At 43.5% G+C, this 121,896-nt stretch overlaps 1 protein-coding gene and 1 long non-coding RNA gene across 9 annotated transcripts; one reads left to right on the plus strand and one right to left on the minus strand.

Annotated features, from left to right (window-relative positions):
* Window positions 1–44,417: 44,417 nt before the first annotated feature.
* SLC16A9 (solute carrier family 16 member 9) lies at window positions 44,418–104,480 on the minus strand. Of its 5 annotated transcripts, XR_013485147.1 has the most exons (9): window positions 104,135–104,480; window positions 94,736–94,932; window positions 83,957–84,189; window positions 76,550–76,693; window positions 69,622–69,717; window positions 64,066–64,980; window positions 48,674–48,766; window positions 48,181–48,273; window positions 44,418–46,146 (listed from the first exon to the last, which is right to left on the minus strand). XR_013485147.1 is itself a non-coding variant. In XM_020998180.2 (8 exons), exons 3-7 carry the CDS (start codon window positions 84,153–84,155, stop codon window positions 48,702–48,704), a joined length of 1,419 nt encoding a protein of 472 aa, XP_020853839.1. In that variant the 5' UTR covers window positions 84,156–84,189; window positions 94,736–94,932; window positions 104,135–104,480; the 3' UTR covers window positions 44,418–46,143; window positions 48,674–48,701. The 5 variants fall into 5 exon arrangements, 4 of the variants coding, with proteins under 4 accessions (XP_020853839.1, XP_020853838.1, XP_020853836.1 ...); XM_020998180.2 differs by lacking the exon at window positions 48,181–48,273 and having other exon boundaries at window positions 44,418–46,143; XM_020998179.2 differs by lacking the exon at window positions 48,181–48,273.
* A 254-nt stretch (window positions 104,481–104,734) lies between these two features.
* LOC110216444 (uncharacterized) lies at window positions 104,735–115,141 on the plus strand. Of its 4 annotated transcripts, none has more exons than XR_013485149.1 (4): window positions 104,735–106,079; window positions 108,595–108,660; window positions 113,245–113,392; window positions 113,617–115,141. It is a non-coding gene; the product is annotated as an uncharacterized LOC110216444 (long non-coding RNA). The 4 variants fall into 4 exon arrangements; XR_013485150.1 differs by lacking the exon at window positions 108,595–108,660 and adding an exon at window positions 112,994–113,122 and having other exon boundaries at window positions 113,245–113,401; XR_002326771.2 differs by lacking the exon at window positions 108,595–108,660 and adding an exon at window positions 112,994–113,122.
* Window positions 115,142–121,896: the final 6,755 nt, after the last annotated feature.

The following is a 121,896-nucleotide window of genomic DNA, read 5'->3' on the forward strand; positions in this document are numbered from 1 at the left end:
CTGAGAGAAGTAGCCACAAACCCATCAAACGTTCATTCCCATGGCCCTAAATTTTCCTTTGAGAGAGAGAACTAGCGAGAGCAAAAAGGTCACTATGTTTCTGTCAGCGCCTCTAAAGATGTGAGCTCTTATCTCATTCTTCAGAGGTCTGTCATATGAAGCCCAACAATTGCCTTATAATTCTGTTTCTTACACTTCTAAATTAGGAAGAAGAAGCCTTGAGTTCTGGTCTCAGCTGGGTAGCGAGCATCCCTGGAACAACCAGGAATAAGTAGGAAGGCATAATGGGAGTAAAGAATAGAAAGGCAGAGATCATAGTACTCTAATAATTTCTGGAAAAAGTAAATAAATAGATAGATCATAGGGAAGACAGAGACTGTTTAGTCATCACATAGATTTAGAACTAAAATGATCTTTCCAGACTCTAGAGCCAGAAGGTACTTCAGAAGCCATGGAGTCCAATGCCACAATCTTACAGGGACAGAAGTCAAGGGATGAGGAGAAGTCACTTGGTTAAGGTTACACAAATGGCAGGAGCTGGTTTGAACTCACATCCTCCAGCTTCCAGGCCAGGGTTTTCTTCCACCACACCACACTGCCTTGGGATTCTTGTTTAGGTCCAGACTAATGAAGTCTCTTCTCTCTCTAAGATTCTCTGGTTCTATAAATATGCAATCTTCCCAGTATTTACTATGGTTATTTAAGATTTAATTTACTATTAAAGGGGGGAAATCCATCTGGACACAGAATTTTTGTGCCAAACCAACATTTTTATGCTCTTTACCCATGTCTCTCAGGATAAGGTTAAAGTATAGAAGGCATTATTTAAATGTAAGGTTTTTTATTAGTTAGCTGACTAATATCTATTGAATGCCTACTGTGTACCAGGCACTGTGTTAAGCTCTGGAGCTGTAAGGAATAGTAAAAGATGATCTCTGCCCTCAAGGAGTTCACAGTCTATTGGGCAACAACATGCAAACAACTATACACAAACTAGACATAGATAGGACAAATTAGAGATAATCAACAGAAGGAAGGCACTGAAATTAAGGAGGACCAAGAGACTTCTTGAAGTTGGTGGTATTTTAATTGAGATTTGAAGGAAGCTATGAGACAGAGATGAGAAGACATAGGGAATTATAGACATGGAGAACAGCCATTACAAAGGCTTAGAGGCCAGAGATGGAGTGTTTTGTGAGGAGGACAGCAAGTTAGCCACTGTCACTGGCTTGCTGGGTATACAAATAAGAGTAAAAGGTAGGGATGTATGTTCTCTTCATAGCTAAAAATTTATAGATCAACATAGGCAACTTAGATTGTAGAGTCTGTACTTGGATTGAGATCTATAACTAGCATGTGATGAATGAGACGTTGTCTCAAGGTGTCAAAATCTTGGAGGGCTTCCTACTTTTCCTGAGGCACTCAGCACTTCCTTGACATGTATCTCCTGGTCCTCTGATGGCCCACTTGTGCTGTAGCCACTACCCTGAGAATCCCATTATCCAAGTGCCCCAAACCATTATTCCTTCTCCTGGTCAAAGATTTACCCTCCACTCCAACCTCCAAAGGTCCAAGCTGTCCCACTAGTATGCAATACCCTCTCTGCTACCATGGCCCATAGTTCCTGAGTTGTCTCAGACAGCTGATAGTCCTGCCTGGCTTGCTTTGTCTCGTGGAGTTTTACATCGTAGGTCAACGGAAATATCAAGGCTAGTGAAGAATGATAATTGCATGGAAGTAGATATTAATCCAAGGTCAGACTGTATCTCAGCTGTCAGAACACACAGAAAGAAAACATTTCCTTCAGCAGGAGGGGATGAGTTATGCTAATGGAATACCTTTGGGGTGGAGGGGTGGAGGGGTGGAGAGACTGAAAACCTCTAGTCATCAGAGGAAGACTAGAAAAACAGCTACTCCTGGGAGGAAAAATGCAGAGTTGGAGAAGGTCAAAGCTGCAAAGGACCTTAGAGGTCACTTAGCCCAACTCCCTCATTTTATAGATTAGGGAAATGAGAGAATGAAGCCATTTATACAAGATCCAAATGGCTGTATAAACCAAATAGACCTCCTAAGCCCCTCTCTCCCTCTGTCTAATATCTCCAATTCTTACCCTATCTCTCCCTTTGACAGTGAATCTCCCTTTACCATGACTCCTTCTCTCTCCTACCTCCATTCCACTGCTTCTATTTATCCTCCTATTTCTGTCTTTCCTGTTCCCAAGAGTCTATCAATCAATCAATTAATTAGTACCTACTATGTGCTAGGCACAAAGACAAAAACAAAAAAAAAAGTGCCCTCAGTGAACTTATATTAGACAGAATCCCCTAGAAAAGGTCAGCTGATTGGAGAAAATGTCAGGATCAATACAGTCTAGGTACCATGGTGGAGTAAAGAGAATCACAGATTTGGGACCAGATGATCTGGATTGAAATCCTGACTCTGCCAACTTCTATGGTCTTGGGCAAGTCAATTACTATCTCTGATCCTCACCTAGATGGACCAGATGACCTCTAAAGTCCCTTCCAGCTCTAAGGCTTCCAAGCAGCTGTCTTGGACGGTGGGCTTAGTCACATGGAATGGTCGAGGACCTAACTACTATGATTAGGGCACAACATCAATGAGACCACCAGCAAGGATGACTTGACACTGAGATTCCAAGCTCCAGGTACAGTAGTTCTTATATCTTCTCTGCCCCAAAGCCAGATTCTCCCTAAGAAGTCCTAGTGCAAGGTACCCAGTATGATGAGCAAATTTTTCAAAGGTCTATGGAAGAATGTGGACAAGAATCACACAGAATGCAAAGGAAAGGATGGGGTGTGATCTGCACCAATGAAATGAATGATCACATTCACGAAATTATAACTGTATGGCAGTATCACAGAACCAAATTTTCAGAGTTGGGAGGGGTCTTGAAGGCTTTCTGGTCTGACTCAAAACCTCCCAGGAATTCCTGACAAAAGGCCATGCAGTCTCTGTTTGACGATATCAAATGAGAAGGAACTAACCATCATTCCATTTTAGGAATGCCCTGATTCTTGGGAAGTGTTTGCTTATATTCAGCCTAAACCTGTATTTCCAATAGCTTCTTCCCATTGTTCCTGAGGTGTTCTGTCCTCTGGGCTCAAGAAGAGTAAGAAGTGTGACTCTTCTTCCACAAGACAGTCCTTCTGATGGCTGATAATATCCAAAGTCTACTTTTTTCCAGTCTGAACACCCCAGTTCCAAGCTGAAGTATTTACTGGAAGTTGCTTCACTGACTCACTGCCCAACTGCTAATCATACTGGACTATAGAATTTTAAAGTTGGATTTTAAATACAATCTAGTCTATTCCTCTAATTTTACAGAGAAGGAAACTAAGGCCTAGAAAAGGAAAGATCTTGCTCAAGATCATACAGAGAGCAAGTGGAAGCTTGGCTTTGAACCCAGGTTTTCTGACTCCATTGTTCATTATTCTAGAAGAATAATTGCCATTCCTTGTTTCAAGATATTCCATACTTCCAATGATACCATAAAGTTCTCAAAAATATTTTAAGGTCAAGCTAGTTTTAATTCCTCTCACTGAAGCACATAAAATCTACTTGAAAGTTTTGTGCAATTTGAAAACTTTAATCTTGTAGGTCACAGATGTGACAGAAATTTATGAAGGGCATTTCCATGGCAAATGGAATTTTCATCTCACAGCAGATATGGAAGCCAATTCTGTCTGCTGTGGGAGGAGAATTTTCCTTTTTATCTGTAGCAACCATGTCTTCTTGGTCACTGGATTTAAAATGAAAAAAAAAATCATGTGTTGCTGGGTAACGTTATTGTGTTCAGTGGTAATAATGTAGCCTCTTGATACCATTTACAGATTACTTCTGTCCTCACACTTTATTAACCAAATTCCAGAAAAATCATTTTAGGAGGAGAGATACAGAACCTTCCAAGACATTGGAAATGGCTGCTGGTCTAGAATGTGAAATCTTTGTTACTGGACTATGACTTCCCCAAGAGTGAAAGCTGTGCGTAAGAACAACAATAATTAATAACGTTAATAACTCACATTTCTTCAGCATTTTAAAGTTTTCAAAGTGCTTTGAAAACATTGTCTTAGGAAAATGATAAATGTTGGATCGGATGCGGGAAAACAGAGACACTAATGCACTCTTGCTGGAGTTGTGAAATGATCCAACCATTCCAGAGAGCAACTTGGAACTATGCCCAAAGGGCTATAAAATCGTGCATACCCTTTGATCCGGCAATAGCACTGCTGGGTCTGTATCCCAAAGAGATAAAAAGATGAATTGGTAAAGGTGAAGAAGCTATTTGTACAAAAGTATTTTTAACACTGTACACAGTAATAGCAATATTGTACAATGAAGAACTGGGAATGACTTAGCTGTTCTCAGCAATACAATGATCCAAGACAATCCCAAAGGACTCATGATGGATAAAAAAAATAGTTACCCATCTTCAGAGAAAGAACTGATACAGTCTGAATATCCTTTTTTCTTTCTTCCTTCTTTCCTTCCTTCCTTCCTTCCTTCCTTCCTTCCTTCCTTCCTTCCTTCCTTCCTTCCTTTCTTTCTTTCTTTCTTTCTTTCTTTCTTTCTTTCTTTCTTTCTTTCTTTCTTTCTTTCTTTCTTTCTCTTCCTTCCTTTCTTCCTTTTTCTTTCTTTCTAAGTCTTCTTGCACAAAATGACTAATATGAAATGTTTTACGTGATTGCACATATATAAACTATATCAGCTTGCTTACTGTCTCAGAGAGGGGGGTGGAGAGGGAGGGAAGGATTGAATTTGGAACTCAAAACTTTAAAAAATGAATCTTAATTGTTTTTATATGTAACTGAGTAAAAAATAAAAAATTTTAAAAAGAAAACATTGTCTCCTCTCACATTTAATTCTCAAAATTATACTCATCATATAGATGAGGAAACAGAAGCTCATAAAGGTTAAATGACTTTCCTAGGGTCATGCAGCTAGTAAGTATTAGAAGCAGGATTCAAACCTAGGTCCTCTTGATTCCAAGCCCAGCACACTCCTCATGATCTGTCATATTGCATCTCTAATTTTCATAATGAAAGTGCCTATCATTGTTCCCCAAACATGGCAGATGCTCAATAAATGTTTTAGGCATGACTAACTAAAGAAAATATTCAAATGCATCTGTGATATCATCAGCTTGAGAGCCCTTCCAAGGAGGCAGATCATCACTTAACCATGTCTGCCCACCGTGTGCAGCTTTCATCTTCCCAAAACCCCCCATAAGGTCTCCACCTAATGTTTGAGGGGTCTTTTTCATTTTCTCCCAATGTCATGAGGGTGCCAGGGTTCTCTCCCTGTCATACCATTCTTTGATGACACTCTTTACTCCAATTCTTTCTCAGAGTTACTATGATGCTGCCTATTCATACCCATCACGCACCTTTCTTCTGGATGCTCATCTTTAGCTCTGCAAAGGTAGTATTGTTCCAGAGCTCACTGTCATACAGTGACAAAGTAAATTGTTTTCAGAGGCTGGGCTTTTGCTGTTATGGAAAACTTAGAATAAATGTAAAAATACTTGGCAGTTTAAAAAGAAAGCAATCAGAATTTATAATACTTATGAAGAAAGGATAGAACAGAGAAAAAATGAGGTAAATAATTAGTGTTTAACCCTTGGGCTGTTGGCCCACAGCTATAATCACTACTCCCTGGGCAAGGCTGAGACTGGTAGATGGCTTAAGTTCAAGAGTTCTGAGCTGCCATGAAGCTAAAGCTAGTCAGAATTCTGCACTACATCTGGCACCAACATGGTGAACCCCCTGGGAACCTGGGACCACCACATTACATAAAGAAGGGCAAACTGGCTCAGTTCTGAAATAGAGTGGGTAGTCGGCAGTTGGGTGGACTCAGGGGTGGCTGCTGCACTTCCAACCTGGGAGAAATAGGGACACCTGGTCTCAAAATAATAATAATTCTGAATTATTTAAGCAGCTATTGAAAATCAAAGATGGGAAATGGAAGGCCAAAATTATGTTCGTTTTAACTATAATAATTTCATACAGAAGTTATAACAACGTGAATTAATTGCTACAACAAGGAGACCAAAAGAAGCTAGGAAGTGCAAACATCTGACTTAATTTGCTAAATGGAGAGAGATAGATGCCAAAAAGCAACTCTAGCTTGGAATATACACATCTTTAAAATCTTATGAAGAAAAATGATGAATGATCATGAGTAGCACAGGGTGTTCCAAAAGTCTGAGTACAATTCAAAGCCAATTGGACGAGTAAAGCTTCAAACTGCAATAAGACACCCTGCATTTTCCCATAAAGCAGAAAACATCAGGGCAGGGTTTAAGCCATCTAAAGAGATTTTGGAAAGATAGCCAACTAAGTCAAGTCATCCTAAGGGCATTCAAGGGTGAAATCAGAAAAAGGATTACAAACAGAAGAAAAGATCTGAAGAAATTATTACATCAAACTTTTATCACATTATCAAGAACAGTGGCACCATTCTGTTTGGTCCTTAACATTCCAGTCCCTGAAGCACCAATACAAAAGAAATGTCGCTAAAGAAAAAGAGAAAGTAAAGTATTTCTATTGGATCAAACATATAAATCCATGCTGGAGGCAATATAATTGTAAGGGTGCTGAGGCACCAGTTTACAAGCATCTAAAGGAGAGGAAGATACCATAAGGGTGTGGGTATGGGTGTGTGTGTGTGTGTGTGTGTGTGTGTGTGTGTGTGTGTGTGTGTGTGTTGGAGGAGGGCAGGAATCTCAGTAATTATTAATACACCCCCACAAAGAAAATGTGACCCAAAAGTATGTATGCCAATCCAATTCACATCTGATGTAGAGTCCTCTCTAAAATATTCTCAACAAGCCATCATCCAACTTTTGCTTGACACTCTCCAGTGAGGGGCAAGCCCGTTACTTGCTGAAACAGCCCATTTCACTCCAAGAGAGCTTTCATTATTTGGAAATTACTCCTGCTATCCAACCCAAATTTGCCTCATGACAACTTCAACTTACTTCATCTGGTCCCGCCCTCTGGACGAAATCAGAACAAGTCTAATGCATCTTCCATGAGATGCTTGTCCAAGTTGAAGAAGGCTGTCATGTTTCCTTTTTCTTCCATTTCTTTAAGCCAAACATTTCTAGTCCTTGAATTCATCCTCATATGTCATGCACTGAAAAGCCTTCTCCATTCTCATTCTTCAGCTTCATGTTCATGCCAGCATCAAGATCTGTGCACCAGAGAACTTCAGATTCTTTAAGCTTCTAGGGAATAGAATGACTCAGCATTCTCTTTCATCTCCTCAGGATTTAATAACTTAATGGTTGGGTGGAGATCCTGATGGCAGATAACCTGACTCTGAACAATCCATATGCTAATTAAGCATTATTCTCACCTATTCATTAAAGTATCTTGAGCCTTATCTTATAGGCAATGCTGTTTGCCTTGTTAAAGTAATCCTGTGTACTTTGAAAGTAATAAAAATGTGCATCTCCCTAGAAAATTCCATATTTCAGAATTGTGGGACTTTGACCAAAGGATCTGTGCTTCTTGGGCCTCTATAAAGATTAAGGTGCTGTTTAAATTAAAATTAAAATCTTAGGACTCCCAGGAGCCAAGATGGTAGAGTAAGCAGTAAATCACCTCCAAACAACCATAAAATAGTGCCCCAGAACAAATCCTGGAATAGCAGAACCAGCAAAAAGATGGAGTATAACAACCTCTGAGACCAAGAAACTTGGAAGATTGGCAGGAAAGGTCTGTCTTACTCAGATAAAAGGGGAATACAATCCAGGACAGGAAACATCCCAGCAAGCCAGGTAAACAACAACACCAGGACCCCCCATGAGCCTCAGCATAGCCAGAGAAATGGGCAGACTACAGCCCTGAGAATTGTCAGGTGCTTCAGCATAGGCCCAGGCAAACAGGCAGCCTCCAGTGACCAGACTTCCACAAGCTTCAGTGTATGCCTGGGAAATGTAGAAATACTCCACCAGCCTCAGCACATGCCAGAAACCAGCACCAGGACCCTGGCTCAGCACCAAGTAACCTGCCAGACCCCTATGGCCCCCAATAGCTCCAGCCACCTCCACCTCACCCCCACAACACAGCACCAGAATGAGGGCCCCCCCCCCGGCCCTTAGGACAACATCAGTGCAGCAGAGTACCTATATCCTGCAAAAAACCGTGAAAGCTGGACTAATCTCAGCAGAGTTCCTTCGGCTTTGAAGTCAGCCGGGGTTAAAACCATTATTCCTCAAGATCCTCCTGCCTTCTTTTCTACTCCTCCCTCCCAATGTTGTACCGAGAAATCAGCGAGCAAGACCCAGACGTAATTTAAAATGTGGATTTATTAGTGCGCAGCTGCAAGGGGTATGCACATCCAAATCAAGCAGCCCCGATCAGGGGTCGAGCTAGGGTTTATATGGAAAAGAGCATGGGAAAGAAATGCCAGGAACACTGATGAGGCAATCCAAAGGTGCAGGTATCTTTGGGGCTATGGATGGGAAAGTACAGGGAGTATACTGGATAGGGAGGGGGATGGATCTTTGGAGTCTGGCAGGAGGAAGAGTCCTTGGGCTGGCCAAGGACACCCCTCTCCCTCTCTCTTGATGAAAGAATGCTCTGCAACAAGGGAAAGCTTTCTCATAACACAAGAATTTACTAAGGAATTGGGAGGCTTCCAGAGAGATGATCTGAGGGCTGGGGCCTGAGCAGCCCAGCTCTGTGTAGCTGTACCAGGGAGAGAGATAAGGGTCATGCTGAGGCCCATGCATGAATAACTGCTAGGCACAGTGTCCTTGGGCTGGGGGTGGTTGTCAGAGACAGTGTTTCTGAGACTAGGGAGAAATTGGGGTACAAGTACAAGCACAAGCACCCGAGCACCCATTATTATGGGTCAGAGATCACACAAACAGACCAGGTGTCCTGGTCTCTGGTATAAACATAATTATCTAAAGCAATTAGATTGCAAGCTTTCTTATCCATTTGCATTGGAGGTACAGGCTGTGCTGAGCTATGCAAGAGTACATTTCACTATTGTTTAGATTTAGGAGGAAAGAGGTCTGGGGCAAGATTAAACACCAACTTTTGCTTTCCATGGCTTAAAGGGCCCTACTACCTAAATGGCAAAATAATGCTCTGCATTACACCAAGAACTACTTCACCTTTCCACTTGATATCAACTGAACATAAACGTGTTTAAGGGGTGGGTAGAAAGACCCTCCTTTGGCACTGGCGGCCTCGACCAGTGGAGTACATTTTTGGATTGAATTACACAGCCTGGGATGAGCAGCTGATCTGGAGAGCAATCTTCCCTGGAGGGGGAAGCAAGCACAACAAGCCGCCCACTACTCAGAGGTAGTGGAGGTGTGAACTTCGAGGGTCAACCTGACGCTTCAATCAAAAGCTACTCAAGGAAAGCTACTTACAAGAGTACACACCTTTAGGGATTCCAGTATAAAAGGGAGACAGAAGCAAGGGAAGAGCAGACCAGAGTCTGGAGCATGGAAGAGAAGGCAGCACACCTCTAAGGAGTGAGGGGAGTCCTGACCCATGGCACTAAATGGAGATCCAGAAGGGAGCAGTTGGCCTTAAGGGCATCTCGGAGTAGCACTCTCAGCCTGAGGAAACAAAAGCAAGAGCGTCAGGCAGAATCAAGCAGAGCCTGAACGGCTGCAGTCCAGCCTCTCCAGGAGAAGTGGACCGAGAGAACATCCAGCACAGCAAGCTAACGGGCAACCCTGGTGGCTGCCTTCAAGGACTCAAGCCCTGATTGCCCATCCACGGGCCTGGATTCTAGTCCTACAAAGCTTCTGGGGTGAGCAGCAGCCCTTGGAGAGCAAGCCTGCAGGACCAGGAGCAGGGAAGCCAAGGCACAAATCAAGAACCCACTCACTCTTCCATCCTGAAAAAGAGCTCTCAGCCCCTGGATAGAAGTGTCACCAATACAATGACTGACGCCTGGCAACAGAGACTGGAGGAAATAGAGAAACAGGACATGTACCTGTGGGAGAGAAAGAAGTATCGCTTCCACATCACGCCTGACGGGAACTGCCTTTACCGAGCTATCAGCAAGGCAATCTATGGGCACCAGAACCACTACCACGAGCTGCGAAAGAACAGCGTCAACTACATATCTGGGAACCTTGACCTCTTCAGAATTCTCATTGAGGGCGATGTGGAGGAGTTTCTCTTCAAAGCAGCACAGAACGGCACTTGGGGTGGCTACCCAGAGATGCTGGCCCTGGGGCGCATCCTCGATGTCAAGATTCACTTAACTCTAGGAGGCAGTTTGGGGAATCCCACTGTATCCACATCCATTCACTTTTTGGGTCCAGAGGGCTCCCACAGGAAAAGTATTTGGCTAAGCTGGCTTAGTTTTGGGCATTATGACACTGTACTAGATTACTCTCCTCCTAAATCAGAAGACGATAATTATTGCAATATGAAACTAAAAGAAAAAAAGAAGGTGGCAACATACCAGACACTTTGCCCAGGAAGGAGCTGGTTCGGAGAACCCTAAAAAGAGATGCCATGGAGGCCATGAACTCCTGACTGTGCACACACTCACACACACGCATACCACACACCACACACAGCTTGGAGTAGAAACACCTCAAATTTTGGGACAGCTAAGTGGCACAGTGGATAGAGCACTGGCCCTGGATTCAGGAGGACCTGAGTTCAGATCTGGCCTCAGACACATAACACTTACTAGCTGTGTGACTCTTGGCAAGTCACTTAACCCCATTGCCTAGCCAAAAAAAAAAAAAAAGAAAAGAAAAGAAAGCAACTACTCAACTTCAACAAGGAAACTAATGGGGGAGGCAGATAGGAAGAGTGGATGGTCTTATGAACTATATGAACACAATTACAAAATACTTTTCACACAAATAAAGTCAGATCTAAATAATTGGGAAAACATCAGGCACTCATGGGTAGGCCAAGCTAACATAATAAAAATGAGAATTCTACCTAAGCTAATTTACTTATTCAGTGCCATACCAATCAAACTACCAAAACTTATTTTATAAAGCTAGGAAAAATAATAACAAGATTCATTTGGAATAACAAAAGGTCCAGAATATCAAGGGAACTAATGAAAAGAAATGCGGGGTAAGGTGGCCTAGCCATATCAGATCTTAAATTGTATTATAAAGCAGCAATCATCATAACTACTTGGTTGCTAAGAAATAGAGTGGCGCAATAACAGCCACAGTGTTCAATGACTAATATTGATAGACTTAAACTCTTCTCAGCAATACAAGGATCTAAGACATCTCCAAAGGCCTCATGATGGAAAAGGCCATCCACAAAGAAGAAAGAACTATGGAGTTTGAATGCAGATTGGAGCATACTATGTGCTATTTTTTTTTCTGGTGTGTTTTGTTTCCTCTTTCTGGTGGTTCCTCCTCTTGGTTCTAATTCTTACTTACTTACAACATCACTAATGTGAAAATATGTTTAATAGGAAGGTATACGTATAAGCTATATCGGATTGTGCACCTTCTAGGGGAAGGTGGTAGGGAGGGATAGGGAGAAACATTTTAAACTCAAAAGCATATGGAAGTGATTGTTGATGAATCAAAATAAATTAATTTTTAAAACTTTAAAAAAAATTTTTAAAATAGAGTGGTGGATCAGTGGAACAGGTTAGGTATGCAAGACACAGTGGTCAATGACTGTAGTAATCTACTATTTGATAAACTCCAAGACCCTAGCTTCTAGGATGAGAACTCACTATCTCACACCATATGCCAAAAGAAAGTCAAAATGGGTTCATGATTTAGATATAAAGGCTGATACTATAAGCAAACTGGGAGAGCAAGGAATAGTTTACCTATCAGATCTTTGGAGAACAGAAGAATTCATGACCAAACAGGAGATAGAAAACATTATGAAATGCAAAATGGATAATGTTGATTATATTAAATTGAAAAGTTTTTGTGCAAACAAAGCCAATGCGACCAAAATCAGAAGGAAAGTAGAAAATTGGGAAAGAATTTTTACAACCAGTGTCTCTGACAAGGCTTCATTTCTAAAATACATAGAGAATTAAGTCAAATTTATAAGAATACAAGTCATTCCCCAGTTGATAAATGGTCAAAGGATATGAGTAAGTGGTTTTCAGATGAAGAAATTAAAGCCATCTGTAGTTATATGAAAAAATGCTCTAAATGACTATTGATTAGAGAAATGCAAATCAAAACAACTCTGAGGTACCACATCACACCTATCAGACTGGCCAACATGACAAAACAGGAAAATGATAAATGTTGGAGATGTGGGAAAATTGGAACACTAATACATTGTTGGGGGAGTTGTGAAATGATCCAACCATTTTGGAGAGCAATTTGGAACTATGCCCAAAGGGCTATAAAAATGTGTATACCCTTTGACCCAGCAATAGCACTTCTAGGGCTGTATCCCAAAGAGATCATACAAATGGGAAAAGGACCCATATGTACAAAAATGTTTATGGGAAGAGCGGATGGTTATGAGGGAAAGAAATATACAGGAGGGAAGAGTTGGGAGCAAAACAAACTGAATATTAAATTTATTAAATCCTTTTATATAAAACCAGTATGAAATGAAAGCTCATTCTTTCATATAGAATCTTACTTTTATGTCCTGCTATTTATATGCAAATGCCATTTTTTGTTTACTGTTTCTATTCAGAATTTTTAAAATTAATTTAATTTTTAAAAATAAAAAAAAATCTTAATTTCCTTCCAATTCTAAACCCTATGCCCTAGGAGGTCATAGTTTTACTGTTAGGTAGAAGCTGAGCCATTACCACCACCATTCAGGGAAGCTCAGACAAAATCTCACCAAGGTCTCTATTTTGACCAGTGAAAGTCCCTGGACGGTCAAGAATGTGAGAAAGCCATTCGCTCATTCTCAGTGGCCTCCGTGACAGGATGCTTCTCAAGCACAGAGGCTTTCCAATGAAATGTGGCCGTGAGCCACCTCCAAGACCTGTTCCATTGGAAGTCTTGGCTCCTTCCTGTGGAGTAATGCATCTGTGCCCCTCATCGACCATTTGTGGCTTTGCCTTTGACTGGAGCCCATTAGCCGTCTCTGTCCCCATTGCAGCCCGTGGCTCTCTCACTTTCCATTAGGGCTTGAATTACCACTTCGCCTAGTTTGGTACTTCGTCTCGTTTAGAAAGACAGTAGCTCCCTTTGACTGAAAGTAAAAAAGCTCACCGGTTGACTTCCTCCAGGCACCTGAGCTCCCAAGTTGTGGGGGGGAAGGGAGTAGACTGAAAATCTACGATAGCTCACACCACCAGCTGACTGCTTTAGATCCAGGTGTATCAAAAACCATTAACTAGAGAGGGACAAAACCAGTTTATTCATTCATTCACTCAGAAGCATTTACTGATATCCACCAAAAAGTAACCAAGAAACATCAAACAAGTGAAATTTGCCATTGGTAGAGATCACTGGGCTGAGAGTCAGAAAACCTGTGTTCTAATCCTGACTCTAATATGTATTAAATCTGTGACCTTGGATAAGCCACTCTTTACACCTTAGTTTCCTCATCTCTAAAATAGGGAGAATATCTTCTTTTGTTCTATAATCTCATCAGTGTGGCTCCTGCCTCCAACAGTGCAGATGCCAACACATTAATTCCTTCTCACCTTTTGAGACTCTTGTCCTTGGGGGGCCTTCCTCCAAAAGGACCATTAACATTTTAGTAATATGAGTATGTACTCTATCTCCCCTACTTGGTTCTGGGTGTATGGTGTGTCCAAGGAAGGCTAGCATCTCACCATGAGTGAGTTAGGGGGATGTCTACCCCAAGCATGTGAAGACCTCCTCCCCACAGAATGGGCGGTTGAGAACAATTTGTTTCAACAGCCATGAAGGTGGCTGAAGCAGGTGTTGTGAGTGCTTAGGGTTTGGCCAGACACTGAAGATTCCAAGGTCATCCACTGCATCCCAGGCCATCACCAATAGTCTTGACATTTGTCCTGCCACTGGACTTCAGTGACGGTAGAAGGAAGAGTGAGGCTAATGATTTTGTGCAACACTGTCTCCTTATTCGTAATTCATCCAAAAGTCAAGACATCACTCCATGATGTCATTGGTCCTCCTTGAAAATAAAGGACAAAATAAAAACTACTTGATTTTGATCTTGATTAGAGGAAAAAGACCAGAGCTTATACTCCTCAGAGAATCTTAATAAATATGGGGGGAAGGGGGGAAATGGATGAATATGATATGTAACTAAAGAGGTTCAGTTACAGTGAAAACTTAAAATTGAATACCAGGTCATGAAGCAGCTAACAGCTAAGACCTGGAGGGCTTTGAAGTCATTCTGCTTCTATTATCTGTGTGTCCTTAAGCAAGGAATGGGCCTCTTTTCATCACCTGTAAAATGAGGGAGAGAGTTTAGATGGGGTCTAAGGTCCCTTTCAGTTCTAGATTCCTGCTGCTGCTTTAAGAGGATAGGACAAGGAAGGGGCTAAGTTCTAGGCACTGTTCTTTAGGAAGAGCATTGCTAAGTGTGCAGCAGGGCCTCACAGAGCCTCAGTTTGAGTGCCCTGGTCATGACGATTGAACAGGATCATCTGACTGCTGGGAGGGGGTGGTTTCTCTGCAAGTGGACTGCTTCCAACTGAGAACTTCAGTTCAAAAAAGTGGTTAGAACTCTCTGTAAGATGACATTTCCTAATCCATATAATGACTTCTAGGAACATGCCCAGATGCCCTGAAATTCTCAGGAGGGTTCAGCCATTTTCCAGAAAATTGTCCTATCGCTCCACTGGGTTAAATTAATATGCCCATCAATCTCAAATTAAAAAGGCTATCTTGTCCAACCTGTGCATTAAACAGAAGAGGAAACAGAGGCCCAGAGAGATCAGGTGACAGTTGTTAACAAGGTCAATCCCACAAAGAATAGCGTTGTTCCAACGAACCCAACTGGGTAATGTCTGTACAACCTAGGAATCTTGTTCCTTACTTATTCATTAAAAGAAAAAAAAAGCAAACCCAATCCATATGAGCTTTTGGTGCTACCACAGGCTTTGGAGAGCCCAGACCTGCCACTCATCTCGATGCCAGCCCCTCTCGCTCTCAATGACTGGTCAGCACTTCTTTTTTTTCCTGAAAAGCCCATGTGTCAGGGTGCGTCATCAGTAAGACATCAACTCTCGTAGAAGAAAACCTGAATGCCTCATTTTACACAGATTCCTTGTGCTGCAGAAGTCTGCGTTGTGTACTCAGTCACTAACTGTGTATTGACAAGAATCCTAGAATGACAGTGTATGCCCCGTTGTGCTACACTGCCTCTCAGCTCAAGTCAGCTATGAAGCTGTGTTGGAATCTTCCCCTTCCTCCGGTGAGCAGACCTTTCTTTTGCCTAACCCCCCCCCATGGACCCCCATCTACCTCCACCCCCCTCTACCTCCAGTGCTTAGGAGTCAAACTGGCCAGGCAGGGGAAACAACATTCCACAGTCCCCATCAGTGAAAACATTCCCAGCCACCCAAGTAGAGGAAAGCTGAGAAGGCATTGGAATGAAGGCGTTAAGGAGCAATAAAACGAGCCCAAATCACATCTGAGACAGTTGCAGGCAAATCAGCTCACGACGTGAGCAGCAGGGGTGACAGATGTCGCAGGCAAACCGCCCTTCCGTCCTCCAAGTCATGGGCCGGCTGCCGCTGGAGAGGCCCAAATTAGCTTTGTGGCAAAGAAAGCGCGTTCCACAGAACGGGCCGCTGCTGTGGGATACGGAGCGCAACACTGACACCCAGTGGAAGAATGCAGGCGTTCCACACCAATGTTAGTCAACAAATATTTATTTAGTGCCTGCTATGTGCCAGCCGCTATGCTAAGGGCTGGGAGACACGAGAAAGGTAAGACACAGCCCCAGCTCTCAAGGAGCTCCCGGTCTAATGGGAGAGACAACACGCCAACCCCTAGGTGCAAATTATATGCAGGATAAAATGGAAGTAACCAGTAGAGAGACAGCACTGGAATGATGGCGGGTTGGGAAACACTTCTTGGGAAAGATTTTAGCTGGGAGCTGAAGGAAGCCAGGAAGCAGCCCTGCGCTCTCTCAGGCACTGACTGGGCGTTGACAAGCATCCCGGAATGGCGGCACGTTCCCCGCTGGGCCACTCTGGCTCTAAGGCAACACGCAGCCCTGGAGCTGAAAGTGGAAGGAGGCCAGTGGAAACCTCTCTGGACTAGACCCAGTGGAGGAGAAAACGCTCCGCTGAAGAGTTCTCGAAACCTGAGTCAGAAGGCTTCTCAGAAACAAAGCCTCTTTTCTCCCTGCCTGACCCAGGTGCCGTTTCCTCCACCTTCCCTCACTGGCCAAGATGGAATCCATCTGTCCTTTCTGAATTTGCAAGAGGCAGCTGTATACAGCCGCTAGGTGGCACAGTGGACAGAGCACTGCTCCTGGGATCCAGAAGACCTGAGTTCAAATCCAGCCTCAGACATTTCCTAATTGAGTGACCTGAGCAAATCACTAAAGCCTCTCTGTCTCAGTTTCCTCAACTGTGAAATGGGTGTAATAGGAGCCCCTTGCTCTCAGGGTTGTTGTGAGGATCAAATGAGATATTTGTGAAGTATTTAGCACAGTGCCTGACACATAGTATACACTATTTAAATGCTTACTAGTATTGTTATCCTAGGTCACTTGATCTAGAATTTTCTACTTCCACCATCACGGTCTACGTTGCCTTGTATTTATGTGTGTCTGTGATGCAGCCTCCTCTCCTCCCTTATGTTAGATCATGTTTCTGGAGGACGAGGATGGGGTCATCTTCCATCACTGAGCCTTGCCCCTACTGAGTGTTAAATAAAACATCGTGGAATGAATGAATATTAAAAGATACTTGAAAGTAAGAGAATTATTTATTTATAATAAATGACAATTCATTAGTCCCTGTAGAGCAGCTCTCAATATTTTTATACCTTTCATTTCCAGGTCTCATTTTCCAGGAGAGACAGTATAGGCCGGTGGTCTGGGGGCCGTTGCCACACTAGCTTCTAAACCATCTGTTCACTTCTCAGTGTTCTCTGAGACTCCAAGTATCAGAGAGGGTGCCACCTCTGTATCGGTGGGGAAAGATTCCTCTCCAGTCCCTATCACATTTTCCATAATAAGAAGCAATGGTGGTCCAATGGATAGGGCATGCAACTTGCCACCAGAAGGCCCTGGGTTCAAATTCCACTTTTGAGATTTACTAAATGTTGCAAGCCAAGAGAGCTAACCTCTCTGAGCCTCATTTTCCCTCATCCACAAAATAAAGGTTATAATACTTCTCATTCAAGGCTGTTGTGAGCTCACATGATGCTAAGTATGAATTGATCATTTTTTGACCTTGAAAGTCACAAATCCCTAAAGTAGTAAAGTAAGTGTATTAAAAACCAAAGACATCAGCCTTCACTGGAGTCACCTTTACCTAGACTCCTTGGAACAGTGAATCCTGCTCTTGATCCCAACTATCATATGTAGTTCTATTTAATAAGGACACAGAGGGTGTGAAGAGGGGGAATACAGCAAGGGAGATATCACTATGTGAACAAATAATAGTAAGTACTTAACAAATTCTTGTTGACTGACTAACCTTTTATTTTTTGTTTTGTTTTGTCTTTTGGGTAAGGCAATCGGGGTTAAGTGACTTGCCCAGGGTCATACAGCTGGTAAGTGTCATGTGTCTGAGGCTGGATTTGAACTCAGGTCCTCCTGACTCCAAGCCCAGAGCTTATCCACCTAGCTGCCCCCCTGACCAACTAACTTTGAAGGGACCTCAGAGTTCATCTGGTCCAATCGCCCTGTGAAATCAAACAAGATAATATTTGTAAGGCACTTAGCACAGTGCCTGGCACATACTAGGTGCTTAATAAGCACCTGTTCACTTCCACTTTCCCCTCCTTTCATTTTACAAATAAGGGAACTAAAGCTCAGAGATGTCAGACAGTAATTGGGAAGCCAGGATTTGAACCCAGGCTCCTGGACTCCCAAATGAGAACTCCCTACCTTGTACCATGCTGTGGCATCTATGCTTTCATCAAAGTTCCTGATAATTACAAACCACACTGGGACATCTCCCTAGATACCTACCCATCCGGTGGAAAGCCATGCATCAAACACCAGCCTTTGGGCTGGGTCATTCAACACAACCATTTCAAAAGCACCTAATTATACTACTCTGTAAGCCATAGGTCTTTATCTTGGCTACAAGGATGGCATGAAAGACTTTGCTCTGTGTTTTGCTGCACTCTATATATATCACGCATTCCCTTCACCTGCCAAGCAAGTAATCTGGTCAAAAAAAAAAAAAGATTTGCTTCTTTTAATTCATTGCTATTATTTTGTTTTTAGTATTTTAAAACTGTTCAAACCAGATTAAAATGCTTCCAACTTGGCTTAAATTACTACTGAACTATTTAATCTCTTTGAAAATAATTATTATTCCTTTTACATGGTTGAGCTCCTCTTTTTGCAGTCAGAGAGAGCATAATACAGGTTCACGGTTAAGGCTAATATGGCAAATGATCTCTGATTTCCTTTTGACCTTCCCTGCTTTGTGCAGTCCACTCCTTTATAGCAAATCCTGGATCAGAATGCAACAAAAATCAGCTTATCTCTATGCAGTGGTGCGGGTGAATGTCAAAGTGGAGAGTATTGGACATGGAGTATGGAAGGCTTGAGTTCAAATTCTGCCCCAGACACTTACTATCTGTGTGACCCTGGATAAGTCACTTACCTTATGTCTGCCTCAGGTTCTCGTCTGTAAAATGGGCATAATAACAGCACTTACCCTCTAGGGTTGTTGTAAGGATCAAATGAGATAACATGTGTAAAGTGCTTTGTAAACCTTAAAAGTGTTACGTACATGCTAGCTCTTCTTCTTCCTCCTCCTCCTCCTCCTTCTGCTGCTCTTCCTCTTTTTCTCCCTCCCCTTCCCCTTCTCCCTCCCATTCCCCTTCCCCTCCTCCCCCTCCTCGTCTTCCTCCCCCTCCTCCTCTTTCTGATGATGATGATGATGAGACAAACTCCTATCCTAACTCTCATTTGATCTGACCATGCCCAATAATGATTGTCCTTAGATCTCTCTTCTTTTTCACGGCTCAGCCCCTTGAGAAAGGTTTCTACCATTGGTATTTCTACATTCTTTCCTCTAACTCTCCTCTAAACTTTCTGTAATCTGGTTTCCAAACTCATAATTCAATTGCAGCTTCCCTCTCCAAAGTTACCAGTGGTCTCTTAATCACCAAATTCAATGCCTTTTTCCCAATCCTCATCCTTCTTGACGTTTTTGCAGTCTGACACTGCACCCTTCTCTTTTTCTAGACACTGTCTCTTCTTTAGGGTTTTATGGCAGTTTTCTCCTGGCTTTCCTCCTACCTGTCTGACTGCTCCTCCTCATTCTCCTTTGCCAGATTCTCAAGTCAAGAAACATCTATTGAACACCTACTCTGTGCCAGGCATTATGCTAAGTGCTGAGGATATCTTTAAAATTAAAAAAAAAATCCCTGTTCTTGAGGTGATAGTGGTCTGAGGGTTGTCATCCATGTCATGCCCACTGACTATGAGCGTCTTGAGGGAAGTTGGCAAAGATAACCAAACATGGCAACAGTCAATGTTGGAGTTATGGAAAGACAGACACACTAATACGCCATTGGGAGAGCTATTCACTGGTAGAGCGCCATGCTTGATATATAGTGAGTACTTAACAAATGCTTGTGGTCTCTCTGACCGACGTTGAGAATCTGAGGTGCCTGTAGGACATTCAGAAGGAGATACCCAATGGAAATGCAGGATTGGGTCACAGGAGGAGGAAGAGACTGGAAATAATTGAGTTAGGAGTCACTTCCCACAAGGAAGTGATCATGAGGCCCTTGGAATGAATGAGATTGCAAAAAAAGAGGGTGCCCATAGAGAGGAGACCTGAGCTCTGAGGGATGCCCATAGTTCAGGGCTCACAGGAACAGGAAAAACCAGTGAAACAGGGAGCAGGTAGAGGGGCGACAGGAGAACTAGGGTGTAAACAGTGCTGCGGAAGCCAGGGGAAGCAGGAGAACCCAGAAGAAAGGGGCGATCAGCAACGCGGTTGTTGTGGCAAGTCCTGAAATGTCTAAGACTATGAGGGCTGAGAAGAGGCCTCTGGTGTGAGACAGCAGTGTCATCAGTGACCTCGGAGTGCCCTTCAAGTGTCTGAAGCCAGACTACAAGAACTTAGGAAGTTAGAGGGGGTGGAGGAGGACTGGAAATGGACAGCAAATGTAGTCAACTTTTTCTAGAAAGTTAGCAGAGCAGGGAAGATACTAGCTAGAGAGAGTAACCAGGTCAGGGGAAACCTTTTGACTGATTTATTTTAAGATTACATTGAATACCCTTTGTTTTTACATCACCTACATTTCCGATATATTCCTCCCCTACCCAGGGAGCCACCCTTTAAAACAAGGAATTTTAAAAGAAAATAAAATATGGTTCAACAAAACTAAGCAATCTATTAAGTCCAAAATTATCAGTAGTGTTCCCTCCTCCTAAATCCCCCAATGCACCACCCCTGAGAAGACGAGAGCTGGTCCACTCATGTCTTTTCTTTGGGGACAAGTTTAGTGATTCTAATCTCACAGCACTTGGCTTCTATTGTGGTGTTGTTCTTTCTATTGTTGTAGTTATTTTTATCTCTATTTTTCCTGGTTCTATTTGCTTTACTTTGTATCAATTTATTTAAATTTTCCCATTATGAAGTCTTCCCATTATTTCCATTCATTTCAATTTTCCCATTATAAAGTCTTCCTATTATTTCCAATGTGAAGGACAGATTCTCTGAACGCTTCATATATCATATTCTCGTACCACAACTTCTTTGGCCATTCCCCATGGGCCTCTTTGTCTTCAGTTCTTTGCTACTGAAAAAAAGTGCAATAAATATATTGGTGTATACAGTTTTTCTTTTTATCATTTATCTCCTCAGGGTAAGTGCCCAGCTCTGGGATTTCTGGATCAAAGAGTATGGACATTTAGTAACTTTTAAAAGACAATTCCAAATACATTCCAGAATGATTGAATCAGTTAACAGCTCCACCAACAATGAATTAGTGTACCTGTCTTTCCACAATTCCTCCAATGCTGACAAATTCCCATCTTTAGCCCTTGGCACCAATTTCCTGGGTAAAACATCAGAGTTGTTTTGATTTGCATTTCTCTTATTGGTTATTTGGAACAAACCCTGATGCTGTCATTAACAGTTTGCAATTCTTCTTTTAAAAACAATTTGTTTCTATCCTTTGAGTACTTATTTACTAGGGAATGGGTTTTGGTTTCATATGCTTCTATCTGTCAGTTGTCTTGTCATATATTAGATATCAGAACCTTACTGCAGATATTTGATGTGAATTGTGCCCCAGTCAACCAAAAGGAACGCTCGTTAAAGAAAGGGAGGAACTAAGTATGTTTGCAGGTAGACAAGAAGGAATGAGTAGAGAGGGAGAGACTGAAGGTGAAAGAATAGGAATGATCAACAGTCAAGCTGCCATGTTTGACCAGAAAAAAAGAGGTAGAAGAGCCATCTACAAAGAACAAGAGATAACAGATATACAACCCCAATATTCTACTTGTATCCACAGAATATGGAAAGATGCTTCTCACATATTGGGAGGGTTTCTAAAAGGATCACATGATCATAGATACAAGGTTTGATAGGCCCTCAAAGGACAGTCAATCCAACCCCCTCACTCAGTCAAAAAGTATATATTAAGCACCTACTATGTGCCAAGATATGTGCTAAGTACTGAAGAGCAGTACTGTCTTCCATGAGTTCACATTCTAATGGTGGAGGCAACATGCAAAAAAAGTATGAACATATAAGATACAAAGTAGAGGAAAGGTTGTCTCAGAGGAAAGGCTCTTGAAGTTAAGGATGGCTCCCTATGTAGGGGAGGGATATATTGGAAATGCAAGTGGTATAAAAACAAAGAATATTCAATATAATCTTAAAGCATGAGCTGAAGAAGGGCAGTGAAACCAGGAGACAGGAGTGAGGAGGGAGAGAGTGCTCCAGCAGTGTGGGACAGCCAGTGCAGAGGCGGAGATGGGAGGCGAGTCCTGTGTGTGAGAACAGCAAGAAGGGCCAGTACAGTTACTTTGTAGAGTGAATGGAGGGACATCCAGTAAGAGGATTGATGAGAAAGATGGGAAGGGCTTTACGCAACAACAAAGGTGTTTCTATTTGACCCTGGAGGGAAGAAGGAGCCACTGGAGTTCGCTGAGTAGGGAACTGGGCTTTAGGAAGACCATCCTGGCAACTGAGTGGAAGATGCTCTGGAGTGGGGAAAGGCAGGAGTCAGGGGAACCAACTGGTAAGCTATTTCAATAGTCTGGGTGTGGAGTGATAAGAGCCAGGCCTTCAGGGTGGTGGCTCACTTTACAGATGAGGAAACTGAGGCCAAAGAAAGCTAAGTGACTCATCCAAAGTCATGCAGGTAGTAAATGTCAGATTCAGGAGGATTCAAACCTAGGACAGGAGGAGGAGTTAGACATGATAGAGAGGCATCACTAGACTGTGATCCAGGGGCTGGGGTGGAAAGGAGTGGAGGGAGCAGGAGAACATAGATCTTGCATCTGGCCGGGTGATTGTCCTCTGTTCTTGAACAGAACCAAAATGACATCATTATGTTAGAGTCAAGTTATAGGGCGTCTGATCGTGGATGGTCCTGCATCTATCAAGGACGCACGCTGCCTTTACTTCGCACCTGATCATAGCCTAATTCAGATGCTCCGCTTTATCTTGGCCATAGAATTTTCCTTTTCTTCCCTTTCCCCTTTGTAGTTCTTATGTGCTCTTCTGAGATTCAGAAAGCAGGCTTTATTTTTCAAAGCCATCTCTGGAATACCAAGATCCTCTCAATGGAGGCTCTTTGTTTACCTGTTAAAATTATTCAAGAGTTCTTCCAGCTCCCCCATAAAAGGACTGGAAAATGGAACAATTTTTTTAAATCAAACCCAATCAAGGTTCGCTTTCTTTTTTTCTCGGTTTGATTAGCATTTGAAAGGCTGCTGCCAGTGAAGGTAGATTAGCTCTGGAAACAAAGCAGGGATGATGGCAGAATCAGCATCCCAGAATGCAGGCTTAAAAGGGGCCTCAGAGGCATCTGGCCCAACCCAGACCACACCCAGAATCCTCTTGTAATAAGCCTGACAAGTTGTTACCCAACCTCTGCTTGATGACTGTCTATGAAGGGTGCTGACTGACAAAGTGGAATGAGCATGATTTTGGAGCCAAAGGATTGGGGTTCAAATCCTAACCCATGCCATTTAGGGGAAGTTATTTCATCTCATGGGACCTCAGGTTCCTAATTTGTGAAGAGGAGGCTTGGACTACCTGGTCTTTTTAAACTCTAAACCCATCATCACCTTCCAAGACAACTCAGTCCATTTTGGGGTTATTTTAATGGTTAAAAAGTTGTCCCTTAGAAGCAAAACAAAGTCCATCGAGGCAGCTAGGTGATGCAGTGGATAAAATGCTGGGTCAGGAAGACCTGAGCGCAAATCCAGCCTTACACAGTTATTAGCTTCATGATCCCAGGCAAGTCAACTTCTATATGCCTCAGTTTCCCCGGTACTAAAATGTGTATAATAATAGCACAAACTTCCCAGAATTATAAAGCTCAAAAGAGATAATATTTGTTCTTATACAGTACCTGGCACATAATAGGTACTTAATGAATGTTTATTTCATTTCTTCCTAAGGCTTCTCTTTTCCAAATGCAACATCCCAGGTTGGTTTTTTTTTTTTACCAGTCCCTGTTTAGCAGGATCTCCAGTCCTTGCACCCTTCTAGTTGCCAGCTTCCAGCCTTCACCAGGGTGTCTCTATCCTTCCTAAAATGTTGAGGTCAGAACCAAACATATGAATCAATTGTTATCTGAGGAAAATAGGCCAGTCACTTCTCTGGACAAGTGCTTCTCTCTTAAGGGAATCTGAAGTAGCATTAGCTCTGGGAGATGTCATGCCGCTCTGTTGACTAGTATTGAGTATGCCATCAGGAGAAACCTCTTATCTTTGTTACAATGAACACAGCCCTCAATATGAGAAAAAAACAACCTAGATTCTGTTTGCCAAGTTCTATAGGGTGGTACTCCTTTGGAACTGGGAGCACAAGTTCCCATGGAAACGATGCTGCCAATGGTGGATAGAATGTTTGGCCACCTGCAGCATTGAGCTACCTTGGGAGCCAAGAAGATTTGGGTCTGGGTCTCACTTCTGATACATTTTGGCTGTGACTCTGGGCAAATGCTCAACCTTTCAGTGCCCCCAAGCTACTTTCCAAGAGTGCGTGTTGCAGAGAATATGCTGACCTGTGCTGGTAGAGGGGATCTCCTCACCTACGAGTTCCCTCTACCAATGAAATCACAGGTCAGGGCAAAGAGGAAAAAATGCATAGTGTACCTGATGTATATGCATTGCACTAATAAAATCTAGCCACTGGGCTATAAGAGAAAGAGCACTGAAATCAAAGGACCTGGGTTTTAACCCCAGGTCTTCCGCTTCATACTTGTGCGACCTTGGATAAATCGCTTCAGTTCTCTGAGAATTAGTTGCCATCATGAAATTATTCTAAGATGCCTTTGAACTCTAAATCCTATGAAGCTATGATCATATAACAATGTTTCTGTAGGGAAAAAATATAAACAAACAAAAATCCCATGCCTTCAGAGTATGGAACTCTGCTGTCCATAAACACTTGCCTCAAATTCTGGTGCTGGAAACAGGGTCACTCCTTCTCTCTATATTCTTGTATACCTTGCAATGGGAAGAGGAATATCTTTGCTTCAAGCCACCAAAGGTGACTTTGACCTGGGTCAGGTTCTGACCTGGACCAGGATCTGCTATTGTATGGAGCAGCCATGATGAGAGCTTCAGAGAATTGAGGGGTGAGACCAATGGGACAAGGAGAAGAGATGAGGACCTCAGGGCAAGAACTGAGAGGGAAGTGCTCAATTCAATCCAGTAGACATGTTTTAAGCACCAGCTATGAGTCAAGTACCATGCTGGAGGCTGTTTGGACTGTGGTTTCACTGATGTATGTAGGGAGAAGCCACCAACACACACCCACTCCACTTTCCCCTGCAGCTTTGCAATTTTTAGCCTTAGAGAAGAGCTTGGGGCATGAAAAGGTTAAGTGACTTGCCCAGTGGTTTCAACAGGTTTGAATCCAGGACCCCCAACTTCGAGGCCAGCTCCCTCTCTGATTAGCCATAATGATGCACATACCAAAACCCAACAATATTTGCCTTCAAAGACAATCCAGGTCACCAGAAAGACGCACCACGAGCAAGGTTAGGCAAGCACAAAATAGAAACAAAGTAAGCGCAAGTCATTTGAGAGGAAGAGAGCATGAACAGCTAGGCTGGATGAGGAAAGGCATTCTGGAGGAGGGGACCCCTCAACTGTGCTTGTACTCACTGCTTGGAAGGGAGTTTTCTGAGGAGAAGAAAAATAAACAGATCCTTAAAACACACAACTGTTCATCCCAAAATGAGTGTGACTCCTCAAAGACACTTATGGTCTAAAATAAATAAATAGGTGAATAGATGGATGGGTGAATAAATAAAGAACAGTAATTTAAAGTGTTTTGGGGGGGTAAGTAAGAGGTGTGTGTGTGTGCGTGTGTGTGTTTGGAGATTGTGTTTCACTGCACAAAATGCCTGCAAACAAAACATGATCCCTAGCCATGGTCCTTTGGGACAATCCACCCCGTCAGTCACTAATGGTGCTAAATACTTTCTGAGCCACTGGCAGTTTCTGGACAAGTTTCAGTTTAATCTTTTAAAGCATCAGGATGAAAAGGCCGCTTGGGGACACACAGAGCCAATTTCTGGGCTTCAGCCTTGTCTCCATGTAGGAATCAGCCCCTGACTGTCAGGAAAGAGCTTTTGCCAAGAGTCCACTGGGAGCTGAGCACTGGTCGGGGCTGCAGAAGTGAAAGGAGGAAGAAGCCAGCCACTCTTCTCAAGCAGCTGAACAATGATCAGGGATAAGGAATTGGGATGGGACTTGTGATTTTTTTGGTATCGGGAACTCCCAGGTGAGGAAACTCATTCCACCAATGCAGACCAGCCCTTCCTCTGCTCTTTCTGGTCTTAGAGAGTTTCCTAGAGCAAATCTTTAAATGTAAAACGTGGGGCTTGAATATAGTTTTGTTTGGTTTTTACCTTATAGGACAGCCCTCTCAACTCATCGTAATTTACATCATTTGGCTGACTCAACATTGAGCTTGCAGACCATTGGATTTTTTTTTCTGGATCAAACAACACTTAATTATGGCTCACCCACTTGGTGCTTGGGAAGCTGAGGTTTCATAATCAAGCTGAATACTTTACTTTCACCCCTCTTGAATTTCATCTTGCCAGGCAGATTCTGCCCAGTGCTGGAGCTGGTCAGAATGCTTTTGAGTCCTAGCTGCCATCCACCATGTTAGCTGGCCCCCCCCAGCTCTGTGTCACTGGCAGGTCTGATAAGCCCATCACTTATGCTTTTATCCAAATCATTAATAAAAACATTCAGCAGCATAGGGCCAAGCACAGGTCCCCGGGGTCTCACACAGACAACCTCTTGCCACACTGACACTGACCCATTAGTAAACACTCTGAGTCCCATCATCCAGCCAATGCTGAATCCATCTGGATCATTTAGCCCAACCCCCTCATTTTCTAGATGAGGAAACCAGGACTCAGAAAAGGAAATGATTTATCTAAAGTCATTCAGCATAAGTAGTAAAGTCAAGATTTAAAACAAAATTGTCTGAGCCTAAATCCAGTGATCTTTCCACTACCCACCATAAATACCATCTCTTCTTCCCCCTTTTTGGTCTGGACCTGTGATAGCATCAGTCAAGAAAACTCTCATAAACAGCACTATGAGACAGGTGATACAATGATTGTTGTGTCCATTTTACAGATAAGGACACAGTAGCTCTGAGAGGTTAAGCCACTTATCCAAGTCACACAGCTTGAGTTTCATTCAATGCCTCTCAACGTGGACTGACCAGAGAGGCAGCAACTCCATCACATATGAAACACCAAGACTGAATCTTTTTGTTTGTTTTTGTTCAGTCTTTTCAGTGATGCCTGGCTCTTCATGGTCTCATTTGGGGTTTTCTTGGCAAAGATACTGGAATGGTTTGCCATCTCTTTATCCAGCTCAGTTTTTACAGATGAGGAAACTGAGGCAAACAGGGTTAAATGACTTGCCCAGGGTCACACAGCTAGTAAGTGTCTGAGGCCACATTTGAACTCAGGAAGATGAATCTTCCTGAATCCAGACTCTACACTCTGTGCACTATGGCGCCACCTAGCTAACCCCAAGCCAAGGTAACAACATTTGATCCTACAGGTATATGACAAAAATGAATTTAATCCAATTCAATGAGACAAGCAACTATTAAGTGCTTACTAGGTGTAGGGTGCTGGACCAGATCATGATTTAATGCAGGAACACATACATTAGAGTGGTCCTGTGGGAAATTAGAAGGTGAGGGAGCTCTAGAAATAAGAAACTTGTCAACAGGCAGCTTAAGAACTTGGCTCTGGGATCTGCTGAGTAAATGAACGAGTGAGTACAGGTCCTACACAATGCTTCCCACACCATCCAGCTACCGGATGTCTGCCACCTACCTCACCATCCACATACTCACTCTTGCCCCTTGCAAACGAATTGACATGGAAACAGTCATCAGGACCACTATTGCTGTTGGACAGGAGAGTACCACCAAGGGCTCTCTGGCTTCACTCTCAAACTCTGTGTCCAGGCTCCCTCTAGTCCCCTATTAGAATGTAAGCCCCTCCCCTTAGGGCAAGAACTCTCCCTTTTGTATCTGAACCTTGGCAGTGGAGGCACCTCCAGACACTTAATTGGTGCTTTCTCATTCGTTCATTCAGGTATGCGTATTGATTTCAGAGCCACATTTCAATGACACTAGACAGACAAAAACGCAGAATAATTGACCAAATCAAATGTTATCATATAGACAAAGACTAAGCATGGATAGTGCCCCCCTCCATGGTACACTCCCCCCTGTTCACACTTGCAGGTTGGGTCCCCATGTGGATGATTACTCCCAACACCAAAGGTAACCTGGGAGTCTATACCCCTAAAACTGCAGCTTGTGAACCACCCTGCCCCGCATCTCAGTGTCTTTACTTTGAACAGTCAGCCAGAGGACACAAGGAGCTTGATGCAAAGACATTTCTTGAGATAGCATCCTAAGAACAGAGGCTATCAAACATGACTTAGAAGAACCTGGAACGTATTCTCCAACAAATTCACATAGGATCAGTGGAAATAGTGAGTCCAGCTCTAGAGTACTCTAGAAAAGAGGCATCTATCTAGTGAACACACGGAGCCAAGGTAGCTCACTCTTCTTATGCTGAAGGGCCCCAGTGGCCATTCCCTCCTCCTGGCGTCCACAGGCCATTCTCCTCGGGTGCTGTGTATCTACTAGACATATCACTCTGCTGGACTCCTTGCGACTGCTCCTTGAACACTGGCTAGTGGGGAAGGGGGGAAAGGCATGATTCCCTCTCCAAAGCTGGAACCTTTCTCCATAACCAGCCCTTTTCTCAACCGTCAGAGCTCACTTAGTAGAGCTGTCTCTCTGGTCAATTGACTACCTGGAGAGTGGGTTTTGTTTCTTAAAAAACCACCCTCAGGGTTGTGGATGAACCATTAGCATGCTGTTGATGTAATTTCCTCACAGCTCATAAAGACTGAACACAATGTAAATACTTGTTTATACTTCCTTTAAGACCAGAACTCTTTGTCTCTAACATAATCCCTTAGTTCTATAATTTCATCAACTGGGCATGGAGCTATGCTAGAAAAAAGAAATAGTCACAACAGTGAGAGGGTAGAGAGGCTATCCTTGCATCAGAGGTAAGGAAAACAAGCTGTCTCATCTCAATACAGTGAAATATACCCAAAGGACTAAAGCTATCTTGGAAGTGACCAAAGAAATCTACAAGTAATGGTTCACAGACCCTGTGATCCCGTGCTTGGGACATACCCTAAGGACCTGTGTATGTGTATACATGTATGCTTAGGGGATGTTTCTAAGTATAGATATACACACACATATACATGTGCATATATACATGCACACATATGTATACACACAAGAGCAGCTAGGTGGCACAGTGGATAAAACTCCAAGCCTGAAGTCAGGAAGACCCAAGTTTAAATCCAGCCTCAGACATTTACTAGCTGTGTGACTCTGGGTAAGTCACTTCACTCTGCTTGCCTCAGTTTCTTCTTTAAAAAGAGCTGGAGAAGAAAATGGCAAACATTCCAGTATCTTTGCTAAGAAAACCCCAAATGGTGTCATAAAGAGTCAGACACATTTGAAGGGAGTGAGTAACAAAAATCCATATACAATACATATATTAAATCTGGGTCCAAATCCCACATATTGTGCTTACTACCTGGGTAGCCATGTTTTCTCAGTTTCCTCATCTGTAAAACAAAGGGTTTGGACTCAACAGCCTCTGAGAGCCCTTCCAGATTTTATGATGTTACCATTGTGAAAACTCTTCCAATGATACAGGTCAAAAGCCATCCAGGCTCTTTCATCCTATGAGACTATTGGCCATGTGTCCTCCCTCAGGCTCCAGCCACCCGGAAATACTGGGGACTTTCCTCTAATTCTCTTGCTATTATGTGGATGCCATTGGGACATCCCAGCCACCCACCAGTTCTGGCTCACTCTTGCCACCTGACTGGCCTGCCTCCCTTTCTGATCACACGTATCTCTAACATCTACATAGCTTTGTCTGTGTAGTTCTTGGTTGGTTATGTGCAGCACCCTTCCTATATCCCCCATATGTCTTTTGATTGCTCTTCAGGTAACCTTCAACTTTCAATCCTTAGAGTTTTAAAGAGTTTCCATGGCTTACAGACACATTTGGCTAATAATAAGGGATCATCTTTTCAAATTTTTTTATTTAGTATTTTATTTTTCCTCAGTTACATGTAAAAACAATTTTTAATATTCATTTAAAATTTTGAATTCCAAATTCTCTCCCTTCCTCCCTCCCCACCACCTCCCCATTGAGAAGGCAAGAAATTTGATATAGGTTATACACGTATAGCCATGCAAAACATTTCCATAATAGTCATATTGTAAAAGAAAACATAGACCAAAAAAAACTTCAAGAAGAATAAAGTAAAAAAGTATGCTTCAATCTGTATTCAGACACCATCAGTGCTTTCCCTGGAGATAGATAACATTTTTCATCATAAGTCTTTCAGAGTTGTCTTGGATCATTGGACTGCTAAGAATGGCTAAGTCACTCATAGCAGAATATCTTACAATAATGCAGTTACTTTGTACACAGTACATTTCACTTTGCATCAGCTCATGTAAGTCTTCCCAGGTTTTTCTGAGAGCATCCTGCTCATCACTTCTTATAGCACCATAGTATTCCATCATAATTACAAAACGGGGCATCTTTAGTAGTTGAGTCTTGGGGTCATGGATTTAAACTCCTAGCTTGGCCAATGGATTAATAATTTGGTTGGCTGATGGATTAATTTGAAAATAATTACCTTCATATACCACAAGACGGAAAAATAAGAGAGGGCCTCAGGCCATTTGGTCCAACTCATATCTGAACAAGAACCCTCTCTATGTCATGTTGGACAAGTAGTCATTCCTTGCTTACAGATATCTAGGGAGAGGGACCCCCCTCCCTCTGGGAGCCCCATTCTACTTTGGGATAGCTCCACAATGGAGTGTTAGCACCCCTCAAGCCCATGTTTCCTTCTTTACCTCTTCCATACACTGCTCCTGCTTCATAGGATCACAGATTTGGAGCTGAAAGGGATGTGAAACCCTTCCTCTCATCTCATGAAGGAGGAAACTAAGGCACAAATACCCTTTCCCAAATCACACGGCTAGAACCTCAGGTGGGATTTGAATCTATCTTCCTGACTCCAAGGCTATGGATCCACTGTGCCCAACTGCCTCTGAAGTCAGGCAGAACAAGTCAAATCTTTCTTCCATGTGACCATCCTTCACATATATTGTAATCCTTTCCAGTGATACGTGGCTTTATATAGGCTTTGCAAGACCAATTTCACCATGACCAAGCATACACAAAAGTGTATTTTGCTGTAGCTGTTTCTAGTGCCCTCTGCTGAGATGCTGTGACTAACTCCAATAAATCCAGTGCTGTAAACAAGTTTTTCACAGTAAAGCATCCATTCAGATCATAATAAATGAAAACAAAATGTGAAATAAAAAAGTCCTCTAACTACTTTATAAGCATCAGTAATTCAGGGTGGGGTAGAGAACCAAGTTAAAGAGATTGACATTAGACATTTCATTCATTCCTGAAAAACGTTCACAGATGGCAATGATTTTGAAGTGTGCTGGTGACAGGGATGAGCAGAGATAGCTTGGGAGAGTGGAGAGAGCATTAAGTGACATATTCCGAAGGAATCTCAAAAGCTTGATCAAACCCAAAGGAGGCCCTTATCCTTGCCCAGGCCAACCCACCAGTCCTGTGCTCTTGATCCAAACCCTTCCTGTCCTACCTTGGAGGATGTCCCTCAATTGTTCCTTCTCTTTCTCTCATCTTCAGTTTCTCTTTAATGATTGACTCCTTTCTACCACTTATAAACTTACCTACATATGCCCCATTCTTAAAAAAAAAACCTTTCGACTTGATTCTTACATCCTCTCAAGCACGTGCTATATCTCTTCCTTTTTTAGTTAAACTCATAGAAAGGGTTTTCTATTCATTCTACTTCTGCTTCCTTATGCCTTCTTCACTTCCCAATCCCCCTTAACCTGGCTTACCACCCACCACTTCTCTGAAATCCTACCATGGAATCACTCTCCAAAGTCACCAACAATTTCTTCACAGCTAACTCCAAAGGCCTTTTTTCTCACTCCTCATTTTTACTTGGCCTTTTTGTAGCTTTGACACCATTGACCATCCCATTCACCAAGCCATTCCCTCCTCTCTTGGCTTCCATGTCACTTTTAAGTTGCTTCTTCTCCCTTTCTGACTTTTTCTTCGCATTCTCTTTTGATGGATCATCATTTGTCTCTAATCTACTGAGTTTGATACCCATAGAAGCTCTATCCTGGGTCCTCTCTTTCCCTCTCCTTTTCTTTTCTGTCCTTTTCTCTCATCATTCTTGATTTGTGATATCATCAACTCTCATAGATTCAATTAATCAATTCATTTCTAGGCAAATGGTTTACAAATGTGGTCTTAATCTCTCTTCTGAACTCCAGTCACACATAATCAGTTTCTTGGTGGACATCTCCATCTGATTGTCTAATAAATATCTCAGACTCAATGTGACTAACTTATATTTTACCCCAAATCTATATCTTGTCCAGAATTCCCAATTCCAGTTAAAGGCACAACAGTCCTTCTAGTAATCCAGGGTCACAACCTTGGAAACATCCTCGGTTCTTCCCTCTCCCTCATCCACCCATGTTTAATCAGTGGCCAAGTCTTATAGATTTTACCTCCAGAATATCTGTCCCATCCATCCTTTCTGTCCACCCACACATGACCTTGTTCAGAGCCTCCTTACCAACTGTCTTGATAATTACAATGGCCTCCTACTTGTGCTCCCTTCTTCCATTCTCTCCTCTGTCTTACCCATCCTCCCCACAACTGCCATAGTACTAACACAAACCTGACCATTTCAATTCCCTATTGAAGCATCTTCAGTGCCTCCTACTTACTTCTCCGGTCTCATTTCATACTGTTATATTTCCTGTTTCCTCTGGTCTATCAACAGCCCACTGGTTATTCCCCATACATCGTAGTTCATTTCCCAACCCTGTGCCTTGGCACAGATGGGACCCCATTTCTTGATTATGTTCCCTCCTTTGCTTTACTTCTTAGAATGCCTAACTTCCTTCAAATCACAGCTCAGGGATCACCCCCATATTCTCCTTGTACAAGGCTTTTCCTGATCTCCTCACCCCTAGATGTTAATGTCTTCTCCCTTGAAATTATTTTATACATCTGTAAATAATTATGCAAATATACTTTGAATTGACTTATCTCTATTCATGTCATATTGCCCAATGGAATGTGAGCTTCTTGAGGGCAGAGACTAATTTTTGTCTTTATCTCCCCGCAGCACACTGACTTACACACGGGAGGTGCCTGACAAACGCCAGTTGAATTGATCGATTGTCTGTGGTCTTTAAGTCTTCAACTTGGTCGTTAAGGATAAATATTCAGTACTCTGGGCTATTATAATTGATTGAATTCTGTAGTGGGAAAATCCTGGAAGCCAGCTCCAGGTATATAGATTTAAATAAGACCTCACCAAATAAAGTCTCAGTAACAAGATCAACAGGGAAGACCCAAATGTCAGACAACAAGACTTTTGTTCCCACTCATCTGGCAGGGGACCTGGGATTGTATGTGCCATGTAGTTGTGGGTGTTCAGATACTTGGAGTGTGGCAGATGAATTCCCCTGTGCCTTTGGCTGACACAGGAGAAGGACTGTCAACCACGTCTCAGGGGAGAGTTGGCCCATACTGTGTGACTCGTGCTAAAAGCATGGGAAAATTATAACCTTTCAGTTCCACATTAGTCTTCATTTCCCAATTTATACACAGCACTTTGAGACTTTAGGACATATTAGAGCAGTTGTATAAAAGTCATATTTCATTATATCGCCAAGATTCGTGATGGATGTCATTTACCATTCCCCTAGAGAAAACACTGTAGAAGGAGGGCTATCATTCAATGTTTCAATTAAGGGAGCCTTGATGTGGCATCTATACCATATTGATTACAGGTGGTAAGGTATACATTATATGTAGGTAGAGAGATAATTGAAGAAATTATCACCTCTCTTCAGATTACATCTACCACCTTTTATATGTAGATATATAGATATATTTCTTTAAGACTTCAAGGATCTGAGACTCATAGATGTGGGTGTGAGTGTGGGTAATTCATCCACTGATGCATATCACAATCCCTTTATAATTTAGTAGACAGAATCTGCAAGTGGCTGTAGCCAAAAAAATTCATCATCCCCAGGGCCAATATAGTGATAGGTCTAGGCTGGTCCTTAGGTCAGTAACCCTGATTCAAAGCTTCTAGGGCTTGATAAGATCTGCCTGCCATAGACTTTAAGAACCCAGGGTTACCTGCAGGCCAGGAGAAGGTCTCAGAGGAAGATGGCAGTGGAGAAAAGATGGAGGAGGGATGGGGAGAGAAATGGGGGGGTTAGAGAGAGAGAGAGAGAGAGAGAGAGAGAGAGAGAGAAGACTGGGTAGAGACTGAGGACACCGTTATTCTTGTAGTCACCAAGGTTCACCACCTGGGAATCGTTCTTGAGTCCCCCCTCTCCCTCAGACCTTACTAGTCTGCCTCTTCATTAGCTTGCCTTGATTGCCTCTCCTCTTCCTGGCATTTAAAACTCTTCATAATCCTTCCCCAGTCTACCACTGTAGACTTATTTCAGATTATTCCCCCTCACATGCCCCTGTGCTCCCCCACCCCTCAAAAATGACCTTATCATTTTTCTTATTTAAAAAATTGAATCTATTTCATTTAACAAGTATTTATTTCTTCTCCCTCCAACCCCTTCCCATTGAAAAAAAAAAGAAAAAAGAAAAACAAGACCTTTGTTAGATGCATGGCCAAGCATAACAAATTCCCATGTTGATTATGTCCAAAACTGTGTGTCTCACTCTGCACCCTGAGCCCATTCCTCTCTGTCAGGGGGTGGACAGAATGCATTATCATCCATCCTCAGGAATCATGGTTTGTCACAGCAGTGATCAGCGTTCTGAAGGCTTTCAGAATCTTCTTCTGTTTAAGATATCTTCCTGGTTCTGCTCATTTCATTTTGCATCACTTCATATAAATGTTCTTCTCAAAGTTTCTCTGAAACCAACTCTTTCGTCATTGCTTATGGCATAACAGTCCTATCATATGCACGCGCCGTAATTTGTTCTGCTATTCCTCAGTTGACAGGCAGCTTTTTAGTTTTCCAGTTCTTTGCCACTATAAAAAGACTTGTTATAAATATTTTTGTACATATGGGTCTTTTTCCCCTGATTTCTTTGATCTTCTTGGGGCATAGATCTAGTAGTGTCAAAGGGTGTGTATAATATAGTGACCTTCTTGGCATCCACCTCCCATCTCTATACTCTTTCCCCATGCCTGGAAAGCACTCCCTTCTCATAGATACCATATTGTATAGCTATTAGAAGATTGAGCCTAGGAGTGAGAAAACCTGGGTTCAGTTTCTCCTCCACACCCTTACTAGCTATGTGACCCTGACTGGCTCACCCAAACTCTCTCAGTCTCAACCAGACTTGGCAACGGAACGAATGTGAAAAGTGGATGGGGTGAGAAAGGGAAGATTAAAGGGCAACTAGGAAGTTTTTGACCCAAGTTACTGGAATGATAGTAGAGCCTTTGGTTGCAATAGGGAAGTGTGGAAGAGGCTCAAGTTTAGAGGAAAAAATAAAGGGGTCCATTTTGGACATGCTGAGGTTGATATCCACCTGAATGAAAGACAGCTGATGCTGTTGATATTGTATTGGCTTTTTTAGACTGCATTTATGATTCAGAATGTAAGTTTCTGGGGCAGCTAGGTTGCGCAGTGGATAGAGCACCAGCCCTGAAGTCAGGAGGACCTGAGTTCAAATCTGGCCTCAGACCTAACACTTGACATTTATTAGCTGTGTGAGCCTGGGCAAGTCACTTAATCTCAATTGCCTAAAAATTAAAAAAAAATTTTAAAGATTAGAATATAAGCTTCTTGAGGGCAGGGAAGACTGTCTTTTGCTTCTTTTTGTAGCCCCAGAACTTAGCACAGTGCCTGGCACATAGCAAATGTTTAATAAATGTTTAGTGATTAATTGATTGATTGATTGATTTCATTGGTGTAAGGAACTGCCCTTGAAAGAGCTCTTTCCATCAATGCCTAGTGGCCCCTGCTCTGTGGCTTATAATCAAATAGAACGGCCTGGGGCACTGCACAAGGTCACACACAGCCAGTATGTATCAGAGGCAGGACTCAATTCAGGTCTTTGTTCTTGAGACAGGAGGTTGTAGTGGATAGAGTTCTGGCCTTGGAGTCAGAAAGCCTCAAATTCATCTTCCCCAGGCACTTATTAGTGGTGGGACCTGGGCAAGTGGCTGTCAGCCTCAGTTGTTGCCTTATCTATAAAATGGAGGTAATACCAGCATCTACCTCCCAGCATTGTTATGAGGTTCAAATGGGATGTTAAAGCACTTTGTAACCCTTTGTAACCTATATAAATGGTAGGTAACTTTATCATTATTCTCTTTCTGACTCATAAGCCAGTTTTCCATTCACCAAACCACCATCTACACAGATGAATCTGAGCATCATCTGTGTAGAAATGATCATTTATTCCATGAAAAATGATGACATCTCATAAAGGGGGTATAAGAAAGGCTTCACACGTATACATCTGACTATTTTTCAAATCTATATAGATGCTCTATTTGTGAATAACCAACCTCATGTCAATGAAATATGAGATTACAGATCTATCGAAATGTTGATCTTTCATCTGATTTCGGTCTATGTCCTTATAGCCTATTGAGATTTTTAGATAGTTTTGTATACTGATTCTATCACCCAATGCATCTCTCTCCCAACTTTGTCATATCGTTGTCGAATTCATTTAAATTTTTTTGCTAATTCAGTACAAATTCATTTAAAATATTACCCAATTCATAGCAGTTTTTGTCCCATACTTATTCAATCAATGGAAATTTAAAATACTCCTAATATCAGTTAGGGGAGGTCATGGAATTTTTCACGCAATGAAAAAAGAATCCTCATACAGCAAAAGGTTGGAAGTCATTAGTGCAAACCCATGAATCTGACAGAGATCACTGCAGGGGACTAATGGGGTCCTCCTTCCCAAACACCATCTGTAGTCTTAAACTCTCAGGCATCTATTTGTTTGCAATGACTTCAAAGAGCTCCCAAGAAGGGACTGCATGGGTCTGTTTATTAGGAGCCCAGAGTGCATTTCTGGCCTCAGTTGGGGCTCACCAAAACATAGCCAAATGTATTAGACCAGGGGCATGGCCAGATATTCTCAGGGAGCAGGCTTTTTCCCATTCCCCACCCCTCCTAAACTCAAGCCAACTGCCATGATCATTCCAAGGAGCTGGGAAATGAAAAAAGGACCAGATGTTTACATTCCCTTAACCATAGACCTTATCCAGGCAGGCTTTTCATGGTTGCTGCTAAAGCCATGGGACTCCAGCGTGCTGAGTAACTTTCCCAAGTTCATCTGTCTGTGCTCTAGGACTCAGAGTTGGAAGAAGGCTGTTAGGTCATTTATTCAACAACTCCTCCATCTCACTATCTTCATAGGATCATAGAGCTAGAATCAGAAGGGAGCTTAGAAGCCATTAAGTCCATCCTTTTCATTTTATTCTTTATTTTTTTGAGGCAGTCAGGTTTAAGTGACTTGCCCAGGGTCACACAGCTAGTAGGTGGCTGAGGACAGATTTGAATTCAGGTCTTCTTGACTCCAGGGCCAGTGCTCTATTCCTTGTGCTACTTAGCTGCCCTCATCCCTTTCATTTTACAGAGGATGAAACTAAGGCATGGAGTGGGTCACATAACTAGTGAGTTAGGATTTGAACTCAGATCCATCCCTGATTCTTTGCCCATTGCTGTAGCTGCTGTACCACCCAGTTCTACACAGGTATCAGTGCTAAGCTCTCTTTCCTGAGTTCTTCCCAGATTGCTTGCCTTCCCTGTCTGAGTCTCCTTTATAGGATTATCACCTATCCTCTGCACCTTGTGTATAGGGTCAGAGGCTCTGGGGCCTCCATTCTTCTCTCTCTAAGAGTCTTCAGCCTTCCTCATCTGTAGGCTCACAACAACTTCCTAGTTGGTCTACTAGCTGCCAGCCTTCATGCTGCTGTTAACTGAGATGCTTAAGGGATGTCTGACCTTGCTTAAGCCTCTTTAGTAGACTTCCTCTTGCCTCTAGCATAAAACATGGAGTCTGTTTAGTCTTTCACTATGCTGGGCAGTCAGGTGGTGCCATAGTATCTAGAACTAGAACGCAGAACCTGGAGTCAGGAAAATCATCTTCCTGAATTCAAATCTGGCTTCAGACACTTACTAGCTGTGCAACCCTGGGCAAATCACTTAACCCTGTTTGCCTCAGTTTCCTTATCTGTAAAATGAGCTGGAGAATGGCAAACCACTCCAGTATCTTTGTCAAGAAAACTCTAAATGGGGTCATGAAGAGTTGTACATGGCTGAAACAAAAAATATTCCAAGCATTATGCTAAGTGTTAGGAATACAAATACCAGCAAAAATAAAGGCAGTCCCTGTCCTCCATAAGCTTACATCCTAGTGGGTAAAGACAACACACAAGGGGAGTTTTTCATATCTTGTCCACAAATCTATAGTTTCTGTATTCCACCTATAACCCAGTTTTGAATGTAGCTCAACATCTCTGCTGGTCGGGCAGCTCCTCATAGATTACTGACATTAGCTCCCCTGTTACCTTTAATTTTTTTTTCAGTATCCTGAGATATAATTTATCTGGGCCCACAGTCATTTGTGTCTTTGTTGGCCTTCAATTCTCTCTTACCTATGTTTGTTCTATACTGTCTGATCCTTAAGGGGTCCTTACATTGACAGTTGTCTCAGCTTGACACAACACTCAAAATATTCTCATTTTAAAAAATAATTATCATCTCAGGATGAGCCCTCTAAATGCTGCAGATGAATGTATAGGACCCATCAGGGGTCAAAGTCACATGGCTCCATTTTCCCTCTCATCTAGGTAGAGTGAACACACACACACACACACACACACACACCAGATTGTTGCAAACGACACACTTAAAATCAATTTCCTCACACATGGCATTCCATTTCTTGGCTCAGAGCATTTTCTCTGGCTGCTCCCAATGCCTGGAATGCAGCTCTTCCTCATCTCTACCTCCTGGCTTCCCTGGTTTCCTTCAGGTGTCAGTTAAAATCCCTTCTGCAAAAAAAAAAAAAAGCTTTTCCTAGTCCTCCTTAATTCTAGTGCCTTCCTCTGAGATTTCTCCCAGTTTATTATGAATATCTCTTGTTTTTACATTTGTTTCATGTTGTCTCCCCATTGGATTGTGAGCTCCTCAAGAATATGGATTGGGGTTTTTTTGTTTTGCTTTGTTTTTGCCTTTCTTTGTATCCCCAGCACAGTACCTGGCACAGGAAGGAAGGAAGGAAGGAAGGAAGGAAGGAAGGAAGGAAGGAAGGAAGGAAGGAAGGAAGGGAGGGAGGAAAGAAGGGAGGGAGGAGAAGGAAGGAAGGAGAAGGAAGGAAGAAGGAAGGAAGGAAGGAAGGAAGGAAGGAAGGAAGGAAGGAAGGAAGGAAGGAAGGAAGGAAGGAAGAAAATCAATGAAATGTGAAGGAAGGTGACCTAGCCATGCTAGATCACAAACTGTATTATAAAGTGATAATCATCAAAACAATATGGCACTTGCTAAGAAATAAAGTGGAGGATCCATGGAATAGATTAAGTAAACAATACACTGTAGCAAATGGCCATAGTAATCTAGTATTTGATAAACCCAAAGATCCAGACTTTGGGGACAAAAAACTCACTATTTGACAAAAACTGCTGAGAAGGAGCAGCCAGGTGGCGCAGTGGATAGAGCACCGGCCCTGGAGTCAGGAGGACCTGAGTTCAAACCTGGCCTCAGACGCATAACACTCACTAGCTGTGTTTAATCCATATTTTTGACCCATAGATTCCTATACCCCAAAGAGGTCACTGACAAAAAGATAGGCCCCAAATATGCCAACATATTTATAGCAGCATTTTTTTGTGGTAGCAAAGAAGTGGAAATAAAGTAGATCAAGTGAGGAATGGCAAAAACAAACATAAATGGATAGAATAGAATATGATAGTGCCGTAAGAAATGACAAATGTGATGAAAACAGAGAAGAATAGGAAGACTTACCTGAACTGATGCAAAGTAAAGTCAGCTGAGCCAGGAAACCAATATACTTCATGACCGTAACAATGCAAATGGAAAGAAAAACAATAGCAGAACAATCAAAACTGAAGCCAGGAAACTCTAAAGCCTAAGTTTGGCCCACAAGAAGCATTGTAAGATGCTTTCCCCGCTTCCTTTGCAGAGGCAAGAGGGTCCATCAAGGCAGGGGGCGTGCCTCTCACAAAAGGAGAAAATCTTGTGGCCAAACGAGTCCAGGACTTTGATGTAACTAATCTGGTAATCTACTTCCTCTCCGATTTCACTTGTTGCATCCCCTAGAAAGGTCTTGATCCCATTAATAATCACTCCCAGTATAGGTCACAGTAAAAATTAACTTTGGAAAACTTTAGAAGTCCTTCCTTCATCTGCCAAATTTTGCACTACACAAATCATTGGAGTGGGTTGGGGAGAAGTGGAGAGGATGAATAAGCCAAGTAATGAGCACTGGGGGAGTTGGCCTCCCCATATTCTCACTTATTGTTAAGGCCTGACATTTTTTACTGGTTCAGAACTCCTGGGAAAGCCCTCACATTAGATAGCACTCTTCTAGGAAAAGAAATGTAGCTTCCTACAAAAACGAGGCTAAGATATATTATTCACTGACATGTATGTGATTATTTGTCCTTGCACCAAAAAAGAAGGCACAAGATGGTTGGGATGGCCCCATGTTGGATTCAGGAATTTGTAGAGTCTAGTGTTTGAGTGAGGGATGGGTAACAGCTGAGTGGAAATTGGTCCCTTCTTCCCATCCCTATAAACCTCCATCCTAATTTAATTTGACGACTATTTATCAGGACCCCACAATGGACATGGCCTTTGCTAGGTGGTAAGGATAGAAAGAAAAAAAACAAAACCATCCCTGCCTCAAGAGTAAAGTATGTTTTTGTGCCAAATATATGCCCATATACACATCACTTTAAACATCTACATTTTGCTCTGTTTGTATGCGTGTGACCAGAAGTTCATGGTGTAGAGGAAAGAGAACCAGTCCTAGAACTGGAAAGATTGGGGTTCAAATTTTGTCTCTAATACATACTATTATGTGACCCTGGACAAGTTATTTCATATTTTAGTGCCTCAAACTGCCCACAAAGACTCTAAATTGCAAAGAGTATCCTCATCAAGGGACATCTACAACAAGGAAACTATAAGCCAAGCACAAAGAATGCGTAAATATGTGAGTATATTGTATACATACAGGAAAGCCTGGCTTACCCAGAATGCTCTAGGAAATTCAGTCTTCTGGTTAACCAGAAAACTTTCTTTTCAACTTCTATTGAAAAATCTTCCTGAAATGTGTTACTCACTTTCCTCTGGTACTTACTTCCAGAGGTAAATATAGGGCAGTGAACTTCTCAGGTCTCTCTTTGGTGGTTGAGGGTCCTGTCATGCCTTCAGGAGAATATCCTGAGCTCCAGAGAATTAGAGAATTTCAGAGGTGGAAGGAACCTAGAGATCCAGCCACTACATCTCTCCTGACCTCCAGTCCTATCTCTCCTATTACTGTTTGGACATTGAAACTGAATGTCCTGTAAGCATCTCAAACCTAACATGTCTAAAACAGAACTCATTGTCTTCTTCCCTCTCCCCAAACTTTCTTTCCAACTTCCCAATTACTTCTGAGGCCCCTACAATCCTCTCACAACTTTAGTGTCACTCCCACTGGGTCCACAAATATAAAGTGGTGCCAAGTGTTGTGGTTTCTACCTTCACAACATTTCTTGTTCATGTCCTCTTTTCTCCACTTAAATGGTTGCCACCCTGGCTCAGACTATTGGACTATTGCAATAATTTTCTAATTAGTCTTTCTCTCTATGTATGTAAATACATACATACATACACACACACACACACACACTGGCTCAGACTATTGGACTATTGCAATAATTTTCTAATTAGTCTTTCTCTCTATGTATGTAAATACATACATACATACATACACACACACACACATATATATTCCAATCATATATAGACACCCTGCCCCCTCTCTCTTTCTCTCCTATATTTCTTTGAATATCTTGGCATAGATAGATAGATAGACAGATATGAAAGTATATTTGTATATTTATATATGTATATACATAGATTTTATATATCATATACATACACTAAAATATTCATAGCAAACTTTTTTTTTTTACTATAGCAAAAACCAGTAAATGATGTAGTGGCCCATTGATTGGGAAATACAACAAATTGTGGTCTATGGGTGTAATTTAATATTATTAAGCCAGAAAAACAAACAAACAATGAATATGAGGGATCCAGAGAAACTTGGGAAGACTTTCAGGAACTAATGGAGAGTGAATTAGGAAGAACCAGAAGGATGCTATACACAGAGGGCCTGGCTCTGCTGCTTACTCCTTGTAGAATCATGGGCAAGTCAATGAGTTTACATTTCAGCTTGAGTTTCTTCACATGCAAAATAAGGGGATTTCCAATTCTAAATCTATCCACCTCTCATGTAAATGGATAACACACTAAAAGGGAACCAAATTCTGGTTAATTGTAATCAACAAAGGAGGAGACTGGCCAATGAGACCAGTCCTTATGAGCCTACACATAGCACTTGGCTGCTGCAAAGGTCACATAACTTCGGAACGTGTGCAGACATTCCATATCTGGTTCCAGCCTGCTAGCCACGTGAACGGGAACCTTATTGCTGGGCTGCATAGCTGCCGCTGGAGGGCGTTCAGAACCCAGAACCTCTCCCTACTTGGTGAGAGGTCTTCCTGCCTGGGGATGTTCTGGTGAGAGAAGAGAGATAATGCTGAAAGTGGAGAGGACTCAGGTCCTCCCTATCAGAGGCCAACAAATGACCCATAAATACAAACCTGGGTTATTTGCCTGACATTTGTTCTTTAGTTTTGGGGTGAAGGAGATTGGAGGCTATAACCTTATGAATTTCAGAAGGTCAGAAGAGTGAGCCATTGGGAGGTCTGAGAGTGGAGTCAGAGCCAATGTTTGCAGCATGTTGTTTTAGTGTTGAGGCCCAGAGGAGTGAGGAGATTCCTCAGGGACCCAGCCTAGCAGTAGCTGATACAAGGCTTTAGCCAGCATCCTCATTTAGACTTTGCCTTAGTGGGATCAATGCTACATAAAAACTGTGCTCTCTCCTCACAGACAAAGTATGGGCAGAGTGTGTGGGGTGGCAGGAGGACTAGCATCTCTGGTGTGAGGGCTTGCAGGACTGCTCATCCACTTTTGGTGTCTGTCTGGCACTCAACTCTCACTTGTGGCTCTAAGAAGCTGTGGCAAGAACAATGGCCACACCCTGGCAAAACTGTCTCAGTAGATGGGCTAAACCAGGTTGAGGGTAACCAACAGACCACAAACTCATCAGTGAGTCAGGGGCATGTCTACTCTAAGGCTGTGAAGACTTCCCCCAGCGGAACGGGAGGATGAGAACAATTTGTTCCAATGGCCATGAAGGCAGTTGAAGGCAGTTGTCTTGGCTTTTGTCCTGTCACTAGACTTCGATGACTTTGGAAGAGAGAGCAAGGCTGGTGACTTTGTGCAGCTCTGCCTCACTTAAGTCCAATTCATGCATGAATCAAGACATCACCCCCTGATGTCACTGGTCCTCTTGGAAAATGATGGACAAACAACAACATGGAGAGAGTATGGCCCTAAGGTGTTGGAAGAAATCTTTGAACTTTTGCTCTCCCTATGTCTTTTAAGCAAATATCCCTTTGTAACAGCTAATTCAGGTTAATTGGTCAAATGGAACTGGAACACTGGTCAATGACAGTAAGAGGAACACACTTGAAATGGGGGCTCAGACTGATGGCATCAGAGAAGAGACCTCCCCAACCTCTCAGGCACACTCCTAGAACCTGAAGGGGAAATAGGTGTATTCTGTTGTACTTACCTCCTGAAGGAACACAAACTCTGCAAAATCTACCCACTCTCAAAGTGGAGTAAAGCCCTATCTGCCCCACCCGGGGTATATCACCACCCTTTTCTTACCTGGATGATTCCTCATGAGCTTTGTAGGAAGCAGTGGGCATACCCTTCTGTATCAAAGCTTGAGATGGGAGGGAGTAGGATGTCTTTAGGAAATATGGAAAGAAGTAGGATCAATGGTAAATGGGACCCTCGGGCTGTTCTAACACCCCCCCAACACACACACACACACACACACACACACACACACACACACACACACAATGATTGTACCAAGCAGGGATTGAAAACTGTGACATGTGGAGAGTATTTCAGATTTTGATACTTTCCCTCAACTCATCTCTGTTAAGAGAAGCTGAGATTTGAGAAATCATTAACCTGAAATGAAAACTACATAATCCACGTGGCCTTGCTGATTGCAATTATCATTACTGGGAACATTTTCTTAAACTTTGCTCTTGTTAGAATAAATAATTAAACTCTAAGATGTGGATCTTTTATTTAAAAAAAGGTAGTTGGGATCTTTGGACTTCCCTTGAGAAGTTTTGGACACCTACTAAATTTTTTTACTTCCAGGCTTTTATTGCACAGGCTAAAGAAGAGTGATGTCATCTGGCTAAACTACAGAGCCCCATCCCCTTTTCCAAACATGTTTCTCATGCAAACAATAATAGGGCTATCTCCTATGATTATTGATACTACTTATGAGCTCTTCATCATGCCCAAACATCCTTCTTCATTATTCCTTTGTCAGTCTTCACAATTCCCCTCTGGTGAAGGTCATAAGCCAGGTCTATGTGAATCTGTCAGCTCCTGCCCCATGTAATCCATCTACTACTTAGAGTCTTAGAGGGTTGCTGAATTAAGTTATTCACTCACTGTAACTTATTTCATCATTGTTAGAGGTAGAAACCCCAAATGTGTCATGAAGAGTTGGACATGACTTAAATGACTGACCTTCTTGGTTTAAAAGCCAATGGACCTCTAATCTAGCTGTAGGTATGAAAATAAGATCTGGGTTATGCCCCAGATACTGGATCTCCCTGGGAAGCAGAAAGGATCAAAGTCCCCCTCCCCTCACACTAAACCCCCAGAATTGCAAGGATGGCTAGAAGAAATCTTACTGTAGAAGTAAAATCTCTGGGAGTTGCTGAATTTCTGTATTCTCCCACCCGTCAGTATCTATATTTAAGTAGGGGATAACCCAGACTCAATTCCCTGACCTGTGAAATGAAAGGATTTGGAGTAGATCAGGGCTTCTCATCTACCAGGACCCCAGCAAATGTTTAATCTGCCTGAAAAATGGAGCTGCAAAATAGTGACCAGAGGAGAACATTAGCTCAGCCCCTACAGTAAATGGCAAAGAAGCCAGGACCGTCATTAGGCCAAGCCGTCTGAGGATATCTGGACATAACTGAATGTAAGTAACAGCAGGAGCAGCTGCATTCACATTTTTGGCACTGCTGTCTGGTTGTCAGAATTTGATTGGCTAAATGGCCTGATTCCATAGCAAGCAATTCGGGAAGCAGGAGGAAGTTCAGGATCAAATCTGATTTTCACTTAGGCTGGAGAAGATTGGAGAAGCCAGAGGACCCTTCAGACTCATTAATTATATGCAGGGGCATATGGGGTGTTCAGGGAGCACCAGCACTTCCGGTGTGAGGGCTGCCGAGCCCTTTGCAGGGCTGCTCATCCGCCTCTGGCGTCCACCTGCCACCAGCTCTCCCCTGGGGCTCCAAGAAGACGTAACATGCACAGTGGCCACACGCCAGCAAAACTGTCTCCGCAGACCGGCTAAACCAGGCTGATGGCAGCCCACAGGCCTCAAATCCCTTGGTGAGTTAGGGGGATGTCTGCCCCAAGCACGTGAAGCCGTCCCCCAGCAGAATGGGCAGATGAGAACGATTTGTTCAATGAAGGGGGCCAAAGCAGGTGCTGCGGAGTGCTTAGAGCTTGTCAGGCATCAAAGATACCAAGGTCATCCACCGCATCCTGGGCCGTAGACGGTCCCTTGACCGTTGTCTTGCCACTGGTCTTTGATGAAATGAGAGCAAAACGGATGGGTGTAATTTCTGAACTTCTACATTTGGCCACCAGGTGGTGCTGCAGCCCTGGAAATGCTTCTTCAGCCGCATAGAGCCACTGCCCCCTGGTGTTGGACAGTTCCCTTGATTGAAAAGTGACAAAGAAAACTCAGCTTCCTCAGTGCTGCTGAAAAAAAAAATTAAAAGCATAAAAAGTCAAAGCTGCTCATCTATGTGGCCTCTACACACAACCAATTCTTCTCTTGCTTCTGTTGAAAAGGGGAAAAAAAAAGATTTTCTCCCCTACTCCTCAGTCCAGATGCAGGCATTACAGGTGCAGAGAGCTACACAGTCTATCCTACGAGTGTATCCATCGATTGGTAAACATTTACTAATCACGACGCACAGTGGCAAGCACTGTGTGGGGGGCTGGGGATAAAAAAAAACCAAAGTCACAGGAATAAATGAAGCCTGAAAATCCAGACAGCCCAATAATAACCCCCTGCAATTCCAAGCAATACGTGAGATAATTAACAATTAAATTCGCGGTTGGAGAAGTACAACGTAGTTTTTAGACTCAGTAATTGCTTGAGTGATTTCTATTTAGAGGAAGCTTGAGCCACAAAAATACTACAGTCTCTGACACTACCTGTATGACCTTAAGTCACATTCTCTTCTGGCCTCAGTTTCTTCATACGAAAAATAAGAGGGGGGCACTATATGCCCTCTGAAGCGTCTTACAGTCCTAGACCTATCATCTTGGCCCAAGGAACATATTTCATCACAGTTAATGGAAAGTGGATGGTCATGTAGCCTACATGAGTTCAGGGGATCCTGAGAAAGGCGACATGCCCCTTTTAGGGTCCTAGGGGTACCTATGAGGAGCTGAAGGGCAGTTCACTGATGCCTTTGGCTTGAGCCCACACCAGTACACTTCTCAATCCAATATTATGAGTTAAGAATTGATTTAGTCAGTCAGTCTTAAGTAGCTTTTAGAAAGGGGTATTGACTAAGGTGATACGGTTGTACAATTGGTACAAAGCACTGTTCTAGAGTCTGCAACACACCCTACCATGAATTCATAGAGAATCCAGGAGAAAGGGGCCATCCAGTCCAACCCTCCCATTTTACAAATGAGGAAACTGATGCCCCCAAAAGTTCAGTAAGTATCTACAGGCACATTTGAAACCGAGTCTTCCTGACTCCAACTCTAGAATTCTAATGGCTGGATTTGGGGTCAGAGAACCTGTATCCAAATCCTAGCTCTGTCCTTTGCAGCCAATAGCTACGATCAATCTGTCCCTGGCTCTCAATGTGAATACTGCTGTCAAATGATCCGGCTTGTATTCAGGTCCCTGATGAGAAGATTGGAAGTATATCATTGAGATTTCTTTCAACCCTGGGTCTTCATTCACAGGGCTCGATTTAATTCAATAAGCATTTACTATGTACCCCTCGTACAAAGCATTGTGCTAAGTGCTAGGGTTAGGAAGACAAAACTAAGATCATCTCTGCCCTCAAGCAGCTTGAATTCTACGGGGTGGGGAGGGAAGGATACATTTTGATACAACAAATAGTTTTGTAGGATGAGCTTGCCCTGTTTGATCCTTAGTTCCCTACAAAATATGGGCAATAAGGGAGCACAGCCAGGTGGCCTTCAAAGATCCCACTAACTCCAGGAGTCCCTATCTCCTCCATTCAGTGAACGTCAAAACCAGTCCTGATCCAACCAATTCCATTCTGCCATCCCCTCTTGCAACAACTCACAGGACTGTTTCCAATCATTTCAATCTTCCCATGACTCCCTCCAGCAATGTATTGCTCTGATATCTAATCATGGCCCCTGGATTCTTGAAAACAAAGCCAGTAGAGCCCGAGTGACTAGTCCTTTCAGAATCACAGAATCTTGGAGTTAGAAGGGACTTAATTGATTCTTGAGCCCAAGCTGTATGTGAACAACCATCCCTCTACAAAATTGAAGACCTCCAGTGATGGGGAAGTGGCCACCTCTGGAGAAGACCATTATGTTTTTAAACTCTTATTGTAGGGAAACAGTTCTTTATATGGAGCGCAAATAGGCCTCTTTTCCATTCTCCATCATTGCAAAAACCAACAAAAACTCAGCAAAGATTGCAGTTCAGGACATTACACTTTATTTTTGGACACTGATTGATGTCCTTTTTCACTCCAACTGCCTGAGTGTGTTCCAGACTACACTTACCTTCTCTGAAGACTGCGTTTGAATCCCAGCTTCCTTGTGTACCTGACAAAGAGCCCAATGGCACCATGCTTGACAGCATTGCCTGCACTGGGGCTGTAACAGAAAATTGCAGCACTCTCATGGCTACATGGGAAAGATCACTACCTGGAAGTGTTCCTGAGGCCTGGGAGATGAGAAGGGGGAGGGCAGGTGAAATAGGAAGATGTATGGGTTACGTAGAACAAAACTGTATAACCCAAAGCATGAAGAATCTTTTTTGTACTTTTCCACCTCCAGAACTGGGAGGGTCTAACAAATGACAAAGTAGTCGAGACACGTCATGTGGGCATGAACTTGGCTCTGAGACCAGCCCAACACAGTTGAAGGGCTTTGAGGGGATAAGGACCAGACCTGTGATGTCACTGATATAGGGAACTCCCAGATGAGGAAATTCTGTCCTTCAATGAAGATCAGAAACTTTTCTGAAGCTTATAGTCTTAGAAGAGTCACTTACCTGCAGGATGGATCACAGCAAGCATGCATCATGGGCAAGACTTGAATCCAGGGCTTCCCAATTCCAAAGCCAGCTCCATCCATTCCACCATGCCTACAGTGATTTGAGGGAAGAAGAGAAAGAGTTGATCTCAATTTTAGTATCATTTCATAACAAAGCTGGGGATGGGAAACCTAAGCCTTAGTTTTTGGTGGTGGGATAGAAAGGACCCTGGATTGGAATCCAGAGGACCTGAGTTCAAACAGCAGCTCTGCCACTGGCTCCCTGTTCGACTTTAGTCAGCTCCCTTCTCTGGGGGTCAGGATGCTCCTCTGCAAAAGGAGAGGGTCAGACTAGACAAGCTCTGAGATCCCTTCCAGTTCCAGAGCTATGATTTGATGGTGTCTAAGGTCTTTTTCATCTCCAGATCTATTGTCTCTGCTGGAACATAGGCAGTGAAGCCAACAGACCTAAGTCAGAGGATCATAGACTGAACTCTCTGGAAGGGATGTTAGAGACCATCAAATCCAACCCTCCCTGAGATCATACACTGTTGTGGCTGAGGCCGCTGTGTCTCAGAACTGCTCAATTGCATTCAGGAATGGAGTTGGTAGAGAGAAACAGAGTTATCTTACCTGTCCCCACCCTCCACTAACAGTCCAGAAAACATCTCTCCACTGACAAGTCCCAAAGGCTGGCAATAAGTCCTCATTTGAGAAGGTAGCCCTCACATGCATCAACCCTGGGCTCACTTGGATTACTGGGCTTAGCACATGACACATTGGATGATAAGTGCCCTTGGTTTGGCTTGAGCCCCTATCCTAGCTCACCTCAAACCTTCCAAGGTCATTTAAACTCAGATTGGACCAGGATGGGAGACCAGACAAGGAACAGGTGTTGAAAAATTAGAACATTCAACTGGGACTAAAACAATTAACAAAGGCATAGAAAACACCTTCAGCACACGCTGCAAGTCATGGAAGAAACTTTCTCCTCTGATATGTGAAGGGCTGGTGTCTGTTCTGTGGCTGAAACAAAGTAGAGAAGCTTTCCTTGTGTCATATGTGCTCAGAATTGAGTCCCTCCCTACAGCAGCTCTCTCTCTCTCTCTCTCTCTCTCTCTCTCTCTCTCTCTCTCTCTCTCTCTCTCTCTCTCTCTCTCTCTCTCTCCTCTATGTCTCTGTCTCTCTTTCTGTCTCTCTCCTTCACTTGGCCTGACCTTGCCAGAGGTGCAACACATTCTCCAGCTGCTAGTCTTCTTTTTGCACCAGTCACTACTAAGACCACCATGTAGATTTCTCTTTCTTTTCCAAAGTCTCTGCCTTCCCCTGACACAATTATCCCATGCTTTAGGCATAGAGTCCGACAGGAACTGAAGTCCTTATAATTTAAGTCAATACCATCCTTGAGGACCAGAGTCTCAAAAAACGTAGTCCCTTCCTTCAAATGTGTCCCTGTTACACAAATGTTTTACTAAAGAAAAAGAAAGCCAAAGGACACACTACAATCTGCAAAAATTAATGTAAGACAACCCACAGTTTCAAAAAGCCCACAATATTTCTCAGCATCACTTACAGTCCCAACAAGGTAGGTAGTGAGTTCCATGGCAGTGGATGATTTTTAAAAATGTATTATTTATAGCTTTTGGGGATTTATTTCATATTGCCATCACTTCCCAGTATCGCACCAAGAACTTCCCTTTCAACAAAAAAGTCAAGTTAAGCAAAATAGACACCCTGAGTATAGCAAAAGCATCTTCTCCAATCTGCATTTTTACCCCAGCCCTTTTCCACAGAGAGACAGAGAGAGAGAGACAGACAGAGACAGAGAGAGAGAAATATATATATAGAGAGAGAGGGAGATAGAGTTTTTATTTTTGCTCAACGGGAGTCAAGGTTGCTCATTACATGTGACATGGTCCAAGGTTTGTTTTCCTTTATGTTATAGCTCAAATTACTGTCTGTTGCTCCCTTGGTTCTGCATATTTGCTTCAGTATTAGTTCATATAAATGCTCCCAAGTGACTCTGAATTCTTCATATCTATTGTTTCTTTTGGCATGAGAACGTTCCATCACCTTCATGTGCCACAGCCAACATAGCCATCTCCCAGTCAACGGAACGCCCACTTTTCTTCAGAATGTTTGCTAAAACAAGAGGTGTGTCTGCAGCCATTTTCCTTTTGTTTTTAACTTGCTTGGGATAAATGCTTAGCAATGACTAAACTGTTCATACCCTTCACTCTGGCAATACCACTGCTAGACATTTGCTCCAAGGAGGTCAAAGAGCAAAGAAAGGGTTTTCCATGTACCAAAAACATCCCAGTAGCCCTTTAGAACATAGCTTGAAACCCAGTAATGCTAAGACCACTCATTTTCTGCTTTTCTCATTCTTTCTCCATTGGAGATGTTGTAGCAAACACTGGATGACCACCTGTTGGGGAGAGGACAGAGATTCCCATCAAGTATGGCTTATACCAGGCAACTTCTGGGATTCCTTCCAACTCTGAAATTCTGTAAGTTGAATCTTCTTGCTATGGTCTCCTTAATGAATTATTCTCACAAGCCCTCTGGCTCTGACTGCTGGATTGGCATAGAATCACTGAACCTAGAGCCGAAAAGGATGAGAGAGACAATTTAGCCCAGCCTCATCCTTAGATAGATGAGGAAATGGCTGCCCAGAGAGGTTGTAGTAAGTGACTTACCCAAGGTCACATAAGTAAGATGTATCAGAGCTGGGATTCAAACCCACGTTTCTTGACACTAAGTCCAATGTTCTTTCTGCTACATAATTCTGCTTCTCCTCCATGTCCTCTAACAAATGCCAGGCTGGTATTTACAATTCAATTCTGTATAACATCAGATTCATGAGTCAAATCAGAAATTTCCTCAATGTTTTTACTGGCCTCTGTAAATACATAGTTTACTCAGACAACTTACAGTGGAATTACATTCTGTCTTGACCAGGACTCTTTTCAAATTCCCCATACCCCACCTCTACATCCCACCAGGTGGGAAGCGTGTCTCCTTCCCACTATTGACCAGATGAGGGAGGGAGAGGCAAGAACTCTGACTTTAACTCAGGGTGACTTCTGCCTTAACCCAGCCTGTCTGTCCTCCCAAACCTGTTTAGAAGAAGGTGAGGTGTCCCTGTCCAAGGGACCATCCCTCAGGCCTCTACAGGGACATCAGATGACCTCAACTAGTCACAGCTGGTTCATTCCCATGAGGCAGTAGGAACTCAAGTAAGGCTCAAGTGAACCGGGAAGGGCACTTAGTGGAGAGGTCAAAGGGGATCTGGGTTCTTATCCAGATCAGCTGCTGACTGCTGACGTGACCCTAGACAAGTCACTGCCCTCCTCTAGACTTCTGAAGAAGTAGGAGGGTTGTATTTGATGACATCAATGGCTCCTGCAAGCCCTAACATGCTCTTATTAATAATAATGATAGTTACCATTTATATATAGCATTTTAAGGTTTGCAAAATGCCTTGCAAATATTCTCTTATTACACCCTCATAATAACCTTGTGAGGCAAGTACTATTACCCCCATTTTACAGATGAGGAAACAGAGGCACGCAGAAGTGAAATTACTTCCTCAGGGTCACACAGGTAGTAAATATCTGAGACAGGATTTGAACTCAGTTCTTCTTGGCCCCACATCCAGCACTCTATCCGCTGAGCCGCCCGCACCTTGACTCAGTGAGCAGCAAACTTTCTCCTCTCGGATTTTTGGGGCCCCTTGGCCTGGCTTCTCAGGGTCCTGCATCAGAAGTGAATGAAGCCATTTTCCTCTTCGGTCTTTCTCCACAACATCGTCCTCAATGGTCAGCTCTCACTGGATAGACCTTGTCAGCATGTAGGGACTAAACCATCAAAACAATTCACCAGCATAGATCAGAGCTCCAAGCAGAACAGAGCTTCCCCATCAGGGAAGTCAGACCTCACTGGGCTCCAGGAACCTGGCCCCATATGGTAACTGGGATCTAGTTTCCACTGGGAGCAAGTGAAGTGTCCTTGGAGACTGCGTCCCCGTTTTCTCATCATGGATGTAGACAAACAGAGAGGGGAGAGAAGGGAAGAGTCTCTTCCATCAGGACAGGCTGGCATCTCTGAGGGATACATTCCTAAGGGGCTTTGGTGGAGAGAGAAAACAGCAACAGCTGATTCAAGGTACTCAGTGGCTAAAAGGGAGGGGCTCTGGCTGAGTTGGAAAGGTGGGCTGCTGGAGAAACTGAGATTGATATTGATAACAACAATACGTCCACATCAACTATGAGGTTTGCAAAGAGCATATATAATGTAACGTACATTATATTAGATGCATGTTATGCATGTATTATTGCACTTGATACTTACAACAACCCTGTGAGCTAGGCACTAGTATTATCACCATTTTGTGCAGGTGGGGAAACTGAGGCTCAGAGAGGCTGAGCCTGAGAAGGGCCTGTGCATGTTCTTGGCTTAGCAGACGAGTAAGTTGGCTTAGACCCCTTTGCGTCTACCAAGTCCATGACGGGGCATGTCGACCAGTAATGACTCTTGTTACAGTTATCTCACATGTTAGGATTTTGTCCACGTGGGAACTCCCTACACTGATGGTATCATCATAGGATTATAGAGTTAGAGCTGGAAAGGACCTTGGAGGTTATCTAGCCTAGCTCCCTCACTTGACAATTGGGGAAACTGAGGCTCAGAGGAGTGGAATGACTTGCTCAGGGTTATTCCACCGGATATTATCACAGATGGGATTGGAACATTCCAGGTCCAGCACTCTATCTACCACATCACACAATACCATTCAATATCTATCACAGAACAACTGCGTAATTCAGAATAATTAGGCTCCTGAACTGTACAACTTGCTACATATAAGGACACAGCCTTTGACTTACAGCAGCCCCCACGAAATCCAATAAAATTCAGCTACCCTTTATTATGCACCTGTAACAAAGATGAAAACAACCCAGGTCCTGTCCTCCAGAAGCTAACAGCCTACCAGGAAGTAGAAAGGAGGGGCGAGTAGAGAGGCACACAGACAAGTGAGAGTGATACAGAGGCAAAGGAGAGGTTGAAATTCTCTGGGAAATTTTGATGAGGGTGAAACCAAGAGGCACTGTGGTACAGTAGGAACAGTTCTGAGCTTGGAGGATTTGAACTTGCTAGACCTGAATTAGAATATCAACTCTGCCATTTACAACCTGTGTGACCCAGGGGAAGTCACTGCCTTTCTTGGCCCTTAGTTTCCTCATCTGTTAAAGGAAGAACAGGACTAGGTGACTTCTGAATTCACTTCCAGCTCTTGATCTATGCTCTGCCCTTTGTCGTTTTGGGGCTGCAGGGACGGACTGAAAACCCATGTAGTTTCAAATCCCAGGGAGTGAGGATGCCTAAATCCCTAGGGCTGGCGTCCTCTCTGTTCATCTAGGTAGCTATGGAAAAAAAAGGGGGACAGCTAAGTGGCGCAGCAGATAGAGCACCAGCCCCAGAGTCAAGAGGACCTGAGTTCAAATCCAGCCTCAGACACAAAACACTTTCTAGCTGTGTGACGCTGGGCAAGTCACTTAACCCTATTGCCTAGCCTAAAACAAAACAAAACATCTAGGTAGCTATGACTAAAAAAGTCCCAACTTCACCCTCACCACCAAGTTTCTGGACACCTTCTGAATGAACCAGAAGTAAGCCACAAGGAAATGACTTGCTTCCCTAGAAGCTGGGACACTCAGAATCAGATTCCTAGCATCTCATGACCCAGATCTTGGGCTCAGAGAAGGCAGCAGAAAAAGGGGCCTTGGCAAAGGGCTTTTCAATGACTGTACTAATTTGAGAAAAATGTGCTGAGGTGCTAATCTCCAAGGATTTAAAACTCTGTAAAGAAACTCTCTCAGGAGGCAGCTGCATAAGCTATCTTAGTTAGGGACAATCAGAGTCCCAGTTTGCTTTCCCCAAAATGATTCGTGTTGATTCAAATATTTACTGAGCTCATGGACACATGTGGAAACACACGCATGTACACTAGTGCCTTCCCCTTTCAGAGTATTGCCCATCTGCTCTGTATATATCTTGTCATTGGGATATTGTCTCCCTCAGTAGAATGGGAGCCCCTGAGGATAGGCAATAGTTTTGTCTTTTTTTTTGTATCCCCAGAATATATCACAAAGCCTGACACATAGTGTGTGTGTGTAGAGTAAATTTTAATAAATTCTTCTCTTGACTTCATATACAGATTATATATATATATATATGTGTGTGTGTGTGTGTGTGTGTGTGTATATATATATATATATATATATATATATATATATATATATATATATATATACGCACATATATACATATGTGCCTTGTACAAATATCCAGTAATCTGATTCCTGAAAAAAAATAATCACATCCCTGTATCACCTTGCATACATTGTGATCTGTGATCTTTTCACAGGTTATGGCTGGAGAGGCTTTGAAATCAGCCATTGGAAAGGCTTATGGATTTCGAGTCAAAGGACCCCAGTTAGAATCCCATCCCTGCCATTTTTCACCTGTGTGACCTTGTACCGAGAGCTCTGCACCTCCATTTCCTTCCTTGGAAAATAAGAAGCAAGAGGCAAGGCTAGGTGATGTTTACTGTCCCTTCAGGTTCCAATGATGATCCTGAGGATTCCAGGAAATCCCAGCTAAAGAGGCAAAAGACTCCTGGCCGATGTATTGACAATAAATGTATGAAAAGATCGGTAGTTTAAAAGGGGAAGGGCGAAGGCAGCGGCCATTTAACAAGCACCTAGTATTTGTCAGGCTCTGTGCTAAGCACTTTACACATACGATCTCATTTCATCCTCACAGCTCTGGCAGGTAGGTGCTATTATTATCCTCGGTGTTTTATGGTTGAGGAAATGGAGGCAAACAGGGGTTAAGTGACTTGCTCAATGTCACACAGCTAGTAAGTATCTGAAGCCATATCTGAACTCAGGTCTTGAGGTGCAGTGTTCTACCGACCGCCACATCTAGGAGAAATAGTAGTTACTATGGTTGTCTGAGAGGAAGCGCAAGTGTCCTCATCTCTAAAATGAAATGGCTAGATAGTTTTTAGTCCCCTTTGAAATCCTTTAATGTAATGCATTGGCCTTGGAGTCAGAAAGACTGAGGCCTTCCTTAGAGCTCACTAGCCATGTGACCCTGGGAAGTCACTAGATGCCTTTGGGCCTTAGGTTCCTCAATTAGAAAACCAGGATCATAATGGCTGTAACACCGACCTCCTGGGACGGTTAAAAGAAATAATGAGCATATGATATTGTACAAACTGCAAAGCTCTCCAAGTGGCCGCCATTTTATGATCTAAGGCCAAAGACTCCTCCAGCTTACCTCTCCCAGCTCTTCTGTGCTCAGAAAGTTCTCAGCATTAGAACAAAACCAAAAGAAGCACAGTTTTAGGCACCATATTGAAATTTCCCCCAGAAACACAATTTTTCTTTTCCTTTTTAGAAGGGCCCTGGAAGTTGTGGGGAACCTACTTGGAACTGTACAGATGGGGCAAGTTGGGACTGAATATGTCTCTAAGAAATCGAGCAACACAAAACCTAACCTCCTAAGGGAGAAGAGCAGCCAGGGCTTGGGAGTTATCTTTTGTTTTAGAAGCTAGTAGGATAAGGACATACTAGATTACCTTAGAACCCTGACCGTGCCATGTAAATGGATGAATAGATGGATAGATGGATGGATAGAGGGATGGACGGATGGATGGAGGGAGGGAGGGAGGGATGGATGGAGGGATGGATGGATGGAGGGATGGAGGGATGAATGGATGGATGGATGGATGGATGGAGGGATGGATGGAGGGATGGATGGAGGGATGAGAAAGCAGTCACTAAGGATTTATAATGTATTGAGCACAGTACTAAGCACTGGGGATACCAGGACAAAAACAAAGGTGGTTCTGTTGCTCAATGCTCTTACATTCTATTAGAAAAAACAATGCATGCAGGGAAGTGGAGCTCATTGCCAGCATTTATAGACACCTTTAAGTTTTGCAAATTGCTTTTTCATGTGGTATTTTGGTTCTGAAAGTTAAAGACATGGAAGGAGGAGACACAGAGGAGTAAGTCAGTCTACTCCTTCCAGGAATAGTGGTAGGATGGAATTTGTCATGCTTCATAATGATTCCAGAACTGGGTGGGAGGGAGAAGGTTGGGAAGGGGAGGGGATGTGGGCTCTGGTATGGGCAGTCAGGCAGTTGGAGGAAATGGCTGGAAGGGAGGCCAGAAGTGAAGCATGACTGGGACTTTCTTGAAATGGTGTCCCAGGAAAGAAGTTCCAATCAAGTGAGCAGGGCAGTAGGGTAGATGTTCCTCTAGGGTATGATTTCTGGCATGGTGTGGAGGCAGTTGGAAAGAGGACAGAAGAGGAAGTGCCTAGAGAGAAGACCAGTCCACTTTTGGACAGCTCTAAATGCTTCTATTTACTTCTTTTTGAGATAATCTATTGGTATAATGATGTAATAAAACTATACAAATTATTCCCTTCAGTAAGATAAAACAGACTCAGGAAAAAAAAAATCTTCACCCACCCCATGTATCTCGAAGGAATTCTGTACAGGTGACAGGTTAATGCCTTGCCAAGCCACTGGCCTAAATAAAATACACAAATTGATAAGCAAATTGGCTTTCCCAAGGGGCTGCTGCCTAATCAGAGTTTCAGCTCTGAAGGGGGAAATGACCTCAGTGCCTACCTAGTCTATCAATCTCCTCTCTAACACACTCCATAAGGGGTCATCCAGCCTTCACTTGTGCAGGCCTCCAAGGAGGGAGACTCACCACCTCTCAAGGTCACCTGCTCCACTCTCGTGTTTATGAAGTGGGGCCATTTTTACCTCCACAGCACCACCTGCATCCGTCCCTTTCTCTCTCCTGTTATAGCCTTCCCATTTCAGACTCTCATCCCCTCTTACTTCATCTATTACAAAAGCCTCCTACTTTATCTCCCAGCTTCTGATCCCCCTCCTTTTCACTCCATTTTCCACACAGTTGACAAATAGACGTCCTTCACAAATGAGTGTAACTAGTCATTCCTCTGCTCAGAGGCCCTCAGTGCCCTCTTGCCCCTAGGATAACCTGAAAAATCCTCAGTCTGGCTTTCAAGGCCCTACACAATCTGGCTCCCATCTGTCACTCTAGCCTTCTTTTGTATTGATTGGCTTTGTGCTTTTTACATCCCAGCCAAAGTAGAAATGTTATCTCCTACTTCCATGGACTACATTCTACAGAATACACTTAACTTCCTTCAAGACTCATTGTTGGTAGCCTCTGGTAGGTTTGCCATGTTGTAGAGGTTCTATCCCTCCTCAATTTTCCTTGTCCTAGACTTATTTGTGGACATGCTTTGTTCCTTTGGTAGAATGTAAGCTCCTGAAGGCAGGGACCTTTTCCTTTCTGTACGGGGAAATGCTTTTTTGTACTGAATGGAATTGAATTGCAAAATACCATGTAAGTGATATACTGAGCTGAGAGGGAGAGAGGGAGGGAGGAAGGAAGGAAGAAACAAGCATTTCTTAAGTACCTCCTACGTGTCTGACACTATGATAAGCACTTTAAAATATTATTTCATTTGATCCTCATAAATTTTGGAGGTACATGCTATTATTATCCCCATTTTATAGTTGAGGAAACTAAGGCAGGCTAAGGTTCATGACTTGCCCAGGATCACACAGCAAATACGTGTCTGAGGCAGAATTTTAACTTGAGTCTTCCTGGCTCCAGGCCTAGCACTGTATCTGCTGGACCAGTGGACAGTGGAGATGGGATTTACAATTTCATATTTTGACCCCTCTGGTTTATATGCTAATAACAATGGGATAATGAAAGGGACCACTCAGGAAAAGCCACCTAAATTGAAATAATAGATGTTTTATTGTCGCTTAAAATGCATTTCCTAGACAGTGGGAAAAACAAGAACAGAGCAAAATTAACAGACACACATGGCAAAAAGACACCCTGACAATCAATCCCCTCATGTCAAATATGTCCATATCATATGAGATAAACAAGCTTGTCACTGATGTTCATTATAGAAATGAGCATCTTGAACATCTTGAAAAAAACCCGATGCTTTAAACACAAAACCCACTGGTGAGTTTTTGTTTCTTTCCTAATATCTGTCCTTACCAGCCGACACCTCATGGCAACCATGGAGCAAGGCACAGAAATTCCCGGACACCACGGGAGGGGAATCCAAACATTCTATGCAGAGCCATCACTGCCCTGTAGGGTGACCTCCCGCAAGTGCCTGGATCTACCCATCTCTCAGTTTCCCCATCTACAAGAGCATCGGCTACTTTTTCCTTGGGACATTGTGAGGCAATTCATGATTGTAAAGTGCTTTAGATGCCTCAGAAGGAAGACAACAGAGAAATACAAAATAAAATTTCATATCGTATACTTCCAAAAAAAATTAGGAGAGAATTTTGGCACTAGGGAAAGGGTAATCCCTGTTTGAGAAGCCATCTGTGGCCCTTTGAAACTTCCTCAAGGCTTTTTTCTCTTTTTTGAACGTCAAGAGAATTACTCTTTCCCCATGAGAAGTACCTTAGAGCAATGTGGACTTGTTAAATGTCTCTTTCTTTCTAAGATGGGGTTCCTAGGCCTAGCTTGGCCAAAGCACCAATTTCTCATTTCCCCCTCCCCACCTAATCAATGCCCTCACCCCAACACCCATGGCTCCCTTCAAATCTGAAGAAAAACATTGTAAACAGTTATCATGGAAGAATGACACATCTATAGCAGCAATTGCTTCATCTGGCAGATGTGCAAATGTGCAACTGGGCTCTATTCAAACTTAACGGAAGTCTCCCATTTGCACTAATGGAATGATCGAAATCATGGTTTCCAATCTGGAAACAAAGACATAGAAATGCCCCTCTCCCGCCTGGCTCCTTCCTTGGTGGAACATCTTGTGACTGGGTGCCACTTCGTGAGAATGGGTTACATTTTGTTTAGCAATCAGTGGAGACCAGGTCCCAGGGACAGCAGCATGATGGGAGCTCACCTGCCCCCTGCAAACTCCTTGAGACCAGGGAATTGTGCTCTGTGTGTGTGTGTGTGTGTGTGTGTGTGTGTGTGTGTGTGTGTTCAGTGGGACACTGAATGAACTCAAGATGCTTAAGAAACAAACGAACAAAAAGACGATATCACGGTATCCCCACAGGGACTGTCATCTGGCTCAGCTGCCATTTTGAATGCCCCTTTCCAGAAAAATGTTCATTCCCTGGTGAATTTGGGTTGCTTCTCTTGATCAGTTTTTAAAACAAAATGTCAAGTGGTTAATCAACTAGCATCACCAAGAGAAGAGGGGATCCAGAAGACCCCAGTGGCATCTGTGCGCATCTCATTAGACTGGCTGCTTCACAGTTTGAAATGCAGAAGACTTCCCTTCTGGGTATCTCATTATGGGGCTGGCAAAGTGGGTGGGGAAATGGCACTCCTTGATGCAGAGAGGCATCTCCTCATGCCATCTAAGTTTGCTACTATTTCAAGACCTTGACGGTGACAGTATAGCAAAAGAGACCCCACTTAATGAGCAGCAAGAAAATACAGCCAAATGAGGCTAGGGGAGAGGGATGGTGATGGCTGCTAAGAGCCAGCCACCAGGGAATTGGTCTGATAGAAAAAGGGTCTTGACTGCTTGAGCCACTTGCAAAATCTCTTGAGGACTTTGCTAGAGAGAGCACAAAATGACAATAAGAGGCATCCCCGTGTTCCCCTACGCTTGAGACGCAGCTTGGTACACATAAGGCTTTGGGGCTGGCTTGGTGCTGTCTTTGTGACACATGTTCCCCCAAGGTATGGCAGCAAGCAGCAGAATCAACCCGCCGAGCAGAACACAAAATCCACTAAAGTAGAACGCGATGTCGTAGCTCTGTGTCCAGTCGTAAAACCAACCTGCCAAAAGAACCATGGATGGATGGATCATTTTCCCTCAGATTCCCCAAAGCGAATCCGTTCTGTGCCCCTGTCAGCACCCTCTCCCATTGGAAATGATTCTGTATATGCTTTGTAGATGGTGTGCTGGTTAAAGAGCCGAGTGAGTGGCCGGGCAAGACCTGAGGTCAAATCCCACCTCAGACTTTCATTAGCTGCGTGACGCTGGACAAGACATCTAATCTCTCTCAAGCAACTCCCCAGGGTTTATTTACTCAGTCATAGACTAGTCATGAGCTGAACTGATTGAGAAGGCCCCCCACACCTAGAGTGTTCTACACAAGTGAAATCATAGCTCTTCCACCCAAGTATAATGTACTTACCTGTCTATGGATTATATTCCTCATAGTAGACAAAAGTTCCTTTGACTCACAGATGGCAAAGAGGATAGAGCACCAGCCTGGGGTCAGGAAGACCTGAGATCAAATTCGACCTCAGACACTTACTAGCTGAGTGACCCTGAGCAAGTCATTTAACCTCTGTTTGCCTTAGTTTCCTCATCTGTAAAATGTGAATAACACTAGCACCTACCTCCCGGCGTGGTTGTAAGGATTCAATATGGTAATATTTGTAAAGCACTTAACATAGTGCCTGGCACATAGTAGGTGCTATATAAAGGGTGGTTATTATTCTTTTTTCTCCTTGTGACCCCAACTCAATAGGGATTTTCCAGTGAGGAAATTCCCTCAGCCAAAATAGATCAGCATTTGATCAGCAACTTAGATCTGAGTGAGTTGCCCAGAGCACTGAGGGTAAGTAGCTCTCTCTCCGAGTCACACAACCAGTAGATCTCAGAGTGAAGTCTTCCAGATTCTAAGACACAGGCTTCCTCCACTAAACCATGGTGCTTCCCACTGCAGGTATTATTGTTGACACTTTACAGATGGGGAAACTGAGGCTGGGAGCTATGAAGTTTAATGACTTGTCTGCTGGCCTTATAGTTACTGTGCCAAGCTGTCATATGGTTAAGTACTCAAGAAATGCTTGTTAAAATGAATTGAGAGGCAGTAAGGATTTGAAATCAAATACAGACTGGGTATTCAACTAGGTGAATTTGGGAGTGCGGGATCATATAGGAAAAAGAGCAGTGACTTTGGAGTTAGAAGACCTTGATTATCGGCTACTCACTAACCTAGAAGTAACATGGTAGAATGGAATGGGTGCTTCCCTGGGACTCAGGAGGACCTAGGCATAAATCACACACCACTGATAGTAACTACAGGGCTCTGGACAAGTCACTGGGACCTCAGTTTGCTAATCTGTAAAATGAGAATAACGATGATAATGGTGGTGGCGATGACGGTGATGATGGTGATGGCACCAACCACGTAGGGTTGTTGTGAAGGGCAAATGAGATAACGGATGTAAAGCTAGCTTGTTGCTCTACATTTCGTGTCAGCCCGATAAAGATTATCTTCTGCTTCCTACATGAAATCCTTCCTGATCCCTCAAGCCCCCACAGTTCTTGTCCTCCCTCCCCAAACAATGTTGCACTTATTTTTGATTGATTCTAAGTGATATACACATGTTGCTTAACCTGATGGAATGGAAGCCCATTGAGGGCAGGGAAAGTTCCATTTTGTCCTTGTGCCCCCAGTGCACAGCAGGATGCCTGGTGCACAGTAGACAGTTAATAAATACTTGGCAATTGACTATTGATTAGCTACCATTATTAACTGTGGGACCTTGGTCAAGTGGCTTAAATTCTTGGCCTCAGTTTCCTCATCAGTAAAATGAGGTGGTTGGACCAGATTATCTCTAAGGTTCTTTGCAATTCTAAATTCTAGCATTAATTAATCAGTCATTTAACAAGCATTTATTAAGAGATGACTGTGGGCAGGCACTGTGCTAGATGCTAGGCATACAAAAACAATGAATGAAATAATCCCCTCTCTCAAAGCACTTACATTTGACTGGAGGAGACAGCATGTACGTGTGTGTGTGTGTGTGTGTGTGTGTGTGTGTGTGTGTGCGTGTATAAGAATATACAGAATAAATACAAAATAGATTAAATACCATATTGTTAGGAAGGCAGGGTGGGTTTGGGGTAGAAGGTACTGCTTGAGCTATGTCCTGAAGGAAGAGAGGAATTCTATGAGGTAGGGAGGAGGAGGCAGAACATTCCAGGGATGAGAGACATCCAATGCAAACTGATTTTCTTGAGTACGGATTTGAGCTGTTACTCCCCTGCTCAATAAACTCCAGTGGCTCCCTGTTGCCTCTAAGATCAAGCACCCATCGCTCTTTTTAGTTGAAAGACCTTTACAACCTAGCTCTATCTTTCCAGCCTCATTATATATTACTCCCTCTATGGCTGTCTACACTCCATCCAAACTGCCCTTCTCTCTACTGAGTGTCCTAGACACAACACTGCAACACCTCTCCTCTGGGCCTGTGGAAGCAGATTTTATAACCCTCTTGAAGAGATAGGTTTTCTCTCAAGTGCTAAGGAAGGAGGTAATGGCACATCGGCTCCATCGATGACTTCTTTACCCAATAGCAATGTAGAACCTTAGGTACGATGGATGTTGTGTCTTCTTAATTCTGTATTCTAAACTAGTAGGAAGGTGTCCAGGTGGAAAGATATAGAGCCAGGGTACTTGGGTTCAAATACCAGTTTTGACACCATCTGGCCCTTAGCAAACCATTCAACCTCTCAGAGCCTCAACCTACTCATTCATAAAAATGAGAATAATGGTGTTTTTACTACTGGCACCATTGGGTGGTTTGAGGAAGGTGGCATGTACATCTGAAAGCTAAACTGTCATTGCCAAGCTTTGTGCCTGGGGTAGCACAAATTCCACCTGAAGCAAGTGGCACAAAATGAGCCTCAGATCAACTCCTAGAGTTAAGATGCATACACAGAGCTAAAAGGTAAGATGTAGAAAGGGAAGCCAGGTTAAGAGAGAGCTCCCCTGGGGTGTCATGGTTCAGAGACTATGATGGTCATCTAACAGTAACTCTTTGAGTTTCATTTCTGCTGAAGGATTGCAGATGTTCGCAACTTGCTCAAAATTTGCTGCCCTAGGAAAAAGTTCTTATCATCCCACCCTAGTTACAACTCTGTTTAAAATACTCAATAAATGTGACCTATCACTTCCATTTCAACTTGATCTAGTGCATACAAATGTATACAATTATTTTCAAAATGAGCCAGATTCCTTCAGTAGGATGGAAGTTCCCTGAAGGTAAGGATTATCTCTTTTTCTGTGTTTGTATCTTCAGTGCCTGGCACAGTACCACTCTGCCTCCAATCACTTTCATATATACTAGTATATGTACATGTTGCCTCCCAAGATTGAATGTAAGCTCCATGAGGGCAGTATCTGTATCTGACTTTTGTTTCTGGATCAACAGTTGGGGCTTAATAAATTATTGTTGGTTAATCGATTGATAAGCAACAAAAGAAAACATATTTTGCTGATTTTCATTATGATTGAAACCCCCCAAATCTTACCAACAATGGGTGGTCCCAGGCTATTTCCAGCTCCTGCAAAGAACATTAAAATCCCATAGGCATGGGTCAATTTCTCAATGCCCACAGTCTTGGTAGTCACATATGGGAAAATGGACCAGTTGCCAGAGAAAAACCCGATTATTCCAGAAAGTATTGCCAATGAGACATAGCTTTTGGCAAAGGGAATGGCACATAAGGCCAGGCTGATCGATACCAAGGTGGCTGAATAGAGATAGACAGTGTTGATGAACTTGACATCCGCCAGTATTCCCAAGAGAATCTTTCCAACAGCTGTCATAATGCCTATGATTGAAACAAGGGGCACAACAAATTCTTCCTCCTTCACGTTTGCACTTCTGGCAACATCTTCCATCAGCAGCAAAGGTGGAAAGCCCCCAATGTCAAAAAGTAAGATGGCTATGAAAAGTGCAGAAAAGACTTTATTCTTGAATAAGATGACCGTCTCTGACCAATAGTTCCAACACAGCTGCCATTTTCTCTTGGCCAGCTGTTTACAAAAATACTTCTGTTCCACGACTTTCTTTCTGTAAACATCGATTTCTTTTGTCTGTGCTGTGGCTGACTCCTTCTCATGTAATGGACTCTCCTGTTTGGAAGCACTAATGGTCAAAGGTCTTACAAATTTTTCTTCACTGTAGCCTTTTTCAAGAATGCTAATGTTCTCCTCCAGGGTCTTTTCTTTCTCATTGTATATGGAGTATTGGGCAGAAACACTTTCGACAGGTGTTTTTTCTGGCGGAGGGCTGTTAGAGGACCCCAGGGGTCTCATCAAAATGCCACAGGGTAATATATTTAGTGCCACAGCACCCACAATTAGCAGACATCCATCCAATCCATACAGTTCAAGCAGTTCTCTCTGAAGGGCAGCGTATATAAAAAGTCCAACGCTGGACCCTGGAAAGGAAAAGAGGACCGCTCAGTCTTTGTCATACTGCCTCACATTAAGAGAGAATCTCATGGGGTTAAGCTTCGGCTTCTCATGTCATGTTTTCATAGCAAGCTTGGCTACCATTTTTATGGGGAATCCTAAATGCCTTGATATTTTTTTAATGTAGAGAAGTGTGTATTCATTCATTTATTCATTCAAGAGGCATTCATTAAACACTTACTATGTACTAGGCTGGGAATTAAAAGGCAAAAAAAGAAACAGTTCCTACCTTCAAGGAGCATACATTCTATTATATAAAAACTCTATTTAGCAAGTAGATAAATAAATAAGATTCAAATTGGTTTCTCTGATTCCGATCTTTCCCCTCACCAAGATGTCCTCTACAGCTACAATGATGAAATTGTATCTTATTCTGGTCCCCTGATCACTCCCCCTCCCCACCCAGTTAGTTTAGTAAGTACGTAAGAAGCCAGTATAAGCTAATAATAATAGGAAGTAAGAAATGTAAAGAAGAGTACAGAAGTCATTTGCAAAACCACCTCGTAAATTAACTGAGACCACATCCTGAGACTATGTGTGAAATTAGGGGAAGCCAGCTAGGCCCCATTAATTGTCTTCAATCTGCAGAGAAGCACCAGAGGTGTCACGGTAAAACATGCAAAACGTTACAAAAATTAGGGATCCCTAAGGTGATACCTCTGAGATGAAATTAATATGTCAATGTCAATGTCTAAGGGGTGGATAGAGTTAATGCAGCCCCCCAAACTCTATAAAAATGGGACCCCCAAACCCTGCGCCTCCTGCCCTCCTGCACCTGCTCTGCTGCCCTGCTGCCTGTGTGCTCCCAACTCTGATTCTGTTACCTGAGAGACTCTCCCCGGTCTCCTCCTGGCCACCCTCCACTGCCTCTGTACTCACTGTGCCTCATTAAAGGGTGATTAATGCATTACTCCCTGCTTGCTTCCTATGTAGTCTTTCCTGGAGAGCATCCAAAGAGCCTTGCATGTTCACCTTGACCCAAAAGGGACCCTTTGGTAGTCCCCTTCCTTTAGCTCCCAGGACTGAGACCTTGAAGTGGATGAGCTGGACTCTGTGACTCCACTGGGAGAAAACAAGGGCAGGCAAAGGAACCTTGTATCCCCTCCTAGAAGGAACCCCCCCTTCACTGTTGGGCCATAACAGGATAGCCACTAGTTCTATGATATTCTGAATGAGCAGATGCTCCCACTCCACAAATACGCAGTGTGGCCCAGAGTATCACAGAGTATCAGAAATTAAAGACAGCTCAGAGATCCCATAGGAGATCTCTCCATTTTGTAGAGGAGGAAACTGAGGCCCTGAGAAGGAAGCCATTTGCAAACCATTTGGTGGTAGTGCTGGGACTCCAAGCCAGGCTTATGACGCCCAAGTCCAATTAAGTCAGACTGGCCTGATCCATTTTAGGTCTTGCTCAAATGGGAAAGTCAGTGTTTTAAAAACTGAGATTGCCCTGAAACATACTCCCATGAAACAACAGGGAGGAAATGAGCTGCTCTTACAGAAATATGCCTTTTTTGACAAAAATGATCACCCATTAAAATGGTTTACTCCAAGAGGAAAGAGATAGACAAGATACAAAGTGAGAGAAGAATTTGCTACCATCTGCAGCGCATTCTTCACCAAGGATCCCCCATCAATATCCATCTGTCAGGCCCAGATGCCCAGGAACAGGCCAAGTGGCTGGTGGGCATGTGGTGTGCTGCATAAAGACGGGCTGCTTTGGAATCACAGGTCCCCCTTCCTAAACTGTTTGTGGTTACTCTCGGGCCTTCCCCAAAAGAAACCAGGAGTTAAAAAAGAAATGAGAAATCAGTAAGATGAAAGCTTTTTGAGGGCAAGGACTATTTGGTTTTTGACTTTATCTTTCTATCCATAGCACCTAGTACAGCGCCTGGCACATAGTAGGTGTTCAAGAAATAGATGTTGAATGATTATGAGCTCCTTGAGGGCAGGGACCGTCTGTTACCTCTTTCTGGATCCCCATCACTCAGCAGAATGTCTGCCATATTGTAGTTGCTTACACAATCTGACACAGGAGTGGTGTCAGATTGGCAGCCCACATGCTATGTGGGCATCTCTACAATGTCCAGAGTTCTAGAACAGGGGTGCTTCACCTGGGATCCACAAACTTGTTTTTTAAACAATATTTTCATGACTCTATTTCAATTTAATTGGCTGACTTTGTAATCCTATCAATTTTAGTTTTTGTATTAAAATATTATTCTGAAAAGGAATCCATAGGCATCAGCAAATGGCTAGTACATGAAAAAAAAAAAAAGGAAGAACTCTTAAGCTATAGAAACATCCATCTACCCCCAGCATACTGGGTGGACTTCCTATGGGGAATTTATGAGAAGTCATGGGTAGTTGTACCACTGGAGAAGAAGGAGTGGATAGGATTCTTCTTACCCTGTGGGAAGGAGATTAATTCATATGAGATCAATTCATTCCAAAAGCACTAATTCTGAGCCTGAAAAGCCGGGCCCTTTACTAGGTGCTGGGGATACAAAAACAAAGATGAATACAGCCCTGCCTTCAAGGAGCATACATTCTCCTGGGGATGACAGTTCCATTAAGTAACATAACTACCACCACTAGCAACAATAGCAGCTAGCATTTATATAAAGTTTGAAAAGCAATGCATGATAAGGCATTTTGACATAATTTTGCTGAGTCTTGTGGAGGGAAATGTCTGTTTTTGGATTCTGGTGTCCTCAAAGTCTTACATCCTAAGAGGAATAATAACAACAGCTAACACTTACATAGCATGTGATACATATTATCTCATTGGAGGTAGGTGCAATTATTGTTCCCATTTTACAGATGAAAAGACAGGGGCACTAAGAGGTGATATGGCTTGCCCAGGGTCACACAGTTGCTAAGTGCCAGAGGCTGGAGTTGCACCCAGATTTTATTGGCTGTAAGACCATCTCTCCACCCCCTCTCCATGCTGCCTCTTTTCTGCTTCCAGCCTCCATTAAATCTGCTACAAGACTTTCAAGACCTAAGCAGAGCAGTGAAATGTGGTTCTGTTGTCATGCTAGTAAAATCGCCATGTCAAAGAGCCAGACAAATCTGAACTCAGGTCCCAGCTTGGCCACTAGTTTTGTGATAATGGATGAGTGACTTCTCCTCTCTGATTCTGATGAATTCCTCCATCTGTAAAGTGGAGATAATAATATTTGCATGACCTCCCTCATGAGGTTGTCATGAATAAAGCATTTTATAAAGCTCAAAGCACTATATTCATGCCAGTTGTTTTTATTGCTAACAATACTAACAGCGGATAGAGCCTTAGAGACAGGAGACCTAAGTTCAAAGCCCTCCTCAGATATTTCCTATCTGGGTTGCCCTGGGAAAGCCATTTAACCTCTTTAAGCCTCAGATTCCATATCCGCCAAATGGTGGATGACAATATTTACATTACCTCTTTGATAGAGTCGTAAAGAAAGAACTTTGTAGACTATAAAGCATTATAGACACTAGAGCTATTACTTTTATTCTGTGGAGAAAATTTGATTTTTTTTCTAGTTCTGAGGCAAATAAGACCCATTAATGACCAGTGTAGATCTCGGTACAACTTTTTGAAATTGGGACATCAGCTTCTTAAGAATAAAGTAACTCACAGTAGAAGTTTATCTCCCTCTAAAGAAAGTGTCCACAAACAATCTCAAGTCAATAAAAAAAAATTTATTAGCCATCCTTGTCTAAATTACTCACATGAAATTGGGAAAGGGGAAAAGAATACAAATATAAAGTTGGCTCCACTAGTGAGCACATCTTTACACTATATCAAAGCCAAAAGCCCAAGAAGCAATCTCACCATATTACAATCATAGACTCAGTACCTCTACACTGACCCATCTGCCATTCTGGTTTTGGTTAGAAGCTCAAGGCTTCTATCCCCATTACAATGTTAAAGGTCACCAAAGGGCAGTGAAGAGATACCCTATGAATGTAGTGAAGCTATGGGATGTTAACAACAGGGTCATAAATGCAAGGAGTACCAGGAAAAGCTTCATCCAGGATACATATGGCAGGAGAAAAGGTAAGCCTGTCCTACAGCAACGGGCAGTGAGGACAGGTGGACAGTTAGAAGGGGAAGAAGATCCTCAGTGCATTAGGATCTCTGTGGAAGACTTAAGAAAGGACTTATACAAGAAGGTAGGTATGGCTATGTTGCAATCTGCAGCCATGGAGGGAATATGAATAAATGAATGAATGAATGAACAAATGAATGAACCAATGAATGAATGAACACTGATTAAAGCCTCTAAAGAGCCAAGCCCTGGGAGTAGAAACAAACAAACAAACAAAAAAGAGACATTCTCTGCTCTCCAGGAGTTTACCTCCTAATTAGGAGAAGACAAAACATATATCAGCATTTAATGAGATCCCAGCTCCACTGTAAGTGTTAGCTTAGTAGACATTGCACCACCCCCATATACCAGGGTGAGGGAAAGTTCCTCTTGGGTAAAGAATAGAGAACATCAAGTACCTGTATTTCTACCCCTGGGGAAAGGTGACTTGAATAGATTGCGCTCTGGATCCTATTTTCTGGACAAGTTTTGAAGGCTGCAAATCCCCCATAGGGTTAGAAAACTTACCTGTTGAAATCAGGCCAAGCGCAAGACCTCGGCGTTTATCAAAATACTGGCATGTGATGGTCACTGCTGCAGTGTATAATAAACCACATCCAAGGCCTAAAACAGATAAACAAAGTAATCACACATGCAATAAAGACCATAGGACTTCTATGCAAAGTATAATCTAATGGGCCATGATGGATTAGTAACTTGGCCACACTTTTAACAAAGTTTTCTAGATTGTAGATTTCTTCACATCTGCCTTAGATCCCATAAGCACTGTATTTAATTTTTTAATAATATTTTCCCCAGTGAAGTGAGCAGAACCAGGAGAACATTGTACACAATAACAGCCACGTTGTGCGATGACTAATATTGATACACTTAACCCTTCCCAGCAGTACAAGACATCTCCAAAGGCCTCATGATGGAAAATGCTATCCACATCCAAAGAAAGAATTATGGAGTTTGAATGCAGAATGAAGCATACTATTTGCTATTTTTTTTCTTCTGCTGAATTTTGTTTCCTCTTTCTGGTGGTTCCTCCTATTGGTTCTAATTCTTACTTACAACATCACTAATGCGAAAATATGTTTAATAGGAATGTATATGTATCTATATCAGATTGAGTGATGTCTTGGGGAGGGTGGGGGGAAGGAAGGGGGAGAAACATTTTAAACTCAAAAGCATATGGAAGTGATTGTTGATAAATCAAAATAAATTAATAAAAATAATATTTCCCCAATTACATGTTAAAATAATTTTTAGCATTTTTTAAAGTATTGAGTTCCAAATTCTCTCTCTCTATCCCTCTGTCCCTCTCCTGTCCCCTCCCTGAGACAGTAAGCATTCCGATACAGGTTATATATGTACAATCATATAAAACATTTCCATGTTGTACAAGAAGACACAAATTAAAAAAAAAGAATAAAAGGAAAGAAAGAAAGAGAGAGAGAGAGAGAGAGAGAGAGAGAGAGAGAGAGAAAGAAGGAAAGAAAAAAAGAATGTTTCAGTCTGTATCCAGACAATATTGGTTCTTTCTGTGGAGGCAGATAGCATGCTTCATCATGAGTCCTTTGGGATTGGCTTGGATCACGTATTGCTGACAATAGTTAAGTCGTTCATAGTTCTTCATTGTACAATATTGCTGTTCCTGTGTACAACGTTCTCCTCGTTAGCAGAGGATTCACTCTCAATGGTCACATCTAAGTTGCCCCTTCACCAAACCTTTCAGGCAATCTCTCTGCATCCTCCTGTCTCCACTTCCCTACCTTCCTTGGCTTCTTCCCCTTTATTCCCCTCCATGAACTTTATAATCCAACCATACTGGGGGGCTGGCTGGGTGTCCCTCCCACCTGACACTCCATCTAGCATCTCCTTCTTTGCACTGGCTGACCCCAATACCTGCAATGTTCTTCCTTGCTGAGGCCTTTCCCACTCCTCCCCCAGCTGCTAATGCTCTCTGCTCTGAGATTACCTTCCAATGACTGTATATGTCTCATATATTTCTATTTAGTATTTGTCTCAACCATTAAAATAAAACCCTTGAGGGTCTTTTCTGCCTTTCTCTGCCCACTGCTGAGCACTGTGTTGGCACAAAATAATACATACATATGTATAGACTGATTGAGCAATGCAATCTTGCTTTCTCTGATAAAAAAGAGAGAACCCTAGTTGCTTCTTCCTTGAATGGCCAACTGACCCATAACCTATTTTCTTCACCTTCTCCAGGCTGAAAGAACTGAATTTTTTCTTGTATTTGCCTATCTTCACACCACAACCTAGACACCTTGTTTTGGCAAGGACATTGACCAACTGAAAAGTAATCCAGGGAGAGCAGACTGTGGAAGGGCCTCAGGCTCATGCCTGTGAGGGTCATAGTCCATGTGTGGATCAGGCAGAGGAACTGGGGACATTTAATCTGGAGAAGAGCAGACTCAGGGAGAACATGGGAGTATTGTTCAGCTATCTGACCAGCTCTCACTCAAAGGAAGAAGAATTGGACCAGTTCTGTCTCCCAGTGGGCAGAACAAGAACAAAAAAGGAGAGGAGTTTCAAAGAAACACATTTAACATTCATGTAAGGAAAAGCTTCCTAAAAATTAGAGCTTGCCCAAAGTAGACCTTGGGAGGTCACCAAACACTTTCTGTAGAGGTAAGTGATCACCTGTCAGCTCTGTTGTGTTGGGGGGCAAAGGGGAAGCCTCTTTAAATATTGGTTGGACTAAAAGGCCTCCCAGGACCCTTCCAAATGTGAAATTCTGTCATTCTATTCAATATTAGAAAATAGACTCTTGTAGGGATGGCTACACCCACATGTAGCCCAGGGATGGTCACATCTCCCTTTAACTGCTACTGGCTCATTTCCTTATTCTTTATTCCTCATCTCTGCCAGGATTTTAGTGGAGGGCAGTTAAGCAGTCCAACAAAATCCAACTGTGATATGCCATCCTGGTGCGGGGGTGACTTGGATTAAAAGCTATGCTAGGCAGAGTGCAGACTCTGACAGGTCCTACTAATCTGGAAAAACTTCAGTGACAGGTCCGGCAAGAGACTGTGTGTCTAACACCCACAGACAAACTGGGTTAAGATCAGAGACACCCAGCCCGTGGATAAGCAACCAGGTGGTGATTATTGTGGGCCACAGCAACTCATAAAATCCCTACAAAAGTGTGTGGCTCCCCAAGATCTGTGTCAGTCCCCTTCCCAGTGAAATCCAGCCCTTTTGAAGTAAGCTTTGTCCATCAACCTCAGCCATCTGGCTTAAACCCAAATCTGCCCTGGTCAAGACAACTTGAGATTTTCTATAGCTTCATTTTAGTCTGACAAGCTTTCAGACTTGATCTCTACTTTTGAAGCCTGCCTTTGGTTTTTCTTGCTAAAATATGAGCCTAAACGTTGGGGGGGGAAGAGGAAAGGAGGGAGGGAAGAAGGAAGGAAGGAAGGAAGGAAGGAAGGAAGGAAGGAAGGAAGGAAGGAAGGAAGGAAGGAAGGAAGGAAGGAAGGAAGGAAGGAAGGAAGGAAGGAAGGAAGGAAGGAAAGAAGACATTACTTCAGTAAATTATATGTGGTCAATCCTTCATCTTTCTTTAAATACATCTCTTTATCTATGTCACCACAGCTTCCTAGCTGATCTTCCTGCAGCCATCCTCTTCCCTGTTGAATTCATTCTCCACAGAGGTGCCAAATCCATAGTCCTAAAACATAGGTCTGAACATGTCACCCCCTGCCCCCACCCAAGGAATGGCAGTGACTCTCTATTGCCTCTGGGTCCTCATGTGATCCCTAAAGCTTTTCCCATTCTGACTCCAGGCTTTCCAGTCTTCACTGCCCATAGCTCTGCAGACTCACGGATCTCGAGAGATCCATACGTGACTCTTCCTAAAATGTACCCTGCCTAAAAACCTCCAACGAGCAGTAATCCATCCAGTCTTGAGGTGGCCCATTTTAGTGTGGGCTAACCAGGTGTTAGGAAGTTTTATCTTGACATCAGCACTTTGTCTCTGCCACCTGCCCTCCTTGTTCCTAGCTCTGCTCTCTAGGACCAACTGAACAGGACAAGTCTGATCCCTCTTCCAGAAAATCACCCTTTAAATACCCAAAGATCACCATCACACCTTTCCTATCAATTATTCCCCAGGTTTCAAACATTCACAGTTCCTTCAACTGCTCCCCCTATGACACGAACAAAGAACATGACATGTGAGTTGGGTGGTCCATCTATTAGCCAACATCTGTCAAGCAGCTTTCCACGGAATACCCTTCCAACTAAACACTGAATTCCCCAGACTTGGCACTTTATCTGCTCCCTCCATGCTTTGGCAACCTCTGTCCATTTCCTCTCCTACCATGCCTTGGACTACATGCCCTTCTTACCTCCTCTTCTCAGATTGCCTTCAAGCTACTTTCAGTTTTCAATTTCTGGATCATCATCTATGGAAAATCTTTTCTGATGCCCTTACTCCTCCCTTCCCTTCCTTTTCAACTTGTCTCATATTCATTCATCTTGTTTCTCTCATTTCATCCTCACAACAACCCTGTGAGGTATAGGTACTATTATTATCTACAATTTACAGATGAGGAAACTGAGGCAGGCAGAGGCTAAGATGACTTGCCCAGGGTCACACAGCTAATAAAAGTCTGAGGCCTGATTTGAATTTAAGTCTTCCTGATACCAGGCCTGGTGCTCTATCCACTGCACCACCTAGCTTCCCCGTCATTCAATTATTTTAGTGGTTGCCTCCACCACAAGAAGAGAACTAGGGGTTCTCTTGGTATTAGGAAAGAGAAAAAGCAGCTGGCACACAACATTGCCTTGAACAATAAAGAGCTGATATTGTCAATAATCCCAATCCACATCATGTTTAACCACTTCCATAGAGCAGGCATTTATTTTGGGAGGAGAATCATAAGAGTACCCATGGACCGGAAACTCTTGAGCAACAGCGAGCAACTCACACATTGAGATTTATAATCACAGATTTAGTGCTAAAAGGGCCCTTAGGGAACATCTACTCCATCCCTCCCCCCATTTTATAATGAGGAAACTGAGACTCTGGAAATAGATAATTAGCCATATATGCCACCAGATATGGTTCCAAATATCCAGATGTTTTCCATGGTATAGACTAGGGGCTCTTAACCTGGACTTGAAAGGGGGGGAAATACACACATACACATATATGTATATTTGTGTACATATGTATATATGCACATATGTGCATGTGTATATACCTACATGCATGCATGTACATACACACACATGTGTGTGTGCAGGCGCGTGTATTTTCCCCCCAGGGACATGCTAGAGCCAGCTAATACAAGTCCAGAAGTCTCAGTTGTTAAATTGTGGGTGTGAACACTTACACCTTAGAAATAACCAAATACTACAAATCAGGGTTTGATTTATTATCCTGTTATTGCCTAGGTTAAGAAAGTGATGGTGAAGATGTGAATAGTGCAGATTAAACTTTGTCGTATGTATATGCACCTGCCCAGAGCTGCTTGTTAAACATTTACCAGCAAACTGCTGTCTCTATCTCAGTATAATTGGCTTTCTTGGTCATCCTGTGTACTTAATTTTATGCATTAAAAACACGATTGTGAGAAAGGCTCCCCAGGATGCCCAAGGGGTCCATGATAACAAAAGGGTGAAGAATGCCTGGTACAGACCAGATATCTAGATGGCTGGCTCTTGATCTCATTTTCGGGTTATGCTCCCACAAACACTGATTTACCAGGAAATCACCAAGAAATGCTGTAAGGTAACTTCAGGTCAAGAGCAAACAAAGCACCATCTTTTATGACAGTCTCATGAAAAGGCCAATAAAAACTTTCACTTCTGCTAAGAGGAATAAAAGTGAAGCAGATTTTGTCTTGTGTAATTAAAGGAGGAGGATCAGGCTAGGAAAGCATTTCTCCTTACCAGTCTCAGAAAGATCAGAGTCTATCTACACAGTAAGGAATAGATAGGAAGAAAATAACATTTTAACCACAGGTTTGCTGGTTGTCAGAGATTACACTTTGCCAAGCCCCTCACCTCTCCTCCAGTGAACACTACAGCGGCCCCCTTGCTATTTCCTGTGTAATGGCAGATGCTATGTCCTGTCTCAAGGCATTTGCCCACATTGAATACCCACGACTGAAATACAATCTCTCTGCCCTGTTGCCTCTTGGAGCCCTGCTGTAGGTGAGGATGTCAGGAGGCTTTGGTATTCTTCCCCTCATGTTTCATCAGGGTGGGGGGTGGTGAGCCAGAATTCTCAGCATCTAGGCTAGTGGTCTACCAAGCTAATGATAACAAACAACCACAACGACAATAACAATAACAATACTAAAAATGGCAGCCAGTATCTATGTGCTTCTTTAATGTGTTCAAAGCACTTTACAAATATTATTCCGTTTGGCGTTCAGAACTCTAGATTAGAATGACCTGGCTGTACATATCTTTTAATAATAACAATAATAAGGGGCAGCTAGGTGGTACAGTGGATAGAGCGCTAGCCCTGGATTCAGAAGGACCTGAGTTCAAATCCGGCCTCAGACACATCACACTTACTAGCTGTGTGACCCTGGGCAAGTCACTTAACCCCACTGCTTAGCCAATAATAATAATAACAACAGCTAACATTTATATAGCACCTACTATATGTCAGGCACTGTGTGCAGTACTTTCCAAATATAATTTCATTTGATGTTCGCAACTCTAGATTAGAATGGATTGGTTGTAACTATCTTTTAATAGTAATAATAGTTAACATTTATGTAGCACCTACTATGTGTCAGGCACTGTACTTGAAGTGCTTTGCAAATATTATTTCATTTGGTGTTCACAACTCTAGATTAGAATGAATTGATTGTAATATCTTTTAATAATAATAATAATGATAATGATAACAGTTAACATTTGTATAGCACTTACTATGTGTCAGGCAGCTCTTTACAAATATAATTTCATTTGGTGTTCACAACTCTAGATTAGAATGAATTGGTTGTAACTATCTTTTAATGACAATAATAATAGTTCACATTTATATATCACAGTTCCAGGCACCATGCTAAATGCTTTACAAATATTATCTCATTTGATCCTCACCACAGCCCTTTGAGATATAGGTGCTACTATTATTCTCATTTTACAGACGAGAAAACTGAGGGCCTTTCTGCCTTCAGGTCCAACACTACCCATTCAACTATCCAGCTACATAGATATTAGCTATTATTAATTATCATTATTTTGTTATTATAGCTCCTATTCTTTTTGCTAATGGATGGCTCTCTGTAGAAGTGAGAGAAGAGGGATATACTTAGAAATGAAGACAATATAAAAATGACAAAATCCATATCTATCTATTTTTTCATTGATACACACACACACACACACACACAAAGGAAAAATGACCTTCGATCTGTATGCTGTTGAAGCCCTGGGTGGGGGTGAGGTCTCTTACCAACAACAGCTCCATAAGAAAAGAACAGAAAGTAGAGGTTTGGCGCGTAGGCGCTGATCATGAGGCCCCCTGCCACCATGAAGCCACTGAAGATTGTGACAGATCTTGCACCGAAGGATTCAACAGAGAGACTACAGATGGGGCCTAAAAGTAAAACAAAACAAAACAGTAAATTCAACAGAAAGTCAACTCCCCAACCCCAGCGTCAAAGAATATGTAATTTAGTAAATGAAAAGTTCCATATTCCTATGGGTCTTAGGATTATCAATGAGGAGCAGGAAAAGGTTGTCAAGACCACCTCTGTTTTGGGCACCTTCTGATTCCCACACAGAGCAACTTTTGCTCCCTGCAGGAGGTACACAGTAGGTGCTCACTAAATACGTCTTCGTTATTTTGGAGAAGCAAGTAACTTCACCTCTTAGTGCTCTGGGCTGACTATTACCTCTGACTGATTAGCTTCAGAGAAGGTACCAATCCGCATTTGTAGAGAGTTCCCTGTCACAGTGAAATCATAGGAAAGCGGGAGCAGCTTCATTCTGCTTGGCCCTGGAGGGCCAAACAGGAGCTATGGGTCTAAGCTACAAGGAGGTAAATTGAGGATTGACGTCAAAAAAATCATCCTACCGGTTCCAAAGTGGAGGTGCGGGGTCACCACTAGGCTGCTTATTTCTGGAGTTTAGACCACCCTTCCTCAGGCAGAGATGCTTTTGAGGAGATGTCTATGCAGGAACAAGGTTGACTAATCACACAATTTTCAAGCTAAGGGACTTTAGGAATCATCTTGTTCAACCCTCACATTTTATAAATGAGCGAAGTGTGGCCCGCAGAAGCAAAAGGAGTATAGATGACAAGGGCATGGTTAGTCATAGGGCTAGGATTTGAACCCAGGCTCCCAATGGGATGGACTTTCCACTGCACTGCCTCTCCTCTTGGGGTCCCCTGCCAATGCTGGGATTTGGGGATTTAAATGGAATCAAGAATGTATATGTAGGTGACACTGATATGGGCCACGCTGCGAGGAAGCATGGGACAGTGGAAGAGTAATTTTGATGGAGTCAGAGGTCCTGGCTTCAAACCCCAGCTCTGCTGCTGACCACTGTGTTAGGCAAAGCATTCACCTCTCTGGCCTCAGTTTCCTCATCAGTAAAATGAAGTGACTGGAGGTCCCTTCCAGCTCTACCTTTGGCATTATCTCCCACCTCCAGGGGAACCAGATAAATGACACTAGTTGGAGGAGTTGTAATGGAAAAATGGAGAGAATTTCTCCAGCCATCGTAACTTAGAGGCAGGTAGGTGATGCAGTGCATGGAGCTTGGGATTTGGCATCAGGATACACCTGAGTTCAAATCCTGCCTCAGACATTTACTGGCTAAGTGATTCTGGGCAATTCACTTAACCTCTCTCTGCCTCAGTTTCCTCATCTGTAAAATGAGAGGATTAGGTTTGATGGTTCTTCAGTCTTCTCCAGCTCTCACTCTAGGATTCTGTGATTCTAGCGTGTCTGTTACCTCTATGGCACCCAGATTTCTACTCATGCTCCTAAAACTCAGGGGGTGGGGGTGCATGGCTAACCTATAGGTGAAAGAGACCTCCCAGCAGAGCCAGCCTACAATCAGGTAGAAGACTAGTAATAATGATCATAACAATTACCTCACATTTATAGAGTGTTTAAAAGTTTCCATGCATGCTCTCATTGTAAGCTAACCACGAGGATGGTTAGAAAGGTGACGAAAGACCTTCCTAGCCAAAATCATTTCTGTTCATTTTGCCTCGCCTTCCCCATGCCTGGAGCTCTCTCCTTCCTTCTCTCCACCTTCAGACTTCTCAGCCAAAACCCCACCTTCTCTGAGGAGCCTCTCCACATCCCCCCAAATGCTTGCGTCTCCCCTCTGCTGATCATCCCCAATATATCCCGCCTATAGCTAGTTTGTATACAGCTGTTTGCAAGTTGTCTTCCACACCCCTCCAGCCATTAGACTTGGAGCTCCATGAGGGCAGGGACCAGGGTTTTTTTTGTTTTGTTTTTTGAGCCTGCCTTCAGATGCCTAGTGCCTGGCACACAGTAAGTGCTTAATAAATGTTTATGCCCATTTGTCTGCCATTGTTTCATTCATTATCTGGTAGTTGTATTATCCCCAGTATCTGGTACAGGCCTGGAACCATAGTAGGTGCTTAATTGACTGATGGTGAGAGAGAGACAGAGACAGAGAGGTGAGAGAGAGAGTAACAGACAGATATACAGAACTAGAGATTGAGTATTTATTACAGGAATGTTACTTCCATGAAATAAAAGGGGTTTAGATAGATATGGAGTCAAAGGGCACATACTAAGATTCACATCTCTCTAGAAAATGTGCAGATCCTGAGATTTCTAGGGCCCATTTGAGCCAATATGTAACCAAAGACCAACCTGGCATTTTTATACAGTATTTCACATCTCAAGGATCTGTGATTTTATCCCACGAATATCCCTTCCACCAGGGCAGGATGGTTAGGGGTCCTTAACTTTTTTTGTGTTCTGGCTTTCTTTGGTAGGCTAGGGCAGCCTATGGCCCTTTCTCAGAATAATGTTTTTTTAAAATCATAATTGAAGGAAATGTTAAATTTCAGCTAGAGGTTAGTAAAAATAAAGATGTAATCTTCTTCCATCCAAGTCCACAGGTTCCCTAAAATCTATTTCACAACCTCTCCTCCAAAATGGTGGTGGTTCACAGACCAAGGTTAAGGGTCCCTGCCATAGTAGATTTTTTTTGTGATTTGATGCCATTGAAAAATTCATCATTCAGAAGATAAAGCTTGAAACAAACCCCTTGTACTTACTTAGGCTGGTCCTCCATGAACAAACGCAAAGTCATTCCTTGCTTAGCCCCTTCCTGACGCCTTTCTATCTTGGCAGAACCTACCAGAGCTTGAGCATAGCATTTGAGGCCCTGGGACCCCTTCCCACCAAAATGAGGCATCAGAAGAGGACTTTGTGTATCTCACATATTTCTGTGACATACACGAGATAAAAATTACCACTGGATTGACATAAAAGCCAGCAACCCAATAAAGAGCAGACCATTAAACAATCCTGCCAACACAAACAGGAGCAAATATCCAGCATTGCTCCATTAATATGTTCACTTTGTATTTGTACTTCTGATCTCATCGAGGCCTAATTTATCTGTAGACCCTCAAGTTTCTGTCATCATTTCAGGCCTGTGCTTATAAATCCAATTGGTACGATCAGTTTTGTTCTACATCATGGACTAGGAGCCATTGGGACATTGAAATAATATTACTCAAATGATGGAAAATTTTGGAATTCTCAGGCTTAGAAAATAAGTAGAAATCTGGCTCTAACAAATATAAAATTCATAAGGCTGTAAACCTCTCAATAAATACTGAGCATGAAAGCACACTCCCAAAGATAGCTTGTAAAGTCTTTATTATGTTTTGGGTGCTATCTCCCTACTATTAAACCATAAACTCCTTGAGGACAGGGATTGAGTCTGCTTCTATTTTGCATCCCCAACTCTTAGCACACAGTAAGGGCTTAATAAATGCCATTTTTGTTCATTCATTCATTCCTCTCCCTGAGGGAGCTGAAGGGGTCTTAGAGATCACAAAAGCTCAGAGTCTCAAGACTGGAAAGGACCTCTGGGCGATCTAGTCTAACAAGAATCATCCCCCTAAAGCAACCATCCAGATTGCTTGAAGACTTCAAAATGCCCTAAAACAGCCTTTTGAATAGCTTTAATTGTCAAAGATTTTCCTGACATCCAGCCCAGATTTGCGGGACTGACGCTTCTCCGCTCTATTCCTACTTCTGCCTTCGGGGACCAGATAAAACAGGTCTTGTCCCTCCCCCAAATGCTCTAAGCTGCTTGGTTAATCATGATCTCTCCCTGCCCTTTCTCAAGACTTTTGTTCTCCAATTTAAATACTTCATTCCTTAAACTGATCCTCCCCTGGGTTGGCCTGAAGCTCCTTCACCATCTCATTCTCCAGCTTCTCAAAGTCTTCTCTAAAATGAGGCAGGCACCTAGTTGGAAACATGGTACTTCAGATGGGATCTGAGCCGAGTACAATACAGCGGTTTGACCTCTCCCTAGTGCCTTTCTAAATGCTAATTCGTGCTCGTGATGAGGGGAAAGCAATAGGCACAGATTTAGAGCCAGAAGGTATGTTAGAGGTCATCCAATCATTTAATCTCATCCTTTTCAGTTAGATTATGAAGAAATTACTATTCAATTCTATCATTTGTTAGTCCACACATGTGACTCAGTGTGGCAGGCAACTCTAAGACTGTAGGTTACACAGCAGCTGCCAATCTTCGAGGCAGATGGAGTTTCCACACCAGAAGTTCCCTAAACTAATTAAATCATAGGCCACCCACCCCAGGCCACCTCCAGCTGGATCTTTACCCAGAACCTTTCCAGACAGCCCTCACACCTGTACAGTGGAGACAGTGGTTCTCCCTATCTCAAAGTCTCTCCACTGGAATCCATCTGCTGCCAAAGGGATGTTCCCAATGAGTAGGGTCTGACCGTGTCACCCCTTTACACAATAAACCCGGTGGCTACTCATTGCCTCCAGGATCAGATGGAAAATCCTGTTTGGCTTTTAAAGCTCTTCACCACCTGGCCCGTTCCTACTTTTCCAATCTTCTCACACTCTGCTTCCCCTCCAAATACTTAATAATTCAGACAGACTTGCTCTTCCTCAGACAGGAGGGCCCATCTCTTGACTCCATGTCTTTGCCCTGGCCATTTGCCCTCATGCATTGAATGTTCTCCCTTCTCACTTCTATCTCTTGGGTCCCTTTTCAAGACCCAGCTCAAATCCCACCATCTACAAGAGGCTTGTCCCGCCCCCATATTAGCTCTGTCTCTCTGAATTTTGCTTCCTTTTGCCCTGCAAATACATCTTGAAGGTACCTAGTTATTGAGCTATGGTCTCCCCATTAGAATGTGAGTTCTCCAAAAGCAGGGACTTGATTTTTGCCTTTCTATACCTCTCCAGCACTTAGCACACTGCTTGGCACATAGTGCCAATAAATGTTTGTTGGTCGATCGACTAACAAAGGTCTAGACCAAAAAAATAAAAAAAGGGAGGGGACAAAAGGAAATTTTTTGAAAATTATGAAAATGTTAGAAAGAAGTGAAAAATAATCACCTACAGAGAAGAACCTAGCCAAATGTCAACGGATTTTTAACTTGCTACTCATGTTCATACTGCAATCTGCTACACTTGTTGAGGGGGAAAGCCCCAGAAGTGTAAATCATTATTAGCAAAGTCTTTCCCAAGACCTGGATTCTGTAAAGACTGCTCATCTACATCTTTGTGATTAATTGGCAGACCACAACACATTGCTGCTCTTTTGGGGTCTGCTGTGAGTTGAAGAAGAGCCTACTCTCTATCATTCAGCTCTATGTCTATTTCTGGGAACCATTTACACTCTGCAAAACCTCACAGACTAAATAGTACAACAGTGAGGAAAACAGCAATACCCCAGCCACGAGCATTGCAATATAACCTACAAAACACAACAAACTCATGCTTTTGCAACCAAAGGCAGATGAGAAACTTTCTCTTTCTCCTGGTGCAGATCAGAAAGTTGGGGGGAGGGGGTCAAAGGGGTTGGGTCTGAAAGGTAGGAAGAAGAAGCAGGTGGTTCTACTGGGTCTTTTACCCTGAAATAGTGGCCTCCAGACCTTAAATATCATCTCACAGATGAGGGAGCTGAGGTCCAGAAGATGGAAAAGACTTTCCCTAAGTCATCTACTTGATAAGAGGTGAAAACAGCCTTAGAGCCTTCTCCAGTGCTTTTCCCATAAAACTGCAAGACCAGTCTGATAGACAAGCCAGGACCGATGACGGCAGTGTTAGGTCACAGTCCAAACTATTCTATAATCGTTCTGTTAATGAGTGATACAGACATAGCTTCAGGGCTGGGCCTTTAGAGCTAGTTGGAGGTTTAAAGGAGGCAGGACTGAATGATGTTATAATATCTCAGACTTGATGCTTAGGAGAAAATTCAACAACTTGTAAACCGGGTAGACTTGGGGGTCATTTTTTAGACAAAAAATTAAAATCTTTACAGCAGTTTTCAAGAACTACTTCTTTCCCAAAAGCATCTTGGCCGAGTAGCTGGAGTGTTAGATCCAGAGTAAGATGGGTCTCTGGATAGAAAGCCCACCTCAGATACTTTCTAGCTATGTGACTAAAGGCAAACTTCTCAGTTTTCTCAACTGTAAAATAAGGACAATAATATCTGAAGTTCCTGTTTCCCAAGGCTGTTCCAATGAGAAAATGAAATCATGGCCATAAAGGCACTATTAAAATGTTAGTTCCTATCATCAGGCAATTTCAGAAAACTGGAGAGACTTGGAAGAATGGATTTCTTAAGAGGAAGCATGAAGGATCAGTACATGCCTGTAGTATTTCAAGATAATCTTAGAAACCAAGAATTAGTATGGCAAGAGTTGATTGTGAATTGTTAGGATTACCTTATAAAATTGATTATTAAAAAAATTTAGACTCTGCAATCTTATTAGGTCTACTAATCAAAAGAACGCATATTACCCAATTGTGGAAATGCATTCAGGGGTAGAAGAAGGGGAGGGAGCAAGCCATATCACCCAACCCCTCAATTTCACAGAGCCCCATGGAGGTAATATGACTTGCTTGGATGGGTAGTAGATGGCAGCACTAGGAATTTGAATCCAGGTCCTCTGACCTTAAATTTAGTGTCCTGTCCCCTTCACCAAGTGGTTGTTTTCTTCTAGGGAATGTGATTTGACTCATAGAGGTATGGCTAAATCCATGCCAGATGTAATCAGGTAGAATGAAAGCTTCTCGGGGGCAGGAGCAGCTTTGTTCTTGCCTCTGTATTGCCAATTCACACAGTGCCTGGCATGGTGTGATAACTGCTTAATTAATGTTTGGTGAATTGAACTGAATGTCCTGTGTCCAAACCACTGGACCATGGGGAAGTAACAAGCTGTTAGGGCATTCTAGTATAAATGCTGGATGCACGGAATGACCCTGTACTGTGGGCCATACATGCTGGGTGGCAGTACATACGACACCACTTTCTGCTTCCACCCCTTGCCCTGTCCACCACCTTACATGGTTTGATCAAGGATGTCTCTGTGAGATGGCCCTAGAATCAAAAGATCACAGATGTGGAGTGAGAACAAACTTTGGAGATTATCATGTCCAATACCTTCCTTCTACAGAGGAGAGAATGGAAGCCCTGAAAGGGGAAGGTGACTTGCCCAAGATCATTCAGGTACAAAGTGGAAAAGTCAGGAGTTGAACCCAGATCCTCAGACTTCAAATCAGAGGTCACTAATGCAGCTTAATACCAGATGCTTCAATTCCCTTTACAAGACAAGGCATTTACTTAGAGCTACTTACTTAAAATCAAGCCAACTCCATTTGCAAGGGATCCGACCCAGGCTGTCTTTCCTTTTCCTTCATGGAAAGTATCCAGCCACTCGAGGTATAAGACTCCAACTGCTAATGGGGACCCATAGCACAGAAACTGAGTAAAGAAGGAGGTGATGACAATCACCCAGCCCCATCCACCATCTGGAGGCTTTTTGGATTCCATCATTAAGCGAAATCAGGAGGTGGTTCCGCGGCAAGTCCTAAGCAAAAATGAAAGCACAAAAGAAAAGGACGTTTAGAACTTAGTGTAGGCTGTGTCCACCATGTTAAAGTACTGTCTCATTCATGCATTCATTCAACACTAGGCACGCAAAGACAAAATGAAAAAGAGCCTACGCCTGCCCTCAAGGAACTTACATTCTCCTGGAGGGAGACAAATGAGCGAATACAATTTGGGTAAGAAGAGTATACGCCTGTGCAAATTAAGCACGTTCCATGTTTTATGCTTAATTAATAAAAAGAAGCATGAGGCATGAATGACAATATGGGCATACATCTTTGGGCTCTTGAATCCAGGACATGATATTTTGGGGAGCTAAACTTTACTGAGGTCTTCTTCTTCATGATCTCTTGATGCAGTCAATTCGACATCCCCTGGTAACTTTAGGTAAGACTGGAACCCAAGACCTTTGACCATGAGACAAATGCATACCACCATACCAGGTTACCTTCCCCCTCCCCCCCTGCTGAAAATATTAAGATTTAAGATCACAGATTTTAGAACTGGTCAAAAGCTGAGCCAGCCAACAAGCATTTATTATGTGCTCAGTGAATGCCAGGCACTGTGCTAGGCTCTGGGGTGTGCAAAGACAAAAACCAAACAGTCCTGCCCTCAGTGAGCTTCCATTCTAACGGAGGAGACAATATGAACGTGGCACATCCAGGGATATACAAAATACACAGAAAGCAAAGAGAATCTTGGAAAGAAAGGTCCTAAAACTGGCAGGGAGGAAGGGGCAGGAAGGGCTTCACGATGGGAAATTAATGGGATCATAGATCAGTGCTAGAAGGCTAACAGGAGACGAAATTTGCTTAAGGTCATAATAACTCATTAAACAGCTGAACTGGGACCAGAAAGTCCTCTTTGTCTCTGAGATTTAATCAGCCTCACCCTGTTAAAACAATTTGTCAGGGGCAGCTAGGTGGTGCAGTAGGTAGAGCTCTGGCCTTGCAATCAGGAGGACCTGAGTTCAAATCTGGCCTCAGACGCATGACACTTGCTAGCTGTGTGACCCTGGGCAAGGCACTTAACCCTGACTGCCACAACAAAAAACAAAATAAACACACAGTTTGTCATTTCTTTAGCTGGGGGCAGGCAATATAATGACTCCTCAGGTCCACACGGCCCCCTTCCCTGTTTCCTAAAGTTTATGTTAAATGAAAAGTAAAAAGTACCATCACAATGGCTCTGAGCCCCCAGTCAGGAAAATTCCTAACATTTAGGCAGAGGTTTGACTTTCTGCCTTGACTTCAATTGATGTTCATTGTTAGCTAATCCTTGTCCTGATTGATGAGGTAAGGATTCAGGCTACCAGAAACTTTCCAGTAAAGAATCGAGCAGAGTAAGTTATAATATCTTACTGAGGCAGCTAGGTAGAGCAGTAGAGAGAACACCAGGGCCTAGAGTCAGTAAGACCTGAGTTCAAATCTGACCTCAGACACATGTTGGCTATGTGACCTTGGACGAGTCACTTAACTTTTGTCTCGGTTTCCTCAGCTGTAAAATGGAGATTATAACAGCACCAGCCTTCCATGGTTGTTATGAGGATCAAATGAGATAATAATTATAAAGCACTTAGCACACTGCCTGGTACACAGTGGGTGCTATATAAAAGTCAGCCATTATATTAATGGAGAGTCACAGGAAAGAGAAGTTATGGTAAGAGCAGATCATTTTTAAGAAATGGAAACCGCCGGTACTTTCAGGCCAGGTCTTCTGCCCTGAGATGTCTGTAGGGCCCATGGCAGCCCTGCCCTGGTTTTATTTCTCCTTTCGTCCATTGCTTTCATGTTGCTCATTCTTTTCAGCCCAATTCTCAAAGTCCTCCCTCTTTTTCAGCCTGTCTCTCACTCCTCACCTCTCCAAACCTCTCCATCTCTTCAGCTGTCTGCTCTGAGGCCCTCTCCAGAGAGCCCTCAAACTCTAGCAGTAATGGAAAAACTTCTAGGTCTGTTCCCACAATAGGGTCTCTTCTCAAACTGGCAAGAACTCGTAGGGTCTTTAGCAACTTGTCCCCCCCCCCCAACCTGGCAGAGGTCCAAGTCTTACCCAAATGACTGTTACAGTACAAACATAGCACAGTTAATAATTCATTGTGAAGATGATATTTCCAAAACCGGCATAGACCGACATGGACTATCTCAGCGATGGTATATACTGTCACCCATCCATACCTTCTCATTTGCTTTTCTATCCGTCTTCTGCTGAGGCCCTGCCATCCAATATGCTAGGGGCCTTCTTCTAGGTTCAGACCCCTCTGACAGCCTACCCTACATGACTGGCCACTTCTTTTGCCAAGCATCTATTTCCTTGATTCTCCTTCTGACATTTCTTGATCATTGAAATCGTGTTACAACCTTTTCATGCCTGGCATGCTTGTCTCCATGGCCCTGCGGGTCACCTGTAGCTTTGACCTCTCAGAAATGGGAGCATGCCAGATTGACAGCCATGTGGCCCTGACACAAGAATTTTGTTATTAAAATGATGGGCCTTAATACTAGGAAACAGTTTGCCATGGTTAGAATTCTTGCCTGACTTCCCAAAGGCAACAGAGCCCACTTTCTCCCTCCTCTCCAGTTTGGGGCCCAACTCCCTATCCATCTGCAGTGCCAGCCCCACATAGACGCGCTGATGAAAGTGCTCTGTGGGCCATCCATCAGACCACATGTCTTAATCTGCGCAGTCATTTTTTACCCATTTAATCAAAACCTAGCTCTTTTCTCCATGTCCCCATATGGTCTCTACTAAGAGGAATCCCAACTCTACAAGTCAGAATCTCTGGCACGGGATTCAGTTCCTCCAAACTGTCACTTGTGTTGTGAAAGAGGAGAGAAGAGAAACACAGGGGGCAGGCTTAGGGTGAAGAGCAAAAAGGCTAATGAATGACTGCAGAGACTCCTCAAGTGGAAGGATTCCGGCCTCGTGGAGTTTCAGTTCTGACTGGAATCACGCCAATTGTCTGCTATCTTTTTTCAACCCTTCACCCAGGCTGAGTGAACCTAGTGTACTGGTGTGGGATGTCAGAGTCCCACATTAGACAAGTTTTAATATACTCTTTTTTAAAAAAAGAAAAAGTCATTATTTTGGTCTCTTGCCAACATAAATAACAGTGTGCCACCTCCTAGCTTTAGATTTGAGGTCCTATGTTTCCTTTCCAATTCATCCTCCAAGCAGATTCCAGAATAATCTTTATAAAACACCAATCTAACCACAGTGCTCTGTCAGTCAAGAATCTTCACACAAGTGCTGTTGACTCTAGGATAAAATACACATGCTTCAGTCTGGCACTAAAAGGCCTTCACAGTCTGGGTCCAGCTTACCTTTCCAGACTGACTGCCTATTACTTACTCCCCTTTATGCACTCTGCATTCTAGCCAAAGAGGCCTCTCATTATGATTTGTACTTGGCATTCCATGTCCTACCTACAAGTCTTGGCAAAGGCTGACCTCCACGTACTCCCTCCTGGTCTCCACCTCGTAGAAACTGGAGCTTCCTCCAAAGCTCAGGGGGTCACTTGCCCCCTCCTGTCACCAGCCCCCTCCTCTCAATTGTTAATTCTCTCTCATTTTTCAAATTATTACGTATGTAACTGCCTGTTTATAATGTACAATTCCAGGTATATAGTAGGTGCCCATTAAAGACTTATTGGATTGGAGAGCTTACATTTCTACAGTCTTTTGATGAACTTTTCTCCCCACCATCCTGGGAGGCAGAACTGTATGATTGTCCCCCTTTTACAGATGGGGGAGACTGAGCCTCAGAGACATTGAATGACTCGCCATAGAACGAGTGACAGGCCCTGGACAGGTCTCCTGACTCCAAAACAAGTGTTCTCTATTCCTGTCCTCCATCAGGCAAGGGGAGAGCCTGGCCAGGCCAGGGGAGGAAGGGGGCCCTTCCAGGAATACTGGGCTGGCTCTCCTGTTACTCCCTCTCTTTCTTCCCTAGTCCCAGGACTGACTCACCCACTTCCCTTTCCACTGCCAGGAATTTAGAAGTTTTAAAAAGCCAGTCTCCTCTTTTTTCCCACCTGGATCCAGTCAGGAAACTTTCCAGTCAGGACTACACCAAAGATCTGAAACAAGGTCTGTCTGCCTTTCAAAGGAATGAGACTGGGGCCCCCAAACCCTTTATAGCCAGGGCAGGGATGAAGTGTCTGGGGGCAATGAACAGGTCTAGACTCTTCCCAGAGGTAGAGGAGAATAAAGAGATGAGTCAGATCCTGAAACACTGAGGGGCTAGGTCTGTCCCGGGGTCAGAGGAAGGGCAGATCAGCCTTGGGGGTGGGGTGAGGTGGGTGATTCACCCTTTCTTTTCTCCCCGCCGGGCTGGCTACCTTCAACCCTACCTGAGACTATCCTAGCTGATTTGAAAAGTAGAGTCAAGGGTGGGTGGAGGCAGGCAAGAGGGATAGTTCCAGGCAGGAGAGGGGGATAGAAAGGATATTTTATAACACTTACCAAAAGTCAACAAGCCCTGAGTTCAAATCTTGCCTCTGACCCATATTGACTGTATAACCTGGCCTGTTTGCAGAGAGGTTCATTCAGGCTTGATGTAAATAAAACTGAACTCAGCCTGAAACTCAGCCCCTTAAAATCCTTAGCTGAGGTCAAGGCCTATCTGATTTTTGACTTTGAATCCCCAACACGGGCACGTACTAGGTACTTAATGAATGTTTGTCGACTTGCAAAGTGAATGACCAAAACTAACTAACATAATTCAGTGAGTGGTGCTTCTTCATGCAGAAATGCTTAATCCTTTGCCCTTCCTCCTCACCTCAGCCCCCAAGAGTCCTTAGCTTATTCCAAGCCTTGGGTTCAGCCCTTTACACTCGGGCTTCTCTGATGCTACCTCATTATTAGCATTCTCTTCTCCCTCAATTACTTAACATTTGTTTCTCTGTGTACAGGCTGTATTCTTCCAAGTAGAGTGCAAGCATCCTGAGGGCAAGAAGTGTTTCTCATTTTAACTTTGTATCCATGGTCTAGCACAGTGCGCTGCACACAGTAGGCACTGGATAAATGCTGATTGACTTATGAAATGTATACATTGATCTGAAGGTACATATCAAGTGCTTAATTAAAGCTTGCTAAAATGAATGGAATTGAAAGCAGAGGGACAGCTATGGCCCCATTTCAAGCAAAAATTATGAGCCACTTATTTAATTGACTGAGAAATAGTGACCCATTAACTGGCTAAAAATAAAAGACAATTTTGCCTCCACAGCCTTACTCTGGTTAAGTTATTTATGACAACTTTGGATTGCAAGAAATGAAACCAGGAGTAGTGTCACCAATCTCAGAGGTGGAAGGGACCTCAGAAGGCATCCAATCAGCCTGTACCTGTATAAGAAGGCCTGGTGCTCTTGCTGTCTTTTTCTGAACATTCTCCAGCAGACTATTAGCCTTCCTAAAATATGCTACCCAAGAAAGAAGACAATGCTCCATGAGGTCTGCCGAGGGCAGAGCACAGCTAAGTCAGCAAGTGCTTCCTAAGCAGTTACTGTGTGTAAGGCATTTAGTGAAGCACAGAGAATACAGAGACAGGCAAAACCAGTCCTTGCCTTTGAGAAGCTCACATTATAATGGAAGAAAACATGCAAACAACTATGTATAGACAAGATAGATATAGAGCAGGTATACAGATATAGAGGAAGTAAACCCAGAGGAAAGGCTCTGGTATTAAGTAGGAAAGGCTTCTTTCAGAAGGAAGATGGAATTCGAGTTGAGGCTTGAAGGAAGCCAGGGAAGTCAGGAGGGAGAGATGAGGAGGGAGGAATTCCAGGCATGAGGCATAGCCAGGGCAAATGCCTGAAGTCAGGAGATAGAGTGCCACGGACGAGGAAAAGCAAGGAGGTCAGTGCGCTACATCATAGGGCACCTGGAGGGGAGTAAAGAAGACTGGAAAGGTAGGAAGATGCCAGGATGCAAAGGGCTTTAAGAGACAAAAATGGTTATCTGGAGGTAAGAGGGAGCCACTGAAGTTTACCAAGAGCTCATTAAACTGATGTTTCCTGAATAGGGGAGTGATGTGATCAGATCTGTCCTTTAATAAGATCCTGTTGGCTTCTGAAAAGAAGATGGAGTGGGGAAAGGCATGAAGCAGGGAAGAAAAAAGTTATTGCCAGCTAGAAGGCTAATACAACAATCCAGGCATGAGGTAATAACAGCCTGGACCAAAGATATGGCTTTTGAGAAGAGAAGAGAAGAGAAGAGAAGAGAAGAGAAGAGAAGAGAAGAGAAGAGAAGAGAAGAGAAGAGAAGAGAAGAGAAGAGAAGAGAAGAGTAAAAGAGTTGTTATAAAAGTCAAAACAACAGGACTTGACAATAGATTGGACATATGGGGTAAGGGAGAGTGAGAACTAAAGGAAGACCCAAAGTTTGGGACCCTGGATGACTGGGAGGATGGTGGTACCCCCAACAGCAAAGGAGAAGTTAGGAAGAAGGATGAGTTTAGGGGGAAAGATGAGTTCAGTCTTGGAGATGTCTAGCAGGCAGTTGGAGATGCAAGACTGGAGGTCAAGAAAGAGCTTGGGACTAGATAATTAGATTTGTGGATCATCTACATAGAGGAAATAATTTAATCCATGGGCACTGAATGAGACACCCAACCAAAAAGGAAAAGAGAAGAGAACCCATGATAGAGCCTTGGGTGACCCCCATGGCTAGTAGTCATGACCTAGATGAAGATCAAGCATGAGAGATTAAAAGGAGTGGTCATAGAGACAGGAGGAGAACCAGGAGAGAACAGGGTCACCAAAAATTAGAGAGGAGAAGGGGGTGATCGACAATGTTAAAGGTTGCAGAGAAATGCAGAAGGATGAATATTTTAAAAAGGCCACAGATTTGGCATTTAAGAGGTTATTGGTAACTTTGGAGAGAGCAGTTTCAGTTGAATGATGAAGCTGGAAGGCAGACTGTAGAGAGTGAGAGAAAGGAAGTGGAGGTACCAATTGTTGCTGGTTGTCTCAAGAAATTTAGCCCCGAAAGAGAGGAAAGATATAGGAAGATAACTAGTGGGGATAATCAGATCAAGGGAGGGTTTTTTTAAGGATGGAGAGACTTTTGCAGACAGTAGGGAAGTAGACAAAGACAGATTAATGAAATGACAGGGTGAAATAGGATCACTTGTGCACGTAGAGGGATTTTTCTTAGCAAGAAGGGCCCCCTCTTCCTCCTACAATCCCGAGTAAAAAAAAAAAAAACAAAAACATTCAATGAGTGGTTCTCTAGCTTCTGTTTGAAGGACACCTCCTCAGAAACTGTGCCTCTCAAAGCAGCCCAAGATCACAGTAGCCTACATCATCCCACTGACTCCTATTGAGCTTCCAGGACACTAAGACCCCCAGATGTAAGAAGAAAGCTTTCTGAAGACGTACTCAAAAGGTTGGATAATATCTACAGAAAGTGAGGTTTCATGGAGAATTCCTAATTCTACTTATTGCCCGATGAGCTTTTTCATTTTTTGTTTTCATTTCATACACATCCAAGCTCAGTGTTCAAAGTACCAACATTGGGTTGACTCATGTACAACTTGCCAAGTCCACAGGGCCCTGGGGAATCGGTCTTGAAATTGCACGGGGATTATACAAGGACCTAGGACTAGAAAGGGCAGCAGAAACCAACTCCCCAAACCTCTGTTGTGCAGAGAAGTATTTCTCCAAGGTTAATTGAGAAGTAGGGAGGCACTGGGTGGATCCCAGTGAGAAAGGGCTTTTGCCCTGGCTGACTTCACAGCCTTCCTACTTAGAGTCATGGTAACAGAATACTGCCTACATATGTCAAAGGAGATCTTTATCATCTAAAACTAAGCAGATCAGAATTAGAGAGTTGTCTAAGGCCTTGAAGTTTATGCCACTTGCCTATGGTCACACTGACAGTGTGTGTGTGTGTCAGAGATAGGACTAGAGCCCAAGTGTGCCTGACTCTGAATTCATCATTCTATCCGCTATGTCCCATTGCCTTTCTAAAAGAACGTTAGCTATTTGAAAACAGTTCTTTTGGTATTCCAGCACACCCTAATCCTAAGAAACAGTATGGCACAGACATAGGATAGCCTTCTGGCCTCTAACTACGGCAGAGATGGGTTGTTGCCACACAGAGCAGATGCTTCTCTGCATTGGTAGAGGAGCTTTTTGAAATGATGAAACTACAGATCTCCTTTTAAAAAAAAAAAAAGTGAAACAAAAATAGTACTTCTAATTTATTCATCATAGCCAATATGAGTAAAATGGAACCCAAGAGCTGGAAGGAATCTCAAAGGTTATTTGGCCTATTCCATGCCTGCCTAGGAATTCTATCTATCCCATTCTTGACAAGTGGTCACCTAGCCTCTGCTTGAAGACTTCCCATGACAGGGAGCTCACCACCTTCCAAGGCAGACCATTCCACTTTTCAGAGACCTCATTGGCAGTGTTCTCTTACATCAGGTTTAGACTTGATGTAAGTTCCCAGCAACTTCTCCCCCAATGCTCCTGCTGGGCAGAACCAAGGAAAAGGAGTCCAAATCCCTCACCGGAGCACTCCTAAGTGATTCCCTTGCCCTTACTGCTTCTCTAGCCTCAGACAAGCAAGCTGAAGACAAAAACAAAGCACAAGAAGAGAAGGAAGATACAGGAGAAAACCCAGACCACTGACAATTCACGGCTACTCTTCTACTTCTAAATGCCTTCAGGGATTTCTGAAGCAGATCCTTCATTCTCTTCAATCTTTTGAGGGGAGCTGCAACCCTCAAACATTATTTTAAAAAATGCTAATTTGTTTCTTGGTGGTTTCTTTTTAATTCAGAAATAATGTTTTAAAAGCACAAAAGTGCTCGAATAAAATTAGAACTCTAGGTGAAAACATTGATTTTTATATGAAATTATCAAAAGAAATCTATGCATGTGGAATTATTGCTCCTGCCTACAAATAAGATAATGTATACAAAGTGTTTTTGCAACCTTTAAAATTCTATGTAAACATCAGCTATTATTATCATCACTAATAATAATAATTTTAGGTAGTTATCCTCAAAGCATCTATTTTCTTTATTTTATAAGTGTTATATTTCATTATTTTCTCCTGGTACCCCTGAAGTGCTTTTAGTTATAGCTAGTGCAAATATTTACCATTATATTTTTAGTTAAAATTGTATAGGGCCTCCTCTGGAAACTACCCCTCCCTCCCCCAACTTACACTCACAGGTTGAGTTCCCAGAGTAGGAATGTATGACTGTCCCTAGGTTCAAGGTACTCTGTAGGTCTGCATGCTCATAAGCCCCCATCCATAAGATTACCTACATTGGTCAAGTAGTAGACATAATTAACTCAAAATGAAGGCATTTACTTAAATGAAATTATCTGAATTATAATAACATTCTCAGTGGGAAAAGGAGGAACACATATTTAGACAATGGTAGAGAGGTACACACTGGGATAAAACATGTGGCCAAGGCCATTCATACCCCCAGCACTGTGGAGCCCTGATGTCCTTTTTCATCTCTTGGTATCTCTATACTGTTCCTTATGGACTTGGAATCTATTGGGCAGGTGGTTCTGCTGGGTTCTCTGGGCCTGCTTCTTATCACAGCTCAACTCTCAACAGCCAGGGCTAGCTTTTTTCTCAATTCCCAGAGGTCCCACTCTTCGAAGCTGTCTCCTCCCTCAGCTCTAGACTGGCTCCCCAGAGAGCCCGTCCTGCTTTCTAAAAGGCCATGAGGGATTTGGCCAACCTTTGGCCAGTCAATGGCTACCTATCCTAAAATTCCATTACTTCTCATGGAAGAGCTTCTTCAAAAGTAAAGATTAAAGGGTGTGAACTTATATATTTGCATGTTGTTTAAAACCCCCAACAACTCTTACATTTTTGTGATAGAGAAAAACCAGCAAGCAATTGACAGGAGACATTTACCATCAGGATTTCCTTTCCTTTATATTTCAGGTTTGGGGCTTAAAGCCTTTTGGTTCAAGGGAAGAATGACCAGGCAGTTCATTGATTTAGCAAAATGCAACTCCCTAGAAGTTTAAAAGTGCAATGGGAAGCCATCAGTGTTGTTTCCCCAATGTATTTCCCCAATGTATTGCAGATGGGAGGAATTCAAAGATATGGGAGATATGTAGCCACATGGTGGAGTGACCAATGGGCTAGATTTGAGGTCACGGGAGCTTTGTTCACATCTCAGCTCTGCCCCGCTTCCTATGTGATCTCTGGTAAGCCACCAAAGCTCTTTTGTGTATGGTTCTTTTCCAGCTTTAAATCTACGGGGGGGCCCCAAAGTAAGCTCAGACTTTTGGGACAATGTGTCAGTCAATTAGTCAATAAACAGTTATTAATCCTGTGTGCTTCTATGGTTTTAGCTCTGAATTATGCAAATATGGGGATGAAGAAAAACTATCCGACAGTCCTTAAAATCGTCATGCTCGCTTTGGGCTACTTTGAAAAGCTGGAATGTATAGATGTGTGGAGGAAGGAAACGGGCAGGAAAAGCAGTGACGCAAAAGCACCTTCACATGGAGCCAACAAAACATCCCTACTTGTGTCCCGTACCTGAACTCCCAAGATCCTAATTTTCTCCAGAGAAAACCAACATCAGAAATGCTTAAAAGATGAGAACAAAATAGCTGAAATCTCTTTGCTGGTGAAGCCAGCTGCAGTCTAGAAGGCAAGGGCCAATAGCTGGGACGGTAACCGGAGGCTTGCTGTTGCCATGTCCCCTTCTCCCTTGGGGTATTTCCCCTGTGTTCCTGCAGAGAGAGGTCACATGAATACCACCATTAGATGTGGCAGAGCCCCAAAAAGCCTCCCCATCATTCCCTAGCTGGGAAATAACAAGCTTATTTCTTCCCTTAGGGCTCCAGAGGGTGAAAACTTCAGTCCCGAGACAGAGTGCAGAGAAGCGTCTCTGTGTCTCTCTCTCTGGGATTTCAATGGGAACAGTCCCAAGGAGCCAGAATCCTTGGGCCATGAGCTGCCCTGGCCAAAGGCAGCCAGCTGGCTCACCCTGCCCCTGCTTAACCCAACCTCTCACCCCCACGAGGCACTTTTGGGAGATCACACTCCTGTGTGATCCTAACAATTAAGCATCCAGCTCATTCATTCAATTCACTAAGATATGGACATACTTGTCAATTTTGTAGGAATTTAAAATGAAATAGGCTATTTGAGGGGCCACAATGTTGCTTTTAATTTTTGTTGTTGTATCCCTGGTACCTGGCAATCAACCAATCAGCAAGTAGTTATTAGGGGCTTGCTATGTGCCAAGCTTTGTGCAATGAGCTAGAGATAAAAAGAAAAAGCAAAAACAGCCCCTGCCCTCAAGAAGTTTACATTCTAATGGTGAGACTACATATATATTCATAAGGGGTGGCTAGGTGGCTCAGTGGATAGAGCACCGGCCCTGAAGTCAGGAGGCCCTGAGTTCAAATCTGGCCTCAGATCAAACACTTGACGCTTACTACTTGTGTGACCCTAGGCAAGTCACTTAACCCCAATTGCCTAAAAAACAAATCAAAACAAAAATAACATATATATTCATAGGTATTCATAGAACACGTACAAAGGTGTTACAAAGTAACCTTAGAGGAAAAGGCAGTAGTATCTGGAGAGACCAGAAGCAGCCGCCTGCAGAAAGAAATGCTTGAGCTGATTCTTGAAGGAAACCAGATGGGAGAGCATTCCAGATACATAAAGGCATGGAGGGCGAAGCTGGAGCATTGTGTGTGCTGAGCAGAAAGAAGGCCAATAATAAAGAATATGATCACTGGGAAGGTAGGAAGGGGCCAGGCTGTAAAGGGCTTCAAAAGCTGCAGGACTAGTACCCAGCACAGTGCCTGGTAAGCATGTAATAAATGTTTACTGACTGACAATTTTATATGTATCTTTGCCAAGAAAACCCCCAAAGGGACCATGAAGAGTCAGACACAAATAACAAAACTTTATATGTGATTCTAGAGGAAACAAGAAGTCACAAGAGTCCACTGAGTACGAGGATGGTGTGGTAGAACCTGTGTATTAGGAAAAATGACTTTAGCAACTGTACGGAGAATAGATTGGAGGGGAGAGTATTTGAGGCAGGGAAGCCAATTAGAAGGCGATTGCAAAAAGTCAGGGGATGGGTGATGAGGGCCTAAACTAAGATGGCCGCTTTGTGATTGGAGAAAAAGGTCCATATGTGGGAGATGTTTCGGGAGTGAAAAGAAGAGATGGGGATGAATGAGGGGGAGAAGTAGAGGATGAGTCTAAGGTTGAGAACCTGGGCGACTAAAAGGATGTTGGTGCCCTTGGCAGTACTAGGGAAGTCTGGAAGCAAGTGGGGTTTGAGCAGAAAGATGAGTTATATTTTGGACATTTTGAGTTTAAGATGACGATGGAAAATCTATTTCAAAGTGTCCAAGAGACCATTGGTAATGAGAGACCAGAACTCAGGAGAAAGACTAGGGCTCTAAATGTAGCTCTTAGAATCATCTTGGAGATGGTAATTAAACCCATGGGAACTGAGGGATTACCAAGTGAAAGAGGGCTGGGGTCTGATACTTAATGTACAGCTACAAGTCAGAGTGTGATATGGATGATAAGGAAGCAAATGAGACTGAAGAGGATTGGTTAGGGGCAGCTAAGGGGCCCTGAAGTCAGGAGGAACTGAATTCAAATCCATCCTCAGACCAAACACTTGACACTTACTAGCTATGTGACCCTGGGCAAGTCACTTAACCCCAATTCCCTTTAAAAAAAAAAAAGGATTGATTAAATATACAGGAGGAGAACCAAGAGAGAACAATGTCCCCCATGGGGAGAAAACCTATGGTGGGGTAGGACAACCCTCTCCAAGTGGCTTAAGAGTTGCCTTGCAGAAGACAGATTAGGCGGTCTGCTTGACCCCAGAGAGCAGAACCAAGGGCAGCAAACGGAAGCTGAAAAGCAAAAATTTTGGCATAATATAAGGAAAAATTTTCCAACAATGAGAGCATTCCCCAAAAAGGGAATGCAGAGAAGTTTCCCTCACTGGAGGATCCAGGAGAAGGCTGGGAAGGGGGCAGGGCACTTGTAGAAAAGATGGCAGAGAAGAGCTTTCTTCATATATTTGACTAACTGGCCTCGGAGGCTCCTTCCGGCTCTAAGATTCGGTGAGCCAGGGAACGTGGGAGCATTAGCTACCTTACAGCAACTCCCCATTTGTTCTTGTGGTACTTGTCTTATCATCCTTAGGGAAGCAGGGGTTTTCGTTGTTGTTGTTGTTTTACAAGGATAGAGCTGACCCTACGATTTCACTAGTATTGTCATCTCCCAGGTGAGGAAATGTCTTTCTACCAATGAAGGTTATCACCAGGTTAGCAGTCTTAGGAGGTAGCTAGGGACCAAAACCTTGTGATTTGTCCAGGCTCTCGGCGTCAGAGGCAGGGCTTTAACACAGGACTTTCTGGCTTCAAGACCAGCTATTCATTACACCATACTGTTACTCTTCAAAGAAAAAGCAAAGGATTCTTCTGAAAATGAGGATACTTCCTGACATCATTATTGACTTGTACCCCTAGAAAAGCAGAAACTAGGCCAAAAAAGAAGAAGAAAGTCTGAACACTTCAGGAACCTTAGGGAGTGGTTCACAGTTTCCAGTATTCTGCATCCACTTTGGACCTTTCTTTGTCTTGAAATCCATCCCCCTGATTTAGCTAACCAGACTCTCATGGTTATTCAGGAAAGCTCTTCCCCACCAGGTCTCACAACCAGAGCGGACTGTTTAAGTCAAAAGTAGCTTGTGTGTGTGTGTGTGTGTGCACTTGTGTTACTCCCACTTGAACAAAGTGAGGTTTGCAAGTGTTACCTCGATCAAAGAACAAATTGTGTTGAAGGAACTTGGATCATGAAATTGGAGAAAATATCAGGTAACACAATCTTGGGATTAGGAATCTAGCACTAGACTCCCTCATTTCACAGATGCAGAAATTGAGGAAGAGACAGCGCTATCAGGAAATAACTCCACCTACCCTTTTGTGAGAAAGAAAGGCATTGAAATGAAGGGAATAAGTAGAGACATCCCTATGACTTACTACAGATCGTCTGATACAAGCACAGACATGTGTCCAAGATCACACAGCTAGAAAGCATATGAACCCAGATCCTCCTGGCTCCAGGTCCAGAGCTCCAATCACAACATGGGACTGCCCAATTCTTGACAAAAACCAGAGATCTCCCCAACATATTCCTGGCATCCTGTACTCAATGTCATTTTTAGGGTCTGCTGACCTCTCCTTTCCAGTTTTCTTTTGCTGTTAGTCACATTAAGATTTGTGTTGTCTTTTTTCTTTCCCCTCTGAAAATGCTTTTAGCTGTCTATTTAATCAGGCACTTGCTTCCTTCCTCCCAGCTACTTCCATTCTTGGTATTCAAGCCAAGCCTGATCAGACCAACTTGGTTACAAGATACCACACTGACATAAAGCTAAGGGCAGATTCTCCAGCATCTGATCCAACCAACAAAAACAACAATTTGACATTTGAGGAAACAGAGGCTCAGAGGGGTTAAAAGATTTGCCCATAGCTACGCAGCTGGTAAGTATGATAAGGGAAGGAGCACAGTAAGGATTCAGACTCAGTCTTCCTGCTCCAAGTTCAACAATCTACCCGTGAGTACCTCGCATAGCCTCACCAAGGCTTCTCTAGCTACTGACTAAAGCTGCCGTGTTGAAAGCATGGCCCTAGGTAAACTGGAGCTTAGACTGGTAAGCATAATCAATGCGATTTTTTTTTAGGCTATACCTATGTGAGTGCATGAATGTTTCACTTGTACCTGGTTAGGTTTATCTCGACTTTTCCATTAATTAGGGGCCTACAAGCCAAAAATCCTTCAACTCATTAAGCCAATGGAAATTCAAGGATCCTTCAAGGTTCTTAATTCTATGTTGAAGAAGGTGAACAAAATGCAAGGGTCAATTTGTCAAGACCACAGAACCTTTGAGGCCATCTAGTCCAACCCATATGTGAAGCAAAGCTCCCTGGACACTAACCCCAGGCATCCGATCATCCAACCTTTGCTTGAAACCCAGTGAGAAAGCAACTACTACTTCCTAAGGCAGCTCATTCTCCTTTGTTTTTGTTTGTTTGTTTTATTTTTAAGGTGCAATGTATCTTTTGCTTCTACAAAAAGGAAACAGCGCCTGAGCTCAGACTAATTATGTTTTACCAGAATTTTGCAAAAAACAAAAAAGGATTCTTAGCTTGTGGTTCATGAACCCTCAAGGGGTCTATGGATAGATTTCAAGGGGTTCATGAACATTTTTGATTCCTTCATCTGATTGTCACATGGCATGAGTCTGAGGTCCTTCACCATTCTCCCCATGCTCTCCAACATGGCAATGGCCTTCCTAAAACACGTGAGCCAGAAAGGAACCCAATGCTCCAATGGGGTCTAATGAGGGCAGAGGCCAGGCCCACTTCTAAATGTGTCACAGTGCTAATAGCCACAGCCTTCAGAGGGAAAACAATTTCAAATGTACCTGGTGGCCAATTAACACTGCTAAAGCTTTAGGTGATTTTGGCGAGTGGCCAGCTGTCCCCAGTGGACCCCAAGAGGGTTGCTTCCTTTCCTTGGGACACAAATTAAGACAGACACCTAGCTCTTTTGTCCCTGTGTCCATCAAGAGCTCCTTTTCCAGCTTTTTTGTTGAAAACAAATGAAAGTGATAGACAAGAGAAGTCAGATAAGGTTGTTGATCCTTACTTAGATCCCAGTCACTCCAATTTTTCCGCAAATATCTACTCCCATATTACTTTGAATCTCTTCCCTAATCCACATTGACAGTACAAGTGGACCAAAAATACCTGCCCCGTGACCTCAGAGATCTCTCTGGACCTATCCCAGAGCACCATTTATTTATCAAAGCATTTTCTGTTGGGAGAATGGCTACATACAGTATTAGAATATGTTGAAGGGGAAAGGAGAAAAATTAGGCTGGAGGAACTGGGATTCAAAACAGTTTCTGAGTTGGAAGTGAACATGCAGTCCAACCTGTCATTTTACAGATAAGGGAACTGAAGTCCAGAGACATTAAATGACTTGATTAAGATCCAACAGTGATTTATTAGCAGAGCCAGGACTAGAACCCAGGTCCCCTGACTACCTGCTTGTCTAGTGTCCCTACTCTGTCTTCTTCACTAGGCCCTGAAAAAATGAAGCTTTCTCTGTTCAAATCAATCTTACCCGTTTGTTATTTCCTGAATATAACTTTCCACCTCCCACCCTAGGCATATGCACAGACTGAAGTCCTCTCCCCCCAACCCCCACCCCTGCTTCACATCTACTGTACATCTCCATCTCTACCTTTGAGAATCCCTAACTTCACCTGAGACTCAGCTCAAGTGCTTCCTCCTAGAAGAGACCTTTCCTGTCACCATCCCCACCACCAAGTTGTTACTGCTCTCCCAAGGCCCCGCAAAACTGCATACTCTTTACTTTGTCTGTATTATCTGTGCCCATAGGGATGCAAGTTTGTTGAAAGCAGGGACTTTCTTTTTATTTTTTTGTACTCAGCACCTCATACAGTGCTTGTCACACACAGCAAGTGCTTAATAACTGTGTATTGGCTTTAAGAATCTATAGGAAACACCAAGGACATCAGAGCTAGAGATAGCACCAGAGTTAAATACTGTCTATAGGACAGGAAATGGACAAGTCAGCCAGCTCTCCTTACTGTTTCCTAGGGACACAATATTTCCCACTATTTCCAGGCTTTCATTCATACTTACTTATACTCTATCAACCATTGAAGGTCTGCCTCCTTTGTAAATACAGCCTGGCCATTGCCAGTTTGCTGAGACCTCTCTCCTTTAACTCCATTTATGTTTACTCAGAGCAGTAACTGGGATGGTGTGACCAAAGCTTTGCCTCAGGTTAAGAATATTTAAAAGATACAGGCAGTACTAGAAGTTCTGCTCCACAGAAACAACTGAAGGTAGGTATCATCTAATTAGCAAAAATAATTAAAATAGGAAGCTCCTGTGGTTTCCTCCCGTAAGCAGACACACCTCTGTGAGCTCCTCCCCAGCCAGCTCACTTTGCTGTCTGCAGTGGCCAACCCAGCAGTGGCCTCATGATATCTGGGGCCACTCTTTCTCCTCCTTCCTCTGCTCATGTTTGTGCCAATGGCATTGGGTGCAAAAGTTACTAGTCATGACTTCGTATCTACTCCCAGCATTGAACTATTCAGTACTTCATTATATGAGACAGTACTGGTCCAAATAAGGAACCAGCAATGGAGCTAAATCTGTAGAGACTGCACCAGATTGGTCAAGGGATGAGGAGTTGTCAGCTTTAGAAATTCACAAGGATATCTAACAAATGGTAAATGAGTGTTTGGATGCCCAAAGCAGAGATAGAAATAGGTACCGGACCTGTGATAACATTGGTAGAGGGAACTCCCAGATGAGCAAACTACCTGTAGCAATGCAGGTCAGCACCTTCTCTGCAATTTTTCTTAGAAACTTGGCCAGAAGTCCCATTAAGCATGGTAAGTAAGGGCTTACCAAATGCCTACTGGATTGAATGGATTAGATTGCAAATACTACACTCAGTAAGTGTGATGTAGAAACCATGGATCCAAATCCCTTTTTAGGTGCAAACCTGGGGTTTTCTCAGGAAGAGGCAAAATGACTTGCTCATGGTCAAGCAACTAGTAGGGCAAAAAAGGCAAAGCTTGAACTTGGTCTTCCCATTTCTAAGGACAGCTCTATACCCACAGTGCCGCACTGCTGATCAGCTGATCCCAAAAGTAATAAAAGAGATTTCTAATTTTCACATCTTTGAAGAGAGGGCGGAGTCTCTGACCTTTGGACAACAACAAAGACAACTTGCAGATTGACCGGAAAAAAAAAGAGGGATGGAGAGGGTACTTCTAAGACCAGGTTACCCTCACTGGTTGGTTTTTTGTTTTAAACATCTTGAATTTGAGCTACATGTTGAGCTTACATCTCTGAGGGACTGTTGGGTGCTTGGAACTAGATGTCCCACAAACGTGGTAAATTCAACATGCCTCCAACTAAACTCATTATCGTCCCTAATATGGAGAGCACCACATCCTAATCACCCAGATTCTAAACCTTTTGTCATCCTGGACTCCTCGCTCACCCTCACCCCACAGATCCAATCTGTGCCAAGCCTTGTGGTTTCTAGCTTCATTAACACCTAATCTCACAAGGGTACCGTGCTGGTGCAGGTCCTAATCACCTCACACCTGCTAGTTGGCAATACCTTTTTCTCTCCCTCATGTCTCCCCCCTCCCCACCTCCACTCCATCCTCCACTCAACTATCAAAGTCGTCTTCTCAAAAGTACACATTTGGCCATGTCACTCTCTTACTCCACAAACTCCAGTGGCTCACTATTACCCTCAGTATCAAAATATAAAATTGTCTGTCCTTCATAAACTGTCTCTCCACACACACACACACACACACACACACACACACACACACACACACACTTCTAGTCTTCTTGCACCTTTCACATCTCCTATACTCTACAGTATAGTGACACTGGTCTCTCCGCTTCTCCTCAAGTAAGACACTCCATCTCCCGACTAAGGGCCTTTGCAGTGACGGTCCCCTAAGCCTGGAATGCTGTCCCTCCTCACCTCATCCTCTTGGCTTGCCTGATTCTAGCCAAGACAGTTCAAACCCCACCTTCTTCAGGAGGATTTTCCGAGTCCCTCCCCCCCTCCAGTGCCTTCTCTCTGATACACTTTCCATTTACACTGAAGAGGTCGTGTACACGCATAGTTATTTGCATGATGGCAGAAACTGGGTTTTTGCCTTTCTTTGTATCCCCAGTCCTTAGCCCAATGCCAGGCATACTGTAGCTGCTTAATAAAATGCCTGCTGGATAATTAAGGAACTTGCCTCCTTTTCCTTGCCCTCTTCTCTCACCTTCCCCCAGCCTTTCTTCAGACTCTGTTGCACGGGGCAGGGTGGGGGCGGGGGCTTCCTCAGTTTCACCAGACGCCAATCCTCTTGTCCAATACTTTGCACCCAAGAACTGGGTAGTGACGTTGCCGAAGCGCTTTTTTGAATACCTTCAGGTACAAGAAGTTGCTCTTAACCACATTCTATGGGGACTGCTGGGCCAGAAGCCAGAGCTACCTAACACGAGCCAAAATCTGAAAGAATCAAAGCTTACTTTCCCGGAGTTGATAGATGTCGCCTGCCCGCTGCTCGAGTTTCCATTGAGAAACCCAAACTCTCCCGCAAGCTACCAGGTGGTGCTGAACCTGGCTCAGTGATGCTGACCAACCGCCAGGCTCCCCTTCCACCCCGGTCCTGGGGCCAGTCTGCAGCCCCGCTCCCAGCAGAGCGCCTCGGGTTCCTCCTCGTTCCCATCCTCCACAGCCTCCAACCAAGCGGGGAGCTGCTGTCCGGGACCCCGCTGCGCGAGTGCTCTAGTCGGGCAGCTCCTCCTTCCTTTCTCCGCAGACCAGGGGGCCCCGTTTTGCTGCGAAGCGAAGGGAGGCCTCCACGTTTCTGGATAGTACACAACTTTAGAAACAGCACAACCTGAAACTGTCCGGCTTCTCCGAGTCCCAAACTCTGCAAGCTACCCGCGGAGACCCAGTGTTAGAGCTCTCTCTCTTACTTCTGAGAAGGGTTGAAAAGAGAACCCCAAAGGAACTAGTCGCGAGTGCATGCATACACAGAAACAGACATAGACACACTCACTCACGCGCACCCACACATACCCCAACAGAGGCATACACATCCCCAGTGAGCGAGCTAGGAAGCAGTTCCAAGCTGTTCGGTGGCCAGTGACAGCCTGAGCCGACCCCCGCTCCTGCTCGGAACCCTAGCGCACCGGAGCCAGGGCAGGCAGGAAGTACGGCCGGAGAGTGGCTGTCACCGTGGCCGTGGCCGTGGCCACGGGCGCGCACCCCCCTGCCCCCGACGCTCTCCCACTCTCACCCCTTTACCTGGCGGCGCTCCGGGGCTAGGGGTCCTGCTCCGGGAGCGGGGGGCGCAGCTAGCCCGGGGGGCGCAGGGACGGCGGCGGCCGCGCGTCCTGTCCGGCCGGCGGCCACTCTGTCCACCCGCCGGCTCGCTGGCTCTCCCACTGGTGCCCCCGCGGCCCAGGGCGCTGCTATTTATCGCCGCCGCCGCCGCCGCAGGGGGATTGGGCAATGACCCCTCTCGAGCCGCGCAGCACCGGCCCCGCAGGGGAGCCGCCGCCCTCCGGCCAGGCGAAGCGAGTAGCCCGTGGTGGCGGCCACATGGAGCAGCTGGCCGGCCCCCTCCTCCCTGTCGCCCTAGGGCCACCACCTCCTCCTTCTCCCTCCTCCTCCTCCCTCCTCCTCCTCCTCCTCCTCCCCAGACCCCCCTCCCCCTGCCCCTCCTGCCTCCGGGGACGCCGCCACTCCTCCCGGCCAAGTTCTTTCCCCCTGCTCTCCTTCTCCCTCCTTTGCCCGGCACTGAGGCCAGTCTGAACCGGTTGTGGCTGAGCGAGCGGCGGCGGGGGAAGGAGGAGGAGGAGAAGAAGAAGGAGGAGGCGACGGAGGCGGCGAGGCTGGTGGTGGGGGCGCTCGCTCGCTTGCTAGCTCGCTAGCTCCGCTCGCTTGTCTCCCTGCTGGGCGCCTAGGGTCGGGGACAGACGGAGGGAGGCTGGCCGAAGAGTCTTCGGGGCTCCGGACACGGCCGGGGAGGGAGCCAGCTCTCCCGGGCAACCCCGCTGGCTGGGAGTGGAGCTGGGCGCTTACGAAGTTGGGTTCAAATGCCACCGCTGACACTCACTAGCTGTGTGACTCTGGGCCAATCTCTTTAACTTTTGTGAGCCTCAATTTCCCCATCTATAAAATGGGAGAAATTGCAATTGTAGTAGCTACCTCCGAGGATCGTTCTAAGGGGGAAATGAGTTTATGGATGTAACAAGATGGTGCACATTTTAACTTGATTTTATTTAAAGGGGGGAAAAAGCGATCTATAAATGTCAGGAAAGGAGGGGTGAGAGGAGAGCCAGCCTCGGATCCTGGAAGGCGTGTTTCTAAACACACGCTGTGTGACCCTGGGGAAATCACAACTACTCTGTGCCCAGACACAATACCTCTGGGTGGACGGTTTCCTTTCTACAAGTCAAGTCCACAGGTAATGTGTTAAGTGCCTACTAGGTGCCAGGCACGTGCTATTTAACGAGGGTACAACGAAAGGCAAATACATTCCTTGCTGTCGGGAAGCTGCGGGTCTAATGGGGATCGCAAGTTCCCTGTTCCAAAAAAATCACAAGTCTACCCCCGCCCCCAAGCAGATGTTAATGTCAGCCATTAGGAAACTACCCAACTTTACCAGCTCATTGTCCTTGACAAGAATAGCTTCCCTCTACAGAGTGCCTTAAGGTCTGAGTTTTAAGAACCATCATCGGGTGCAATCCTCTCATTTTACAGATTGCAAAGCTAAGGCCTAGAAAAGGACCTAAGCCACACAGCCTAGAAGTCCAGAAACTGGGATTCAAAGCCCCAGGCTGTCACATTTGGGTGCAGTGGAAAAAGCATTGACTTTGGGGTGACAGACCGGAATTGGAGGAAGTTGTTCGCCTGCCAGGGCCACATGATTTTTCAAGGGAGGAAATGGATATTCAATGAAATAGGGGACTTCCAGTTTCCGTTTCTGTAAAATTAAGGGACCCGAAGCCATCTCCAAGATCCTTTCCAGATCGAAACTGTATGATCGCAAAACTGTATGATCCCAAAGTGCTTCTCTGTAAAAAGTACAGAGAAGTGGATGGTAAAAAGGGCGTGTCCATTTTACCGAGGGGGAAACTGGGGGAGCCAAAACAAAAGAGACAGCTTGGAACTTGTTAGACTCTCAGACTTTGACTCCAGGAATGGCCCACAGATCACTCCAGGGAGCTGACTGAATGCTTAGGTGGTATGTTTGACTCACAGATCTTAGGGTGAAGGGGAGGATGTTTGGGTTAGAATAGAATAAAGTTAAAGAGTCAAGGTGGGACCCCCAGGGATAATGGGATTGCAGAAGAGGAAGCCAAGGTCATTTTATGTCTCTCCTGTTCACAAGTGTCCTCCCTATTGTACTGACCCTCCCTGCTTGTCCAGTCCCCCGCCAAAAGGCCACAAGCCAGAGAGCTGTCTTTGCATGGCCTGCCCCATCCCCAAGCCCTAGGGAACTAACCCTGGAAAGGGCCTCGGCCATCATCTGGCTCAACACACTTATTTTACAGGTTGGGAAACTGAAGTCCAGAGAAGAGAAGTGTTGGAATCCAGAGTGAAACTAGTATAAGGAAGCCTGTTAAAACTCCCTAGGGAATTGAAGGGCAAAGAGTCTCTGGTCAAATTAGAAGTCAGTGCTTCAAGAAGGCACAGAAGGAGAGAAAGAAATAGGTTTTCTGTCTCATGTGGGCACAGCAGCTCTGAAGGTTGTAAAAGTTGAAAGTAGCCGGACCCAGGAGGAGGGGAGAGGATTACTCATGGAGAAGCAAGAGTGACTACAGAGGAATGCTTATTTATTCATAGATTCAAGGCTGGCAGGGACCTCAAGGGTCATCTTGCCCACCTCTGATTTTTACAGAGGAGAAAACTGAGGCCCAGAAAAGAGAAGGGTCTTGTCCTAGGTCAATGACTGGGTTAGAACCAGGATTTGAACTCATGCCGTGGCTCTAAATCCAGGTCTTCCCCTTAAACCACAGTGTCCTTTGCCTTCCTCCCACCCCAAGGTTTTTTCAAGGAGAAGGGGCAAAAATTGTTAAGTCTGAGCAGTTGGTCACATTGTCAGTGACTCGAGGGGAGCTTTTGACTACTACCTAGCAAAATTGCTTAGTGCATAGGTTGGGTTTAGATAGAGGAAGACCTGGGTTCAAATCTCAATCCCTGCCACAAACTACCAATGCAAAACAGATAAGTCTCTGAAGTGAAGGGCTTGCTGGGTGGCCTCCAACTTCTAGAACTATCCCACTAGAAAGTTTCTTTTAAATGGGAGGCCAAATTTATACACAGAAGATACGAGAACATCCAGTTACAATAACTACTTATTGAACACCTACTATCTACCAAGCCTGCTGGTGGCTGAAAGAGATACAAAGTTTAGATAAGGCAATGTCTTGGAGCGGACTCTTGCCCACAGAGCTCAGAGTCTAACCCAGATATTTGTGTCACGCAGTATTCCACGAGAAGTGCAGTTAGAGCGGAGCAGAAGAAGGCTGTACTTAGGGGACTGAAATTGCCAATTGGGTAATGGAAAAGAAGAAGCCCCTGGGTGAGATACAAAGTCTAGACGACAGCAGGCCCTGCCTTCAAGGAGTTTACAATCTAGTACGATAATAGGCTGATAGCTAAAGGTGGAGGGATTTTAGAAATCATTTAATGGGAGAAGTAAACACCACCCCAACTATGATATGCATTAGAGATACAAAGTTAAGTACTGAGGTACAAGAAGTTTTGGGTTCAATACCTGTCTCTGATACTTAAAACCTGTGTGACCCTGAGCAAGTGCCTTGACTCCTTGGGCCTCATTTTCCTTATCTGTAAAACAAAGGAGTAAGACTGGATGACCTCTGAGGACTCTTCCACCTCTATGCTAGTTGAGGAACCAGGAGGATGGCTGTTTCTGGGTGGAGGCAGGGGAATCATAGAAGGCTTCCTAGAGGTGGCATTTTGGTTCACCTTTAATGGGTAAGTAGGAAACCCAGAATCCCAGAACCGATTTCAGGAGCTGCCTGGTTTAACACACACCTCACTCAAGAATCCCCTTTACCACAGATTCAGCCAAGTGAGCCCCTAGTCTTTTGCTCCAACCTGTTTGACTTCTCTTTCAGCCCTCTATGCCCTGGTTTCCCACTAAGCTGTGCTGTGCTGGCTCCTCCTCTTCCCCACTCTAGGACTCAGTTTCCACAAATCTAGAAGAAGATTCAGCTAGACATCTCTGATTGCTTCTAGCTCTAAATCTTATGACCTATAAAGTGGTGGGAATGGGGGAGGAGGGAAGAGAATAGCAGGTTAAATGAAACAGTTTAATCAAGTAATCAAGTTTGTATTTGAATACAACCAATCAGAGGATCTTAAAAGGGACTTCAGGAGGCCATTGGGTTCATACCTGATCGGGAATCCTCCTTACAATGGACCGGACATGTGAGACTAAAGATCCTAGTGATGAGAGTCTGTGATGCTTTTGTGTAACTAATTAATGGTTAGGAGGAGGAATGTACTTTCCATTGCCACCTCAAATGGTTGTTGGGATAATCAAAAGAAATAATAACATATGTGAAAGGGCTTTTAAAATTGCAAAATTCTATCTGAATATGTCTTTGTTATGTTACAGATTATGGAGGTAAGCATTACCCCTCGTGTTTAAGCCATTTCTTCCTCCTTCATCCTACATCACCTTTCTTTCTTCCACTCCTATCCAATGCTTTTGTTTTGGGGGAGTACAGGTTTGATTTCCATCCCCTCGTACAGAAGAGGAAAGTCCCAAGATTGTTTCATTCAAGAGAGGAAAGGTAACTGAAGAAAGTGGACCAGTGATGTCCTGACTTACTTCAATCTGTCCGTGGTCCTGCCTTTCCCCTGGTCTCCCACATTTGAAGTTTTGGGTTTATTTTTGGCTTCCTTTGCCCTTGCCCAGCATGTCCAAACAACTACCAAGTCATATCAATTCCACCTCTGTGATATCTTTGGCACCTGTCCTCTCTGCCTCACTGCCACCACCTTAGTGAGACCCTCAGTGTCACCCAACCTAGATTATTCCAACAGCCTCTTATCTTTCCTGACCTCTCTGAGGAGCTGGATGGTGCTATGGATAAAGTCCAGGACTAGAAGTCAAAAAGACCTGAATTCAAGTTCTACTTCAAATGCCTATTAGTTACTGTATCACCCTGGGCAAATCATTAACCTTTGTCAGCCTCAGTTTCCTCAATTGTGAAATAGAGGTCATCATAGCATCTAGCTCACAGGATTATTATAAGAACCAAATGAGATAATATAGGAAGGTGCTATGCAAATCTTTCAACTCTGTGTGTGTGTGTGTGTGTGTTCTTGTTATTTTTGTCATTTGCATCCTTATCTGACTGCCAGAACAGTTTTCTTTCATTAAGGTTTGGTCCCGTCAGCCCCCTGCTCACAAATCTTCAGTGCGTCTCTATTGCCTCCCAAACGAATTTCAACCTTCTTTGTCTGGCATTCAAGGTTTTTCACAATCTGGCTTAGCCCACTTTTCCAGGCTTCTTTCACACTGCTCCCCTCTATGCGTGGTACAGTATTCACAGAGAATCACAGTCTTTTTCTCTGTCCCCAAAAATGCTGTGTTGTGCCACCTATGGGTCTTTGCTCGTACTAGTCCCTGTAACTAGAAGGTCCTTTCTCTCCCTCTACGTTGGTTGAATTCATACCTAGCCTTTAAAATCTAACTCAAAGGCAATCTGTTCCAAGAAGCCTTCCCTGGTTTTTCTATTCTCTGTCTCTGACCTACATTGCCTTTCACTGATTCACTCACCCTTATTTTTGTATTTTATCAACAGCTGTTTCAGTGGTTCCCTGGAGTCTGGAAGACCTGGGTTTAAATCCTGGCTCTTTGGCTTTCTACTTATAAGACTCTGGGCAAGGCTCTTTCCTCTCTGTTCCTCAGGCTCCTCATCTGTATAATAGGGAGGTTCACACCAACAGGACCCACCTCACAAGGTCCAATGACAGCATCTATGGGAAGCACTTTGCAAACTTTCAGATGGGTTGCATGTGTATGAATTACTACTATCTCCTCACTAGACTGTAAACTACAGAATGGCAGTTTAAACTGACCTTTGCATTTTTCCCAGCTTACAGCACAGTGTTCTGCATACAGTAGAAGCATAGTAAATGTTCAGTGAATGAATAAAGGAATGAACGAAATGTGAAGAAATAGGACTGATCACTGGGAAACAAACAGCCATTATGATGTTGGGAAGAAAGGTTTAGGAGCGATATCGCCTGTGGCAACGAAGTCATTCCTTAGATTTACCCCCTTGTACTTTCTGTCCAGGCTCTGTCCAGGTGCCTTTCTGCACACCAGGTGTTCATGATTCCATGTTGAGAAACACCTAGTGAGCACACCAGCCTCAGCCTCTACGGTTCCCTTGGTACTTAATTCAGTGGCTCAGAGATCATCCATGATTATTAAGAGAGAGTTTATTGCTTGGAGGAACACCTGCTGAAATCCCCTGCTGAGAAGCTGATTTTCAAGAGAGGCTCAGAGTCCTAGGAATTCCACTTCTGGAGGTATTACCTACTGCTACCGGTGTGCCTTAGGACAAGAAACTAGACCTCTCTGAGCCTCAATTACCTGATCTGTAAAATAAGGCAATTGAACTAGATCAGGTCTAAAATCCCTCATGGCACTAGATTTTGTGATTTACTGATGAATCCATTCTTGTACCCTGCATATCCACCCATACCTTTGCAGTCTGTCCCCAAGCCCCCTCCCTTCTCCCTGTCACTTCTGTGAATCCATGAATTCCTGCAAGGCTTATCTAACCCATCCCTCTCATTTGGCAGGTTAGAAAACTAAATCCCAAACAGGTAAGTGGTTGACCAAACTCACATTCAGCTAGTAACAGAGCCAGGCATGGGGTTGCTGGTAAATGTTTAACTACCAGATCTAAAATAACGACGACAACAACAGCTCAGGACACTGAAAGTTTAAACTGCATTCTGAACATTTTCTCCTTCCTGTTCTCAAGTCTAGACAATCAAAAAAATAATAAATCAAGCTGTTATTTGTAGCATGTGTGGATTTCTGAGGTATAGTTGCTCACACTGAAAGTTTAGCAATTGGTTCTCAGGAACAAGTTGGAGCTGGCTCCAACATACTCCTAGAGCCTGAGGTCAAATCCAGACACTCTCATTCCAAACCTAATCTTCTAAGCTTCTTATCCTTTCTGTGCCTCAGGCTTCTTATCTGTAAAATAGGGGGATTGATACCAATAGTACCCACCTCACAGGGGCAAATGAGATCATGGATGGGTTTACGAACTTTCAGATGGACTGCATATGTGTAAATTATTATCTATTATCTTCCTGTCTATTATATACATATTACGTATTATTATAAACTCCAGCATGGTGGGGACCACTTCACCAAAGGATCTTAGGAATCATCTCCTCCAACCTTCTCATCCTACATATGAAGAAACTGAGTCTCAGACAAATTAAGGGACCCACCCCAGGTCATAATAATGGCAGAAATTCATTCAGCACCTTAAAATCTGCAGAACACAGATTTCTAACTGGAAAGGAGATCCTCTACTCCAAGTCTTTATTGCAAAAATGAGGAAGCTGCTGCCTAGAGAATTAAATACCTCACTCAAGGTGCCACAAATAGTAAGCAATAGAGACAGAATTCGAAACCAGGTTGCCTGAGCCAGACTGTCCCAACAATCTCTCACTTTGCAAACTCCCCTCCAACTGAGGCTCACAGCAACCACTGTGTGTAAGTAGACAGTACCATTCCCCTTTTATCAGTAGGGAAACAGAATCAGGGAGGTTAAGAGCCTCATCAGGGATCACACAATTGGTGTCAAAGGCTATATTGGAACCTAGATCTCAATTCCAGATGCACCACATTACAACTCATTGCTCTAACATCCTGACTTTACTGATGAGAAAAATGAGGCCCAGAAAAATGTTTTGTCCTGAACGAGGTCACAGGCTAATAGAGTTAGAGATAGAAGAGACCTCAGAGTTTATCTGCTCTAACCCCCTCATTTTACAGATGGGGAAACTGAGGCCCAGGGAAGTTAGTGACTTGAGCAACGTCACACAGGTGTTCTCATCAGAGGTGGGATTTGAGCCCAGGACCTCAGACTGCAGAGCTAGTGCTCTCCACTGTGCTAGGGAATGTAATGGTGAGGGCTTATGCTTCAGGAATGGTGCAGTTTCCTTGTCTACAAAAAAAGTAGGTTGGATTGGACTATATAATACAGGTGGTAAATGGCAGAGTAAGCCTGGGCCAAATCCAGAGCCCATTCCATGTCACAATGCTTCCTTCCCTCAAAAAGTTGGGTGAATAGGAACCTCTTTTAAAGGGAAGTTAATCCTAGGGGGAGAGGAGCTACACGGTACAGTGGATAGAGAGTGGGGCCTGGAGTCAGGAAGACCTGAGTTCCAGTCTGCCTCAGTCACTTATTAGCTGTGTGACCCTGGGTAAGTCACTTCACCCTGTTTGCCCCTTTTTCCTCATCTGTAAAATAAGCTGGAGAAAGAAGTGGCAAACCATTTTAGTATCTCTGCCAAGAAAACCCCAAAGGGGGTCATGAATCTAGTGGAAAACTCAGTTTACACAGAATATCTGGCAGAATGAATGAGCTCCTTTTGGGTGTTTTATGAGTATCCCTGGCTCCTTGAAAGCACAATATTCTCTCTAAGTAATCTGCAACCCACATTAGCCCAGCAGCTTACCCTCAGTCAAGGAAACTGAGGTTCTGGAGGGCCAAGTACAGATTGCAGACTGCAAAAACCCGGGCACCGAGGGACAGATGCAACCCTGCCAGCCTCAGATGTCTGGGTCCATTGCTTCTCCTGCTGACCCAAACTTTCTGTCCCTGGCTTATTATTCTCACCATGTGTTTCTTCCTTTTTGTACATGTTGTTCTTCCTTTGGTGATGGATGCCAACAAAGCCACTCCCCTGTACTTTGAAGTCATACTAATTAAAGGGACCAAGGCTTTGAATCTCCCCAGTGGCTGATCTTGAGGATTTCAAACCATCCTCCTCTCCCCTTATCTTTCTCTCTCTCTCTCTCTCTCTCTCTCTCTCTCTCTCTCTCTCTCTCTCTCTCTCTCTCTCTCTCTCTCTCTTTTTTAGGAACGTGGGGAGTCTACAGTTGTGATTTCAATGGCTCAAAGAACTCACAGTGTGGAAACTCCCTCCAGGGAAGTGTAATGGCAACTCCTCTTTAACTTAATCTCCAGGGATGTCCTAGGGTGCTAAGAGGTAGGGTTACCCAATCAGTGGGTGTCAGATTCATGAGTTTTTCTTGACTCTGAGGCTAGCAGTCTTCATCTACTACACCATGCTGCCACTTAGCGCAATTATTATTGTCTTTGTTTTTACAGATGAAGAAACTGAGGCTGAAGGAGATTAAGTGACCTGCCCACAGTCATACAGCTAATGGTTCTGGGTTTTTGTTGTTGTTGGTGGTGGTGGTGGTGGTGATGGTGATGGTGATGATAATGATGAAACCTAGATCTTCACATCCAAAAGGTAACCATGGTGAGAACTGCAAAGCTTTGCCTTGGGACACCAACATTTAGAGGAAAGTGACAGAACTTTTACACCTTTGGTAGGGAAAAGCCACTGAGTTTGGTACCTATGAAGCACAGACAATTGATTAAAATGGTTGTTGTTTTGTCCAAAGGCATTTCCAGTGGGTGAATTGGATGTGAGGCTGAGCAGCACAAAGTCATCAGCTTTACTCTGTCTTCCAGAGTCATCAAAGTCCTGTGGCAGGACAAGAGTCAAGATGACCCAGGATGCAGTGGACAACCTTGGTGTCTTCAATGTCTGACCAAGCTCTAAGTGCTCCACAGTGCCTGCTTCAGCTGTCTTCATGGCCGTTGGAACAAATTGTCCTCATCTGCCCATTCTGCCAGAGGAAGTCTTTACATGCTTGGGGCAGACATCCCCCTAACTCACTGTTGGTTACCCTCAACCTGGTTTAGCCCGTCTGCCAAGGCAGTTTTACTGGAGTGTGACCACTGTGTATGCCACAGCTTCTTGGAGCCACAGGGGAGAGTTGGTGGCAGGTGGACACCAGAACTGGATAAGCAGCCCTGAAAAGGGCTCAGCAAGTTCTCATATTAGAGGTGATACTCTTCCCTGAACACCCCATCCATAAAATAGAAATCCAGCTGTTGCCACTTCTCTTCTTCTGTTCTACCCACTGAAGCCACAGATCCTGGATCTACCTCATTCCTCCTCTTTCCCCTAGTAGCAGTTTCTAGGTAGTACTAGGTACCCAGTAGCAATTTCTAGGTAGCCTCTCCAGGAGCTCAGGGGCCCAGGTGTCTTCCTCTCTCTGCCACAAAGCTTTGTGTCCTGAAGTCCTTACTCTATTCCCACTATATCCATGACTGAAATGTATTTTATGTTTCTTCGCTCATCACTAGAGTTGCTAGTTTGGGTCCTGTGATGAACAGTCTTTCTCTGAGACCCAAATACCTGTCTCAATTTATTAATGAACTCTAGTTGATTATGAAATTCTTGACTATGAGATATGAGTCATTATGAGATTCTTCTCCTTCTCCTCCTCTGAGGATTAAGTGGCTTTCCAGGTTTAAAGGTTTGTGAGAGCCAGCTCAGGATCGAGAACAAGCAATCTCGGATATACAGAGTTGGAGAAAAAAAAAAGGGAAGGGGTCAACAAGTGAGAAACAAAAAAAAAATAAGGAAAAAAACAGTTTAGTTAAGAATATTTGGGCTAAGAAAAAGATAGATTTCATGTTTATGTGAAGGAGTAAATTCAGAGAATCATGGATTTAGAGCCAAAAAGGAGCTTGGCAATGATCAAGACTGTCTTCCTCGTTTTTGTTTTTTTTTTTCAAAGGAGAAAAGTGAGACCCACTCCCACCTCCCACCTCTGCCCTGAGGTGAAGGGTCTGACCCAAGGTCTCATTGTTAGTGACAGAACCAGATTCTTTGGTCTCAAAGACAGGGTTTCCCCCAGTTACTGTGCATGAACAGCTAGGGGAAGAATACCCAGCCCCAAATAACCCAGGACACAAAGCTAGGAAGAGTTATTTACAACCAATGAAAAATCCAGAGAGAACTGCTTCCAAATGAGAGCTATGCGTTAATTCAATTCAACAAATATCTTTGTTGTCTGCTATATTTCCAGACACTGAATTCAGTGCAAAGAGAAAAGCACAGCAGTGCCTGTCTTCCAGGAAGCTTGCATTTTAAAGGTTGGAGGGACCATAACAAAATATAAATTATAACAATAGCTAGCCTATATATGATGCTATGATGTTTGTTTGTTTGTTTGTTTCTTTGTTTGTTTTTGGTTGGGCAATGGGGTTAAGTGACTTGCCCAGGGTCACGCAGCTAGTAAGTGTTAATGTATCTGAGGCCAAATTTGAACTCAGGGCCGGTGCTCTATCCATGGTGCTTCGATGTTTTACAAAGAGTTTTACATATATGATCCTATTGGATGCTCACAACCAGCCTGTGAGGATAATAGGACCAGTAGAGTAGGTGTTATTATCATCCTCATATTATAGATGAGGAAACTGAGGTGCAGAAAGTTTGTATGATTTAGTCAGAGTCACACAGCTAGCAAGTATCTGAGGCAGGGTTCAGACTCAAGTCTTCTTGTCTCTATCACCTGGACCACTTAGCTACAGAAATACAAGGCAATTTGGAGAGGGAGAAAATATTAACAATGTGGGGGTGTAGGGGAGGAGGAAAGGGAATCAGGGAGGACCCAATGGAGGAAGTGTTGTCCAGCCATTTTAGTCTTGTCTGAGTCTTTATGACCCCATTTGGGGTTTTCTTGGCAGAGATCCTGGAGTGGTTGGCCATTTCCTTCTCCAGTTCATTTTACAGATGAAGAAACTGAGGCAAACAGGGTGAAGTGACTGGACCAGGGTCAAACAGCTAGTATGTACCTGAGGCTGGATTTGAACTCAGGAAGGTAAGTCTTCCTGAGTCTAGGTCCAGCATTCTAATGGAACTGGAGCTGGGACTTAAAGGCAAAGAAAAGTTTGAATAAGTAGAGATACGGAAGGAATATGTTTGAGACACGTATAGACACACAAAGTTTGGAGAAGCCACAGGAAAAACTTCCTAGACATTAGAGTCATACCAAAGTGAAACAAGCCACCCCAAGAGATCCTTCCTTTGAGGTCTTTAGGCAGAAGCTGGAGAACTGTTTGTTGGGAATTGTAGATGGTTGGATCAGTCTCTGCCCAAGGTCCTTTCCAAATCCAAGAATCTATGATTCTGTGATCAGAAATTCCTCCCCTTGAACTGACACATTCCTTTTTGAAAATTGAGACTCTCTTCCCTCTCCACCCCCAAGGGAGGAACAGTAATTAGGCCCAAGTAATAAGAGAGAGAGCCCTATGGCCCTGGGGGGTAAGCCTGTGGTTATCACTGTGGTGAGGAGTGGCACAGTGTTTAGAAGGGTGGTCTTGAGTGGTGTACTATCGTGGGACATCCTGGCGAAACCAATCCAATCCAGAAAGCATTGGGGGTGAGGACGTGGGACCAGACACGTCAGTTACTTTTTTTTTTTTAACATTTGTATAGCACTTAATATGTGCTGGGCACTATGCCAAGCACTTTAGAAATATTATCTCATTTGATTCTTACAACAACCATGGCAGGTAGATGTTAGTGTTATACCCATTTTACATATGAGGACATGGAGGCAAACAGAAGTTAAGTGACTTGCCCAGGGTCACATTGCTTGTAAGTAAGTGTTTGAGGCTGGATTTGAACTCAGGTCTTCCTGACTCTAGCTCCAGCTCTTAACCGCTATGCCATCTGGCTGCCATAATTAATTGGGAAAGGTAAGTACAATGAGAAAACTCCCTCTGCCAATGCAGATTGGTGTCTGTTCCAGGACTTAGAGTCTCAGAGAGCTGCTTGGACCCACAGAGAGCTAACAGGATCTGCCTGGAGTCACATTCAATAAATGTCAGAGGTGAGACTTAAGATCAGGTCTTTCTGATTCCAAGGCTGGCTCTATCTACAAGGCCACACCATAGCTCAAGAATCTCTTTAGCTTCATTCCTTTAATTTCCAGTCAAATGCAAGCATCCTGAGGTCAGTTTTTCATTTTCCATTTGTCTTTGTATCACCCAACCAGCACTTCGCTCATACATAGTAAGCACTTATTAAGAAAACTAATCATATAAAGATAAGAGAAAAAAAAAACAGTCCCTGCCCTCAAGGAGGTTATAGTCTACTGGGCATTATGGGAATAGGAGGAAAGACAGCCTAACTTTTTAAAGAATATTGCTTTGGTCTCTCTCAGCAGCCTTTTCTGGTACTAAGAAAACACAATGTTGTCGTTTAGTCATGTCCAACTCTTCAAAACCCCATCTGGGGTTTTCTTGGCAAAGATACTGGAGTGGTTGGCCATTTCATTCTCTGGCTCATTTTACAGAAGAGAAAACTGAGGCAAACAGAGTTAAGTGAGTTGCCCAGGGTCACACAGCTAATAAGTTTCTGAGGCCAGATCTGAACTCAAGTCTTCCTGACTCAAGGCTGGTGCTCTATCCACTGTGCCACCTAGGTCTTCAATAAATATTTGTTGAATGAATTAATGAACATATGGGTCCATCAGCTTTTAGCATCAAAGACTAATGCATAGGTGCCTGAATCATATTTCTTAGAATTCTGAGTTGCAAGGTACTTTAGAGATCAGGTAGTGACTAGATCCTTCTCTAAGCACCTCTTCTCATTTATTTTTATTTTTTGCACTACAGGAATTTACATTTTAATTGTCTTCTTGTCTGTTGATTTTCTTCTGCCATTTTTTGAGTTCCAAATCTGTTAATCTCTTCACAGCTTCTTCATCTTTAGAGATTCTCCACTCTGGATGTTTTTCCAAACCTAATTTTTATTTTGAATTCTGCATTGAATTATATTTTGAATGATGAAAGATAAAACTTTTGATCTAAATTTGTTCCTAATTTCTTCTCCTATGAATTGCGTTTCTTTTTTTCAAACCATTCTGTAGTTTCTTTGTTGTTCCATGATATCTGGGGAGCCATGAGGATTCTGTCTTCCATCCAGTATCTTTGGAACATTTTCTTTCATATATTACTTGTGAAGCATAATTTAGTTTTACCTTTCTTTTTCCTTTTCCTTTTTAGTATCTTTTCTATAAGTCTATCTGTGGTAGTGAGCTTTCATTAAACCAGATCTGAGTTTCCACCTTTTTTTTTTAATGTATTCCCTGTTACTTTCTGACCCCTCCTCCTTTACTAAAGCTCAGTTCCCCAAAATTAGGCTACAAACTGCATCTATTTCCTCTTCTGGTGGATAAGAGAGCCACTAGTCTGGGTTTCAGCCTTGAGTGACCTCTGGGGAGACAGGAATGATCCAAACCAGTTTTCCTCTCCTCTTTCTTTCAGGCTCAATGTACTTTGTGCACTGACACATTTTCTTTTCTTTTCTTTTAAAATTTATTTTGAACTTAAATACAAAAAGACAAAAAAAAACCCCAACATTTCCATGTACACAGCACAACATAAAGAGAGTATTCAATATATAATCGTGAATTTCCATTTCAGATTGCTCACTTTTTTTTAACCTATGTAGTAAATACCCTACATTATTTTCAAAGCTCCCTTGCTTTTCTGTGCTTCCTTCTAAGTTTTCTTTTGTTCTCTTCTGTGCACTTTTTATTTTTTTCTACTACCTTCTTCACCCCATCCTAGAGAAGGCTACAATTAAACACAAATCTATATCCACACATACATACGTGTATTCCTATATGTAAAACCATACTCCTATTTATCAGTCCTTTCTCTGGAGGTCAATAGCATCTTCCTTCCTAAGTCTTTTATGATTGCTTTGAATATTTGTGATGTCCAAGCTGAATTAGTCATTCAAAGTTGTTCTGAGGACAAAATTTCTGTTACTATGTGCAATGTTCCCTTGGCATTGCTCATTTCACTTTTCATTATTTCGTAGAAGTCTTTCCATGTTTTTCTGAACTCAACCCAAGCCCCCCTTTTTATAGGTGAAGATATTGAGACCCAGGGAAAATGACTCGGCTAAGGTAACGCAGCAAGTAAATAGCAGTACTGAGACTCTGACCCGCATCTTCTTCCAGTGTTGGTTCTGTGCATTGCCCAGTCAGCTTCCTCTCCTTCCTACGAGAGGCAGCAATGACTAGGAGAGAGGGGGAGTTTCTGAGGCCTTCTGTAAACAGTTGTGTATTAGGAAATGCTGATACAGGGTGTGTTGGTCACCCAGATATAGCTTGCTGCCAGTCTGAGGCAATCATCAGCTGTTCCAAAGTGTGGCAGAGAGTGGGGGGGGGCGGGAGGAGAAGGAAGCCTGCCCAGAGTAACAGGGCTCTGGAAGGTGAGGCAGGGCAGGCAGGAATGACACTAAACAGGAGGTTGAGAGGACACTCTTTTGAGCGATCTAGTCAGAGTCACACAGCTGGCAAGTGTCGCAGGCAGAGTTTAGACTTGAGTCTTCTTGAATCTATCACCTGGGCCACCTAGGTACAGAAAGACAAGGCAATATGAGGAGGGAAGGAACATTAATAACGGGGTGGGAGAGGAAAGAGAATCAGGGAGGACCCAAGGAAGGAAGTGGGAGCTGAGCTGGGCCTTAAAGGAAAAGACAGATTTGAATAAGCAGGGATATGGAAGGAATATGTCTGCTCACCTTGTTTGTTCAGAATCTTCAAAGCAGCCTTGGTGGCCAGATACTAAGACACAATCTTATCCTGTGGGGAGCCTCCATCGGCGCAGTCCAGTGGAAAGAGCACCCACTTGAAGGTCAGAAGGCCTGGATTCAAATCCAGCTCCTTCCTATGAGACCTTGGGCAAGTCTAATCCTAACCTTTCTGTGCCTCAGTTTATTTACTCATAAAATTCGAGATTTGAGACTAAATGATCTCTCAGGTCCTTTGCACTCTAAAGCTATTATGATCACTTAGAGAAGCAGAGTGGAGTCCTGACTGAGCATGGAAGCCAGTCGTGATAGAACACTCCAGTATTCTGTGCATTTGAAAATTTTTAAAATCTAAAAGGAGATTGGGACACTAAATATTCTATGTGTACCCTATAGTCAAGACATGGTAACAATCAACCTATGAGCATTGTTAAGCACACACTCTGTGTCAGGTACTGGGGATCAAAGAGTACTTACAGTTTGGGGGGACATTGTGATGCAATACAAGGCACCTACTAAGTGCAAAACATTCATGCTAGGTGCTGGGGATACAAGCATGAAAAACAAAACAAGTTCTGCCCCTTGGGATTCACTAGATTTATTAGAGAGGATAGGTGATGCACCCAACACATGTGAAAAAGATAGAATGAGATCAACAGAGAAATGAAGGCAGAGAGAGGCTGTGAGAATCACAGAGCCCAAAAGGACCTCAAGGGCTGTTTTACAGATGAGGTAAATGAGGCTCACTGGGGTCAAGAGATTTATCCAAAGTCACAGGTAGTAAGAGCAGGTGCTGGATTTGAACTGAAGATTTCCGATTCTAAAATTCAGCTGTCTTATTTACCCTTACTTACCCTTTTGCCTGGGTGTGTTTATCTGGGGTGACAAAGAAAACTGCTTGGATGAGGTAGCATTAGAAATAGGTCTTGAAGGAAGAAAAGGATCTTAGTAGGTGGAAGATTACTTCCCAGGCCTAGGGATGGAGTAGAGGGAGGGGAAGAACCATGGAATCACAGTACTTGGGGCTTGGAAAGGACCTCCACAGCTACAGTCCAGCCCAGATGAGAAAGGAATCTCAGAGCTAAACATATCCAAAACCTTTGGCTAATTGTCCTGTGGAATGAGCCCCACGGATGTTGGTCTGGTCAAAGGAATAGCTACCAGTCCAGTTTATCCAGAACATAGAGTGTGTATTGGGAGGGAATGTGCAAAAAGAACAGAAAGGGAGCTTAAGCAGGCCGAATTGTGGAAGGAGCCCAATGCCAAGCAAAGGAGTCTGCATCTTGATCTGCAGACAATAGGCAGCTATTGAGGAGCTTTGAGGAGAGGGGTGACATGGTCAGCCCCATCTATCAGGAAGAGAGAGGCTGTCTGCAGAGGGACTGATGTGGAGGCTATCATAATAGCCACAAGTGAGGGGTGATTCATGCATATGTCAGGGACCTGTGATTTCTTTGGGGTGGGAACACCCTTCACCTACACAGATCTCAAGTTTAAATCATCAGATTTACTGTCTTAGGGAGTTTCCTGAGGCTTAGCAACTAACTACCCTACTAAATCATATACATCTATTATATATGTTCTTATAAAAACACATCAGACATGACAAAAGTTACAAACAGCCTTCCAGCTCTTTTTTGTTCTTTGACTTGCTTGGTCTTTTGTGATTGTTAAGTTCACCAATAAAAAAGACAAGTTTTTAAATGAACAAGTGACAAGGAAAATATGCCTTCTTTCAGATACCTTTCTATCTTCTCTATGTAGTTCCTGACACAGTGCCCATTGTTAGAATCTGAGCTCGTCGAAGATGGGACCTCTTTTATGTTCCCAACACTTGGCATAACAGCTGGCACACAGTAGGCACTTAATAAATGCTTGTTGACTTGCTAACAAGGGCCAGAATTATTCTAGTGCTGTGGGAGAGGGGAGTGGAGAAGAGAGGACCCACGTGAGAACAATTATAGTCATAACCTGGACAAGACCTGGCAAGTGAGTGAAGGAGATGGAGGCTGAGATTTCAAGCTTGGATGAGTAAAAAGAGGGAGAAAGGAAGAAGGGAAGGGGGAGGGGAAAGATGATAAGCTTGGTCTTCCTTCTGCCACTCAGAATAGCAATAGTAATAATGATAATAGTAATAATAACAATGGCTCACAATTATACTTTATCTAAGGCATGGAATGCCTTTACTTATGCTTTATTCTTATATTTTACTGACTCATGAGCTTCACAACAACCTTGAGAGTTGGTTTGTTTTTATCTCCATTTTACAGATGAAGAAATCCAGGCTCAGAGGGTCCATGGTCATACAGATCTGGGCTAGATTTGAGCCCCAGTTTTTCCCTTTT

This window comes from Phascolarctos cinereus, unplaced genomic scaffold (genome assembly GCF_003287225.1).
Source record: "Phascolarctos cinereus isolate Bilbo 61053 unplaced genomic scaffold, phaCin_HiC Scaffold_3;HRSCAF=262, whole genome shotgun sequence".
Taxonomy (NCBI): domain Eukaryota; kingdom Metazoa; phylum Chordata; class Mammalia; order Diprotodontia; family Phascolarctidae; genus Phascolarctos; species Phascolarctos cinereus.

What these genes read in the sequence shown, in the direction of transcription:
- SLC16A9 (XM_020998178.2), bottom strand. Translation starts at nt 84,155, where the DNA reads ATGATGGAATCCAAAAAGCCTCCAGATGGTGGATGGGGCTGGGTGATT. An exon ending in TGGAGTTGGCTTGATTTTAA is followed by an intron (nt 76,694 to 83,956) that starts GTAAGTAGCTCT and finishes TTTTACTTTTAG; the next exon opens with GCCCCATCTGTAGTCTCTCT. An exon ending in TTCTTATGGAGCTGTTGTTG is followed by an intron (nt 69,718 to 76,549) that starts GTAAGAGACCTC and finishes TATCTGTTTTAG; the next exon opens with GCCTTGGATGTGGTTTATTA.